The following is a 144,179-nucleotide window of genomic DNA, read 5'->3' as shown; positions in this document are numbered from 1 at the left end:
AGAGTCATTTTTTGTCTTTTCTCGACTCTTAAAAATTGAAAAAACAAGTTGTGTCAAAGCGTCTAAAATTTATTTTAAATCGGAATAACACCACCTTTCCTGCATTGATCTTAGGTTGAGAAAAATGGAGTCCACCAACCAAGGATTTCCCCTTGGAGAAAATCCTAGTCCTTTCTCCTCTTGGGGAGATGTTGGTGCACCCCATATGGCCACATTGTCACTTCTAGGATTGACAATCGGCTTGCTCGTATGGCTCTTCTCAACCTCTGTCGTTCAGAACACCGTGATTCCTGAGCAATCAAGTCAGCAACTAGATGATACCAAAGCTACCCTCCAACCTCCTAATTCGTATGATTCCCCCTCTCCTCCTTCCTCTTCGCTTGATGAAGCTGGTAAAGCCAAAGATCAAGTAACTAAGAAGGAGAAGAAGGGGAAGGAAAAGAAAGAGAAGAAGAAGAAGGAGCCAAAGGTGAAAAGGGGTAATCGGGCATCGTCTAGTGAAAATCCACACATTGCACTATCCAAGCCTAAATCTCCATGTGTTATTTGCAAAAGAGACCACTATCATCAAGATTGTCCTTGTATCCCTGGGATCTTAAGGGACTAGTCTCCTCGTTTGCACAATACGGTGTCGTCAACCTCTGATGATCATGTTGAAAGTACACCGTCAACTAGTGAAAGCGAAGCATTTGGACAAAAAAGGAAATGTAAATTTCCTTGTAAACTGTGTGAACGCGATCACGTCGTCCACCGTTGTCCCTTCCTGGACGAAGCTAAAAGAATTTTGGATGACGTCCAGCTTCACCGCTACGGCTTCCTCCTGGATACAAGAAACTCTTGCCAAGTCCATCGCTAGTTGAAAATCCGACTGACACGCCATCGTGGTTGGTCGAAGTGTATATCATTGAAGATAAACCATCTAAATCCACACCAGACAAAAGTCAAAAGGTCGAGGTGGAAGTTGATCCGGTCTTGCCTTTAGAAAGTCCATCTTCAGATGATATAGTCACCGGAGAGAACGAGAACGACATTGTTCTAATTCTTTTCATAAACACAGACTCCGATGAACATGGGGGCAATATAACCGTTCCTTTACCGCAAGAAGGAAGTTCGTCAGAGTCATATATGACCGTCTACTCGGTCCCACCTCCAAGAAACCTAGTTGTTTCCTTCGATTGGAACCTACTAGGCAGACCCCATTTACCGGCTAGTGTACCATTCCGAATCATTACACAAGTATATAGAATGGTCATGGCTGGTAGCATCATAGATGAAGGGGCTTCTGTGAGTATCCTCTCCTCAACTACTTGGAAAGCGCTTGGTTTGCCATCGCTTCTACCTGAGATGAGAAATCTGACAGGCTTTGACAAAGGAACAGTCGACCGTTCGGGATCCTTCCCAATGTGCCGATAAAATTGAGAAGGAAAACTGTTCACATGAACGTAATGGTAGTCCAAGGACCTCTGGATTATAATCTACTCCTTGGGCGTGATTATATTTATTGCATGGGAGCCATTGTTGCCTCACTCTTTAGAGTAATGTGTTTTCTGCATGAAGGACGAGTGGTCAAGCTCGTAGACAAGCTTTCGTTCCCCGACTCACACATAGAAAATAGTCAAATACCATCCCTAAATGGTCTTTTCACGCAAGGAATGTCTCATCAATCTCCAGTCCGTCCACCTGAAGAGCGCGAGTGATTCGGGAGGACATGACTGAAACCCAGGTGCACCCTGGTTTGTTTTGGCAGGAAAACCTTGGGTATAGGGTAGGTTTCCACAGAGGATATATAACTAGTCTGACACACCCGTCCATTTAGGAAAATGGGATTAGACTGGAAAACGATTCCCTCATCAAATTTATGTGAGTGGAGGCAACCGCGCCACTCACCTTTGTCTATTTCGGTAGACATCGCCAAGGAATCATTTTGTCTGCAACGCGGATGGGGAGCTTTCTTATGGTAACCTGAAAAATTTTCGCTATACCTAGGGGCATGCAAACCTTTTTGCATGCAAGCGAAGAACGACGATTTATTTTCATAGTTTTTAGTTTCTCAACCCTTTAAACTTGTAGGATTGGTCGTTCCTAACTTTCATAAAGAAAGGATCCTGGACAAAGCTTTGAAAGGTGAAAGCTCCATAAAAAATGGCATCTTAGATGAGATATCCTTATTATACGACTGGCACGAGCAGTTTTTATGTGGAGTTCAAGCTCGTTAAAAATTAAACCTAAGCAATGAGCAAATGTTTCCCCCAGAGTTTAAGCTCATTAAAAAATGAACCGATTTCCGGTAAATAACCATTGTGAATGCATTATCATCAGCTTTTGAGCCTTGGTCGTGTTCTGATCATCACCTCCACTCTGTTTTAGCAGATCATTCACCTCTATTTGATTGTTTACCCCTTTTGAGGAATAGCTGCGAAGAGTGATCCTGTTAGCCATCCTTGTGACACTGGCGTGATTAGAAAATTCCAAACCTTACCTGGAATCATCTGCTACTCGAAATTATCACTCATTCCTCAAAAAACGAGTCTCCTTTAAGCTATTTTCACCTGACTCATAAAATATGAAAATATTGCCGAGCGATTGGCCTCTCCAGCTCGTTAAAGTGACCGGAAGTGCTATCCCTCCTCTAGATTTTAATATTTTTGGACCTGAGGGATTATTACACAAAAAGATCGAGTGCTTATTTTGTTCGGCTCGTTAAAGTTACCGAAAATTCATCCCTTTCGTATTATTTTATACTTTTTCAGACTTAAGGGATTATATGACAAAAAAGGATTATTAGAGTTTCCTTTACGTCCCTTTCAGACTCTCTAAAATTGAAAAGGACTGAGTTATCTTTGTCGTTAAACTCGTTAAAACCGAATAACGACAAACTTGTCCATACAGACAAGAATGAGTTTCACTGTCGCTAGGCTCGTTAAAACATAGCAACGGGTTTGCCCGAAGGGAAAATTATAGAACAAGCATATGTTATCCTCCTCAAGATTGAAAAAAATAAATAGGTACTGGTCAACAATGATTGGGGAAAAATTGGGAAGAAAACTCGAAGAAACTTTGTTGGTAGCAAGTCGCTCTTGAACATGACACTTTTGCTCCGCATCCAAGTCAGGTTGGGTTGTTCCGTTCACCGGTCATATCACCATTGGTCCACCGCACCATCCATATTTGGGGTTAATGCTACCAATCCATGTTAGTGTCACCAGTATGTTCAAGAGAAGTTGCTCATAGAATTCACCTGTGTCTCATCCGTTGCAATACATTCACACTCCTTTCTTTCACGACCGCCACCCTGAACCCTGTATCATCAGATCGTTTTTACCTCCATAATCATTTACTCCATTCTGTGTAATAGATGTGGGATTCATTAAGGCCCTCCTACGATGGGTCACTTCTTGTTGACATCAGCTCATTATCCAAGAAGTTGACTTAGGAACAACCCTTTCAGTACTTTGAAGCTTGCATGTCTGAATGGCAAGTTTCTCACTTCGGCGACATGTTTACATCATTGGCCTTCGATCGAAAGTTTTTGCATGGTGTTCGATGCCAAGTCCCTTTTCACACCACGTGAATTGTATTGTAGTAGCTTGAGGGTCATCATCATTTTCGGTGATACCTCTCGTGCCTGTTAACAGCTTACATCATTGGCTGGTAATCAGGCGATGTCTTTCCATGTTCAACTCCAGAACATCTTTCACATGGATCAACTTGTACTCCAAGTGAAGATTGAACGAGTTTGAAGACCCCGGATCTAGTTTCATCCATCCGAGCTGCGATATATTCAGGAAAACAAAGACATCAAATGTACATTATTGCTGCACAGATGATCATCCGAATCAAAGGATGATGACTCTATCAGAATCATTAGTCTCCCGCGCAGACGATTGTCTGTCTTATGTACATGAAAATGAATTTATAAAGCTGAGCATGGATGCCTGCCTCAACTAGATCATGAAAAATATTATGAAGATAATTTATTGTATTATATCTTATTATAGGTCACCTTCCAGCTTGAAAAAACTTCAGATCCTCATGATAAAGCATTTCACCCGACATCAAAAGATTAACAACCTCATGCTTTAGGGGGAAACTGCTATAGAAATTTTTGGGAACTGCAACCCCAATCATACATGTCCATAAACCAAGGGCTCCTAAGTCCCTAAAAGTGTTGTTTCATACCCTAAAGGAACAAGGTCAGCTGATTACATCGTCTCCCAGAAGTTATCCACAGGAAGCTACTCAAAACTGGTCAAAAATGGACCATACAGGTTGCTCAGTGCTAAGGGTGCGATGCATCCCACCTGCCCAGTGTAAAGGGTGAGATGCATACTAAAAAGCCCTTCTGTAGGGTGCGATGAGCGAGAGTGGACAAATGGCAGAGGTAGTTTGCGAGGTGGATGATCATAGAATCTTCCATAAACTTCTCCTATGACACTTGCCTCTTTGAATTTGCCCAGGGATGAGTAAGAGATCATCAATCTCCAAGTGGAATCAAGAACTATCATAGAGAGGACACTAATCAAAATCCTAGAAGTTGACTCACCCCCCTGCAATCATCTATATATGGATCCCTCATCCCAGAGATTCAGAGGCTGGAATTTTGTATCTTGTAAGGAAGTGCTGTTGGTTTCTTGTTGGAATATCATAGTGTTGGGTGATCTAAGCTTTTCATGAGGTGAAAGAAGGGCTTTCATGCTGGAGGATGACACTGGGTCAGAACAATTGGTTGTAATCCTCTTTGCTATTCTTGATATTAATAAAGCTATTCAAGTTTTCCTCCACATTCTTGTATGTTTGATGATATATGCATTTGTGTGGTCAATATATATCTGGTCCTATATTGTTTATGATTGTAGATCTCTATTCTTTGATAGTATTATGCTGCTTTGATTCCACAGGTGCTCTTTGAAGCTGGGTAGACGAAGGAGAAGTGGCAAGGATCTATCAGAAGGGAGAGGAACCGAGCAAGGAACCAAGTGTAAGACTGAGATTGGTGTCCTTCATTCCCCTCTCATCTACTTCTCATAAAGGAAAACGAAAGTGGTTTTAGTTTGTTTGTTTCTAAGATAGCTACTAGTCTTAGTGGGACTAGTAGCTCCAAGTGGACAGTAGATTTCCCGATAACAAGGAGACATCATGATTGAAATAAAATTTAAAATACAAAAACTCCAATAGACAACAAGTATTCAGGCCCTACTTCTAGTGCCAAAAATGTTGAAGGCTCAAAATTCTCTGCCTACACCATTATAAGGGAGACCATCCAGTCTAGACCTTAGAGAAACTCCTTTAATGTTGAAATGGTGGTTTCGACTGGTTAAACAAGGTACAATTACCTTCTCTCCATCTCAAATGTCTTAAAATATAACTTTCATCTACTAATAGAGATGAGACATAAAATCACCCCTCTTGTTGATCAAGCAAGAAAGTGATCCTTAAGCTGATTTTGCGCTCAACCAATCCACAATTAAAGTTTGCTTGTTTGGGAAGAGGACTTCTAGAAATATAGAATTAAATCTAAATTCAAAATTATTCTAAAATGCAAGAAAAAGAAAAAATATCATAATTTTATCTCAATTAGGTAGATCATATAGATCTAACCCAACCGAGAGCATAATATTTAAATGAGTGAGATTTAAATATGTATGGATTATAATAAATATAAAGCTAATGGAGTAGCTTAATTAACTGACATTATGAATGCCAGAACACATTATTTTCAAAGATTTATTAACATAAATAATTAATCAATAACATTTAGCAAGTAGTTCATAAAATCATGATGATTATTAAATCAATAACTTGAATGATTAGACAATAATATAAGGAAATCATTTACAAAATATTATTATTTGTTAAATCATAATTAAAGACTAATTTCTGAGTAAATAGTTACTCAAAAATCAGAGTTCAACCCACAAGAGAAGAGATAAATAATAACATATTATTGAGACAAATTACTCACTTTGTCAATAATGCACAAATATGAATAAAATGACACATTTCTGCCATCATAAAATGAAACTAGTGTTTAAAATAAAAATATTATAAATACAAATTTATTGGATCTGTTTCTTTGGATTTAGTCTCCAACAATATTTTACAATGCTTTGAACTTCTACTGTTAAAACAAGAGCTGCAATAGTGCAAGCTCTGTCATTCATACATAATTTAGAATGAAAAAAAAAATCTTCAATATTCCCCAGATCTTAGATTTTCTCTCCTCTCACCTACAACTCTAAATCCTCATTACAATAGTGCTTTTAAGAATTCCAGAATTGTAGAGAAGAAAAACCCCTAATACATTCTACAATCTACTATTTATAATTTTACAAAAGAACATTTCGGTAGGAAAGTTGTTGAAAGTAGTTCTGCTCAATCAATGTTCATTGGCCCGAAATCCTATTCTTCTATTGCTGGATCATTCTTATTGATTGAAATTTTCTTCTCCTCGTCTCTTCAACAACTTCTCTACAAAAACTAACTCAAAATTTAATTAAAATGCAAATTAAAATCAAGATATCAAATCTGGAATATAAAACATATCCAATCAAAACTTAATTACATAATTAAATAAAAATAAATTTGAATTTTCTATTTATTCCTATGAAGGTCTAATTGGTCAAGGAGAACATAGACGAATAGATCTACATTCAACAAAATATGTGAGCAAATGAAAATGCAGAAAATTAAACTCAATAAATTAGTTTTGTTCAAAAAATCGGAGTTTGATCTTCTGCTAAAATTTATACCCTTTAAATGATCAAATCTGGTACTGAAACTACTTCATAAATATTCTCCTTGATTTTATCTATCCAATGAGATGTTTTGGGCCTCATTTGGCCATGTGAAACTCAAATTACGAACTTTTAACTTTGGGAAGTCAAAACTTCCAAAATTCTGAAAAATCTATTGCATGAGCTAAAAATGGAATTTTTAAATTAAATTCAAATCCTAAATTAAATTACAACTATTTATTAATTAATGCTAATTTAATTATAATTAGAAACTTAAATTAATTATAAACAAAATTTAATTGATAATAAAAAATATGATTTAAAAATTAATTAAAATATAAATATATTATATTAATATTATATTTTAATTATATTAAAATTATAATAATAAGATAACATATTATAATAAAATATAATACAATATATTTTAAACTTCATAACGAAATTATTTCAAATCTAAACTTAATACCAAAACAAAGTTACACTCTATGAGTTTGGAAGTTAATGGAGGAGGGAGAAGAGATATGGGTGAAGTGGAGTGATAAGGGATGAGGGTGAGGTAAGGATGACATAGGTGGGAGGACACGAGTCATAAGGTGAGTGAAAAAAAACTTTATGTTAAATGAAAATAGGTACCGTATAAAACTTCAAATTGGTCATTTCAAATCACAAAAGTTAAAATGATCCCGCAAAGAAAACATCGATATGCCGATGTGCGATATCACAAATTTTATATCGGGATTTTGGAAGGAAGGCGGTGATGTGAAGTGGGGCCCACATAGAGTAAAAAATCCTACAAAATGAACTACAACCACTTTGCAATTTTGAGATTTCAGGTTCGGCAATTTGTTTTAAAATAAGAAATTGGAATAAATTACCTGAGATCCCAAAAATGTGTTCTTTAACCGTTCTACAATTTGGTTGGGTCATTTTGTAGGACCATTAGTGAATGATGAAAACTTCGTAAAAATTAACGAGTTAATATTTACAATGAATTACCATTTTAATTACAAAAAATAAAATATTATACATTTTGTATGTTTTTTAAATGCTGGTGACAAAAATGATCAAACTTCAAAGAAGTTCCATTTACAAACTGGTTGTCCAAATGAGACGAAACAAGTATCGCTGGAATGCTTGCTAAAATTTGAATTCAATGAAACAATCAAAATATAAATGCGACGAAAATGAAAAAATGGAAAAATTGTAGGACAATTAAATAAATGAGAATCCTAAAAGGTGTTTAGCCAAAAACTAATGTAAAGGGTCCTCATTATTTAAAGTAAATGAATAAAAAATGGAGTTCTTTTGGGTTTTCCCTACAACACCTTACAAGATGGAGGAGTTAAATAAGAAGCTAGTCTTAGTGTGTTGTGGATGAGTGGAAAGTAGCTATTGTAAGATGTCAAAATGAAGGAATTCCATCTTTGCTTTATTAATAAACCCAAGGTAATTCTTACCAACACAAGTTTAAATGATTTCCCTAAGGGATTCAAGGGTGTATTAGATGATTTTATTGATATACTCATGAATGAATGGGCAGATAAAATACCCCATCATATATATTTTATTCTTGTAAAAAGTATTCCAAATAAGTAAGTCTTCCAAATACTTCTTAGTTCATTCTAATAATGAGAATGATGTAGGAACATATGAGAAGAAATATATTTCACCCACATGAATAAATTTTTTTTGTTTGTTTTTTGTTTTTTGTTTTCTTCTATAATTCATAATATTTAGAGTGGGAGAGTATGTGTTATATAGGAGGTGAGGTTGAAGTGTCCTTATTGGGAAAATGTAAATATTACTTTAGGTAAAGTAGCTATAGTTTATAGAAGAGGGACAACTGTAGCAAAAATTTAAGAGGGTTCTTAGTTACAACCTCAGTTTTATACGAGAGGTTTTTTTCTCTAGGAAAGAAGGACTAAGGAGTGGGAGAGAGTTGAAAAGAGTGAGAGAAATATCCATTTTGTCCTATTTGGTTGTCTAGTTGTCTATAATATAATTATTGAACCCCATGTAACAACTTTTCTTCAATGTTATATAATTTTAGTTTGAGTTGTACTCTTTGTTCACTGTAACATTATTTTAATCAAGCTTATCAAACTTAAAAATCAATGGGCATAGAGGCCCCACCAACCATTAATTTTCCAAATTTTGTGATTGTGCTTCTCAAAGGTGACTGAGCATAAAATGGGGCCCATGTCATTCCTTGGATGCCTCATAAGCCCTAGATCATTCATGCTAATGATTGGGCTATTGAAAATTAGTGGTCCATTAATTGTAGGCCCCACCAGCCATTAATTTTCCAAATTTGTGTTTGTGATGCTCAAAGGTGGCCAAGCATAAAATGGGGCCCATGTCATTCCTTTGATGCCTAATAATTATGATATGCCATAGATCATTAATGCTCACGATTGGGCTATTTGAAAATTAGTGGCCCATTAATAATAGGCCACCAATATAAAGAAGATTTGAGGGTGGAACAATAATCACCAATTTTGGCATCAATTAATGGTATCATAGAAACATTTCTCTTGAACATGGTAGAAAGGCATATACCAACAAATGGAGGGGTAGGTGGAAGGATACTAGTTGGAAAAATAATGCCTATAGTGAATGTAACCATAGAAGAGAAGATGAGGTGCATTAAAGAGACATTGGTAGCAATGGAAACTAACTAGAGGCGAGGAACTCATAATGGAGATGCTAGTGAAGCTAAAGGAGAATTGCCTTGTGAAGAAGGAGTAGAATAAATAGAGGAGAAAGTGTTGAGGATGACAACCAAATTGGGTTCCAGGATGAGGATGAAAGTACCTAGATATTAAGTTAATTTTGATGTTGACGAATCAATGGATTGAGTAAATTCCATGTATAAGAACTTTGATTACGAACAAAAAGATGAGGAAAAGAAAGTGAAGTTTGTTATGAAAAGGTTTAAAGGACATGCAACCCTGTCATGTGATGAAGTACAAACTAATAGGAAAATATTAGGTAACACCAAGATTAGAAGCTAGGATAAAATGGTAGAAAAAAATAACAAAAATATCCTATGCAAGGATTACCAACTAAATATTTTCAAGAAGTTGCCAAACCTAAATTAAATATTGGGGTTGGAAACATTGAATAGGATGTTGAAAGGGGTTACATATATCTTATGGACTTGAGGTATGATATTCAAGGTGAGCTTGGTATCGTGACTGTAAACACAACCATGGATGCTTAGCAAGCCACTTTAAAATATGAGGAGAACATTTTTAGAAAAAAATATCAAAGGAGTAGAGGAAAATTTCATGCTAGAGGCCAAGGAAAAAAAAGTAGAATAGAAATATTTTATTATACTAAAGAATAAGGTGGGATTCCAAGGGATCAACCACCCATTAGAGGTGACTTTAGAGGAAGAAGATCATTCCCTAGAGGCAGAGTTAAGGGTAGAGACTACCAACTTAGATGCTAGAAATGTGGAAAATTAGGCCATATGCCCATTTAATACTCTAATAACAAAAATCACCATGCATGTGGATAATGCTAGAGAAGAGAATGTAGTATAGTGAAAAATAAAGAATGTAGGTTTAAACCTTGTACATAAATCACCTGCAAACAAAATATTAAAAAAAAAATACAATGGAGAGAACATAAAATACACACATATATTTTGTCCTTAAACCCAAATAGGGAAAAACAAATTGATTTTTCATTGTATTCCTTTTAATGTTACAATACATTGTATACCTTCTAATGCATTCATAAATGCTAATCCATTAACCCTATACTAGAACATAATCATAGTTTCCCTGACTACATCTACAAAATACCATGGAAAAAACCATCATGCCCAAAACCACACACTAAAACTATGGGTAGGTACACCCTCAATCCTTGGGTCTGCCCCCATCCTTAGTTACACCTAACCATTATTGTTTTTTCATTAAAAAAAGAATCCTAGGGTGCTTCCCTAGACTCCATGTAGGGGGGCTACAACCCCTTGCAAAACACCCCTGCAACCCCCTTGTTGCGCTCAATGCAACATAACAACACTTGTAGCTAGTTGTCCAAAGAATATAACACATACCCAATAAAGAAGCCACTAAATCACAAGAATCCTTGTTATTGAAGTGGGACATACTTTACCCAAGAAAAGAATCTAAGGAACTATCCTTAATGAGACATTTTTTAAGACTATGTGTCAGTAAAGAGGTAATTGTTGTAAGGTTTTAATTGATAGTGGTAGCATATTGTTAGGTCCCTATACTACTAGTGTAACCCCTTATTTTTATTAGTGAAACCCCCTTATTCTATTATTGTTACTGTGGAGCACTGGAAAGGTATGTTTTTGATGAACAATTTAGTGACTTTTCAGTAGCAATTGTAACCCTTTCTGTATAATGAGCTTAAAGAGATAAAGAATTTTAATAGAATGTGTGAGAATTAGCATGGAAAACTTAATCGCTGATAATTGTTATTTTTCCATGCAGGAAAGGGTGGAAACGAAGGATTGCCATTCGAAAGGAAAAGACAAAGAAGCAATAACTGCTGTCCCTTTAGGAGGGAACCGGATGCGAACAAGATCGAACAGATCGAAGCAAGACGACCCTGGAAAGGAAGAAGGATTATCGACTCGACGGAGCAGGGGAAGAAAAGTAAAGGATTAACGGCTTGGCGAATCCCTCAGGATCTTTGATCCTGAGGGATCGCTGTTTTGCTTATTTTTGTTACCTAGATACCTCCGCCGTTACTCTTATAAAAAGGGACAGCACTGTTAAGCAAGAGGAATTTTTGTTCATATATGTAACTGTGAATTCCAGATTCAACTTTGATCATCGACTCTCACTAAGACTTGTTTTGCTGTACATTTGTTGATGTTTTAATACAAAAGACTTGGTGTTTATTTCATCTCTGCGGCTGGAGTAACCTAAGGCAGTGTGCCGTTGGAAGCTAAGGGCCCGGCTCCGAAGGACACTTGCTTTTGTATCATTATAATTTGGTTTTTGTGTGATTTGCTTATCTTTACAGTTCAGTAATTTGATATGTTTTTCATATGCTATTCCATGCTCTGTTACAATTAATTCATTAATGGTTTCTTTCGAGAAGATTTATGTCGTGACTCTGTATTGCGTGAGTGAATCTCTTCAGAGTTGATTGCATGTTTGCAGTCTAAGCCAACTGTTTCTGTTACAGAGCCTTCATATTGAATATTGCTGTATTGGATTCATTTGAAATCTCAGTTATTGGAATCCGGAAGTAATATTATTCTATTTGGAAACATAGTCATATTCTCTTTAATCATCAGATTGCTATAGTAAGTGTGTTGTGTATATACGTTTGATAATTTCTGTTCCATGATTCATTTGTGAATATTGTTCCATAAAGTATAATTCATTGAAGTTGCTTTAGAGAGAAGATTGCTATTTGATTGCAGGATGTGAGTTTAATTCAATAGAGCAAGCGTAGTCTGACTCGCGAGATTTAGTTTATTGGATTGCTGTTCCATTTCTTGTTGTTCCATTTATTGCTGTTCCATTTCAGATTTGCTGTTCCATTTTTTGTTTGCTGTTCCATTTTACTTTCTGCCGTTCCAGTTACTTGCATTTACTGTTTTGGTGTGAGAGAAGGTCTAAGGCTGTAGTGAGCCTCAGCAAGTCGCTGCTTAGCTCCCAGACCGATGGTCCATGCTCTAATTTCCTTTCCATCAGTTTCTAGAGGGATGGGTTATCGCTTCCGTACCCTTGACTGATAAACTACGTTGTGTGATTTTATTCTTTTTAAAAGCAATTTAGTCATAGGTTTAGTAGCCGTTTACTCTTGTATTTTCTAGACACTGTACTACTAAGCATTACTCTGACGAATAGCCTCGGATTGAGTTACTCTTTGCAATAACAAAGCGTTCCCGGATTGACTTATTAATGTAGCATAACTAGAGGTGAAAGAGACCCTTGTTACAGCTCTACATTTTGGCGCCGTTGCCAGGGAAAGAGTACAGCCATTTGTCTTTTACAGAGTAGTGTACGAGTCTGCTAGGGGAGAGTTGGATTTTAAAAATGGAAGGTAAGAACCTGCGTACGGAGCATGTAAAAGCCCTGCTCCACCATCTGCTTTCCTGGCAGAATTGTGGGTTGAATAGAATTTGGTAGTTTATAGAGTGCATGACTAAGCAGAAAAAGCCAGAAAAAATTATCAAACCTCTGTTCAAACCCGAAAAAGCCAAAGGGCCGGTGACCCTTGGCCGAACAACCTTCATAGACGAAATCTATAAGAAAACTGAATCTCAGCCATCAGTAGGGTTTAGGAAGACCAATTCTAAACAACCTACTAGTTCCCTTCAGGCCACAGGATCACCATCTGTAGCCTTCGCCGAGGTGCATAGTCAGACTGATGAACAGGACTTTCAAGAAATTGAAAATTCTATTCCAGAACGACTGTAGGAAGGGAATATAAGCAATCTTTGCGAAGGAGAAGGGGAAACAAGAGAAGTTGAGGAGCCAAGATCTCCTCCTAGGATAATTCATCCATTAAAAAGCCCAGATAAAGGAAGCGCTGTAAAAATTATTGTTGAAGGGATTCAATCTCCTCAAGCAACAAGGACTCTCGTTATTCCACATAAAGGAAGTACTATTAAAACAATCCCTGTTAAGGCCGTTCCTTCTCCGCCTAGGAATACCCTCTTAGAAATCCCGGAAGGTTACTGGCACATATTCGATCCCATGGCACAGAATTAGCCAAACACTCAAACTTCTACATTACAATATCCTATAGTGGATTCCACAGCAAATGCTCCTATGAAAGCAATTCCCCTTCAACACATTCCTACATTTCATGGACTTACATTAGAGGATCCTGATGCATTCTTATTTGAATTTGATGTATTATGCAGGGGATATGATTACACCACTGACCCCCAGAAATTGAAGTTGTTCCCCTCCACTTTGAAAGGAGAAGCTTTAAGATGGTTTATGGGTTTAGGTGGTGGGGTTATAAATAACTGGGAGCAGATGAAAGAATCTTTCCTAAAGAAATATCAAGATTATTGTAGGTCTAGAGAACTGAAAGATGAAATATTTCAGATGACAGCTAGACCAAACGAAACACTAGAAGAATATGTAGAACGTTTTCAGTATAATTTGCAGAGATCTCCATATGCATCACTACCTCTGCCTGATAATGTGTTAAAAACAACATTGATTAGAGGCATGAAGGAACAATGGATTGAAACATTAAATATCACGGGAAAAAGGGATATTTATCAAGAAAATTTTGCTGACATCATTGATTTATGTATCAGGAGCTCGAGAGGTAGCACGAGGATAAAGCTTGCAGATTATGATCGGTTTGTCAGAGATAACAAAATACCAACAGAAGGAGTAACACGTGTAGAACTTGGGAATTTATTAGCAAATTTTAAAACTGATATCCTGGGGACATTGACTACACAACTTGATATTGTGCAGGCTAAACAGAAGAAGATAGAGGCAGAACAGAATTTGGCGATCTTCTGCCCCCGATGTAGAAGAAAACATAGCCACAAGGAATGTTCGCTAGATGCAGTTCAAACATGTGCTATCTGTACAAAAGATCATCTTACTGAAAGTTGCCCCTCACTTCCTGGATTGAAAGCAGTATATAAGGAAGCAGAAGAAGAGCCAGAATCAGCATACTTCGTTAACCAGCGTCGCCAATGGCAACCAAGGCAATCAGGTATGTTTTCAGATCCAACTTCTTCTTTTCAGCCTCCACAATATAACGCTCAGCAATATAGTATGTGGCAAAACCAATCTCAACCTCCATTTTCGAACTGGTCATCACAACCATTTCCTTCTTCAAATCCATGGATGAATCAGCCAAGCCAATTTGGTTGGCCGAATTTTCCTTACGCCCCACCATATTGGTAGAATAGCTCATACCCTCCGCAATGGACCCCCCCTACTTCACAAAGTTCACCCTGGCAGACAAATTGGCCAAAATCGACATATCAGCCAACAGGAACTATTCCGCTCCCTCAACCGACTCTGCCAGCTTTGCAACAAAATCCCCAGTCTAATCTGAGACCGCAACTCCCAGCCCAACCCAATCCGAATCCTAATAACAGGCCTCTCCAATCCCTCCAAATTATAGAATCAGCAGAAATCGGACCCGAACTGAGGGAGTGCAATGATCTTCAGTTAAGATCTGGGCGTATAATAGAAGCAGAGGGAGATAAAACAGTTCACATTGAAGATCAGTTACCAATAGAACAACCATTACAAAAAGAGGGTGCAAATAAGGAGCAGACTCATCATCAAGCAAATACGCCCTCTCCTCCCTTCCCAGAACGATTAGTCATACCACGACCTGTACAACATCCAGACTTTGACATTCTGGGAGAGCTACAAAACCTGTACATACGAATTCCTTTCCTCCAAGCCATTCAAGACATCCCTATATATGCAAAAACTATAAAAGAATTGTGCATAAAAAAACCAAGGAGGAATGTAACCACTAACCCAAGAGTCCAAGTAGTCGGTACTTTATCTGACCTGTTATCAGGAGCACCCATTAAATATGAAGATCCAGGAAATCCAATCGTAACTGTCCAAATCTATGGCCAGACCCTGACTAATGCTTTAGTTGATTTAGGAGCTGCAATTAATATTTTGACAACTTCTACTTGCCAAAATCTCGGTATTACATCGGTAGAACCCACCTCTACTTTGTTAGAATTAGCTAACCGATCTGTAGTTCGACCAGAAGGAACTCTATATGATGTCATGGTCTCTATAGATTCTTGGGAATACCCAACTGATTTCCTGGTAATTAATCCAAAAACCCGACTAGATGGACACCCGCTAATTTTAGGTAGACCTTGGCTTGCTACCGCCGATGCTTACATTGGTTGCCGGCAGGGGAATATGACCATAACCAGAGGACCAGATATTAAAAACCTAGTCCTATACCCTCCAGCACAGCCAAGTCTGACAATGATAAAAACTAACCAGCACCCTGTATCATACCTTACTGACAATATCAGATCACCATTGACTATACAGAGGGCCCTAGACTTTAAAGACCAAACAGAAGATGATGCCATCAATAACTTTGTTAGTCAAATTGAATCTAGACCTCATGCACAGTGTTTTATGATAGAAGCTGCATTCGAGAACGAACTAGAAGAAGATCCCTTGAAAGACACACATGACCAAACGATACCTATAACTTCTGTTGCCAATAGTAAAGCAGTGGAAATTGAACCAGGAAAAATGCTAAACATCAATGCCAACCTTACACCAGATCAAGAAATAAAACTCATCCACCTGTTACGGAAGCATCAAGAAGCATTTGCGTGGGATTACCCCGATATGAAAGGGATTGACCCCCAATTGTGCACCCACCATATTTATATAGAAAAAGATGCAAGACCTGTCCGTCAATCGCAAAGAAGACTCAACCCTCACCTAAAAGATGTTGTAAAAGCAGAACTTCAGAAGCTTTTAGATGTTAATTTTATCTATCCTATTTCTGATAGTAAGTGGGTCTCTCCACTTGTGGTTGTACCCAAGAAGAATAGGAAATGGAGGATTTGCGTGGATTATAGAGAGTTAAAAAAAGCCACACAAAAAGACCATTTTCCCCTCCCATTCATAGACCAAGTATTGGACACGTTAGCAGGAAAGAAATTCTTTTCTTTCCTAGATGGCTTCAGTGGATACAATTAGATTCAGATTGCCCCTGAAGACCAGGATAAAACTACCTTTACTTGTCCTTGGGGAACGTTCACCTATAGAGTTCTACCCTTTGGCCTATGTAATGCTCCTGCCACATTCCAAAGGGCGATTCTTAGCATCTTTGCAGATTTAATAAATGATGGGCTTGAAGTATACATGGATGACTTTACACCATACGGAGATGATTTTGATCCAGCTCTGGACACCCTAGAAAAAGTCCTACAGCGTTGCATTGATACCAGGGTTTGTCTAAGCCACGAAAAATGTTATATGATGATGACTGAAGGACTCATTCTTGGACATTTCATCTCAGCAGATGGAATTCAGGTAGATCCGGCCAAAATTCAAATTCTGTTGCTTATCCCCACCCCCACTACTCAGACAGAGGTACGCAGCTTTCTTGGATTTTCTGGGTATTACAGACGATTTATAGAACATTATTCACACATTGCTGCACCTTTATATGCATTAACTGGTAATGTTGATTTCATGTGGACAGAAAAATGCGACCGCGCTTTCCAGGATTTAAAGAAGCTTGTATCAACAGCTCCAGTCCTTCGAGGACCAAACTGGAATCTACCGTTCCAAATCTCATCTAATTCCTCAGACACAGCAATCGGTGCAGTCCTGGGGCAGGAGGAGGATAAAAAACCATACGCTATTTATTATATCAGCAAAAATTTATCCCCTGCTGAATTAAATTACACTGTCACCGAAAAGGAATTCCTCGCTGTAATACATGCTGTCAATAAATTTAGACATTATATTACAGGCTATCCCGTTGTTTTATATACAGATCATTCTGCTATCAAATATTTAGCAAATAAGCCTGTTACAAATGCTAGAATAACGAGATGGTTGATCTTATTGCAGGAGTTCGATATCACAATCAAAGATAGACCCGGCAAGGAAAACCCTGTAGCTGATTTTCTCTCACGAATACCAAAATCAATTGAGGCAGCAGCAGTGGAAGACCAATTTCCCGATGAGCACCTGTTTGCTGTTGCTGTTCAAACACCTTGGTATGCTGATGTTGCCAACTACCTTGCAGTAGGTAAGCTACCAAAACACTTAACCCCTAATGAACGTAAGCAGATTATTCAGAAGAGTACTCGGTTTTCGTGGATCGGGGGTTATTTGTTCCACACAGGGGCAGACATGCAAATTAGAAGGTGTATCCGAGAAGATGAAATTTTCGACATATTAAAAGCTTGTCATAATGGACAATGTGGGGGACACTTTGCCGAGAAACGAACGACACATAAAGTATTGCAGACGGGATACTACTGGCCTACAATCTTTAAGGATTCAAAGAAATTTGTTCAAACCTGTGACAGCTGCCAGCGAGCAGGACGACCTGGTCAAGCTGACAAAATGCCTCTGAGGCCACAATTAGTTATTGAACCATTTGAACGATGGGCTCTTGACTTCGTTGGACCCATCAACCCATCATCAAATCAGAGAACATATATTTTGGTAGCCACAGAATATGTTACCAAATGGGTTGAGGCCGAAGCGTTGCCTAGAGCTACAGAAGATTTGGTAATACAGTTCCTGTTCCATTTGTTTGTACGATATGGTCTTCCGAGAGAAATAATCACAGATGGAGGACCACAATTTGTCGGAAACAAATTAGCTGCAACACTTGACAATTATCACGTCCAGCACAAAATTACTACCCGATATCACCCACAGGCGAATGGGCAAGTAGAAAGTAGCAATAAGGTAATAGAATCAATCTTAACAAAAACCATTGCTTCACATAGGCGTGATTGGGACACCCGACTACCTGAAGCACTCTGGGCCTATAGAACCACCTGGAGAAGCACCACTGGTTATTCACCCTATCAATTAGTGTTTGGGAAACAACCTATTTTCCCCATAGAATTCGAAATCCAAACACTACGAACTTCACAGGAAGTTGGCATAGATTTAAGTGAGGCACAAATCAATCGACTACAACAGATTAATGAACTGGACGAAATAAGGCTCTCTGCATTACAAAACACAGCACTTATTCAACAGCAGCGAGCTAAATGGCATGATGCACTTATCAAGAATAAAGTCTTTCATGAGGAGACTGGGCTCTGTTATATGACTCTCGGTTTCCGGATTTCCCGGGGAAACTGCAGACTCGTTGGTTGGGGCCATACGAGACCCAGAAAGTACATGATAATGGGACCCTTACCCTCATCACAATCGATGGTTCTGGATATGCATTCAAGGTAAATGGCCATCGAGTTTGTCTCTATCACAGGCCACTCACTAGGGAATCCTTCTGTGAGCAGCTACGTCAAGACACTGACATGGAAATTTTAGGAGAGGAAGTAAAACCTTCCTCACCTATAGTTCAGTAAGGAACGCATTTTTTTTGACCTGTACATAAGTTCTTGTATATACGTTTTCTTAATATTTCTTTGATCTTTCTTTCTCAAGATTGTTTTTTACAGTCACCGTGTTTTTGCTGTTCCTTTTCCAAAAAGGAACAGTAGTTGCTTGTTTCCGTGTTTTTGCTGTTCCTTTTTCAAAAGGAACAACATTTCTGTGTTTTTGCTGTCGCTTTTTCAAAAGGAACAACATTTCTGGGTTTTTGCTGTTCCTTTTCCAAACGGAACAACAGTTGCTTCATCGTGTTTTTTTTGCTGTTCCTTTTTCAAGAAGGAACAACAGGTGTGAGTTTTTGCTGTTCCTTTTCCAAAGGAACAACAGTCACTTATTTTCATGTTTTTGTTGTTCCTTTTCCAAAAAGGAACGACAGTTTCTTGTTTCTGTGTTTTTGCTGTCCCTTTTTCAAAAGGAACAACATTTCTGGGTTTTTGCTGTTCCTTTTCCAAAAGGAACAGCAGTTGCTTCATCGTGTTTTTTTGTTGTTCCTTTTTCAAAAGGAACAACATTTCGTGTTTTTGCTGTTCCTTTTTCAAAAGGAACAACATTTCGTGTTTTTGCTGTTCCTTTCTCAAAAGGAACAACATTTCGTGTTTTTGCTGTTCCTTTTTCAAAAGGAACAACATTTCGTGTTTTTGCTGTTCCTTTTCAAAAGGAACAACATTTGCGAGTTATTGTTGTTCCTTTTCAAAAGGAACAACAGTTGAGAGTTTTTGCAGACAGCACTCATGATCTTAGGCTGTTTCTTCTCAAAGAACGGCATCCCAACTATTTGTTTGCATGGATTCTTCTCTTTCAAAAGGAATACCATAGCCATATCTTTGCTCTCAGCAATGATTCATATTAAGGATGCTTCTCGCCCATGATCTCTCCAGTCTTTAAGATACAACTATATACTTATGCAATGAACATCAATTACAACATGCCGAAGTCAGCAGATCATAAAATCGCTATCTTTATAGAGCCTAGTATTGATAAGAGGACAAAAGGAGGGACATACTTTACTTCTAATCACCATTGTCATTGACTTATTCCCATTGTCCTGGTTGGTTATCTTTATCATGGCGATCTCCTTAAAAATCTTTCTCTGATTATTACACAGGAATAAGAACAGAGGATTTATATCTTCTTGTTGGGATGATAAGACTTCTTCCACCATTCCCACTCTTAAGGAGTGCTGAACCACCCTTATGTGTAAATAAATAAGAAAAAGGTTCTTTGCAAAGAAAGAAATGATAATCAATATGGATTATTAATTGTCAAATGCAGGATAGGGGGTCTCATCAAGAGCCAGCCTACCATGATCATCAGGTTGGAAGCGAAGTGGCATTCCCAACATGGCCACCGCACCAGGGATATGGTCCAAGAGGTACACTAAATAAACAGACCTTGGAACAGGGGGTCTCATCACGAGCCGGCCTGCCCACGATTTGCTCCCTCCTTGTGAATGGCATTATGGCTACCTGGTTACCAAGCCAGCATAATGGCCTGCATTTTGACAAACCACTTTTTATACACATACAGGATCATGGTTCCACGGGTGAAATAAACAACTCTGCCAAGGTTATGAACACCTGTCGGCAGCAGAGCTCTGTTAATGGTATCGAAGTCATAATAGTTACACCAACAGGGATGATATTAATACCTCTTCGTCTCTTCTATCCTATGAATAATTCATATTTTATTTCCCAATGAACATATCACACGAACACTCATTACTACCAATCATGGCAAGGGAACTGACAATGAATTCTGGGGATTTCGTACGATTGACAGACGTCCCATCCCCCGGCCTCGCATCATATTATGCAGGCTCTTATGTAAAATGCGATCCACCTTTTTGCCTCGATTTCGGTATTTCGTTTTCCATCTAAAACATGGCGTAATTCTATATGATGTTCCTTTATGACTGGTTACACGATGGCTGCTGCTCCTCTATTTGACGGCTAGGGCAGCCTATCACATCGCGGGGGGGAAGGTAATCTCATTACTCCACGAGTTACGTGTCAGCACACCATTCGGGGTAGATAGTGTACGAAAGTATGGCATGGTTTAACGGTATGATAATTCTATTTTATGCAAAGTTGCCATCCGCAATCCATTTTTGCTGCATACTCTGTTTTTTTCCGCGACGATCACCTTCTCTGCATCCCAAAACAGCACAGGCAGTTGCTGTTCCATTGAAAATCCTTAGTAGAACCATGGGAGGAAAGGTAGTCCGAAGCGAACCTCAAGAATTGACAGTCTCTGCTGCTGCCCGGGAGATCCTGGAAAAGGCTGGATGGCTGAATTATTTCAGTCGCCTACAAGAATCAAACGAGACAGTGGCGTTGGAATTTCTGCAAAACTTGCAGGAGGACCACTCCATAGTAAGAGAAAGGCGGATAGCGGTCACTGACGATGTAATTGCAGAAGTCTCAGGCCTACCAGCCACCGAACCTGTATGGATGCTGAAGAAAGAAAGACTGCAGAAGATTATGGAGATTTTTCAGGACGAAGGCCAAAGCTTGACAGTAAAGGGGAAGGGAGTTCTGCCAGCAACGTTAGGAGAACCCTGGACCGAACTAGCAAGGATAGTACAGAGCTACATTACGTGCGAAGGAAGGAGGGACGTGGTAAGACCACGCCATCTTAAACTTTTAGCTGTTTTGAAAGAGAAATGTTCTGTAAATATGCCTGCACTTTTAAATTCACTATTGCATGATGCGGCCCGAAGCCTGAAAACGGCACAACACGTAGAAGCAGTTGTTAGCCACCATAGACTGATTCGATTGATAGTGAGCCATAGTCTCACTCAACAGCAGAGCAGCTGGGAGGAGCTCGTTGCATTGATTGAAGGGAAATTGGCTGCACCATCCCCAAAACCTAAAACTTCCTCTAGCACACCGGAACGATCAGAGAAACGCAGAGAAGTGGCAGCAGGAAAACGTGTTGCTCCAAAATGAAAGCATTCTTCAAGTACACCGGAGCGACCAGAAAAACGCAGAGAAGTGATAGCAGAAAAACCTGTTGCTTGCACACCTGAACAACCAGAGAAACCAAGAAAATCAGTCCGGCTAGCTCGAATTCGAGGGAGGCTGGAAAAGATTCGAGAAAGCACCAGCCAACCAATTGAGATCATAGACGAACCTCCAGAACCAGAAGGAGTACCTTCCGAAGAAAATGCTGGGCAATCTGGGGGCGAAGCTGAGCAAGCCAGAGGAGGAGGTGAGGAGAGAGAAGTGCACTCTGAAACAGAAACGGAAGCTGAACACCCTAAGGCAGTCACTGAACAGGACAATCGGGAGGAGGAAGTAATACAGCCAGAAAGCAGCCCGCTGCGAGACCCTGTGGGCGAAGAAGAATTGGCCGCAATCCTGGCCAGTTTGGGGGAATATGGCCAACCCTCCAGCCCAGCAGGTCCTCCCGATGAACCTCCAGAGGAAGACATACCTGAGGGTTCACATGCAGAAAAGGAAGGAGAAGAAAACCCGCCCATTCATGAGGAAGAAATAAGGGACACCAACCGAGAACAATCTGCTCCCAAGGCACCAGAAGAAACTCTAGATAGAATAGGAGCAGATTTAAGGGCCAGTCGCAAACCCTCTGCTGAAGCAAGGGAAATCAAGAAATTAAGGACTAAACAGCAGAGGCTGCTGAACACTATAGCCCGGCTCCGACAGCAAATTCGGATTTTGAAAGCCAGTCTGAGGATACAAAGGACCACAAGGAAAAGAAAGAGGACCACTGCAGCAAAATCCCGCAGAACAAGAAGACGAAGGACTTACAGTCGCACTGTTGGTCGAAACCCGATTGGAAGATCTGCTGCTATTCCAAATGACACTGAGGAACAAACTGCTGTTCCAATTGTCACAGAAGAACAGACTGCTGTTCCAAATGACGCTGAGGGACAGACTGTTGTTCCAATTGACGATGAGGAACAGACTGCTGTTCCAATTGATAATGAAGAACAGACTGCCGTTCCATTTGGGGCAGAGGGATAGGATGATGTTCCATTAACAGAGGAACCACAAAAACCTTTCATTCGAGTTAAGAAAGAAAAGGAGAATAAGGAGATTCAAACAGAGGCACCACCCTCACGGGTGATCCGGGTTCTGAACTCCAAACAGCATAATAAAAAGGTTCAGGTAAAACTCCCGGCCTCTACGGCCCTATGGAAAAAGGATCCAAAAACACGAACCTTGCACAAGATGATGAAGCAAGCTCAGCAAGAAGCTGAACAGTTGAAGGAACAAACAGTCCCCCGGGAGAAATATGAAGAGTTGCAACAGCAACTTCGGGATATTAGTCAGTCCAAGAGCCAGGCCTTCAAAGGCTGGCAAAAGTAGCAAGAAAAGGTTGCAAAGGTAACTCGTCGATTAGATATTGTTGTTAGGCAGATGGACACTGTGTGTTATTTGTATAATGACGTTCTAGCCTGTAGGGCCCCTGCTAAAAATTATGCTTTATTTTTGCTTGAACGATATTTACGATTAAAGATAAAAGCTGTCAGGGTAGGTGCCCCTATACAAATCAATGTTGTTAATGATTTCATAGGTTGTTGCAAGCATTATGGAGTTAAGGTTCAAAGGCTATTATGTGAATTTTACTTGCATAACCTCGTGCTAGACCAGGAAACTGATTTAAATCCTGGCCCTTTTGTTGGGGACATCCAATTGCAAGCCTTCGTTTCCTTCGGGGTTAATCAGCTAAAATGGCTCAGGGCTTATAACACTTTTCGAAGACAGGAAAATAGCCTAGACTTGTGGGTAAGAGTTGAGCCTAGAGACCTAGTACTGTTATGGAGAGCACATAGGAACCTTATGAGAACCCCGGGTGTTATGGAGACATTAGGACCCATGCACGAGGACCTAATCCGACAAAATCTGGAATATTTTCTGACTATTAAAGACCTTGCCATTGATGCTACAAAATTTCGATACCAGACTTCGAACCCAAACATCCAGCTCAGGGAACCATTCAGATATGAAAATTTTGAGCTAGCTGCCAGTCGATTGAACCTTTATGGTGAGCGTATTTTGCAAGCAGGGCCATCCTGGTTAGGGTATCGATTTCGTAGTCCAATTATTTGGCACCCTGCACCCGGATATCAGGCCTTGTATGAAATGCCTGAAGGTCAAACAAATCAGTTCTTTGATGATCTAGTTGCTCATCACGACTGTAGGCCTCCACACGAGGTTCCCTCTCCAGCCTATTCTCTTACCACTTTGCATGTCAACTATAATGTTTTCATGAGGGCATGAAACAGGGTAAGCAGGGGGGTGTGTGGAGCACTGGAAAGGTATGTTTTTGACGAACAATTTAGTGACTTTTCAGTAACAATTGTAACCCTTTCTGCATAATGAGCTTAAAGAAATAAAGAATTTTAATAGAATGTGTGAGAATTAGCATGGAAAACTTAATCGCTGATAATTGTTATTTTTCCATGCAGGAAAGGGTGGAAATGAAGGATTGCCATTCGAAAGGAAAAGACAAAGAAGCAATAACTGCTGTCCCTTTAGGAGGGAACCGGATGCGAACAAGATCGAACAGATCGAAGCAAGACGACCCTGGAAAGGAAGAAGGATTATCGACTCGGCGGAGCAGGGGAAGAAAAGTAAAGGATTAACGGCTTGGCGAATCCCTCAGGATCTTTGATCCTGAGGGATCGCTGTTTTGCTTATTTTTGTTACCTAGATACCTTCGTCGTTACTCTTATAAAAAGGGATAGCAGTGTTAAGCAAGAGGATTTTTTGTTCATATATGTAACTGTGAATTCCAGATTCAACTTTGATCATCGACTCTCACTAAGACTTGTTTTGCTGTACATTTGTTGATGTTTTAATACAAAAGACTTGGTGTTTATTTCATCTCTGCGTCTGGAGTAACCTAAGATAGTGTGCCGTTGGAAGCTAAGGGCCCGGCTCCGAAGGACACTTGCTTTTGTATCATTATAATTTGGTTTCTGTGTGATTTTTTTATCTTTACAGTTCAGTAATCTGATATGTTTTTCATATGCTATTCCATGCTCTGTTACAATTAATTCATTAATGGTTTCTTTCGAGAAGATTTATGTCGTGACTTTGCATTGCGTGAGTGAATCTCTTCAGAGTTGATTGCATGTTTGCAGTCTAAGCCAACTGTTTCTATTACAGAGCCTTCATATTGAATATTGTTGTATTGGATTCATTTGAAATCTCAGTTATTGGAATCCGGAAGTAATATTATTCTATTTGGAAACATAGTCATATTCTCTTTAATCATCAGATTGCTATAGTAAGTGTGTTGTGTATATACGTTTGATGATTGCTGTTCCATAATTCATTTGTGAATATTGTTCCATAAAGTATAATTCATTGAAGTTGCTTTAGAGAGAAGATTGCTATTTGATTGCAGGATGTGAGTTTAATTCAATAGAGCAAGCGTAGTCTGACTCGCGAGATTTAGTTTATTGGATTGCTGTTCCATTTCTTGTTGTTCCATTTATTGTTGTTCCATTTCAGATTTGTTGTTCCATTTTCTGTTTGCTGTTCCATTTTACTTTCTGCCGTTCCAGTTACTTGCATTTACTGTTTTGGTGTGAGAGAAGGTCTAAGGCTGTAGTGAGCCTCAGCGAGTCGCTGCTTAGCTCCCAGACCGATGGTCCATGCTCTAATTTCCTTTCCATCAGTTTCTAGAGGGATGGGTTATCGCTTCCGTACCCTTGACTGATAAACTGCGTTGTGTGATTTTATTCTTTTTAAAAGCAATTTAGTCATAGGTTTAGCAGTCGTTTACTCCTGTATTTTCTAGACACTGTACTACTAAGCAGTACTCTGACGAATAGCCTCGGATTGAGTTACTCTTTGCAATAACAAAGCGTTCCCGGATTGACTTATTAATGTAGCATAACTAGAGGTGAAAGAGACCCTTGTTACAGCTCTACAGTTACCATATAGTCCCCATGTTTTTATTATTATGCCCCGTAGAAGCCCACTATTGTTATTGTTTTTCCCCTACACTATTATTGTTATGTAGGCTTTGATTGTATTGGGACCCCTTAGACTCCTATATATAGAAAGGAGGTCATGTCATTTGTATCATCTAAGAATTGTTCATTTGTGTAATGTAAAGGAGGTTTCCCCCTTGAAGAGGCTAATTTTGAAGTCGTTGATCTATCTTTTCTATCTTTTTGTGAGCTGGTTTCATAACATTTGGTATCAGAGCTTTGGATTCTAGGGTTTCGCTGCTTCAAACAGGCCATCGTGGACTTTTCGCTATAATCTTTTCCTTTCAAAGACTCAGAAGCTAAAACAAAAACCCACTTGCATCGAAATTGGCCTGAACCTCGGGTCCAAATTGTAGATCTTGTCTCACTATATTTTCAGAGATATTAGCGGAGGAAGTTAGGGTTTTGGAAATCTCCAGAATTCCATCTCAAACAGGCCATTGTGTCAGTTCACTATAACTTTTGTTCTACGCAGGTTAATACATTCAAATTAAAATCCGTTTGAGTTGAAATAATTCTAAAGCTCAGGTCCAAATTTCAGATCTTATCTCGCTATATTTTTGGAGATATGATCCAAGGAACTTAGGGTTTTTGCAAGCTCCTCCCAAAAAGGTGACCTTGGGAAAATCATCCTAAAATTCTCTCCAAGTATCAGATTGACATTTCGTAAGAAGTTACAAAAATAGGATGGCCTGTGGTTTTTGGTATATCAGTTTTTGGTCTGAAGATCGAAACAATGACACATGGCACTTCGTACAAGTTTGTTCTACTGAAAAATTATATAATCAGGTCATATTGGGAGATTGGGCATAACTCTTTCTTGGAGAATCCAATTTTGATTAGACTGGTGGCATTAGAAAGAGGATGCAGAGGGTTACCATATGTCACAATTTACAGATTTGGATATTTGAAACTACAGAGTTATATTCATTTCAAGATCGAACTCCTAAAAGAAAGAAAAATATATATGAGGAAGTTTGACAACAAGGATCCGGTAACATGGATAGTATAGATGGAGAAATATTTTGATCTGCATGATGTGCAACTGTTATAAAAGGTACATATTGCATCTTTATATTTAGAACCGAATCATTTTATATGGTGTAGTGAGCTTTGTTCTCATAAAGCACTTGTCACCTGGTCAATTTTCATGGAGGAAATAATAACACATTATGAGGAGACAAAGAGAAACACATTCTTTAGCCAATGGATAAATATCAAACAAAAGGGTTCAATGGTAGAGCACATTTAGGAATTCCAAAAATTGAATATAAGGGTAAATGATATTCTAGAGAAGCAAAGGATTGATGCCTTCATAGGGACTCTAAAATATAACATCTAACATGAGTTTCACATTTGGGAACCTCATTCATTGGAGAAGGCATACGAGTTGGAAAGAAAAGTGGAAAGAAAAATTATGGAAACAAGGAATTCTACTACTCACAACTATAGAGATGGAAGTGTTGCTTCTCATAGCCTTCCACAACCTACAAGATTGACACCACAATAATTGGAAGAAAAAAGAGAAAAAGGGATTTGTTACAATTGTGATAGAAAATACATTAAAGGTCATAAGTGTTCTCAGAAGAAATTATTTTACATAGATTGTGAAGGGAAATACGAAATGAATCTGACCATATCTTGTACTGCGTTGGAAGGAATTACCACTCCTAAAACTCTCAATATAGAAGGACATATCGAGAATAAGAAGGTTCAAGTAGTGAAATATTAGGAAGAAACAGATCAAGAAATGTCAAAAGAAAAGGATACTCACCAGGGATCAACCCCAGAGAAAGAAGAAATGAATCTGACCATATATTGTAATGCATTGGTAGGAATTACCACTCCTAAAACTCTCAATATAGAAGGACATATCAATAATGAAAAGGTTCAAGCAGTGAAATATCACATTGAGCATAAAAAACAAGTTCCCCAACTTATAAAGGATAACCTTACTTTGGCACAGAGTAGAATGAAACAACAGGAAGATAAATATCACAATGAAATAAGTTATGATGTAGGTGAATGGGTATTTCTACGACTACAACCATAAAAACAAATGTACCTCAAGCAAGATAAGAAGTATAATAAATTATCGCCAAACTATTATGGTTCGTACAAGGTGTTACAAAATATTGGTACTATGGAATACTAATTGGAGCTTCTTTCATCATCCCGAGTGCACCTAGTTTTCCAAATTTCATGCTTAAAGGAGGTTATATGTGAGAATATCCCAGTTCAAACAATATTTCCAAAACTTGACGAGGAAGGAAAAATCATATTGGAACCGGAAGTAGTCACAAAAACAAGAAATCGATAGCTATGGAATCGATCAATTTTAGAGTATCTCATCAAGTGGATGAACTTACCCGCTCAAGGTTCCACATGGGAGGATGAGAATTTTATACAAAAGCATACAAAACTACACAAACATTGTGGACAACACTTTTTGAAGGAGAGGGGCATGTTAGGTCCCTATAATACTAGTGTAACCCCTTATTGTTATTAGTGCAACCCCCTTATTCTATAATTGTGCCCATATAGTCCCCATGTTGTTATTATTATGCCATATAGAAGCCCACTATTGTTATTTTTTTTCCCATACAATATTATTGTTATGTAGGCTCTGACTGTATTTGTTGGAAATAATACTGAGAGGGGGGGGGGGTGAATCAATATTATTAAGTCAAATGTTCCTTTTTCAAAATCAAATGATATACGCTACTTTAGTTAATTGAACCTGCGTATATACGCAACTATGCAGAAGAAAACCCACGTATATAATGCAAACTTTTTAATTTAATTTATCTTTCTGATGTTGATTGGTAATGTGTGATTCAGAAGCAAATAACCAGTAACTAGAACCAGTAGAACAGAGCAAAAAGACAATCGCACACAAGAACACAAGATATAAGGTGGAAACTCAATGTGGGTGAAAACCACCTGCTGCAATTCGTCTCTATCTTCTCTTTAATTAGAAACTTCTTTTTACAATTGTACTGGTGCAATCCTTTACTAGTACGCAGGCTGCAACCTGCAAAGAGCTACAACCCTCTCTCGTTTTCTAGCTTCTCCTGGAAGGGAGCTACAACCCCCTTAGCTCTTGCACTAGCCAAGATACTAGTACATAGGTGCTGGCCTACAGAAGGCTACAACCTTCTCTGTCTTTCAAGGACCACGTTTCATAAATTTTTAGAATGGATCCACAAATAACATCAATCAAGAATTTCTGCATCAACCAATCACCTTTTCACCAATCAAAACTGAATCAACATAAACACTTCTCTGACTACTGTACCCAGATCACAGTAACAGTACCACACACCAAATCTGAACCCAGAATACTGCAGCAATGAACAGAAGCAGCAAGAATATAAATCAAGATATGTATGCTACTTCACTATTCATCAACCTGTGTGTATATGCTTCTGTACCAAAACCAACCTGCATATACGCTTCTTTCATTCACAGAAAACGCGTGTATACGCACCTGCACTTAACTGAACCTGCATACAGATCTATAAAGGATAATTTATTCTTTTAAAACATTCAGTCATTAGTTAACCCAGATTATCAGATTTATAGATCAAGAGAACGCCGCATATAACAAATCAAAATCATACAGAGATACCAATGTTCAAGCCTAGAGATTTTGATCCATCAATAGTTCTTATCCTTCTTGCGCTCAGGTTCCTCCTTCATTCAGATCTAGATCTGCACCATAACCCAATCACCAGTATTCCAGATCTAGAACAATATTAGATATTCAATAAATCAGATCATGTCTTGCCATATGATCTCCTTCCTCTTTTATAGTTTTAGGCCTTCCACAATACCATGGTCCAAAGCCATAATAAACAATATCAAGGGCCCAATACCTGGGTCAACACTTCTGACAAGATACCATGGTCCAAAACCATAGGTTCAAATTCCAAGGACTAACGACCATGGACCAAAAATAAGTTTCCCACCATGTACGCGGTTTTATGTGCGTGAAAGTGCGTGTATACGCATACACGACTTTTGAACGTCTAACCCGCGTGTATATGCGTCTTCAGCAAGGTGAACCTGCGTATACAAGATTTCCTTCATCCTGAGAGCCTGAACTAAGATCTGTCACCAAAGTGAGTTTCCATCAAGGACAACACCTGTACCATAGCGCCACACCTGTGCCATAATGCGAACAATCTCCCCCTTTGGACCTGATGGCAACCCAAGATCCTCATTCTCCCCCTTTGTCATCAAGGGCAAAGGGTTGTGCTCCCCATAAGTACATGTTGATATCTCTGCTCTGCTGTGCTGAACATGCTCCCCCTGACTGTAGGAAAGATATGTAAAAAGACTCATGACTTACATATCGTAAATGACCTTCCTATCACCAAAGGACTCGATACATACATCCATCACCCAACCAAGTGGGGATCATCCCCCCAACCAAGTGTGTGAAACATCAAAAATTTACATATGATAACCAATTACATTGCATCAATCATCCCAGGCATAGTGGGGAAACCAAAATAGGCTGTTACATGACCTTGATATAGAGAAGATATACATGACATAGAGATGAAATATCAAGACTATGCAAATCACCAATAACTACTATCAGTAGCATCTGGCAATAGCAGCAACCATGTTCTCCTTCTGTTCTCCTTTCTGCAGCTGATCCACCTGAACCAAACAGCTTGAGTACTTGAACCAAGAGCTTCTAAGGTAATGCCAACAATGCATTATTAGAAGATTATCTGCTCCCCCTGAACCTGTAACAGATCAACTCTGACAGACCCATATCAGACTCTTTGCAACCAGATTCTGTCCCTGCTGATTTCCTTCAGAAACTCCATATACGCGACTGAACCTGTATAAATCGGCGTATGTACGCGGATACCCCTTATCCAACTCGCGTACACCAATTTTTCTTTGAAATAGACAAGCTTCAACAGCAGGATGAAGCATCAACTACTCCCAGCTTCTGTCTGAGGTATTCAAAATTTTCCCTAGGCAGTGGTTTGGTGAGTATATCAGCAACTTGTTCCTTAGAAGGAACATACTCCAACTTGACCTTTTTCTCAAGTACTTGTTCCCGAAGAAAATGATACTTGATGGGTATGTGCTTGGTCTTTGAATGCATGACAGGGTTTTTTGAAATGTTGATTGCACTTGTATTATCACATAAGATAGAGACAGGTGGAGTACAAGTGATTTGAAAATCCTGCAGGATTTGCATCATCCAAAGGAGTTGTGTGCAACAAGATGCAGCAACCACATATTCTGCTTCAGTTGTAGATAATGCAATCGAACTCTGTTTCTTGCTGAACCAAGATACTAATCTAGACCCCATAAAGAATGCACCACCACTTGTGCTCTTCCTGTCATCCACGCTTCCGGCCCAATCTGCATCCGTGTAAGCTGAAGTGTGAGATCCGTATCTCTAGGATACCATAAGCCATAGTTTTGAGTTCCTTGAAGGTACTTGAAGATTCTGTTGACTTCCTGAAGATGAGTTTCCTTTGGATTTTCCTGAAATCTTCCAACTATTCCTACTGCATGCATGATGTCTGGTCGGGTACCTGTCAAATAAAGTAGACTTCCAATCATGGATATGTAGGTTGGTTGATGCACTGCTGCTGATTCATCATTTGCACTGAGACTGCATCTTGTAACCATGGGGGTACATACTGGTTTTGCATCTTCCATGCCATATTTCTTCAATATCTGCTTGAGATACTTGGTTTGAGATAAAAATATACCGCCTTTATTTTGTTGGATTTGCAATCCAATAAAATATGTCAGTTCTCCAAGCAAGGACATTTCAAATTCTTTCTGCATCACCAAGGCAAAGCTTTGTGTTATAGACATTTTTGTGCCTTACAGCTATAAGCATGAAATGTCCATAATTCAAGGGATCCAAAGTCCCTAAAGATGTTTTTGAGGAACAAGGTCAACCAATGACAGCTTCTCCCAGAAGTTCTCCACCAAAAACCACTAAGAAATAGTCAATTTAGGATCAATTCAGAGGCTCCACTAGCTGCCTGCGTTGAAATGCAGAGTCTGCACTGGCTAGGTGCACTGCAATGCAGGTGGAAGCATTACCAGGGTGCACTGAGTGGGAAATGACAAATGGCAAGCTCATTCAACGAGGTGGAAAGACCCTGGAAGCTTCCAGAATCTTCTCCAATGACACTTGCCTCAATGAATTTGACTAGTGATGAGTAAGAGGTTCTCAACCTCCAAGTGGAAGCAAGAACTGACAGAGAGAAGCCACAAGTCAAAACATAAGCTGACTCATCCTCTCTGCTTACATCTATATATGGATCTCTCACCCAGAGGTTCAGGAGGTTGGAATTTTGTACTTTGCAGAGAATTGCTATTGGTTTGAGATTGAGATTAGCACATTGGGTGATTTATGCTTTGTTGGAGGAGAGGAAGGGATTCCTTTGCTGGGAGGTAGATGCTGGATCGGAACTCACTTGGTTGTATCTCCTCTTGGACTTTATTATCTTATCAATAAACTATTTGAGTTTCTCCTACATGCTGTGTACCAATGATGTTTTGTTATGCTTACATGTTTAGCTTAATCTGATCTTGAGCTTTTTATGAATGTATATCTGTATCTTTGTGTAGTTTCTCTCTCTTGTGATCTTGTAGGAATTCGGTGAAGCTGGGCCGGTGAAGGAGCAAGAAGCTGGGAGCTACTGAAGAGAGGAGTGATTTGGATCGACAAACTAGCGGAAGACACATGTTAGTTAGATCCTTCTTCCTCATTTACATTTCATAAAGAAGAATACTCAAATAAGTTTCCTTGTTTGTTGCTAAGGCACTATCACCTCTTAGAGTGGGATAGGGGCATTCTGAATTGGATACTTTTCCCAACAACAAATTGGCGACTCCGCTGGGGAGAGTATCTTGTTAGTTTATTTGTGTTTCTATTGTTGTTCTTCTCATAAACTCAGGAGTGCCGAATCGAAATGCATTTGCTATTTTCAAATGCAAAGTAGAGATCTGCCACTCTAGTCCACTCACTGGGCCTGTTTTTATGATCTGAACAAACTGATCCACAAGTGCTCTAACAGCCCTTTGTGATAGATCTTAGTCCTCCTTTAAATCATCCTCCTAATTGTACCTGATTGATAGCTTTGATCCGGCCAAAAACTGTAGATTTAGCTGCAAACCGTAACCCAGAACCCAGAAACAACTCTCGTTTCTGCTTCAGCGCAGACTCTGTGAAGAGGTTCTACATTTCAATGCAGGTCCCGTGAAGGATACCTACGCTGAATTTCAGTTTCTCTGTGCTGAGGGTGCGCTGATCAGCCTTTGCCTTGTGCAGCTGTGGTTCCCTGCTTCCTTTTGCTCAGTTTTATCTCTGTTTTTTGCAGCCTGTTATCAGTCAGTGTACCTATCTGAAACCCCTTTTATTTGCCTCAATTCCGCTTCAGTTTTATAAAGAAACTGTATTTGTTCTTTGTGTATTTGTTACATCATTTGCAGTTTCCCATTACGAAAGTAAACTAGTCATACTGTCGCCCTTAGATCTAGACCTGTCGTAAGTGTCGTTTTGATCTTAGGAGTGAGTTTGTTTGCTATTCACAGCTGATTGAGCTTTTACTTTTGTCGGTTGGTTTGAATTTTTGCATTTCTAGTGTCGAAACAAGTAAATGATAAAGTGTCATAATCGTCTTTTTGATTTTGAAAAAGGAACTTGTTTATGTTCTCACTTGAAATCGAATTCAAATTTGTACAACAGCTTTCTTTTTAGGCATCAATATTAAGAAAGCGAAAACAAATACATGCATTTGTGCATTTGCATTTTGATAGTTTGCATGCTTTGATTTAGGAAAAGTGCATTTACAGTGTGCTCTATGCTCTTTGAGAAAAGATTGTGTCTTTCTTTTCCCCTTGTAGCTAGGATTTTCATTGTTGAAAAGATATAAAAGCTTGCTTATCATCTTTAGACTGCATTTAGGAATTGTATCATACATCTCGTGGTGATCCAAAAGGCAAACTTCTAAGAAATATCAACCTAAAATAAATTGAATGAACTTAACAACGCTTTGTAACTTAACGCACAACATAGAGGTCTAGGCTAGAGACGTGTTCCGGCGTCGTAAAACCTGGTGACTGTCGATCTCGCTGATGGTTGGGTGATTCCTCCTGAGGGACGATAGCGCCAGTACGGATTGTGCTCCCACGTACCGTCGAGTATATATTGGGAGACCCCTATAGGCATAAAACCTTTATCCTTAGGAAGCCGTGTCGGCCACCCTACTGATCGCAATGCACTGAACACAGCATTCGGGAAGATTGACCGCCCGTACCTTAAAAAGTATTCTGTGGTTTTGCGAAAAGTTTGGCACACCCTCTACCTAGAACTCCAGAGCAGTTCCTTTTGGCCTTTTTCAGACTCTATAACGGAAAAAGTCCATCTGAGCATTTGTCACTTCGGGCTCGTTAAAACATCGAAGGAGACTAGAGTCATCTTTAGCTTTTTCTCGACTCTTTAAAACTGAAAAAGCAAGTTGTGTCTAAAGCGTCGTTAAAATTTATTTTAAACGGAACAATCACCCCCTTTTCCTACGTTGATCTTTAGGTTGAGAAAATGGAACCCACCAACCAAGGAATTCCCCTTGGTAGAAATCCTAGTCCCTTCTCCTCTTGGGGAGATGTTGGTGCGCCCCATATGGCCACATTGTCGCTTCTAGGACTGGAAATTGGCTTGCCGGTCTGGCTCTTCTCAACCAATGTCGTTCATAACACCACTATTCTTGAACAGTCGAATCAACAGTTAGACCAATCCAGAGTTTCCCACTAGCCTTCTACTTCCTCTAATTCTTCCTCTCCTCCTTCCTCTTCGCTTGATGGAACTGGTAAAACAAAAAACCAAGTTCCTAAGGAGAAGAAGGAAAAGAAGAAGAAAGAGAAGAAGAAGAAGGAGCCAAAAGTGACTGGGGGAAAACAAGTGTCGTCTGACAAAAATCCACACACAGCACTGACTAGGCCTAAATCGCCATGTGTCATATGCAAGGGAGACCACTTCCACAGAGATTTTCCCTGCATCCCTAGGATACTAAGGGACTGGTCTCCCCGTTTGCACAATCCGGTGGCATCAACCTCTGATAGCCATGTTGAATGCATACCGTCAACTAGCGAAAGTGAAGTCCTTGGACAAAAAGGGAGAGCTAGATTTCCCTGTAGACTGTGCGAAGGTGATCACGCCATCCACCGTTGTCCCTTCTTAGACGAGGCGAAAAGAGTTTTGGATGATCGTCCAGTTTCACCGTTACGACTTCCTCCTGGATATAAAAAACTCTTGCCGAGTCCTTCGTTAGTTGAAAATCCAGCTGGCCCGCTCAAGTGGTCAGCTGAAGCACCGGTCATTGAAGATGAACCAGCTGAATCCATACCCGACGAAAGTCAAAAGGTCGAGGCGGTAGTTGACCCGGTCTTGCCTTCAGAGGATTTATCTTCGAATGATACAGTCACTGAAGAGGATAAAGATGACACCATCCAAATTCTCTTCATCAACAAAGACTCTGACGAGCACGGGGGCACTCCCCCCATTCCTTTATCGCAGGAAGGAAGTTCGTCAGAGCGATACCCGGCCGTTTACTTGGTCCCACCACCAAGCAACCTAGTTGTCTCCTTCGACTGGAACCAACTAGGTAGACCCCGTTTGCCAGCAAGCATACCATTCAGAATTATCGTCCAAATATACAGAATGGTCATGGCTGGCACCATCATTGATGAAGGGACATCTGTGAGTATCCTTTCCTCCACTGCTTGGAAAGCGCTTGGTTCACCAGCGCTTTTGCCTGAAATGAGAAATATGACAGGCTTTGATAAAGGAACCAGTCGACCTTTAGGGATCCTCCCCAATGTGCCTATCACATTGAAAGGGAAGACCGTTCAAATGAACGTGATGGTCGTTCAAGGACCCTTGGATTATAACCTACTCCTTGGACGAGACTATATATATTGCATGGGAGCCATCGTTTCCTCACTCTTTAGAGTAATGTGTTTTCCGCACGAAGGAAGAGTGGTCAAGCTCGTGGACCAGCTTTCATTTCCCGGATCACGCATCGCAAATAGTCATATACCATCCCTAAATAGTCTCTTCACGCAAGAAATGTCTCAACCCACGGTCCGTCCTCCCGATGAGCGCGAGTAATTCAGAGGTATATGACTGGAACCCAGGGGGCATGTGTCCTGGTCTGCTTCGGCAGGAAAACTTTGGGTATAGGGTAGGTTTCCGCGGGAGAATATGACTAGTCTGTACCCCGTCCGTCTTGGAAGAGGGGTTATTCTAGAATAATATTCTCTTGTCAAAGCTATGTGTTTGGCGCTCGTTGTCACTCACCTTTGTCTATCTCGGTAGATATCACCGAAGAAGTGTTTTGTTTGAAAGATTAACGAGACAATATTTGGGTAACCTGAAAGAGGTAGGCCTCTCCCGGTAAAACAAATGTTTTATTGGACTAAGAAGGGGTAACCTTGAAACCATACTTTATACCTGGGGGCATGCAAACCTTTTGGAGTGCAAGCAAGGGGCGACTATTCATTTTTTAAATTTTTAGGTCCTCCCTTTAAACCTATAGGTCTAACCCTTTAAACTCGTAGGATTAGTCGTTTCCGAACTTGCATAACGAAAGGATGCGGGGCATAGCTTTAGTAAGGCGCAAGATCCATAAAAAATGGCATCTTACATGAGACATTCTTATCATATGACTGGATTATCGAGCAGTTTTAGCACATAGTTCATGCTCGTTAAAAAATAAACATAAGATTGAGCAGTTTTAGCACATAGTTCATGCTCGTTAAAAAATAAACATAAGACTGAGCAGTGTTTTTCCGCGTTTAAGCTCGTTAAAAAATGAACTACCCTCCAGTAAATAACCACTGTGAATGTAACGTTATCAGCCATTAAAGCCTTGGTCGTGTTTGCACCGTCACCTCCACTTTTCCATTGGCCGATCGTTCACCTCCATATGATTGTTTACCCATTTTGAGGAACAGCTGCGAAGAGTGATTTCACTAGCCATCCTTGTAACACTGCCGTGATTGGAAAATTCCAACCTTTACCTGGAATCAGCTGCTAACCCATTTTATCACTCGTTCCTCAAAAGACGAGTCTTCTTTAAGCTCTTTTCATCTGACTCGTAAAATATGAAAAGATTGCCGAGTTTTGGCCTTCCAACTCGTTAAAGCGACCGGAAGTGCGATCCCTCCTCTAGATTTTAATCTTTTTGGACCTGAGGGATTATTGCACAAAAAGATCGAGTGCTTGTTTTGTTCGGCTCGTTAAAACTATCGAAAACTCATCCCTTCTGTATTGTTTTATACTTTTTCGGACTTAAGGGATTAGATGACGAAAAAGGACTTTCGGAGTTGACTTTACGTACCTTTTCAGACTCTCTAAAAATTAAAAGGACCGAGTTATCTTTGTCGTTAGACTCGTTAAAAACATTAAATAGCGACAAACTTGTCTTTAGACGAGAACGAGTTTCACTATAGCTAGGCTCGTTAAAACATAGCGATGGGTTTGCCCGAAGGGAAAATTATAGAACAAGCATATGTTATCCTCCTCAAGCTTGACAAAAATAAAGAGGTACTGGTCAGCAATGACTGGGGAAAGATTGGGAAGAAACTCAAAGAACTTTATTGGTAGCAAGTCGCTCTTGAACATGACACTTCCACTCCGTGCCAGAGTCGGGTTGGGTTGTTTCATTCATCGGTCACATCACCATGGTCTCGCCATACCATCCACCTTTGGGGTAAATGCTACCAATCCATCACACAAGTGTCACCGATATGTTCAAGATAAGTCATCCAGAGAAGTCAACCGTGTCCCATCCACTACCATACATTATCCTTCATTCTTTCATGACCGCCACCCTGAACCATATATCATCAGATTGTTTTCACCTCCATCAAAATCATTTGCTCCGTTCCGTGTCACTGATGTGGGATACATTAAGGCCCTCCTTTGACAGATCGCTTCTTGTCGACATCAGCTCATTATCCAAGAAGTTGATCTAGGGACACCCCCTTCAGTACTTTGAAGCTTGCATGCCTCAATGGCAAGTTTCTCACTTCCGGCGACAGGTATACATCAATGACCTTCGACCAAAAGATTTTGCGTGGTGTTTGACGCCAAGTCCTTTATTCACACCACGTGAATTGTACTGCAGTACCTTGAGGGTCATTATCATTATCGGTGATTCCTCTCGCGCTTGTTAACGGTTTACCTCATTGACTGGTAATCAAGCGATGTCTTTCCATGTTCGACTTCAGAACATTTCTCACATGGATCGACTTGTACTTAGAGTGAAGATCGAACGAGTTTGAAGACCCCGGATCTAGTTTCATCCATCCGGGCTGTGATATATATTCAGGAAAAATAAAGACATTGACATGTACAACATTGCATCACAGACAATCATCCTACCAAAGGATGATGATTTCAGCAGGATCATCAGCCTATCATCAGACAATTGTCTGTCCTATGTACATAAAAATGAATTTATAAAGCTGAGCATGGGAATGCCCGCCTCAGCTAGATCATGAAAACAATATGAAAAATAATGTAATGTATTGTATCTTATTACAGGTCTGCTCCCAGCATTGAATGAACTTCGGATCCTCCTAATAAAGCATTTCACCCGATAAACGGCCTCATACTTTAGGGGGCAACAGTTATAGACATTTTTGTGCCTTACAACTATAAGCATGAAATGTCCATAATTCAAGGGAGAAGTCCCTAAAGATGTTGTTAAGGAACAAGGTCAACCAATGACAGCTTCTCCCAGAAGTTCTCCACCAAAAACCACTCAGAAATAGTCAATTCAGGATCAATTCATAGGCTCCACTAGCTGTCTGCGTTGAAATGCAAAGTCTGCACTGGCTAGGTGCACTGCAACGCAGGTGGAAGCACTACCAGGGTGTGTTGAGCGGGAAATGACAAATGGCAAGCTCATTCAACGAGGTGGAAAGACCCTGGAAGCTTCCAGAATCTTCTCCAATGACACTTGCCTCAATGAATTCGACTAGTGATGAGTAAGAGGTTCTCAACCTCCAAGTGGAAGCAAGAACTGACAGAGAGAAGCCACAAGTCAAAACATAAGATGACTCATCCTCTCTGCTTACATCTATATATGGATCTCTCACCCAGAGGTTCAGGAGGCTGGAATTTTGTACTTTGCAGAGAATTGCTGTTGGTTTGAGATTGAGATTAGCACATTGGGTGATTTATGCTTTGTTGGAGGAGAGGAAGGGATTCCTTTGCTGGGAGGTAGATGCTGGATCGGAACTCACTTGGTTGTAACTCCTCTTGGACTTTATTATCTTATCAATAAACTATTTTAGTTTCTCCTACATGCTATGTACCAATGATGTTTTGTTATGCTTACATGTTTAGCTTAATCTGATCTTGAGCTTTTTATGAATGTATATCTGTATCTTTGTGTAGTTTCTCTCTCTTGTGATCTTGCAGGAATTCGGTGAAGCTGGGCCGGTGAAGGAGCAAGAAGCTGGGAGCTACTGAAGAGAGGAGTGATTTGGATCGACAAACTAGCAGAAGACACAGGTTAGTTAGATCCTTCTTCCTCATTTACATTTCATAAAGAAGAATACTCAAATAAGTTTCCTTGTTTGTTGCTAAGGCACTATCACCTCTTAGAGTGGGATTGGGGCATTCCGAATTGGATACTTTTCCCAACAACACTTTGACTCATAGCGTCTTCAATGCTGCCAAAGATAATATCATCTACATACACAACAAGTATTAGCAATTTGTCATTTTCAATTTTTATATAAAGATTGCTATCTGCTGATCCTTTTGAAAAACCTTGTTGATGAAGATAATTGTCCAAACGGTAGTACCAAGCCCTTGGAGCTTGCTTAAGACCATATAGAGCCTTTTTAGTCTGCATACAAGATTTGGATCATTCCCAAGAATGAAACCATCTAGTTGCTCGACGTATACTTTTTCTTCTAAGTCTCCATTCAGAAAGGCTGACTTCACGTCCATTTGAAATACTTTGAAATTCTGAAAGCTTGAGAGAGCAAGGAACATTCAGATGGCCTCAAGTATAGCAACAGGAGCAAAATTTTCTTCGAAGTCTATTCCTTCTTGTTGAGCATACCCTTTACACACAAGTCTAGCCTTGTTTCTAAGTACTTCCCCATTTTCATTCAACTTATTTTTGAAGATCCATTTTGTCCCTATGACATTCTTATCTTTTGGTCTAGGAAACAACTCCCAAGTGTTGTTCTTTTCGATCTACTCAAGTTCTTCATCCATCGCCTTGACCCAACATTCATCTTTGCATGCCTCTCTTACATTTTGTGGTCCAATGGAGGAGAGCAATGCCAAATAGCTTGAGGCTTCTGCAATTGTTCTTCTTGTTTGTACACCTGCTTCTTTCTACCCCAAAATCTGAGATTTTGGATGATTCTTTTGAACGTACCTAGATGGAGTCTTATCTTCTATCCTTATTTGCTCCTCAGGTGCCCCTTGAGGTTCTTCTTCATCATTTGTCTGATTCGGAGAGTAGTCTTCATCCTCTTCGATATTTTAATGATTTACTTGCCTAGGGATGTATCCTTTTTCATCAACCACTACATCAATGTTGTCAACAATTCTTCCAAGTCTTTTATTGTAACACTTATATGCTTTGTGGTGGGGAGAATAACCAAGGAGAATGCCTTCATCTACTCTAGGTTCAAGTTTGCCAAGCTGTTCATCAATGTTCTTAATATAGTATTTTCTCCCAAAAATTTTGAATTGATTTACCGAAGGAGTCTCACCATACCAGAGCTCATGAGGAGTTTGAGTGCTGTTCATTCGGACATTTGTTTTGTTGAGAATAACAACCGCAGCATATGCAGCTTCACCCCAGAAGGTTGCAGGAGTTCCAGACTCATCAAACATAGCACGGGCCATTTTTTGGACTGTTCTGTTCATCCTTTCGACCACTCCATTTTGCTGAGGAGTCCTAGATGTAGAGAATTCCCTTCTTATTCCATGTTCTTCACAGAAATAGAAAAATTAATTTGAGGTAAACTCCCCACCTTTGTGGGACCTGAGGCACTTAATTTTGTAATCTGATTTATTTTCAGCCAAGGATTTGAAGGATTTGAATTTTCGAATGCTTCGTCTTTGTGCTTCATAAGTCCTAACCAAACAAACCTGGAGAAGTCATCAATGAATAATATCAAGTATTCTTCTCCTCGAGGTGACCTTGTCCTGAATGGACCACATACATCTGTATGAACTAGTTCAAGAGGCCTGCTAGTTGATCCTTCCTTCTCAGGAAAGTTAGTTCTGGTTTGCTTACCAAGCTGACATGATTTGCATATGGTGTTATCTGGAATTTTGATATCTGTAAGACCACGAACTGCCTAGTATTTGCATGCTTTCCTTATTTGTAAAAAGCTTAGATGCCCCAACCTCCTGTGCCATAACCAGTGTTCATCGTCCTTGCTCAAATAGCATTTTTGTTGTCCTTCTTCAAATATGTATAGATTATTTGGAGTTCTTCTGCCTTTGATCACTGTTTTTCTCGTATCAAGATCACGAACACTGCATCCATTTGATCGAAATACTACCTCGGTTCCTTGATCGCACATGTGACTAACACTTAATAGATTATGCTTCAAGCCATCAACATATAAAACATTTCCAGCTTTGACCTTTTCTTTCAACTGAGCAGTGCCTTTTCCTTTTATGGCTGCAGGGGTATCGTTTCCAAAAGAAACCTTCTTTCCCTTTTCTAATGCAGTATATGATTCAAGTTTTTCTTTATCCCCTGTCATATGCTTTGAACATCCGCTGTCGATATACCATAGATTTTCCTGTCCTTCTACATAAAAAGCTATTCCACATCTTTCTGGTTGTGGTTCCTTCATTCTCCATGTTCTGGAACTTGAGGTTTGTTCCTTCTGAGTTGTCTTCCAAAACCTGCTCCTGCATTCAGAATCTTCATGGCCAAAGTTATTACAAATAGAACATTCATCTTCATTTTCAAGGGCTGAAAAATTGTTATAAGTCCTTTTCGTGATTCCAGTCATATTCCTTTGTTTTTGAGCTTCTCTAGTCATGATTGTCTTATAAGCAACACATCGAGTTGCTTTGTGACCAAAGTTATGGCAAGAGAAACATTGGCCATTGAAGAAACTCTTACGATTATCAAATCTATCATCCAACAGATTGTAGTTTCTACTGACATCTATTCTTGAGGCAAATTGGGAAGATTTTACCTGTGCCTGTAGCTTGCCCTCGATTTTCTTGATAGTCTTTGTTAGTTCTTGAGGTAAACTGTCCCTGATTTACCTAATGATTTCTATTAGGCCTTTGCTCGCTCCTCCTTGCTGCATCAAGATAACTTTTGGAGGTGGATGCTTGAGATGTTTCTCCATTATATCCCAGACCTATCTTGATTAGTGGAGAACGCTGCACATTGATAATCTCATCCAGAGTTTCAGATCCTTTAACAAATTTAAGATTAATAGCTTTCCTTTTCTCAATCTCCTTTCTAAGACCACAATTTCACATTCCAATTTTTCAAGATGTTTTTCCCTTTCAGTCAGTTGACATTGCAGAGAATTAATAATCTCATTTTTCTCTTCTAAGAAAATTTTGAGATTAGACATCTCTTCATAAAAACCTTCTACATCTATAACATCCATGTAGTCATCATATTCAAACCCATTAAAATTTTATACTCATTACCTCGTTCATCTTCGTCACTATTTGATAGGCCATCACTGTCTTCATGAGCGTAGTAACTTTTCTTAGTTGCATTTTGTTTCTTGTTCCATCTAACAGGTTCCTTCCCTTTGTTAATCTTATCCTTGTGAGGACATTTGGCAGCATAGTGACCAACTCTTCCACAAGCAAAGCATTTGAAAGGTAACTTACCTCGAAACCGTCCAGTACCCCGTTGAATATTTCTGACAAAATTTGATTCTTCTTCTTCTTGTGACACGTGTCTTGACTCGTAGTACTCGCCTTTTCCTGAAGCCTTCAAGGCAGCTTCTCTCCTGTCTGATGGACCTCCTTTCCTCATTTCATAAGCGGTTAGAATTCCGTGCAGCTGTGACATTTAAGGCTTTGTAGATTATCTTTTTCTTCTATTGCAGAAACTTTAGATTCAAACCTAGGGGACAAAGATCTTAGAACTTTTTCAACAACAACAGCCTCTTTTATTTATTCACCCAAATTTTTCATACAATTAACAATCTCATCTACACGAAGAAAATAGTTAGGCATACTTTCATCATTATACATCTTGAGATTTTCATACTAAATCCTGAGGGTTTGAAGTTTTGCTCGTTTTACCTGATCATCTCCTTCATAGCTCAGAACAATCTTGTCCCATATCTCTTTTGCAGATTTAAACTGCATTACCTTGACAAATTCTGATTGAGATAGGCATCCTAATAGAGTATTTACCGCCTTTGCATTTGTTTCATATTTCTTCTTCTCAGCCAGATCTGTAGGAGTTGATGATGGAAAAGTATACCCTATATTTTGATATCCTAGACTTCTGTACCAAGAGATTGAAGATAGGCAGTAACTCTTACCTTCCAATAAACGAAGTTTGTCCCATAAAAAATTGGTGGCCTGATTGATGCTTCCCTCTCTTAGTTGCTCATGATGCAAGATCTTTCTTCAAGCGATCAAGCTTCTTCTGAAGAACCTGCTCTGATACCAATTGTTGGAAATAATACTAAGAGGGGGGGGGGGGGGTGAATCAGTATTATTAAGTCAAATGTTCCTTTTTTAGAATCAAATGATATACACTACTTCAGTTAATTGAACCTGCGTATATACACAACTATGCAGAAGAAAACCCCCATATATAATGCAAACTTTTTAATTTACTTTATCTTTCTGATGTTGATTGGTAATCTGTGATTCAGAAGCAAATAACCAGTAACCAGAACCAGTAGAACATAGCAAAAAGACAATTGCACACAAGAACACAAGATATAAGGTGGAAACCCAATGTGGGTGAAAACCACATGCTGCAATTCGTCTCTATCTTCTCTTTAATTAGAAACTTCTTTTTACAATTGTACTAGTGCAGTCCTTTACCAGTACGCAAGCTGCAACCTGCTGAGAGCTACAACCCTCTCTCATTTTCCAGCTTCTCCTAGAAGGGAGCTACAACCCCCTTAGCTCTTGCACTAGCCAAGATACTAGTACGTAGGTGCTGGCCTACAAAAGGCTACAACCTTCTCTGTCTTTCGGGGACCACGTTTCATAAATTTTCAGACTAGATCCACAAATAAAATCAATCAATAATTTCTGCATCAACCAATCACCTTTTCACCAATCAAAACTGAATCAGCATAAACACTTCTCTGACTACTGTACCTAGATCACAGTAACAGTACCACACACCAAATCTGAACCCAGAATACTGCAGCAATGAACATAAGCAGCAAGAATATAAATCAAGATATGTACGCTACTTCACTATTCATCAATCTGCGTGTATATGCTTCTGTACCAAAACCAGCCTGCGTATACGCTTCTTTCATTCACAGAAAAAGCGTGTATACGCACCTGCACTTAACTGAACCTACGTACAGATCTATAAAGGATAATTTATTCTCTTAAAACATTCAGTCATTAGTTAACCCAGATTATCAGATTTATAGATCAAGAGAGTGCCACATATAACAGATCAAAATCATACAGAGATACCAATGTTCAAGGCTTGAGATTTTGATCCATCAATAGTCCTTATCCTTCTTGCGCTCAGGTTCCTCCTTCATTCAGATCTAGATCTGCACCATAACCCAATCACCAGTATTACAGATCTAGAATAATATCAGATATTCAATAAATCAGATCATGTCTTGCCACATGATCTCCTTCCTCTTTTATAGTTTTAGGACTTCCACAATACCACGGTCCAAAACCATAATAAACAATACCAAGGGCCCAATACCTGGGGTCAACACTTCTGACGAGATACCATGGTCCAAAACCATAGGTTCAAATTCCAAGGACTAATGACTACAGACCAAAAATAAGTTTCCCACCATGTATGCGCTTTTATGTGCGTGAAAGTGCGTGTATACGCATACACGACTTTTGAACGTCTATCCCGCGTGTATACGCGTCTTCGGTAAGGTGAACCTGCGTATACAATATTTCCTTCATACTGAGAGCCTGAACTGAGATCTGTCACCAAAGTGAGTTGCCATCAAGGACAACACCTATACCATAGCGCCACACCTGTGCCATAATGCCAACAATCTCCCCCTTTGGACTTGATGGCAACCCAAGATCCTCATTCTCCCCCTTTGTCATCAAGGGCAAAAGGCTGTGCTCCCCCTAAGTACATGCTGATATCTCTGCTCTGCTGTGCTGAACATGCTCCCCCTGATTGTAGGCAAGATCTGTAAAAAGACTCATGACTTACATATCATAAATGACCTTCCTATCACCAAAGGACTCGATACATACATCCATCACCCAACCAAGTGGGGATCATCCCCCCAACCAAGTGCGTGAAACATCAGGAATTTACATATGATAACCAATTACATTGCATCAATCATCCCAGGCATAGTGGGGAAACCAAAATGGGCCGTTACATGACCTTGATATAGAGAAGATATACATGACATAGAGACGAAATATCAAGACTATGCAAATCACCAATAACTACTATCAACAACATCTGACAATAGCAGCAACCATGTTCTCCTTCTGTTCTCCTTTCTGCAGCTGATCCACCTGAACCAAACAGCTTGAGTACTTGAACCAAGAGCTTCTAAGGTAATGCCAACAATGCATTATTAGAAGATTATCTGCTCCCCCTAAACCTGTGCCAGATCAACTCTGACAGACCCATATCAGACTCTCTACAACTAGAGTCTGTCCCTGCTGATTTCCTTCAGAAACTCCATATACGCGACTGAACCTGTATAAATTGGCGTATGTACACGAATACCCCTTATCCAACTCGCGTACACCAATTTTTCTTTGAAACAGACAAGCTTCAATAGCAGGATGAAGCATCAACTACTCCCAGCTTCTGTCTGAGGTATTCAAAAGTTTCCCTGGGCAGTGGTTTGGTGAGAATACCAACAACTTGTTCCTTAGAAGGAACATACTCCAACTTGACCTTTTGCTCAAGCACTTGTTCCCGAAGAAAATGATACTTGATGGGTATGTGCTTGGTCTTTGAATGCATGAAAGGATTTTTTGAAATGTTGATTGCACTTGTATTATCACATAAGATAGAGACAAGTGGAGTACAAGTGATTTGAAAATCCTGCAGGATTTGCATCATCTAAAGGAGTTGTGTGCAACAAGATGCCGCAACCACATATTCTGCTTCAGCTGTAGATAAAGCAATTGAACTCTGTTTCTTGCTGAACCAAGATACTAATATGGACCCCATAAAGAATGCACCACCACTTGCGCTCTTCCTGTCATCCACGCTTCCGGCCAAATCTGCATCTGTGTAAGCATGAAGTGTGAGATCTGTATCTCTAGGATACCATAAGCCATAGATTTGAGTTCCTTGAAGGTACTTGAAGATTATCTTGACTGCCTGAAGATGAGTTTCCTTTGGATTTGCCTGAAATCTTCCAACTATTCCCACTGCATGCATGATGTCTGGTCGGGTACCTGTAAAATAAAGTAGACTTCCAATCATGGATCTGCAGGTTGGTTGATGCACTACTGCTGGTTCATCATTTGCACTGAGACTGCATCCTGTAACCATGGGGGTACATACTGGTTTTGCATCTTCCATGCCATATTTCTTCAAGATCTGCTTGAGATACTTGGTTTGAGATAAAAAGATACCGCCTTTATTTTGTTGGATTTGCAATCTAAGAAAATATGTCAGTTCTCCAAGCAAGGACATTTCAAATTCTTTCTGATCACCAAGGAAAAGATTTGACTCATAGCCTCTTCATTGCTGCCAAAGATAATATCATCTACATACACAACAAGTATTAGCAATTTGTCATTTCCAATTTTTATATAAAGATTGCTATCTGCTGATCCTTTTGAAAAACCTTGTTGATGAAGATATTTGTCCAAACGGTAGTACCAAGCCCTTGGAGCTTGTTTAAGACCATATAGAGCCTTTTTTAGTCTGCATACAATATTTGGATCATTCCCAAGAATGAAACCATCTGGTTGCTCGATGTATACTTCTTCTTCTAAGTCTCCATTCAGAAAGGCTGACTTCACGTCCATTTGAAATACTTTGAACTTCTGAAAGCTTGAGAGAGCAAGGAACATTCAGATGGCCTCAAGTCTAGCAACGGGAGAAAAATTTTCTTCGAAGTCTATTCCTTCTTGTTGAGCATACCCTTTACACACAAGTCTGGCCTTGTTTCTAATTACTTCCCCATTTTCATTCAACATATTTTTGAAGATCCATTTTGTCCCTATGACATTCTTATCTTTTGGTCTAGGAACCAACTCCCAAGTGTTGTTCTTTTCGATATGCTCAAGTTCTTCATCCATCGCCTTGACCCAACATTCATCTTTGCATGCCTCTCTTACATTTTGTGGTCCAGTGGAGGAGAGCAATGCCAAATAGCTTGAGGCTTCTGCAATTGTTCTTCTTGTTTGTACACCTGCTTCTTTCTACCCCAAAATCTGAGATTCTGGATGATTCTTTTGAACGTACCTAGATGGAGTCTTCTCTTCTATCCTTATTTGCTCCTCAAGTGCCTCTTGAGGTTCTTCTTCATCATCTGTCTGATTTGGAGAGTAGTCTTCATCCTCTTCGATATTTTCATAATTTACTTGCGTAGGGATGTATCCTTTTTCATCAACCACTACATCAATGCTGTCAACAATTCTTCCAAGTCTTTTATTGTAACACTTATATGCTTTGTTGTGGGGAGAATAACCAAGGAGAATGCCTTCATCTGCTCTAGGTTCAAGTTTTCCAAGTTGTTCATCAGTGTTCTTAATATAGCATTTTCTCCCAAAAATTTTGAAATGATTTACCGAAGGAGTCTCACCATACCAGAGCTCATGAGGAGTTTGAGTGCTGTTCATTCGGACATTTGTTTTGTTGAGAATAACAACCGCAGCATATGCAGCTTCACCCCAGAAGGTTGTGGGAGTTCCAGACTCATCAAGCATAGCACGGGCCATTTTTTGGACTGTTCTGTTCATCCTTTCGACCACTCCATTTTGCTGAGGAGTCCTAGATGTAGAGAATTCCCTTCTTATTCCATGTTCTTCACAGAAATAGAAAAATTAATTTCAGGTAAACTCCCCACCTTTGTGGGACCTGAGGCACTTAATTTTGTAATCTGATTCATTTTCAGCCAAGGATTTGAAGGATTTGAATTTTCGAATGCTTCGTCTTTGTGCTTCATAAGTCCTAACCAAACAAACCTGGAGAAGTCATCAATGAATAATATCAAGTATTCTTCTCCTCGAGGTGACCTTGTCCTGAATGGACCACATACATCTGTATGAACTAGTTCAAGAGGCCTGCTAGTTGATCCTTCCTTCTCAGGAAAGTTAGTTCTGGTTTGCTTACCAAGCTGACATGATTTGCATATGGTGTTATCTGGAATTTTGATATCTGGAAGACCATGAACTGCCTGGTATTTGCATGCTTTTCTTATTTGTGAAAAGCTTAGATGCCCCAACCTACGGTGCCATAACCAATGTTCATCATCCTTGCTCAAATAACATTGTTGTTGTCTTTCTTCAAATATGTATAGATTATTTGGAGTTCTTCTGCCTTTGATCACTGTTTTTCCCGTATCAAGATCATGAACACTGCATCAATTTGATCGAAATACTACCTCGGTTCCTTGATCGCACATCTGAGTAACACTTAGTAGATTATGCTTCAAGCCATCAACATACAAAACGTTTCGAGCTTTGACCTTTTCTTTCAACTGAGCAGTTCCTTTTCCTTTTATGGTTGTAGGGGTATCGTTTCCAAAAGAAACCTTCTTTCCCTTTTCTAATGCAGTATATGATTCAAGTTTTTCTTTATCCCCTGTCATATGCTTTGAACATCCGCTATCGATATACCATAGATTTTCCCATCCTTCTGCATAAAAAGCTATTCCACATCTTTCTGGTTGTGGTTCCTTCATTCTCCATGTTCTGGCACTTGAGGTTTGTTCCTTCTGAGTTGTCTTCGAAAACCTGCTCCTGCATTCAGAATCTTTATGGCCAAAGTTATTACAAAGAGAACATTCAACTTCATTTTCAAGGGCCGAAAAATTGTTATAAGTCCTTTTCGTGATTCCAGTCATATTCGTTTGTTTTTGAGCTTCTATAGTCATGATTGTCTTATAAGAAACACATTGAGCTACGTTTTGACCAAAGTTATGGAAAGAGAAACATTGGCCATTGAAGAAACTCCTGTGGTTATCAAATCTATCATCCAACCGACTGTAGTTTCTACTGACATCCATTCTTGAGGAAATTTGGGAAGATTTTACCTGTGGCTGATTGTAGCTTCTATTTGTCCTTAAGGTAGCTTGCCCCCAATTTTCTTGATAGTCTTTGTTCGTTCTTGAGGTAAATTGTCCCTGATTTACCTGATTATTTCTATTAGGCCTTTGCTCGCTCCTCCTTGCTGCATCAAGATAACTTTTGGAGGTGGATGCTTGAGATGTTTCTCCATTATATCCCAAACCTGTCTTGATTAGTGGAGAACGCTGCACATTGATAATCTCATCTAGAGTTTCAGATCCTTTAACAAATTTAAGATTAATAGCTTTCATTTTCTCAATCTCCTTTCTAAGACCAACAATTTCACATTCCAATTTTTCAAGATGTTTTTCCCTTTCAGTCAGTTGAAATTGCAGAGAATCAATAATCCCATTTTTCTCTTCTAAGAAAATTTTGAGATTAAAAATCTCTTCATAAAAACCTTCTACATCTATAGCATCCATGTAGTCATCATCTTCAAAAGCCATTAAAAGTTTATACTCATTACCTCGTTCATCTTCGTCATTATTTGATAGGCCATCATTGTCTTCATGAGTTTAGTAACTTTTCTTAGTTGCATTCTGTTTCTTGTTCCATCTAACAGGTTCCTTCCCTTTGTCAATCTTATCCTTACGGGGACATTTGGCAGCATAGTGACCGGCTCTTCCACAAGCAAAGCATTTGAAAGATAACTTACCTCGGAACCGTATAGTACCCCGTTGAAGATTTCTGACAAAATTTGATTCTTCTTCTTCTTCTGACACATGTCCTGACTCGTAGTACTCGCCTTTGCATGAAGCATTGAAGGCAGCTTCTCTCCTGTCTGATGGACCTTCTTTCCTCATTTCATATGCGGTTAGAATTTCGTGCAGCTGTGATATTTTAAGGCTTTGTAGATTCTCTTTTTCTTCTATTGCAGAAACTTTAGATTCAAACCTAGGGGACAAAGATCTTAGAACTTTTTCAACCACAACAGCCTCTTTTATTTCTTCACCCAAATTTTTCATACAATTAACAATCTCATCTACACGAAGAAAATAGTTAGCCACACTTTCATCATTATACATTATGAGATTTTCATACTGAATCCTGAGGGTTTGAAGTTTTGCTCGTTTTACCTAATCATATCCTTCATAGCTCAGAACAATCTTGTCCCATATCTCTTTTGTAGATTTAAACTGCATTACCTTGAAAATTTTTGATTGAGATAGGCATCCTAATAGAGTATTGACTGCCTTTGCATTTGTTTCATATTTCTTCTTCTCAGCCGGATCTGTAGGAGTTGCTGATGGAAAAGTATACCCTGTATCTATGATATCCCAGACTTCTGTATCAAGAGATTGAAGATAGGCAGTAAATCTTACCTTCCAATAAACGAAGTTTGTCCCATAAAAAATCGGTGGCCTGATTGATGCTTCCCTCTCGTAGTTGCTCATGATGCAAGATCTTTCTTCAAGCGATCAAGCTTCTTCTGAAGAACCTGCTCTGATACCATATGTTGGAAATAATACTGAGAGGGGGGGGGGTGAATTAGTATTATTAAGTAAAATGTTCCTTTTCCAAAATAAAATGATATACGCTACTTCAGTTAATTGAACCCGCATATATACGCAACTATGCAGAAGAAAACCCGCGTATATAATGCAAACTTTTTAATTTACTTTATCTTTCTGATGTTGATTGGTAATCTGTGATTCAGAAGAAAATAACCAGTAACCAGAACCAGTAAAACAGAGCAAAAAGACAATCGCACACAAGAACACAAGATATAAGGTGGAAACCCAATGTGGGTGAAAACCACCTGCTGCAATTCGTCTTTATCTTCTCTTTAATTAGAAACTTCTTTTTACAATTGTATTGGTGCAGTCCTTTACCAGTACGCAGGCTGCAACCTGCTGAGAGCTACAACCCTCTCTCGTTTTCCAGCTTCTCCTGGAAGGGAGCTACAACCCCCTTAGCTCTTGCACTAGCCAAGATACTAGTACGTAGGTGTTGGTCTACAGAAGGCTACAACCTTCTCTGTCTTTCCGGGACCACGTTTCATAAATTTTCAGACTGGATCCACAAATAACATAAATCAAGAATTTCTGCATCAACCAATCACCTTTTCACCAATCAAAACTGAATCAACATAAACACTTCTCTGACTACTGTACCTAGATCACAGTAACAGTACCACACACCAAATCTGAACCCAGAATACTGCAGCAATGAACAGAAGCAGCAAGAATATAAATCAAGATATGTACGCTACTTCACTATTCATAGATCTGCGTGTATACGCTTCTGTACCAAAACCAACCTGCGTATACGCTTCTTTCATTCACAGTAAAAGCGTGTATACGCACCTGCACTTAACTGAACCTGCGTACAGATCTATAAAGGATAATTTATTCTTTTAAAACATTCAGTCATTAGTTAACCCAGATTATTAGATTTATAGATCAAGAGAGCGCCACATATAACAGATCAAAATCATACAGAGATACCAATGTTCAAGGCTTGAGATTTTGATCCATTAATAGTCCTTATCCTTCTTGCGCTCAGTTTCCTCCTTCATTCAGATCTAGATCTGCACCATAACCCAATCACCATTATTCCAGATCTAGAACAATATCAGATATTCAATAAATCAGATCATGTCTTGCCACATGATCTCCTTCCCCTTTTATAGTTTTAGGACTTCCACAATACCGCGGTCCAAAACCATAATAAACAATACCAAGGGCCCAATACCTAGGGTCAACACTTTTGACGAGATATCATGGTCCAAAACAATAGGTTCAAATTCCAAGGACTAATGACCACAGACCAAAAATAAGTTTCCCACCATGTACGCGCTTTTATGTGCGTGAAAGTGCATGTATATGCATACGCGACTTTTGAATGTCTAACCCGCGTGTATACGCATCTTCGGCAAGGTGAAACTGCGTATACAAGATTTCCTTCATCTTGAGAGCCTGAACTAAGATTTGTCACCAAAGTGAGTTGCCATCAAGGACAAAACCTGTACCATAGCGCCACACCTGTGCCATAATGCCAACAGTATTCGGACCCCTTAGGCTCCTATATATATATAAAGGAGGTGTTTTCATTTGTATCATCCAAGAATTATTCATTTGTGTAATGCAAAGGAGGTTTCCCCCTCGAAGAGGCTGATTTTTAAGTCATTGATCTATATTTTCTATTTTTTTGTGAGATGGTTTCATAACAAACATATAATCTTGTTTCTGAAGAGATGGTAGAGAAAATTGATTTAAAGATAACACCACATCCCCCCCCCCCCCCCCCCCCCCCCCCCAACCAACACAAGGTTTAATGGTTGAAAAAGTGTCATCAAATCTTAGTCAATAAAAAATGTAAGCTATATTTTCAAATTGGAAGATAAAATGATGAAATATTCTATGATGTAATGCCTATTGATGTTTACCATATTCTACATGGATGACCATGGCAGCTCAATAGGAATGTTATATGTGATTTTATAAGGAACACTTACACACTTGAAAAGAATGGTCACAAGCATACATTTCTTCCCTTACAAGATGAAGGACTTAAGTAAGAAGCTAGTCATAGTGTGCTTTGAATGAGGGATAAGGAGCTACAACAAGAGGTTAAGAAGAAGGAATTCCATCTTTGCTTGATTAGTAAACCAAAGGTAATTTTTACCAACACAATTTTAAATGATTTTTGTAAGGAGGTTAAGGTTGTATTAGATGATTTTACTAATATACTGATGTCTGAATTACCAAGTAAAATATCCCCTCTCCAAAGCATCATCCACCATATAGATTTGATTCTTATAGAAAGTTTTCCAAATAAGGAATACTACAACATGACTCTTTAAGAAAACGAAGTGATAAGGAAACAAGTGCAAGATATGCTAGACAAAGGTATTATTAGAGAAAGCTTAAGACGATTTGATGTTCCAACAAGGCTTACCACAAATAAATATGGTGGATGGAGGATGTGCGTCAATTTGAGGGACATGAATAAAATCAAAATTTGATGGGTTTCGTCTTCCATGCATTGATGATTTAATTGATTGTTTAAGTGGTTCTATATATTTCTCTGAGATTTAATTGAATAGTTTTTAACAAAAACATTGAGTGAGAGTGAGAGAAGAGTGGAAAAAAACTTTTAAGAGTGATGATGGACTATATGAGTGGTTAGTAACGCCTTTCGGTTTTACTAGCACACCCAACGCTTTCACGAAACAAATGAATGATGTGTTGAAGGACTTCACTTTAACAAATGTAGTTCCCTCAATGGATTATAGAGGCTACAAGGTACCCAAAATATTGTTTTTTCTTTCATTAGCTTGAAAATAAGATATAATAACACTTTGTCACATACCTCTATTAAATTTTTCCTACCCACACTTGCAAAAAATCATTTTCATCTATCATACACTTTTTCAAACACTTTATATATATGCATTTCTCCAATACTTTGTATACAACCAATTGAGTATTATTTTTCTTGAATGCATTTTTTTAGACACTTTTTACAAAATCAAATAAAATATATTACTCTAATTCCACGTTTAACATACTAACTGAAATAGACCACATAAGCATGCAACTTTTGATTTTTGACTTTGACGTATTTCATCAAATAGCTGATATACAAATTGTAATAAAACACCTTTAATAAAATTCTTCAAATTATTTTCATGCAAATATGCATATATCATTTAGATATATACTAACAGACAACAATACTATCACCATACAGAAAACAACATTTTCATTTAGGCATTTCATCAAATAGTTTGCATGCAATGAATCATTATACCATATAAGCATTTCTTCAAACACTATACATGCAAACTTATATAACAAATTATTTCCATGCATATAGGCATATCTCAACTACAAAAATACTATCACATACAATATTGTCTCCATCCACAAAGCAACAGTTTCATTGGGATATTTTATCAAACAATTTGTATGTAATGACTCATTAAACAATTTAGGCACTTCTTCAAACACTTTGAATGCAAAATACTATAGAAAATTATTACGGCATATCTCCTAAATTGTAGAAGTACAAGTTCTAAAAACTAAACCGAATGATTAGTTGGTGGTCCCGTCACTATGGTTTAATTTGCAACCTTTGGAATCTCCCATATGTAAAGTTATAGCACAAATGCTAAAATTTCCCATTTGATGAACGATTTTAGGACCATATAGGAAACTTGAATCCCTCTAATCATATCTTGTAAACTATCATGACCCAAGATCTAGAAGTTCAACTAGATGATCAATGAAATTTCCCCTCATTATGGACCAAGTCTCAATTTTGATAATGTCCTAGAGGAAAAATTATAGAAAAAATTCCAACTTGATATGCATGACGCATGATTTTAGGAACATTCATGAAGCTCAATTTCCTTGGATCATATTTCCTAAAGTATCATGACACAATATCTGAATGTTTGACTAGCTGATCAATGGGATACCCCTCATCATGGTCCAAGCTTCAAATTATAGAACCACTTAGAAGAAAATTTATAGAAAAAATACCAACATAACCTATTTAAAGGTGCATTTAGGAAGCCCAGATTCTTATGAGCATATTTCTTAAAATTCACAAACCAAGATCTAAAAACTAGAGCATACGATGAGTAGGAATTCCCCTCACCATGGTTTAGGTTTCAGCTTCTGGAACCTACCAAAAGATAAGTTATAACAAAAAATTGATCAATAGTAATCACACAACCTTAAATCTCCACATACAACATATTAACTTGCACATAAAAATAAATACCTATTTCTTACAACGCCATGGTATAATTTCCATATAATCCACAAAACAATCAAGACATTTTTTGTATTGATTCCATTCGACAATCTCCTACATGCATGCAAAATTATCCTAGTTTGGATAGGAAGAATCAATTATTTCACTAGATTATGATCATGTGGCACAACTAGGCTTAGTTAATATTTAATTAATTTTCATTTAACATGAATGAATGTATCTAAATATTGGGTTGATAGATGTGATTATGTATATTTCACAATTAACCAACATATAACTAGTGATTTATGGTAATTTGGATAGGAACAATAAACTATTTCACTAGATTATGGTCATGTGCCAAATCTCATACAACTGAGTTTAATTAATATTTTATTAATGTTCATTTAAACAGAGTGAATGCAATATCACTTCTTGATCTAGTGGACTCATGTGTTGGAATATTTCATTTAAATATTTTAGGAAAAAGCTAGTGAATTGCACATTGACTATTGGTTGGCACATTGATTAGAGGGAAATAATAGTCTCAATGTCTTAGTAATTGACTCCAAAAGGATTAAGTTTATCATTAGATTGATGGTAGACTAAATGAAATTGTATACCAATATACAAACTTAGGAGTTTTGATAATGTCCATAATCAAATAATGTTAAAGAAAAATTGATCAAAGGTACAGTACTTCTTAGTTCATGATAAGAATGAAAATGATGTAGCAAATATCAGAAGAAATATATTTCACCCACATGAACAATTTTTTTTATATATTTTCTATATTTCATGATATTTAGCCTAGGAGAGTATGTGTTATAGAGGAGGTTATGATGAAGTGTCCTTAAGGGTAAAATTTAAATATTACTTTAGGTAGAGTGGCTATAGTTTCTAGAAGAGGGACAACTGTAGAAAAATTATGATAGGGTTGTTAGTTACAACTTTTATTTTGTACTAGAGGTTTTTTTTTTCTAGGAAAGAAGGAAAAAGGAGGGGAAAAGAGTTAAAGAGTGAAAAGAAGATTCATTTTGTCCTATTTGGTTGTCTGGTTGTGTGTAGTAGAATTATTGAACCTTGTGTAAAATCCTTTCTTCTTTGTAATATAATTTTATTTTGATTTGTACTCTATGTTCACTATATTTGGTCATTGTAACATTGTGTTATTTGTGGAGGCACTCTTAATTGATTGTAGGTTTTATATTAGAGAGATAGAGTGTTATTTCGAAATTATTTAGCTTATTCAAGATTCATAGGCACAATTCTTATTTTAGGCCAAGTATTGATTGGTAGGTCCACACCAGTTAACATGAACTCCAAATCATTGTTAGCTATTGGAAATAATACTGAGAGGGGGGATGAATCAGTATTATCAGATCAATAATTTAATTTTCAAAACTGATTTGTATACGCTACTTTATTTCAGTGAACTAGCGTGTATACGCAACTGTACTTAATGCAACCATCGTATATGTAGAGATCTTTTGATTTACCCAAATTATCATGTACTGAAATTTAATCAATATATCAGGAATTCATTAGACAGTGCAGTAAAAATAGATTAAAGCATCACACATAAGCAACACACATGAACACCAAGATATAAGGTGGAAACCCAATGTGGGTGAAAACCACCTGCTATTTTTGTCTCTGTATTCTTTTAATAATAAGAAAATTTTGTTTACAATTTTTGTACTGGTGCAGTCTTATACCAGTACGCAGGATTTTACCTACAGAAGGCTACAACATTCTCTCATTCTCTAGCTTCTACTAGAAGGGAGCTACAACCCCCTAGCTCTTGTACTAGCCGTTATGTTTGCTTAGTACGTAGGCACCGACCTATAGAAGGCTACAACCTTCTCTTTTTCTTCCAGGGACCACGTTTCATAAATTTTTAGACTGGATCCATCAGCAACATCATAAGTGTAATTCAATCATCAAATGTATCTACATCAACCAATCACCTTTTGAACCAACCACAACTAAATCAATCAATCACTTTGACAACCCATCAATCTGATCATTCAGAATACTATCACTAGAATACAGTAACCAAAACCCAAACTAGAACCCAAAACTCTGCAATAGCAAACAACAACAACTGAAACATATTTGATAAGGTATACACTAATTTCATGTGCCGAACTTGCGTGTATATGTGCTTTCCTCAAAGCCAACCAGCGTATATATTTCCAAATATTAATTCATAATTCTACTGCTATACCAGACTTCAGTTATACCTAGATCATATTGTTTATAGAATAGTATATGTGTCAATATTCAGATCTAGAATATTCATGAGCTAAAACACACAATGATAGTTCATTTTACGCCTTAAAATCCTGATCCATCATTAGATCTTATCCTCCATCAACCGCTAAGGTTCCTCCTTGGTTCAGATCTAGCAATGCACCATAACCCAATAACCTGCATACTAGATCTCACACTTCATCAGATATTCAATGCTTGTGTATATTGGCCTAATGATCTTCTCCTCCTCTTATAGTTTTAGGCCTTTCTCAATACCATGGACCAAAACCACTGAGGACCAATGCCTTGGATCAAATACCTAGGGTCAATACCTCAGACCAAATACCATGGACCAATACCATGGATCAAAATACCATGGACCAAATACTTCGGACCAAAACTTAGTTTTCCAAGGTATATGTGCTTTTCTTTCCGCGAAAGTGCATGTGTACGTTATACGCTCCTTTTTTTCTATTAACCTATGTGTATACACGGCTTGGTCAATGGCGAACCTGCATATACCTCTCTTTCTTCATTCTGTGAAGATTGATCTATAATTCTTTGCTATATTCTGATTCCTTGAAGCTGCCCTGCATTGCATTCTGTCACATCTGATATCTCTTTTGTAGATTCATCTAGTTACCATATACAAGTGAGTTGTTCATCTACAAGTGGGTTTCCATCAAGTACAACACATACATCATGATGCCAACAATCTCCCCCTTTGGACTTAATGGTAACAACAACCACACCAAGTCACTTTCCCCCTTTGACATTAAGGGCAAAGGGTCATGCTCCCCCTGAGTTCATGTTAAATTCTCTGATATGCTGAAGTGTGCTGATTGAGCTCCCATGATCAAGTCCATGCTCCCCATGAGCATAAGCAAGGTCTGCAAAAAGGTGTTCTAAAAGAAGAACATGAATCTATACATACATCACAAATGACCTTCCTATCACCAAAGACTCATACATACATCTATCTCCCAACCAAGTGGGGATATACCAAATTTGACTCATCCACCCAACCAAGTGGGGATATATAAAAAAAAAACAAGAAACATTACATCATCCATCCCATGCATAGTGGGGTTACAAATTAGGTATTTTCGTGACCTTTACAAACAAAGACCAAATTTTTAAACAAGACCATGATAGTCATCAGCAACATCTGTCAATCAGCATCCAGACCAGTATATGTCCATAATTAGTTCCCAAACTATCATCAACCATGTTCTGCCCCTGAACTTGTTCCACCTGTTCACTGTCAGATCTAATAATTGCATATGTCAGTAAGAGATATCAAAGCATCATCATCAATTAGATATTCATCAAGTTATCAACAAATTTATGACGACCAATATATTTCCACATTTTATCAACAAAGTGAAACCATCATCAAACAGAGTAGATAATTGACAGAACCATAGCAGACCCCTTTTTTCTGAGTTTGGCCCACTGCTTTCCATCAAACCAGTAGATACGCGACTGTGCCCACAGAAACCTATGTATGTACGTGACTACGCTTTATGAAACTCACGTATAACCACCTTTCTTTGAAAAAAATAGGATTTAACAACAAGATTATGCAACTACTCCCAGTGATGAGCCCCAAAAATGGGTAACTTATTGGGCTCATTTTGCCTATTGTTCTCCATTAATCCACCATTCTTCATAGTTTATGCATGATTTTTAGTATATTTATGTTGATTGAATGAATGAGGATAGTCACTTGACCATGAATACTAATACATGTTTATTGTAGATTTTTGGACAGCTTTTGGACCAAGGTCAAGCATTTATGAGCCATTTGACAGTCGAATGCAAGGGGACAAGGCTGAGGATTCATAGGGAGGGTGCCTCTTGCACTAAATGGCCTCTTCCTCGAGTTCTCCACCATCATCTTGGAGTTTAGAAGCCCACCAACGTTGACTCCCAAGGGCAGCCGAGCAGCTTTTATGAAGTGATTGAGTACTAGCAGTTTGGGAAACTAAGCCCCTCAAATCAAGGAGGAATGTTGGAGATCCTTGTGGTGCATAAATAGGAAGGCTTCCAGCCTTCATTGGTTACTTTTTGAATAGTTGTATTCTGTACTATAGTGCTGCTAGTTTCTCAGCTCATTTTGTAGCTTCTGCTGTACAGCTTCTTTTGTGACATGGTTATTTTTGAGTAATGGAAAGCAGTTTCATTTGGCACTAGTTCTTAGCTTCTTCTTAGGAGCCTGCAGCTCTTGGGGTTGGGCCCAACCCAAGTGCCAAGGCTTCCTTTGTGTACTGTTATGTGTTATTGATGTCTTTATCAAATAATTTCTGTTAAGTAGAATAAAGTCTTGCTTGGTCACCTAGGTCATTGTTGATGATTAAAAAGGATTTTCATGTTCATATTGGTTTGATAGGTTGATAACAGAGAATATATTCAGAAAAAGGCAATTAAGCACCCCTGATCTCACCTCTCCCTCCGTGGGACCATGATCTAGGACCAAGGCGTCCTTGCCGCCACCAAAAACACTGTCTTTGCTTCGTCATGCAATTGTTAGTGTTAGATTCTCATTTGTGGAAGTTGATACCAGTTGCGATTACATGCTCAGGTCCATGATTTCTTAGTTTGCATAGCTATTTCACATGATTTTTTTTCCAATAAACTTCTGTTCATTTTCTTTGCTAATATTTAGGTCAGATTAGGTTAAAGTAGCTAGATCTTTGGTTTTCTGAGTCTTTGTTTGAATAGTTTGGAAAATAACTTGCAGAGCACCTATGATACCTCTTTTCCTACCCCTACTCCATCAACACCACCTGCTCCATCCTCTAACTCTGATTCTTGCCTCACATTTGCTACGTTCCCTCACTTTGACCTAATTTCCATATTTTTGTGCAACATTGCTCTACCCCTCCTTGAACAAATCCAGCAATCCTTATCACTCACCCGCTTCGTTCACCAGGTTCTGGACCCCTCCACATCATCATCCAACCTCTGTACCCACTTCTTCACCTTTCTTCCACCATCAACCCTCCAAAATGCCCTTTTGGAACATCCTGTAGAAGCCACAGAACATCCTGTAGAACCCTTGCAGACATCATGTAGAAGCTCACGAAAGCGGTTTCTTGAGATTCGATCACTATGAACCTCTTTGGAAGGGTGCTAGGGACCCCCTTAGGCCCTATTCTCACCTTCCCAACCTCCTGCAAGCTTCCACTCCATTTCATTTCACCAATCAACCTCTGCACAGTCAAAATAATCAAAACACCTGCAAAGTGATTCCACAAATATTATTCGAAAATACAAAAAGATGTTTTGTTCATATTTCTCTTCAAAAGTAGCTTAGTCACATGCATTTTACTTTTCTAGAAGTCAATGGCATCCATTTCTATAGCTTTCATCCTTTTACTTGCACAAGTAGGGTTAGTCAGTAAAACTAGGGTTTGTTAGGGTTTGCGTTCCTTTCTAGATTTCAACTTATTTTTGCAAGTAGATTAACCTCTGGTTGAGTTAGTTTTCATATATCACAGTTAAAAGCTTCTTCTAAGAGCTCATAGAAGTTTTCTTAAGCTCCTAGCGGACTTGTGCCAACTGATCAAGTGACAGCCTGCGGCAAGAGCTAGTACTTTTTCATATAGCACCATCGCTTCCAAGTTTGTTACGAACTACTAGGTTGATAAAAGGAAAGAAGGGAGTCCCAGGAGTTGCAGCATTATTGCTACAATACTGGAGCCCAACATTCTTTTTGGCGCCATTGTCGGGGAGGCGTCAGAGTATTTGTGATTGCTGCTTTTCTTCTATTTTCTACTACAACCTTTTGCTAAGTAGTTTATTTCATTTCCATTCTGCAATTTCATTTATGCAAAAATAGATTAGTCCTTTCCTGCTTTCATTTCAATTCTGCATTTTCATTTCAGCAAGATAGATTTTAGTTAGTTTCAGTTCAATCTCTTTCATTTTTGCAGGTAAAAGCAGAAAAAAACACCAAAACTCCACCAAAAATATTCCATTTCATGCATCATAGGAACAGAGACAATATAGGGAAATTATTACCCAACACCCCCACCACATCGCTGAGTCACCCTTCTCTCTTCTTCAGTGGCAGTGATCCAGAAGAACCTATAGGTGAACCTCCAGAGATATATGAAGATCCTATAACAGAAGAAGATCAAGAAAAAATTCCTTTTGAGACCATGGCTGAAAATAGAAACGATAGAGAAGATGAGGAGAGAATAGAAGGTGCCTTTCCCATCTGAGAGACCAATGGGGACATGAAGATGAAAAACATAAGTCCCTCAGCCTTACCTCATTTCCATGGATTGACCACTGAAGACCCTGATACCTTCCTGTTTGAGTTTTTTGTCCTGTGTCGAACTTATGACTATGCAAAAGACGAGCAAAAGTTGAAACTCTTTCCCTCTACCCTCAAGGATGCAGCACTACGCTGGTTCATGGGGTTACCTGGAAACAGTATCACGACTTGGGCTCAGATGCAGCAAGCCTTTAACAACAAATAACTGGACTACTGTAGGTAAAATGAAACAAAGGGAGAGATCTTTCAGATGACCATGGGAAGTGATGAGTCTTTAGAAGACTACGAGGAAAGGTTCCAACTTAGCTATAAACGGGTCAGGTGCATGCTTGACCTTGAATCTCTGAAGCTAGTTCTGATCCGAGGAGTCCCCGAAGACCTTCTAGATACCCTCCATCTACTAGCTGAAGGAGACATCTACCAACTACCTTATGAAGACATAAAGACTGTGTTTAGAAACCACTCTAGGGCAGCCCGGAAACGAGGTAGAGGGAATCCACTCTCAGCTAGTACCACCTTCTCCAAGCATGAGTTTGCTAATCAGATGGAAGACCTCAAAAGTGATATGAGACAGACCATTTCCATGCAACTGGATACTTTCCGAATCCAACAGAAGAAAGAGGAAGCTGAGAGGGCTTTGGTCATTTTTTGTCCCAGATGTACAAGGAAGCATCCTAAGAATGAGTGTCCATTGCACTTAGTGGAGGTATGTTTCGTTTGTGAGGAAGACCACCCCACGAACCAGTGCCCAACCTTACCTGGACTTAGAGCCATGTACCAAGGGGCTGAAGGGGCCACTGAGCCACTCTACTTCCTTAACCAAAGGAAGCTGCATGGGTCCAGACCTTACTAGCAGGGGATGCAAGGAACATCCCAAACTTATTACAACCCCAACCAATTCGCTCACATGCCTTCTTGGGGGCCTGTTGTGGCCACCAACAACCCTGCTCCTTATTTAGTATTAGCAATAACACTAGATAAGTGGGGAACCTTAGTAAAAAATTCAAAAAATTCAATTTAAACTCATGTATTATACTCAAGAAAATATCGCATTGCGCGAAGAAGATAAGACATTTCCTTGTGAGTAAAATGATAAAATACGAGAATGCGACGTGAAATCCATCACATCGCATGCATTAAGAAACACTCACAAACAAAAACTTTAAGAAATTTCCGATGACCGATATGCGACATCGCATATCGCAACATCGCAAAAATAGCACATAACTATTTAACGAATTGTAACAATCTGCGATCTTGCGATAATGCGATACTGCGATCGGCAATCTTGCGTTCGCACAAAACATCAATCTGGGATTCTACGATAAACATGATCGGCTGACACTGCGATAACACATCTTGATGAAAATGCGATAACGCGATGATGCGATGCAGCGATGCGAACCATAGAGATCGTCCATCACAGATTTTCCCCGGCTCAACATTCAAGAAAAATCGAATACGCGCGTTAATGAAAATTAATGAATGTATGCCAAGTGTTAATGAAAGAAAGTTTTGTGTTTTTTGAAGAGTTATTTCATGTCAGGTGGCATGTTTTTGTACATCCGTAGAGCTCAGAGCTTTCTTATCAATTTTTATTATCATTACCCTCTCCTTATGTGTGAACTGTATGAATGAAAAACAGAAACAATATGAAGCAATATGCAGGGAGCGATTAAGGAAAAAGGATAAAGCTCCAATGCTCGAAAGCAGAGAAGAAATGCCCTCATGAACGAATACTGCATGCAACAGAGCCGCAAATTTCAGAGCGCTGCTGAGCTATTCATTACAGATCTATCAGTCAGAGCCATGGTTCAATGAATAGTTGAACAATGCTGATATCAACAGGCGATTTAACGCTCAAGGTTAGAAGCTCACAAAAACAGTATGTTTGCAAAATTGTAAAGCTTATACCCAGTGAAGGAAAGGCGCTAAAGGCAAAAAACGCACCAGAAAGGCCCGGATCAAAGAACGGAGGCAGTTTTCAATGCGCGATTAGCGGCTAGCACTAATCGCGCATCGCTGAGAAAATTGCTCAAAAAGCAAAGTCCTTAACTGCTTAGTCACTCATAAGCTCGGAAACGCAAGAAAGCAAAGGCAAAGGCAATTTAAGGGTTAACCAAGTGGAATTTGGGTTATTATTGAGCATACATAGTAAATCCACATAGCCAGAGATGATTCTAAAGCATATCTGCTATTTTGCTGGAAAAAATGGTGCCAGCGCTTGCCATTTCTGTTTGCTTAGCTCAACCAAAAGTGGAAGACAGTCAGCCGACTCTACCCAGGCAAATATTGAATGCTCGCAACATTAAGGAGAAAATGCAGAAATAGTTAGATATTAGATTTAATTTTTAGAAATAATTTTGCTTAGAAAAAGGGCGGTCATTTAAACCGTATCCTGAATATGTGTAATTAAGTTATTTAGTTAGTAGTATTTAAACCCTTCTCATGCATTTAGATAAGGGTCCAGAAATTTATCAAAAACTTGTCCTCAGAACATGCACTTTTGCATCCTCAGAGGAGGTTTTGGTGAATGAATGGATCAAGATTTGTTGATGTTTGCATTTGATATCTACTACTGATGTTGCACTTTTGTACTCTTAGTAGATGTTAGAGCAAGGAGAAATAAATCATTATTGCTTGAAGCTTATGAGTAGGACCAGTCATAAATGGTACTTTTATCTCTTGACCATTTCTGCTTATATGTTAAAGCGATATATAGTTTTTAGTTGTTTATATGTTATTGCATGAATGCTTGAGTTACCATTTGGCACTTTTGTACGGTGGTAGCTATTTGTTTATGTTTAATGTATGAATAGCTTATTATGCGATATGCTGTTCATAACTGTTTTGCCTAACTTTTTATGCAAAATAGTTCATCTTAATTGATTTCCTTTCTTATAATCACTGGATGATCTTTATTACGAGTTGTTATATGAAATCTCTTTAGATCGCATAATAGAATAGTTACATCCCGGGTTAGCATAGATTAGATGTGCTGTTTTTATTAGATTACCATAGTATAGAATTAGATTAAAGTTTGAATTAGAATAAATTAGATAGTTACTATTAGATCAACAACATCCAATTCTACACACACACACCCATAGATTGGGAAACTGGTCCCGTTATCCCTAGTCGACCCACTATACCAAACGGATAAGGAGCTGCCAACCAAGGTTCGGACCGGGCGGGTATCCCCCTTGTTGTCGACCTAATTTTCGGGGCTTCAACAGGGCCCCCTGCTCATCCTTCTTGGTCCACACCTCCTCCTTGGTCTTATCCATCTCAATGCCATACTCAACCTGCTGCTCATTCGTTTCACTCTCATGTCTAGCCACAACCTCAGTGGAATGAACCTCAACTGGGGTGGAGGCCCCAATACAGCTCTCCTCCCGCTATTTTTCCTCCACCTCCTACTCAACCACAACCATTACCTCTTGCTCCTCCAAGACAACCCCAGATGCCTGCTCAACCGAACTCGAACCCCAACAATAGACAAGCCCAACAGGTATACACTGGAGAGACGACATGCCCTACCTATGCTGTGTAGATTCAAGAGATCAACCTACGGTCTGGAAAGGTCCTTCCAGATCGCCAACCTCCTCCCCTAGAGGATGAGGAAGGGAAATAGGAAAGTGAACCCAAGGCCATTCCACCCTTTTGTGAGAGACTAACAGTAGCAATGCAACCAAACCTAGAGGAGACTGAACTTCTGGGAGAACTTAAACAGTTGTGTGTGAAAAGCCCACTTCTCCAGGCCATAAAATATGTACCAATCTACAAAAAATTGATCAAGGAGAAGTGTTTCAGGCACCCAGGCAGGTGCAAGAGAGATGCCTCGACTATCAATGTCATAGGACAACTGTCTGATCTGATGTTGGGACAAGTAATCTGTCCAAAATATTTGGATCCTGGGAGTCCTGTAGTAGATTTCCACATCAATGGCACCATAATCCCCCACACCCTGATCGATCTAGGGGCCACCATCAATGTGATGACCAGGGACACTATGCTCAAACTCAACCTTCAGAGTTCCTTAAGAAAGACCTTGACAATACTACAGTTGGAAGACCGCTCCACCGTGACTCTCAAAGGGATTATGGAGGATGTCTTGGTCTTTGTTGATTCTTTGGAGTACCCTTCAGACTTTTTGGTCCTTCGGCCAAAGGCAAAACTCACTAGATACCCCCTCATTTTGGGAAGGCCTTGGTTAGCTACTGCAGATGCTTACATCAGTTGTCGAGCTGGGAGCATGACCATCAAGAATGGGCTTATGTCCAAACAACTAGTCCTATACCCTCCTGCCCAACCTCTGTTAGAACATGACTTACCACTTTGGTTGGAGGAGGGAGATGAGGGTGAAGTCTACTCTACACCATTGTGCACAGTAGAAGCCGCCAGGGGAGGTCCTCTAACTGAGGATGACTTGATCAAGAATTTGATTCAAAATCCACCTCCCAGTGCACTATCGTTAGAGGAGTTAGTGGAAGGTACCCAAGCCAATGCTTTAGTGGACCTCTGTGTGGCCGATCCAACCTCACCCAGAGTTAAAAATGTGGAATTTGGCCTTGAAAGAACCTTAAATATCAGCTCATCCCTATCTTCCTCTCAGGAGAAGGAGCTATGTAGCCTATTGAACCGTCATTTGGAGGCTTTTGCCTGGAGCTATAAGGAAATGAAAGGAGTCCATCCGTCAGTCTATACCCATCACATTTACATTAAACAGGATTGTAAACTAGTCAGGTAGCCTCATAGGAGAATGAATCCAACCCTTAAGGACATCATTAAAGAAGAATTGCAAAAGTTGTTGGATGTAGGATTCACCTAACCCATCTCGGATAGCGAATGGGTTTCTCCTCTAGTGCTTGTACCCAAGAAAAATTGGAAGTGGAGAATCTGTGTAGATTATAGAGAACTTAACAAAGCCACCAAGAAGGACCATTTCCCTTTGCCGTTCATAGATCAAGTGCTAGATGGGTTGGCAGGGAAGAAGTTCTTTTCTTTCCTAGATGGGTTCAGCGGGTATAATCAAATCCAAATCAGCTCGGAAGACCAAGATAAGACCACCTTCACTTGTCCTTGGGGAACCTTTTCCTACCGGGTCCTTCCCTTTGGGCTATGCAATGCTCCTGCCACTTTCTAGAGAGCAGTATTGAGCATATTTGTTGAGCTGGTTCACGATTCCGTGGAAATCTATATAGATGACTTTACTCCTTATGGGTCTAACTTCCAAGAAGCATTTTCTAACCTGGGAAAAGTTTTAACCAAGTGTATTGATATGAACCTGTCCCTCAATCCTGAAAAATGTGAATTCCTAATGACTGAAGGCACCGTGTTAGGTCATACCAATTCTCAGCAAGGATTACAGGTGGATCCTAACAAAATTGATATCATCCAAAAGGTTCCACCTCCTTAAAAGGTAAGATATGTTCTGAGTTTCTAGGCTTAGCAGGATATTATAGAAGACTCATTAAAGATTTCAGTAAGCTAGCCTTGCCATTGTTTGGCCTCAGCGAAATATGTTGAGTTTAAATGGACTAACGACTGTCAAGGGGCTCTAGATGAGTTGAAAGATAAGCTGGTGTCCGCCCCAATCTTGAGAGGTCCAAACTGGGCCCTACCTTTCCACATCCACACTGATGCCTCGAAAAAAGCCATAGGGGAAGCCTTAGGAAAAGTTGAGGAGAAACTACCATATGCCATATACTTTGTTAGCAAAAACCTGTCCAAGGAAGAGATGAACTATACTGTAACCGAAAAAGAGTTCCTCGCTATAGTCCATTCCCTAAACAAGTTCAGACACTACATCACTAGTTATCAAACATTCATACACACTGATCATGTTATGATTAGATATTTAATGAATAAGCCTGATGTAAATGCTTGTATCATTAGATGGTTACTCTTGTTGCAGCAATTTGATATGACCATTGTGGACAAGCCAGGTAAGGAAAATGTTGTTGCTGACTTTTTGTCTAGATTGGATTTGCCTGCAGGTGAAGAAGGGACAATGGATGACCAGATGCCAAACGAACACCTATTTGCTATTTCAGTACTCTCTCCATGGTTTGCTGATATAGCAAATTACTTGGTCTCAGCACAGTTCCCTCCACACATATCCTCAAGAGATAAGAGCAAAATTGTGAGGAAAAGTGCCCCATTCACTTGGATCGAGGGCAACCTATTTAAACTTGGCCCAGATCAGATATTGAGGTGTTGTGTTAGGGAGGAGGAAGTTTTTGACATCCTCCTCACCTGTCACGATGGGCTCTATGGAGGTCACTTTGCAGCGAAAAGGACTGCCTTCAAAATTCTACAAGTAGGCTACTATTGGCCCACTCTTCATCAAGATGTCAAAAGATACATCAGCCAATGTGACCGATGTCAAAGGATGGGGAAACCGACTCCAAGGGATGAAATGCCCCTCCAACCTCAACTGACCTTCGAGACATTTGAGAAGTGGGGCATGGATTTTGTGGGTCCTATCAACCCTCCTTCAAAGCAAAGGTATTACATCATTGTGTGCACAGACTACCTGACAAAGTGGGCAGAAACCAAAGAAATCAAGGCAGCGACAATAGGAAAAGTGGCTATTTTTTTAAGGGAAAATATCTTCTACAAATTTGGCTACCCAAGAGAGCTAGTCACCGATCAAGGAAGTTAGTTCACCTCTAACCTGATTGAAGACCTGCTCGCTCATCACAAGATCAAGCACAGAAATTCCACCCCTTATCATCCACAAGCTAATGGGCAGGTGGAAGTTACTAATAGATCGTTGGAAGAGATTTTGACTAAAGTGGTGAGCAGCAGGAAGAAGGATTGGGCAGATCGCTTGGTTGAGGCCACCTGGGCCTACAACACCACTTGGAAAACTACAACATGTTTCAAACCTTATGAGCTGGTCTACAGGAAGAAGGCTCTGCTGTCCATAGAATTCAAGTACAACACATTGAGGGTGGAAGCTCAGCTAGACCTAGATCTCAGCCATGTACAACGGGAAAGATTACTGCAGATGAATGGATTAGATGAACAGAGAATGCAGGCCCTCCTCCACTCAGAAGTAGTTCAACTCCAGAGGAAGATATGGCATGACTGACACCTTAATGAAAAGCAATTCCAGCCAGGAGATTGGGCACTGCTGTATGACTCAAGATACAAGGATTTCAAAGGGAAACTGAGGACAAGGTGGTTAGGACCATATACAGTGGAGAAATGCAACGACAATAGTTTAGTCCTTATCAGGACCATTGATGAAGAAGCCATCCCCATGTTCGTTAATGGGCATCGATTGAAAATCTACAGGAAACCCCTTTCAAGGCAGGAGTTCATTGTAACTTTGGAAAAATCAGTGCTGGTAGTGGAGCAGGGCCTTGTCTCTACTCCACCCACACCTTGAGCATAAAAAAAAAAAAGAGAAATGAAATAAAAATATCCCTGGGTGAAAACTTCTTAGAGGCGCCCGGGGCAGACAGTGAGGGTGAAAACCTCATGGAGGCGCCCCAACTATCTCTCTCTCTCAAAAAAAAATAAATAAAAAAAATAGGCCTAATCTCTGTGGAATAATTGCAGGTTGCAGGGAATATATTGCAGGTTAGGCAGGTCGTGAAAAACAAGGACAGGGGTCCGCACCAGGCTATAGGACACCCTCACAGACACTTCCTCCATGACCACTCGCCTCTCCTAGGATTTGATCATATTCGGGGGCGGATTTCACCTTCTAAAGGAAGTTCTGCCTATTCTACAGGTAGTCTATGTCTTCTACAGGAAACATCCTGTATAACCTTCGGGCAAGCCAAAATCGATCTTGGAGGGGAATCTGAAGGTTGGAATCCGTTTGTTAGGCCTGCAGCCACCCCTGTTTCCACCCATCACCATATGGCACCCTGTTCCATCTTTTTACACCTCCGTCACCCAACTGGTTATGTGTTCCTGCACAGTCATACAAGAAACCTTGTTTTCCGTAGATTTCCAGCAAGAATTTTTCAGCCACAAATTAAGCAATGATGTCTACCTCACCCTACCTATCAATCTCCATTTGGACTCTTCATCAACCAAATCCCTCATCAGCAATATAACCCTGCTCGTTTAGCTTGCATTCCAGGAGGATAAGTAGCTACAGGACATCCTACAGGAATCCTGTAGCAGCTGATCCCTATGGGAGACATATTCTGGAAGTAGGAACAACTGAAACCAACAAAGGGAACATGCAAAAGGCTCCTCTTGGACGTGAAAACATCCTCGGTAGCTGAAACCAAACAGAGCCTGTACATGCAGTGTTAACAACCGAAGGATCGAGTTCCAAAACCCGTGCATACATCATCAAAGAATGAAGGAATGGGTTCTAACACCCATGCACGAGGCAGTAGCAAGCGAAGGAATGGTCCCGGGACCCAAAGTCTACATAATGTGTCCATGGCCACGCAGGTAAGTGTCTAAACCCATTCGTAAATTGCATAAACTATATTTCAAAAGCTGCATGCCTATGAAAATGGTTCAGATTGAATGGGATCGGTGGCCAGTCAACTGGCCACCCTCAGCCAGTTACATAGCTTCGTGGGATCCGAACAAGCTCAGTTACATTCAAATTTGCCGACGAAACATGCAGCCAACATGTGTGGAGTGTCCAGTCGGGGAAAGTCATCAGGACTGGAAGTGGTGGCGGTGGTTAATGGCAGAAGGGGAGGTGATGGCGATCAGAGACACGCAGAGAAATGATGGCCATTACATTGGATCAACGGTTCGGTCTGGCCACCTCATCGCCACGCCACAAAGTGCGTTGCAGTTAAAAGATGCTCGGCTAAAGACTGTCACCACCCTCTATTCATTCGCACTTGCAACCTTCTCAGCTGAAGTATGTGTCCTCTGCTTCCAAAATCTGTTAACCCGTCATCCTCTACCGAGTTTTTTGGCCTGTTTCAAAAAAAATCTCCCGTGTACCAGCCTCGTTCAGAGGCGCAGTGACATGCTACAGAAGTTGGAAAGAGTTCTACAGGAAGAAGCTCTACAGGAAGTATGGCACAACTTTCCAAAGCAGGGAAGCCTAGACTTTTCTTCGTCGAATTCAGAGTTCCGAGAGAGGTAGGCTCGAAAACACTCTTCCATGCATGGTATGTTTCGAAAAGGTGGTGAATTGAACTGTCTCAAATTGGGGAGTCCGAGAAAAATCTGCCTGTGAGTTGGAAATAGTAGTTTTCCTGTGTGTTGCACGATATTTCTCAGTCGTTTTTGCATCAAAATTATCCTCCATAGTTCTTGTTAAAAAAGAAAATTCTCCTGTAGGAAAGATACACAACTATGAGGGCCAGCCTATGTATGAAGAATTCAAATTTGCATGTTTGTATGTATGTTGGGAATAAACATTGAGCTCTGTACTCTGTCTGTGGAAACCCAATTTCTTCCTTCATAAATACACAGCCGAGTTCTGGGCAGCAACAGCCTTAAAGCCAAGGAATTGGTGTTAACCGATAGTTGAAATCCCTTCTCAAAGTTCAGGTGGGAAATCTATAAACAACATTCCCTTTCTGATCAGAGCATAAAATAGGGCACTCTCACCATGCCAGGGGGGTTTATTAGGAAAGATCCTTCGGGTCCCAACAAGCTGCGTGAGCATCTAGAGGTGGTGGACCTCTTCACCCGCGCTAATTGGATGTCCTTTTGTGACAAAATTCAGGGTCATGACGATGAGATAACAGAGGAATTCTTAATGTCCCTAAAACCTGAATCAAAGACATAGGCCACAAAGAATTTTAGGGGTTTGACCCTAGAAATTACCCCTGAGCCCATCAGTCGTGCTACTGGTCTCCCATTAGGGCTCCCTTATAGCAAAGAAGAAAGGTCATTGGGCCAGGCAGCTAAGAAAGCATTCTTCCTACCTAAGGAGCATCCTGTAGAAGACAAGAACGGGGTCCGGAGAACCAGATTACCTCCTCTCTAGAGCGAAGTCAGTTTCCAAATCATGAAATACATTACCTGTGAAGGGAGGTTCAACATTGTCTACGGCTATCATTTCAGGTTGCTAAGTGAACTAAGACATGGAATGGATTTACCTCCAGAAAAGAAGCTGAGCATCGCCTATTTTCTTCTGCAGTCATTAAGTGAATGTGGCACAAAATTGAATGAAGGGACACCGGATCAGTTAGCCCATCATAGGTTCATCAAAATATTAGTGGAAGATGCCCTGCACACCTACACTGTCCCCCTCTCTTGGGAAATTTTCCGAAACATGTCCAGAGATGACGATATTAGAATTCTGGAGGAGGAGCTCACCACATCGAGTAGTGAAGAAGGGGAACACACTGAAGTAGGAGAGAAAACCAGTGGTAAAGAAACACAGGACAAACAAGCACAGGCAGGACAAAAAGAGAAAGAGGGAAAGGGCCAAATTGTTGAGCCCAAAATAGTGGGAGGAACAACAACACAAACACCCAAGGAAAAACGATTGTAGAGTAGAGCCAAGAGGGCTGAAAAAGTCCAACTGAAGAGTGTCACAGCCAGAGAAACCACACAGAAACAAAACGAGAAGACACAGTCAACAAAACAGGTAGAAACAGGCACAGGGATTTCTACAGGAAGCGGGGAAAAAGAGCAGCAAGAGGAGAAATCACCCGAGATATTGGCTAGAGAGGCAGCAGTTGTGCTTGCTGCCCTAAGCACATCTCCAAAACAAAAAGGGAAGCGAAAAAGGGAAACATCCATGTACTTTAAAGCAAGAAGGAGCACACAGATAAAAGTGGGTAGACCCCAACCACAGTCAAAAGAGCCAATTATCATTGAGGATGCCACAACTGAACAAAAGGAGGAGTCTCCCCCAAAGATATCTATCACCCATGAACGAGGGAGCCTGAAAACATCCACCTGGAGAGAACGGATTGAAATGATGGACTCAAAGGCAACTCTACAGGAAGCTGAGATGGTTCTACAGGAAACTCTGGCTAAGCTAAAAGAGACTGAGAAATTGGAGGAAAAGGCGGCCAAACAATCATAGGAAGAAGAAAGGACAGAGGAAATATTGAACCAAGCCCTCAACCCAGTTTGGGCTCATACTATAACCTGTTAGAAGCTGGGAAAATAATTCCCCAGAAATTTGCGGTGCCACTATTCTTTGCACTGGAAGAAGAAAGAATTAGGACTCACACTTGGATGAGGATTGCCAAGTCCAAGGGTGTGGAAGACATAGGCCCCCTAGGAGAACAACTCAGGAAGTCAAGGAAATAATTGGCCATAGTGAAGCATGTGGAAAGTAGTCAGAGGTCCAAACTATAGGAAGAGAACGAGCTGCTGAAACATCAAGTACAGCTATAGGGAATCCATAAGGAAGACAGGCCCTCCATTCCAGGAGAACAACAGCAACAGGAAAGCCTCCAATAGAAAAAGAAACCTTGGATGAACAACAAAGAAAGGATGGGCTGCAGGCTGAGCTCAAGGCACTAAAAAAACAACTACAGGAGAAGGATTTGCAGGCAGTAGAGGAGATACAGTCTCTAAGGAAACAGGTACATGAGAAGGAACCCCAACTGACCTGCATGGCCAGCTGGGCAATAGAGGCTGTACAGTGTAGGTAGCCTGCCAAGTCATACGCTTTGTACCTTAAAGATCAATGGTTGCAGTTCCAGATTAACACCTTGGCCCAAAGGGGCACTACTCCATTTCAAAACTACCATCAATTCATGGCTTTTGTGATAGTAGCTCATCAGAGCACAAGGATAAATTATCAGAGTTTTATTTACAAAACTTGGCCCTTCCAAACATGAATTCGTGGGATCCCAATGTTGTGGTAGGAGATGTGCAACTTATGGCCATGCCCTCTTGGTTGAATCAAGAGGAAAAAAGGGCAACAAAGGTTCGAAATATTATGGACAAGGAACTCAGTGAGCCACTAATGATCAGAGCAGAGCTAGATGATCCCTCAACATTGATAAGTGCCCACCAGCACTTGGCCAACAACCCTTAGGATTTACCAGATTACATTGAACGACAAGCTCAAGCTATTGCACACTTTGAGGACATGGAGAGACTATTGGGGGATAACTGCCTTCATGCTTGCACAAGGAGGTGGAACACACTACCCCACAGTTTGAAGATAAGAGAATACCACTCTCCAACCAGGATGAGGGAGGCCTTGGAAAGGGTACCCCTCTATAAACAGTCAATGCAAAATCTGCAGGCCAATTGGATCGGCCTAAAGTTCAGTCCTCCCTTGCTTTTGGAATTGCTAGAAGGAGTTAAGGAAGAAGAAGAAAACAGGCAGTGGGAGGAAGTGGAAAGAAAAGCAGGATTTCATGACCGGGAAGAAGACATCATCTTAGAGGCCTGGGACATGAGAGAGGCAATCAAAACTATCAAGGATGATGAGCTAGATTAGTTGCTCAGAGGATGAGCAACCCATTTAGCAGGGGGGTGATGATGAGCCCCAAAAATGGGTAACTTATAGGGCTCATTTTGCCTATTTTTCTCCATTAATCCACCATTCTTCATAGTTTATGAATGCTTTTGAGTATATTTATGTTTATTGAACGAATGAGGATAGTCACTTGACCATGAAGACTAATACGTGTTTATTGCAGATTGTTGGACATATTTTGGAACAAGCTCAAGCATTTATGAACCATTTGACAATCGAATGCAAGGGGAAAAGGCTTAGGATTTGTAGGGAGGGTGCCTCCTGCACTAAATGGCCTCTTCCTCGAGTTCTCCACCATCAGCTCAGAGTTCAGCAGCCCACCAACATTGATTCCAAAGGGCAATCGAGCAGCTTTTATGAAGTGATTGAGTACTAGCAGTTTGGGCAGCCAAGCCCCTCGAATCAAGGAGGACTGTTGGAGGTCCTCATGGTGCATAAATAGGAAGGCTTCTAGCCTTCGTAGGTTATTTTTTGAATAGTTGTATTCTGCACTATAGTGCTTTTAGTTTCTCAACTCATTTTGTAGCTTCTGTTGTACAACTTCTTTTGTGACATGGTTATTTTTCAGTAATGGAAAGCATTTTCATTTGGCACCAGTTCTGAGCTTCTTCTTAGGATCTTGCAACTCTTGGGGTTGGGCCCAACCCAAGTGCCAAGGCTTCCTTTGTGTACTGTTATGTTTTGTTGATGTCTTTATCAAATAATTTATGTTAAGTAGATTAAAGTCTTGCTTGGTTACCTAGGTCATTGTTGATGATTAAAAAGGATTTTCATGTTCAGATTGGTTAGATAGGTTGATAATAGAGAAGATCTTCAGAAAAAGGCTATCATGCACCCCTGATCTCACCTCTCCCTTCATGGGACCATGAGCTGGGACCAACGCGTCCTTGCCGCCACCAAAAACATTGTCTTTGCTTCATCATGCAATTGTTAGTGTTAGATTCTCATTTGTGGAAGTTGATAACAGTTGCGATTACATGCTCAGGTCCATGATTTCTTAGTTTGCATAGCTATTTCACATGATTTTTTTGCCAATAAACTTCTGTTCATTTTCTTTGCTGATATTTAGGTCAGATTAGGTTAAAGTAGCTAGGTCTTTGGTTTTCCGAGTCTTTGTTTGAATAGTTTGGAAAATAACTTGCAGAGCACCTGTGATACCTCTTTGCCTACCCCTACTCCATCAATACCACCTGCTCCATCCTCTAACTCTGATTCTTGCCTCACATTTGCTACGTTCCCTCACTTTGACCTAATTTCCATATTTTTGTGCAACATTGCTCTACCCCTCCTTGAACAAATCCAACCATCCTTATCACTCACCCACTTTATTCACCAGGTCCTGGACCCCTCCACATCATCATCCAACCTCCGTACCCATTTCTTCACCTTTCTTCCACCATCAACCCTCCAAAATCCCCTTTCGGAACATCCTATAGAAACATCGTGTAGAACCCCTACAAACTTCTTGTAGAAGCTCACGAAATCCGTTTCTTAAGATCCGATCACTGTGAACCTCTCTAGAAGGGTGCTAGGGACCCCCTTAGGCCCTCTTCTCACCTTCCCAACCTCCTGCAAGTGTCCACTCCATTTCCTTTCACCAATCAACCTATGCACAGTCAAAATAGTCAAAACCCCTACAAAGTGATTCCAAAAGTATTATTCGAAAATACAAAAAAAATGTTTTCTTCATATTTCTCTTCAAAAGTAGCTTAGTTACATGAATTTTAATTTTCTATAAGTGAATGGAATCCACTTATGTAGCTTTCATCCTTTTACTTGCACTAGTAGGGTTAGTCGATAAAACTAGGGTTTGTTAGGGTTTGTGTTCCTTTCTAGCTTTCAACTTCTTTCTGAAAGTAGATTAGCCTCTGGTTGAGTTAGTTTTCATCCATCACAGTTAAAATCTTCTTCTAATATCCCATAGAAGTTGGCTTAAGCTCCTAGTGGACTTGTGCTAGCTGATTAAGTGACAGGCTGCGACAAGAGCTAGTACTTGTGCATATAGCATCGTCGCTTCCAAGTTTGTTATGAACTACCGTGTTGATAAAAGTAAAGAAGGGAGTCCCAGGAGTTGCAACATTATTGCTGCAGTATTGGAGCCCACCACCCAACTTTCATCTGAGATATTCAAATGTCTCTCTCGGCAGTGGTTTAGTGAATATATCAACAACCTTTTCTTTGGAGGGAACATACTCAAGTTTGACCTTTTTTTCAAACACTTGTTCACGTAGAAAATGATATTTGATGGGTATGTGCTTGTTCTTGGAGTGCATGATTGGATTCTTTGAAATGTTGATGGCACTTGTATTATCACATAGAATGGAGATAGGTGGAGTACATGTGATCTGAATGTCTTGCAAGGTTTGCATCATCCAAATTAGTTGTGTGCAGCAAGATGCAACAACCACGTATTCTGCTTCAGCTGTAGATAATGAAATTGAACTTTGTTTTTTGCTGAACCAAGACACTAACCTGGAATCCATATAGAATGCACCACCACTAGTGCTTTTTCTATCATTAACATTTCCTGCCCAATCTGCATCTCTATATGCATGAAGTGTAAGATCGGTATCTCTAGGATACCATATACCAAAGTTCTGTGTTCCTTGAAGATATTTGAAAATCCTTTTGACTGCCTGAAGGTGTGTTTCCTTAGGATTTTCTTGGAATCTTCCAACTATTCTCACTACATGCATGATGTTCGGTCAGGTACTTGTTAAATAAAGCAGACTGCCAATCATGGATTTGTAAGTTGGTTGATGTATTGTTGCCGATTCATCATTTGAGCTAAGACTGCATCCAGTTACCATTGGGGTACATACTGGTTTAGAATATTCCATAATGTACTTTTTCAGGATCTGTTTGAGATATTTGGTTTGTGAGAGAAAAATACCATCTTTATTTTGTTGAACTTGTAGACCAAGAAAATAGGTAAGCTCACCAAGCAAGGACATTTCAAATTCTTGCTGCATTACTGAAGCAAAATTCTGACTCATGGATTCTTCATTGCTACCAGAAATGATATCATCAACATAAACAACAATTATTAGCAATTTATCATTGTCAATTTTTTTTATATAGATTGCTATCTGCTGATCCCTTCGAAAAACCTTGTTGGTGGAGATATTTGTCAAGACGGTAATACGAGGCCCTTGGAGCTTGTTTTATACCATAGAGAGCCTTTCTGAGCTTGCATACAAGTTTTACACCATTTCCAAGAATGAATCCTTCTGGTTGCTCAATATAGACTTCTTCTTCTAAGTCTCCATTAAGAAAGGCAGATTTTACATCCATTTGGTATACTTTGAATTTCTAAAAACTAGAAAGAGCAAGAAACATTTTTATGGCTTCAAGTCTAGCAACAGGTGCAAAAGTTTCTTCAAAATCTATACCTTCTTGTTGAGAATATCCTTTACAAACAAGTCTAGGATTGTTTCTAATAACTTCTCCATTTTTGTTTAGCTTGTTTTTGAATATCCATTTAGTTCCTATGATATTTTTATCATGAGGTCTAGGAACTAATTCCCAAGTATTATTATTTTCAATTTTCTCAAGTTCTTCATTCATGGCCTTGACCCAACATTCATCTCTGCATGCTTCATTTACATTTTTAGGTTCGGTGGAAGATAGTAATGCTAGATAGCTTGAGGCTTCAGTAATAGTTCTTCTTGTCTGCACACCTACCCCCTTTTCTCCTAAAATTTGAGTTTCTGGATGATTTTTCTAAACATACCTGGATGGAGTCTTTTCTTCTATCGTTATCTCTTCTTCTGGTGCTTCATCGGTTTCTTCTTCAGAATCAGTGTGATTTGATGTGGGGAAATGAACCTCATCTTCTTCATTATCATAATCTTCAATTCTTATCTATTTTGGATTTTTGCATTCTTCATCAACTACAACATCAATACTTTCAATAATTTTCCCAAGTATTTTATTGTAACATTTATATCATTTACTTCGGGAAGAGTAGCCAAGAAGAATTCCTTCATATTCTCTGGGTTCAAACTTACCAAGTTTTCATCAATCCTTTTGGTGTAACATTTGCTTCCAAAAACTTTGAAGTATTTTACAGTAGGAGTCTTACCATACCAAAGTTCATGTGGAGTTTGAGTGTTGTTTAGCTGAAAATTTTCTTGATTGAGAATACTTATGGTGGCAAATGCAGCTTCACCCCAAAAGGTTGTAGGAGTTCCAGATTCATGTAGCAGGGTACAAGCCATTTGTTGAACAATTCTGTTCATCATTTCTACCACTCCATTTTGTTGAGGACTCCTTGCGGTATAGAACTGCCTTTTTATTCCATATTGTTCACAAAAGTCCAAGAATTCATCCAAGGTAAATTCCCCTCCTCGATCAGATCTGAGGCATTTGATTTCGCGATCTGATTCATTTTCAACCAAAGCTTTGAAGGCTTTGAACTTTTCAAATGCTTCATCTTTATGCTTTAGAAGACCTATCCAACACATTTTGGAAAAATCATCAATGAACAATATAAAGTATTCTTCTCCACGAGGTGAATTTTTCCATGATGGTCCACATAAATCAGTATGAACAATTTCAAGAGGCTTACTAGCTGACCCTTCCTTTTCGATGAATTGATATCTAGTTTTCTTACCGAATTGACATGATTAGGATATAGTATTTTCAGGAATGCTGATATCTGGAAGATCACAAACAGCCTGGTGTAGCACCTAAATCTGCCTCAGGCTGAAAGAAGGCAAAATTTAGGGTAACCACAAACCACGCTCAGTCTGGTAGCTAGCCCTACCAGAACAGGAGAGGGCTCTCTCCGAGTCACACTCAGTGAATAGATGAACGAAAAGGACTGAGATGACTTTCCAATGAACAATTTATCTTAGACTAGTAAGTGAAAATGAACATAAGGAGGGATTTTTATGAATGACTGTGTTTCTGGGATGTTAGGGGACCACTAGACCTCAATGAACAGAGAACTTAACATAAAGGCACAAATTATTTCATGAGGCAAGGTAGGAAGAAAGCATAGCAATTTTAGTTTTAAGATAAGGCGGAATGGAGAGATTGATTAAGAAGGTGAAAAGGGCATGGACAACATGAATCCTTTTCAACAGAAGAATGAAAACTGTACATGAAATTTTCCCACAGGTAGAGCAATAAAATTGAATTCTACCTAATCTCATTCGAAAAATTTCACCAGAAATGAATATGAAATGAAATATGGAACATAGCAAGATACATATCAAGCATAAGAGACACAGTTGCTACACTCACAACCACAGGAATCTCATGAAACAGAGCCATTTCCTTCCATTAATTATCTGTAAAAATATACAATGCAGAAACAAATTTTCTTTCCCACAGTCTCCCAGAAGTTACAGGCCAACCAACCAAAAAAAATTGCTTTGCAAATGGTTTGCATACAATATATAGAATGTGCCATGAAGAGATAGAACGCCAAAGGGTCACAAAATGAAGGTGGAAAGCCAAGCATCAGCTACAGGTGCAGCACCAAAAACATGACACATGGCTTGGGTAACCCTTTGCCTTCCTTTGCCACTTGTATAACTGACCATATGGAGTGAAAATATTTATAAAACCGTCGCGCTCCTCCTCCTGTGCGTCATGCTCGTTTCCAGGTGACTTTTGGAGGCCCTCCCGATGTCAAAATTGAGCGCAGGATAGCTTGTTGGCAAGGTATTTGAGTCTAATTTCCAACTCAACTGGAATTTTTCGATTTGGAGTTCATTTTCTCTGTCAAAATCAAATCTCCCAAGACTGGTCAAACTGTGCCAAATGAGGCTGCCTCAAGGCAGAGTGCTGTTGCAGTCAACTTTTGAATGCCTTCCTCAATCTCAAATTACACTAGTGATAGCTCATTGGAAATCCTGTCCTGTCTAATTTCCATCCCAACCAGAATTTTGCAATTTGGAGTTCATTTTCCTTATCAAAAATCAAATCTCCCAAGATTGGTGGAATTGTGCCAAATGAGGCTGCCTAAAGGCAGAGTGTTGTTACAGTCAACTTTTGAATGCCTTCCTCAACTACAAATTGAGCTCATGATAGCTCATTGGAAAGATACTTGTCTCTAGTTATCATTTGGATCATCAAGAAAGTCATTCTTCCAACTGCGCTAGGGAAAATTTGATTTTCCTGTGGTCGCTCCAGAGGTGCATCAATTCTCCCAAGGCAACTGTATTTTTGACATTTCCTCAAAACCATAACACCTGTGTAAAAAGTGAAGGAGGGTTTTCATCCTTGTTATGTTATGGACCAAAATCTCTCTCAGTTTTCCCAAATTCATCTTGGATTGCTTAGAAACATCATTTGAGTGAAACATATCCCGGTGTGTGGGACAAGGGATTTGCCGAAATGAAGCGAAATGAAGGGGATAGGGAGCTTCTAAATTCTTGAGGAAATTTTGGGAAGTATGGAGGGATGTTAGGAAGTATGGGAAAGTGGAATCTCAGAAATTGAGTGAGGGGAAGGGGTCCAAAAAGGCAAAACACGGGCCCAACCATAGAAAATTGCCAGGTTGTAGCAAGAAACTAGGGTTTGTGCGAAAATGAGGAATTTGGGGGATCTCAGTGATGTGAAGTGTTTGATAAGGTATTTTAAGGATAGGGGAAGGTGTATGAACATCAGGATATAAGCTTTTCCGATGATTTGACCATCCAAGAGAAATTAGCTTCAGAACCCTAGGAGAGGGAAATGAACCTTGCCTAGGCACAATTGAAGCACGAACAAGGTGTGAAATGACCCAATGGAAGTTGACATGATGATGAAAACCCTCTGGATAATGGTAGACTCAGCTGAATGGTGACATGGAACATCATTTAGACAACGTTGACAAGGGTAAAATCACACCCTAGACCTAATGCCTAGTGACCAAATTTTACTTGAAGACTCACTGAAATGATAAAATTTGACCTTGACACCTTAAAATCACTTGTGTAAGAGCATTTTTGATCACTGGAGGAAGGCTGCAAATACTGACACTAACACCTGGAATCTGCATGCTTTTCTTATTTGAGAAAAGCTTAGATGTCCCAATCTTCTGTGCCATAGCAAATTTTCATCATTTTTACTTAGATAACACTATTGTTGTCCTCCCTTGAGTATGTATAGGTTTTTCGGAGTTCTTGTACCTTTAATCATAGTTTCTCTTGTATCAAGCTCACGAACAAAACATCCATTTGATCGAAAAACTACTTCATTTCCTTGGTTACAGATTTGACTCACACTCAACAGTTTATGCTTTAAGCCATCAACATACATAATATTCCCAGCTTTAAACTTTTCTTTCAAGAAAACAGAGCGTTTACCTTTTATGACAACAGGAGTGTCATTTCCAAGTGATACACTCTTTTCCTTTTCTAAGGCATTATATGAGTGTAGTTTTTCTTTGTCACCTGTCATGTGTTTTGAGCATCCACTATCGATGTACCGCTAGTTTTCTTGTCCTTTTGCATACAAGGCTATACCACATCTTTCTGTTTGTGATTATTTATTTCTCCATATTTTGGGATTTAATGGAGTTTGCTCCTTTTGAGATATTTTCAGAAATTTACTCCTGCATTCAAATTCTTCATGGCCAAAGTTATTACACATTGAGCATTCTATTTCATTTTCAAGAAGAGAAAAGTTATTATAGGAACTTTTCTTGATCCCTGTCACATTCTTTTGATTTCATGCTTCTCTAGTCATGATGGTTTTGTAAGCAACACATTGAGTAGCTTTCTGTCCAAAATTATGACATGAGAAACATTAACCATTAAAGAAGTTCCTGCGATTATCGAATCTACTCACCTGGTGGTTGTAGTTTCTATTGATATTCATCTTTGAAGAAAATTAAGTACGATTTATCTGAGGTTGGTTGTGGCTTCTGCTCATCCTTGAAGTAAATTGAGCCTGATTTTCCTGGTGATCTGCTTTATGCCTTTACTGACGATTGTCGAACTTTTCACTGTTATTTGCTACATCAAGATAGCTTTTAGTGGAGGTTGACGGCTTCTGTGTTTGAGATGCTTCTTTAGTATATCCAAGACCCGTCTTTATCAGAGGAGAACACTGCACTTTGATAATTTCATTTAAGGTTTCCAATCCTTTAACAAATATAAGATTGATAGCTTTTCTTTTCTCAAGATCCTTTCTTAGACCCACAATTTCACATTCTAGTTTTTCATTGTGTTTTTCTCTTTCAGCAGGTTGGTATGTCAAGGTATCTATAATCATATTCTTTTCTTCTAAAAATATTTTGAGTTTAGAGATTTCTTCATAAAGGTCATCTTCATCTAAAGCATCCAAAAAATCATCGTCTTCATAAGCCATCAAAAGACTATAGTCATTATTATTTTCATCTTCAACACTATTTGATAAACCATCGCTATCTTCATGAGTATAGCAGCTCTTTTTACTTACACTTTGTTTTTTATTCCATTTTACATATTCCTTCCCTTTATCATATTTATCTTTATGAGGACATTTGGAAGCATAATGACCAAATCTACCACAGGCAAAACATTTGAAAGGTAGTTTACCTCTGAATCTTCCGTAAACCCGTTGAAGCTCCTTGACAAAGTTTACTTCCTCTTCTTCTTCTAAAAGATGTCCCGATTCATTGAGTTCTTCTTTTCCTTTTGCTAAAGCTTTAAATGCGGATTCTCTCATATTTGATGGACCTCCTTTTCTCATCTCAAAGGTAGTTAATATTCCATGAAGCTGTGTCATAGTAATAGTCTGTAGATCCTGCTTTTTTCTATGGTAGATACTTTTGATTCAAACTTAGCAGACAAGGATCTTAAAACTTTTTCAACTAAGGTAACTTCCTTTATCTCTTCACCCATATTATTCATGCAATTAAAAACCTCATCTATACGTAAGAAGTAACTAGCTATCCTTTCATCATTGTGCATCTTGAGAGTTTCATATTGAATTCTGAGAGTTTGTAGTTTAGCACATTTTACCAGAGAGTCTCCTTCGTAGCTTGGAACTATTTTGTCACATATTTTTTTGGTGGATTTGAGCTGCATAACTTTGACAAACTCTTATTGTGACAGACTTCCCAATAATGTATTGATAGCCTTGGCATTGGTTTCATATTTCTTTTTACCTATCATATCTGAAGGAATTGCTGATGGAAATGTATATCCGCCTTCCACGATTTCCCAGACATCTATTCCAAGTGATTGAAGATATGCTATGGTTCCTACCTTCCAATAAACAAAGTTTCTCCCATCAAAGATTGGCGGTCTGATGGATCCCCCGCTTTCTTGATTACTCATGATGATGGATCTTCCTTCAAGTGATCAAGCTTATTCTGAAGTACCTCCTCTGATACCAATTGTTGGAAATAATACTGAGAGGGGCGCTGAATCAGTATTATCAGATCAATAATTTAATTTTCAAAACTGATTTGTATACGCTACTTCATCTTAGTGAACTAGCGTGTATATGCAACTGTAATTAATGCAACCCGTGTATATGAAGAGATCTTTTGATTTACCCAAATTATCATGTATTGAACTTTAATCAGTATATCACGAATTCATTAGGCAGTGCAGTAAAAACATATTAAAGCATCACACATAAGAAACACACATGAACACTAAGATATAAGGTGGAAACCCAATGTGGGTGAAAACCACCTGCTGCTATCGTCTCTGTCTTCTTTTAATAATAAGAAGATTATGTTTAAAATTTTTGTACTAGTGCAATCTTATACTAGTACGTAGACTTCTACCTACAGAAGGCTACAACCTTCTCTCCTTCTCCAGCTTCTACTGGAACGGAGCTACAACCCCCTAGCTCTTGTACTAGCTGTTATGTTTGCTTAGTATGTAGGCACCGACCTACAGAAGGCTACGACCTCTTTTTCTTCCAGGGACCACGTTTCATAAGTTTTCAGACTTGATCCATCAATAACATCATAAGTGTAATTCAATCATCAAATATATCTGCATCAACCTGTCACCTTTTGAACCAACCACAACCGAATCAATCAATCACTTTGACAACCCATCAATTTGATCATTCAGAATACTGTCACTAGAATACAGTAACCAGAACCCAGAACTCTACAACAACAAATAGCAGCAACTAAAACTTATTTTATAAGGTATACGCTACTTTCATGTGTCGAACCTGTGTGTATACGCACTTTCCTCAAAGCCAACCAGCGTATACATATGCAAATATTAATTCATAATTTTGCAGCTACACCAGACTTCAGTTATACCCAAATCATATCATTTAATAAATAATATAAGTGTTAGTATTCAGATCTAGAATATTCATGAGCTGAAACACATAATGATAGTTCATTTTACTCCTTAAGATCCCAATCCATCATTAGATCTTATCCTCCATCAACTGCTAAGTTTCCTCCTTAGTTCAGATCCAGCAATGCACAATAACCCAATAACCTGCATCCTAGATCTCACGCTTCATCAGATATTCAATGCTTGCGTATTTTGACCTAATGATCTTCTCCTCCTTTTATAGTTTTAGGCCTTTCTCAATACCATGGGCCAAAACCACTTAGGACCAATAACTTGGATCAAATACCTAGGGTCAATACCTCAGAGAAAATACCATGGACCAAATAATTTGAACCAAAACTTAGTTTTCCAAGGTATATGCACTTTTCTTTTTGTGAAATTGCGTGTGTACATTATACACTCCTTTTTTTCTGTTAACCTGTGTGTATACATGACTTGGTCAATGGTGAACCTGTGTATACCTCTCTTTCTTCATTGTGTGAAGACTAATCTGTAATTCTTGGCTGTTTGCCTACTATACTCTGATTCCTTGAAGCTTCCTTGCATTGCATTCTGTCACATCTGATATCTCTTCTTTAGATTCATCTAGTTACCATATACAAGTGAGTTTTTCTACTACAAGTGGGTTGCCATCAAGTACAACACATACATCATAATGCTAACATTAGCTCCCACTCAAACCCCATGTCTAGGATCTTGGATAGTGCAATTCCATTTCCTCAAACCAAGACTCAAATCCCCCAGCATGAGCTCTAGATGACACGAGGTTCGAAGAAACTAGAGTGGTTTCTATGGGGGGGTGTCATAGTGGTTAACTATAATAGGAGAAGGCAACTTGTCAAGAATTAAAAATCGACGGGCATAGAAGCACCACAAGCCATTAATTTTGTAAATTTGTGGTTGTGTTGCTTCAAAATGACCAAACATTAAATGGGGGCCATGGCATTCCTTGGATGCCTCACAATTCTATTAGGCCATAGATCATTCATGCTCATGATTTGACTATTAAAACTTAGTTTCCCATTAATTATAGACCACCAATATGAGGAATATTTGAGGGTGCAACAATAATCACCAATTTTGACATCAAGTTATGGTATCATAGAAAAAATTCTCTTAAACATGGTAGAAAGACATAGTCGAGAAATTTGAGCAGTAGGTGGAAGGATACTAGTGGGGAAAATAATGCCTATAGTGAATGCAACCATAGAAGAGAAGATGAGGTACATTAAATAGAATTTGGTAGCAATGGTAACTATCTAGAGGCGAGGAAATCACATTGAAAATTAGTGGAGCTAAAGGAGAATCTTCTAGCAAAGAGGAAGGAGGAGAATCAATAGAGAAGTGAATGAGGAGGATGAAAGCCAAATTTGGTTTTAGGTTGAGGATGGAAGTACCTACATGTGATGGTAATTTAAATGTTGATGAGTCAATGGATTGAGTAAATTCCATGGATAAGAACTTTGATTACGAAGAAATAGATGATGAAAATAAGTGAAGATTGTTGTCAAAAGGTTGAAAGGACATGAAGCCCTGTGGTGTGATGAAGTGGAAACTAATAGGAAAAGAGTAGGTACGACCAATATTAGAATTTAGGATAGAATGGTGGAATAAATTAATAAAAATATCCTACACAAGGATTACCAACTAAATCTCTTCAAGTAGTTGCAAAACCTAAATTAAATATTGGAGTTGGAAATATTGAACATGATGTTAAAATGGTTCTATATATATTATGTGCTTTAGGTATGATATTAAAGGTGAGATTTGTATCACAAACCTAAACACAACCATGGATTCTTACTAATATACTTTGAAATATGACAAGAACATTTCTAGAAAACATATCAAAGGATTAGAGGAAATGTTCATGCAATAGGCAAGGGAAAAACAAGTAGCACAGAAAGATTGAAATCCCCTAAAGAAGAAGGTGGGAGTCCAAGAGAGAAACCACCCAAAGGAGGTGACTTTAGAGGAATAATATCATTCCCTAAAGGTAGAGGTAGGGGTATAGACTAACAACCTAGATGCTACAAATGTGGACAATAAAGCCATATGTAGTGGGATGCCCATATAATACTCTAATAGGAAAAAGGAATGTGCATGTGGCTAAACCTATAGAATACATTGTGATTATAGTGATCACTAAAGAATGTATGTTTTAAACTTGTACATAAACCACTTGCAAATGGATTCTTAAAATAAATAAATAAATATACAATGGAGATTAAAATATACACATAAATTCTCTCCTTCAACCCAATCCAAGAAAATTGAATTGATTTTTCATGTTACTCCTTTAAATCTTACAATACATTACATACATGTTGAATCATTAATAAAAACCAATCCATTAACCCTAGATTATGATATAACAATAGTTCCCTTGACCAGATCTAGAAACTACCATGGGAAAAAACCATCAAACCATGTGGAAAATACATACAAAAAACCATGGTAGGTCCTCACACTATCCTTGGGTCTGCGCCAATCCTTGGGCCCAACTTACCATTATTGTGTCTACATCAAAAAAAAAATCTTGGGGCATTTCCCTAGACGCTGTGTAGGGGGGCTTGCACTCCAATGCAAAACCCCCCTATGACCTCCTTGATGTGCTCAGTGCAATGTGGTAACACTTATAGCTAGTTGTCCAAAGAATATAACACATACCAAACAATGAAGCCACTAAAGGAGAGTAATCCTTGTTGTTGAAGAGGGATCTAATTTACTCAAGAAAAGAATCTAAAGATCTATCCTTAGTGAGATGTTTTTTTCTGGACCATGTGAAAGTAAAGAGTTAAGTGTTGTAAGGTTTTAATTGATAGTGGTAGCACAAACAATCTTGTTTCTATAATATATGGTAGAGAAAATTGATTTAAAGAGAGAACCACATCATAACATTCACAAGATTTCATGGTTGCAAGAAGGTCATCAAATCTTAGACAATGAAAAATGTAAGGTATATTTTCAGATTGGAAGATAGAATGATGAAATATTTTATGATGTAATACTTATGGATATTTTTCCATATTTTACTAGGAAGACCATGGTAGTTTGAAAAAATATCGTCATAAGCAAACATTAGTCTCCCTACAAGATGAAGGAGTTAAATAAGAATCCTTTCATAGTGTGTTGTGTATGAATGGTAAGGAGATATTGCACGAGCTAAAAAAGAAGGAATTCCATCTTTCCTTACTAGGTAAACCTATGGTAATTCTTAACAACACAAGTTTAAATGTTTTTCCTAAGGAAGTCAATGGTGTATTAGATGATTTTATTGATATACTTATGGATGATATTCCAAGCAAAATACCCCATATCCAAAGCTTCATGTTGGCTTATGGGGGCCCGACTGAGGTTCAGAGTTATTTAGCCAAATAAATCCCTACACTACTGGCCCTTTCAGCATCATCCCACGGAGCGCAGACTGAGGTATCACCCGAATCGGTATGGGGGGATGCTGGAACCAAGTTTCCGCACCCTTGAGATGGCTATGATATCGGTTTAGTCCAACTATACCCGCCTTCACTCAGGTTGCTTCACGTTCTATTCCACCCTATAATACCCTTGCGAAGTGTTACAATCAGTCTTCGTGCAACCCTAACCAAGGGCTGAGATGCTTTCGCACTGCTATGGCAGTGAACTGCGCTATTTGCCAAACTAGACTAAGTATCTTACTTATCTTAGTGACAAAGCTTAATTATCTTCGCGGAAATGGATATTCTTCCTTGTGTTCACTTTGTTGGCATTATGATACAAGTGTTGTCCTTGATGGCAACTCACTCAAATGAAAGATCACAGTACAACATGTTAACAACAAAGAATTATATATCAGACTACATAGAATGAAGAAATAGAGGTATACATAGGTTCACCTTGACCAAGCTCCGTATATACGTAGGTTCATTGACCACAAGTAGCATATACGTACACACGCACTTTCACAGAAGGAAAAGTGCGTATACCTTGGAAAACTAAGTTTTTGGTCTGAGGTATTTGGTCCATGGTATTAGTCCAAGGTATCTTGTCTGAGGTATTGACCCTAGGTATTTGGTCCAAGGTATTGGTCCTAAGTGGTTTTGGTCCATGGTATTGAGAAAGGCCTAAAACTATAAAAGGAGGAGATATCATTAGATGAGGTGTGCAAGTATCGAATATCTAATGAAGTGTGAGATCTAGTATGCAGGTTATCGGCTTATGGTGCCGTGCTTGATCTGAACCAAGGATGACCCTTAGCAGTTGATGAAGGATAAGATCTAATGATGGATCGAGATCTTAAGGCTTGAAATGAATTGTCATTATGTGGTTTGATCATGCATAGTCTAGATCTGAATACTGACACTTGTTATTCTAAAAATATTATGATCTCGGTATAATTGAAGTTTGGAATAGCTGCAGAATTATGAAATAATATTTGTAGATGTATACACTAGTTAGTTTTGAGAAAAGTGCATATACACACAGGTTCGACACATGGAAGTAGTGTTACCTTATGAAATATGTTTCAATTGTTTTTGTTTGTTTTTGCAGAGTTCTGGGTTCTGGTTATTGTATTCTGGTGACAGTATTCTGAATGATCAGATTGGTTCTGATTTAATGATGGGTTGTCAAAGTAATTGATTGATTTGGTTGTGGTTGATTCAGTAAGTGATGATTGAGTCTCTGTGATTGGTTGATACAGATTTATTTGATGATTGAATTGTAGTTGTGATGTTGTTGATGGATCTAGTTTGAAAATTTATGAAACGTGGTCCTTGGAAGAAGAAATAAGGATGTAGCCTTCTGTAGGTCGTCACCTACGTACTAGTAAACATATCGACTAGTACAAGAGTTATGGGGTTGTAGCTCCCTTCCTGTAGAAGCTGGAGAATGAGAGAAGGTTGTAACTTTCTACAAGTAGAAGCCTGCGTACTGGTATAAGTCTACACTAGTACAATATTTTAAACAAATTTGCTTATTATTAAAAGAAGACAAAGACGATAGCAGCAGGTGGTTTTCACCCACATTGGGTTTCCACCTTATCTCTTGGTGTTCATGTCTGTTGCTTATGTGTGATGCTTTATTCTGCTTTTACTGCACTGTCTAATAAATCTCTGATATGCTGGTTAAAGTTCAATGCATGATAAATTGGGTAAATCAAAAGTTCTCTGCATATATGCTGGTTTCTTTAAGTACAATCACATATACATGGTAGTTCACTTAGCTAAAGTAGCATATACAAATCTGGTTGGAAAATTAAATTATTGTTCTAATAATACTGATTCACCCCCCTCTTAGTATTATTTCCAATAATTGGTATCAGAGTAGGTCCTTCAGAAGAAACTTGATCGCTTGAAGGGAGATCCATCATCATGAGTAATCAAGAAAGCATGGGATCCATCAGACCACCAATATTTGATGGGAGCAACTTTTTTTATTGGAAGATAAGAAACACAACCTATCTACAATCACTTGGAATGGATGTCTGGGAAATCATGGAAGGAGGATATACATTTCCATCAGTAATTCTTACAGATACGACAGGTAAAAAGAAATATGAAACCAATGCCAGGGCTGTCAATACATTATTGGGAAGTCTGTCACAATCAAAGTTTGTCAAAGTTATGCAGCTCAAATCAACCAAAGAAATATGGGACAAAATTGTTCTAAGCTACGAAGGATCTACAGACTATCACTATGACACAACTTCACGAAATCTTAACTGCCTTTGATATGAGAAAAGGAGGCCCATCAGGTATCAGAGAAGCCACATTTAAAGCTTCAGCAAAAGTAAAGGAATAACTCAATGATTCAGGACATATTTCGGAAGAAGAAGATGATGTAAACTTTGTCAAGAAGCTTCAACGAGGTTCCAGAAGATTTAGAGGTAAACTACCCTTCAAATGTTTTGCGTGTGGTAGAGTTAGTCATTTTGCTGCCAAATGTCATCATAAAGATAAATATGATAAAGGGAAGGAATCTGCAAAATGGAATAGAAAACAAAGTGTAAGTAAAAGGAGTTACTATACTCATGAAGATAGCGATGGTTTATCAAATAATAATGAAGATGAAAATAGTAATGACTATATACTGCTAATGGCTTATGACGATGATAATTTTTGGGATGATTTATAACAAGATGACCTTCATGAAGAAATCTCTAAACTCAAAATCTGTTTAGAAGAAAAGAATATGATTATAGATACCTTGACACACCAACTTGCTAAAAAAGAAAAGCACAATGAAAATCTAGAATGTGAAATTGTGGGTCTAAGAAAGGATCTTGAGAAAACAAAATCTCTCAATCTTAGATTTGCTAAAGGATCAGAAACCTTAAATGAAATTATCAAAGTGCAGCGTTCTCCTCTGATAAAGATAGGTCTTGGATATATTGAAGAAGCATCTTAATCACAGAAGCCGTCAACCTCCACTAAAATATATCTTGAAGCAACAAAGAACAGTGAACAGTATGCCAATCGTTTGCAAAGGCATAAAGCAGATCACTAGGTAAATCCGACTCAATTTGCTTCAAGGATGAATAGAAGCCACAACTAGCCTCAGGTAAATCATACTCAATTTTCTTCAAAGATGAATATCAATAAAAACTACAATCACCATGTCAATAGATTCGATAATTGCAGGAACTTCTTTAATGGTCAATGTTTCTCATGTCATAATTTTGGACACAAAGTTTCTCAATGTGTTGCTTACAAAACCATCATGACTAGAGAAGCACGAAATCAAAGGGATGTGACAGGGATCAAGAAAAGTTCCTATAATAACTTTTCTCTTCTTGAAGATGAAATAGAATGCTCAATCTGTAATACCTTTGGCCATGATGAATATGAATGCAGGAGAAAATTTCGGCAAACATCTCAAAAGGAGCAAACTCCATTAAATCCCAAGATATGGAGAATGAAATAACCTCAAACAGAAAGATGTGGTATAGCCTTGTATGTAGAAGGACAAGAAAATCAGTGGTACATTGACAATGGATGCTCAAAGCACATGACAAGTGACAAAGAAAAACTTCACTCATATAATGCCTTAGAAAAGGAAAAGAATGTCTCATTTGGAAACGACACACCTGCTGTCATAAAAGGTAAAGGCTCTATTTTCTTGAAAGAAAAGGTTAAATATGGGAATGTTATGTATGTAGATGGTCTAAAGAATAACCTGTTGAGTGTCATTCAAATGTGTGATCAAGGAAATGAAGTGGTGTTTCGATCAAACAGATGTGTTGTTCATGAGCTTGATACAGGAGAAACCGTGATCAAAGGTACAATAACTCCAAACAACTTATAAATACTCTAGGGAGGACAACAACAATGCTATCTAAGCAAAAATAATGAAAACTGGCCATGGCATAGAAGATTGGGACATCTAAGCTTTTCTCAAATAAGAAAAGCATGCAAATTCTAGGCTGTTCCTGATCTTCCAGATATCAGCATTCTTGAAAATACAATATGCAAAATATGTCAATTCGGTAAGCAAACCAGATCTCACTTCATTGAAAAAGAAGGATTGGCTAGTTAGCCTCTTGAACTTGTTCATGCTGATTTATGTGGACCATCAAGGAAAAGGTCACCTTGTGGAGAAGAATAATTTATTTTGTTCATTGATGAATTTTCTAGAATGTGCTGGATAGGTCTTCTAAAGCATAAAGATGAAGCATTTGAAAAGTTAAAAGCCTTCAAAGCTTTGGTTGAAAATGAATCAGATCACAAAATCAAATTCCTCAGATCTGATCGAGGAGGGGAATTTACCTCGAATGAATTCTTTGACTTTTGTGAACAACATGGAATAAAAAGGCAGTTCTCCACTGCAAGAAATCCTTAGCAAAATGGAGTGATAGAAAGAATGAACAAAATTGTTCAACAAATGGCTCAAGCTATGCTAGATGAATCTGAAACTCCTGCAACCTTCTGGGGTGAAGCTGCATTCGCCGCCGTAACTATTCTCAACCAAGAAAATGTTCTGGTAAACAACACTCAAATTCCACATGAACTTTGGTATGGTACACTGTAAAATAGTTTAAAGCTTTTGGAAGCAAATGTTATATCAAAAGGACTGATGAAAAACTTGGTAAGTTTGAGCCTAGAGAAGATGAAGGTATTCTTCTTGGTTACTCTTCCCAAAGTAAATGATATAACAGTTATAATAAAAGACTTGGGAAAATTGTTGAAAGTATTGATGTTGTAGTTGATGAAGCATGAAAAAATCCAAAACAGATAAAAACCAAAGATTATGATATTGAAGAAGACGAGGATTATTTTCCCACATCAAATCACAATGATTTTTAAGAAGAAACCAATGAAGCACCAGAAGAAGAGATAACGATAGAAGAAAAGACTCTGTCCAGGTATGTTCAGAAAAATAATTCAGAAACTCAAATTTTATTGGAAAAGGGGTAGTTGTACAAACAAGAAGAACTATTACAGAAACCTCAAGATATCTAGCATTACTATCCTCCACCGAACCTCAAAATGTAAATGAAGCATGCAAAAATGAATGTTGGGTCAAGGCCATGAATGAATAACTTGAGCAAATTGAAAAGAATAATACTTGGGAATTAGTTCCTGGACCTCATGATAAAAATATCATAGGAACTAAATGGATATTCAAAAACAAGCTGAATGAAAATGGAGAAGTTATTAGAAACAAGGCTAGACTTGTTTGTAAAGGGTATGCTCAACAAGAAGGTATAGATTTTGAAGAAAACTTTGCACTTGTTGCTAGACTTGAAGCCATAAGGATGTTTCTTTCTCTTTCTAGCTTTCAGAAATTCAAAGTATACCAAATGGATGTAAAATATGCTTTCCTTAATGGAGATTTAGAAGAAGAAGTCTATATTGAACAACTAGAAGGATTCATTCTTGGAAATGATGCAAAACTTGTATGCAGACTCAGAAAGGCTCTCGATGGTCTAAAACAGGCTCCAAGGGCCTGGTATTACTGCCTTGACAAATATCTACGCTAACATGGTTTTTCAAAAGGGTCAGCAGGTAGCAATCTATATACAAAGATTGACACTAATAAATTGCTAATAATTGTTGTTTATGTTGATGATATCATTTTTGGTAGCAATAAAGAATCCATGAGTCAGAATTTTGCTTCAGTAATGCAGAAAGAATTTGAAATGTCCTTGCTTGATGAACTTACCTATTTCCTAGTCTACAAGTTCAACAAAATAAAGATGGTATTTTTCTTTCACAAACCCAATATCTCAAACAGATCTTGAAAAAGTACGACATGGAAGATTCTAAACCTGTATGTACCCCAATGGTAACAATATGCAGTCTCAGCTCAAATGATGAATCAACAGTGGTACATCAACCAACTTAAAGATCCATGATTGGCAGTCTGCTTTATATAACAGGTACCCGACCTAACATCATGCATGTAGTAGGAATAGTTGGAAGATTCCAAGCAAATCCAAAGGAATCACACCTTCAGGCGGTCAAAAGGATTTTAAAATATCTTCAAGGAACACAAAACTTTGTTTTATGGTATCCTAGAGATACAAATCTTACTCTTCATGCATATACAAATGCAGATTGGGCAAGAAGTGTTGATGACAGACTAATGGTGGTGCATTCTATATGGGTTCTAGGTTAGTGTCTTTGTTCAGCAAGAAACAAAGTTCAACTATGTTATCTACAACTGAAGAAGAATATGTGGTTGTTGCATCTTGCTGCACACAACTACATTGGATGATGCAAACATTACAAGACATTTAGATCACATGCACTCCACCCATCTCCATTCTATGTGATAATACAAGTGACATCAATATTTCAAAGAATCTAATCATGCACTGCAAGACCAAGCACATACCCATCAAATACCATTTTCTACATGAATAAGCTCTTCAACAAATGGTCAAATTGGAATATGTTCCCTCCAAAGAATAGGTTGCTGATATATTCACTAAACCACTACCCAGAGAGACATTTGAATATCTCAGGCAAAAGCTGGGAGTAGTTGCTGCATCATCCTGTTGTTAAATCAAAATTTTTAGAGAAAGGTGATTATATGCATGTTTCCTAAAGTGAAGTCGCGTACACACATGGGTTTCTATGGGTCAAGGAGCATATATGTTTTTCGGGAAAGAAAAATAGTGGGGCAGGCTCTGATATGGGTGCTCTAACTGATATTGATGATATGCTTTGTTCATTAATTTTATCTAACTAACAAAGATTCCTTGATATTTGATCTGTTAACAATGCACAGGTAGCACCGGTTCACAGGGAGCATTAGCCTTCATGTACATTCAACATTGTTGGCATTATGGTTGCTGAGTCTAGCTATGGCTTCAGATATTTATACCATTGGCTGCTCAAGTCATGTAAAATTCTAGGACTTTGCTTATGCTCAGGGGGATCATGGACTCAATCATGGGAGCTCAATTAGTACATTGTAGCATATCAGAGAATTTAGCATGTACTCAGGGGGAGCATGACCCTTCGCCCTTGATGTCAAAGGGGGAGAGTGACTTGGTGTTGTTATTGCCATCAAGTCCAAAGGGGGAGATTGTTGGCATTATGATATAGGTGTTGTCCTTGATGGCAACTCACTCAGATGAAATATCACAGTATAGCAAATTAACAACAAAGAATTACAGAACAGACTACACAGAATGAAGAAAGAGAGGTATACGCAGGTTCACCTTGAACAAGATGCATATATATGCAGGTTCACTGACCACAAGTAGTGTATACGTACACACGCACTTTCACAGAAGTAAAAGCACGTATACCTTGGAAAACTAAGTTTTTGGTCCAAGGTATTTGTTCCATGGTATTTTGATCCATGGTATTGGTCCAAGGTATCTGGTCCGAGGTATTGACCCTAGGTATTTGGTCTAAGGTATTGGTCATAAGTGGTTTTGGTCCATGGTATTGAGAAAGGCCTAAAACTATAAAAGGAGGAGAAGATCATTAGGCCAGGTGTGCAAGTATCGAATATCCGATGAAGTGTGAGATCTAGTATGCAGGTTATTAGCTTATGGTGTTGTGCTTGATCTGAACTCAGGATGAACCTTAGCAGTTGATGAAGGATAAGATATAATGATGGATTGGGATCTTAAGGTTTGAAATGAATTATCATTATGTGGTTTGATCATGTATAGTCTAGATATAAATACTGATGCATGTGTTATTCTGTAAATATTATGATCTGGGTATAACTAAATTCTGGAATAGTTGCAAAATTATGGATTGATATTTGCAGATGTATACGCTGGTTAACTTTGAGAAAAGTGCATATACACATAGATTCAACACATGGAAGTAGCATATACCTTATAAAATATGTTTTAGTTGTTTCTGTTTGTTGTTGTAGAGTTCTGGGTTCTGGTTACTGTATTTTGGTGATAATATTCTGAATGATCAGATTGCTTGTGATTTAATGATGGGTTGTCAAAGTGATTGATTGATTTGGTTGTGGTTGATTTAGTAAGTGATGATTAAGTCTCAGTGATTGGTTGATACAGATGTATTTGATGATTGAATTGCAGTTGTGATGTTGTTGATGGATCCATTCTGAAAATTTATGAAACATGTTCCTTGGAAGAAGAAATAAGGTCGTAGCCTTCTGTAGGTTTCCGCCTACGTATTACTAAACATATCAGCTAGTACAAGAGTTAGGGGGTTGTAGATCCCTTCCAGTAGAAGGTGGAGAATGAGAGAAGGTTGTAACCTTCTATAGGTAGAAGCCTGCGTCCTAGTATAAGTCCACACTAATACAGGATTGTGAACAATTTTTCTTATTATTAAAAGAAGACAAAGACAATAGCAGTAGGTGGTTTTCACCTGCATTGGATTTCCACCTTATATCTTGGTGTTCATGTGTGTTACTTATGTGTGACTTTTTATTCTGCTTTACTGCACTGTCTAATAAATCCCTGATATATTGGTTAAAGTTCAATGCATGATAAATTAGGTAAATCAAAAGTTCTCCGCATATACGCTGGTTTCTTTAAGTATAGTCGCGTATACATGTTAGTTCACTTAGTTGAAGTAGCGTATACAAATATGGTTGGAAAATTAAATTATTGATCTGATAATAATAATTCACCCCCCCTCTCAGTATTTTTTCCAACACACTTAACCAATACAATTATACACATGCGCGCATCATATAAGTATTAAAAGTGAAATTCATACCCAATATAACATATGCATAAATAGGAAATAAATACATAGAAATGATATAAACTTCTCTTTATTAATACTTCCAACTTCTTTAGAGACTCTACTTTCCCTGCGCACTTGGCTGCAGGTGTCCGCGCACTCAGCTGTGGATTTCTAGACCTCCTTGCACTCAGCTGTAGAGCCTCTTCCTATGCTACAACCCAAAAATATACTTTACACTTCAAAGCTATCTTGCATACATCATTATTGATTCTTCGACTATTCTCTCAAACTACTTAGAGCTTTGCTCTATTTATACAATCCCATGGTCCGCAGACCATGGGTAGATATTCTACAACCGAGATTACATTATCAAAATTAAGGGTGGACAACCTTATGAATTTTTAACAACTACGTGCTTCGCGCCCACAAAATGTGGAGTCTTTACATTGGATTTACGAAATCAAACCAAAATTTGGGCTCTAAGCCCCAAAACTACCCTTGGGGGATCCCGCGCCCAATAGGCCCCCAACACAAACATTGTGACTCACCCTCGAGTCACTCTGGCATGTAGAGATCTTTGCACGAAGACCTCCCAACCCTAATTGGATTGCTGCAAGCTTGGCGGCGCACTGAGCGACTGCCTGTTGAACTTCCTTTTACGCGATGTTCGATGACTGCTATCATTGAAATTCTACCCTAAATCTGCTCCTCAGTTGCTTGTAGCTATGTGAGATTTTCTTCAATGTAGGATATAATGGTATAAGCCTCGTTGATCCATGGTTGTAGGCGTGCTTTCAAAACCACCTCTTTATGCTGAGCGACATCTACCTGCTCCTTGAGCGCCTTTGCCTGCTGCATCCTTGCAAGCCTCTGTGTAACAGAAATCATCTACATGGTCCCTTTTACCTTATCGTACCTTTTTTGTAGCTTGCACGCCTCTGTCTCTAGGCACTCTATGTTCAGGTCCTCTTGCAGGGTGGTGAGGACCTCAAACGACTGCTCGAACAACTTCATGCAGTCTGTCACTACAATGTCAATCGCCGCCATTGCTGTTGTGATCGCGGTGGTGCATTGTTCTCAGACCTCTAGTAGAGTTGAAGGTTGTGCCTTTAGATATAGTTATGCTATCTGAAGGTTCAGCTCCAACTGAACTCTAGCCATTTCTGCTCTCGCGTTATGCACCCCTGTCACTAACGTTTCAACACGCGCCTCCGCCGGTTCCTTTGCTTGGATGGCCAACTCTAGGATTATCTAGAAGGATTTCTCCACAACCTACACCATCTGTTGGTTCTGCTCCATAGCCTCATTGCGCTGTAGGCTCAACTGCTCAATGTTGATGCGTTTCTCGCTCATTAACTGTATAACGCCGCTCTCCCTGGCCTGAAGTTCTACAGTGACTCCATCCTGCAATAGATAGAGCGTCTCTCAAGGGAGTGCAACCATGTTTAACCCAACCCCTTTCAATTTACTGACCATAGGCCTGTCGGTCTCATTCTCTATCATGAGTGCTCCATTTGGTAGCACTATTGTGTTGGTCATCTTGGCGTGCAACATTTCCTCAGCCAAGAAAGTGTTGACTGTGAGGCTGGTTGACACTATGCCCGCCTGTGGAGTGCGCACCTACAACTCTTGTATCTATGTCTAGAGAGCCCAAAACACCAACTGGTGTTGTTCCTCAAACTGTTGGAGAGCCTCTATGGTGACATCCCTCACCATTTCGCTGATATCATTTAGATCACCTTCAGTAAGGGTGATTAGGGCGAATGAAGTCTTTGAGGCCTTTGTCTTCTTTCGAAGCCCTACATTCTCTCGTGGTCACGGACATTTTAGCTGGGTGGATGTTGTCTATGGGTCTGCGCTACCTTGTTCTCTATTAGTATCTAGTTTGGGCAAAGGTGAATTCTGTCCTTCACACTCTTATTCTTCTATTTTCTACAGCTCCTCGGCTAACTTCACAGTATCGCGCACCGCCTAGGCCTTAGTTTTTTTTTCTTCCTTCCTATGCTTTTTCACTAGCTGCACCATCCATAATTTTGTCTCTTCCTTCTTCCACTGTGTGACGAACTTATCTGCTTCAACCGCAGAGCTAGCTGGAGTGTGCCACTCCGACGGCCAAGACCAAGGACTGCGAATATCACATCGTCAGTCACCAAATACAGTAACGCATGCCATATCTTCATAGGGTCCTTCCGAACCCTGATGAAGACATGGTGGAAGTCTGACTTGAACTTCGCAAATCTCTATAGATAGTTGTAGATAGTGGGAAATAACCACGGATTGTGATTGATCCCCATCCTGATGTTCATCTCCATGAGCACCCAAAATATCTTGCTCTCCCTTATCCTTTGTGCATCCCTGGTTACCCACAATGAAGCGTACTTTGCTGCCTCTGGAAGGTCCTACACGATTGATAGGAACTAGCTATCTTTGGGAAATCCATGCCACGAGTACTATTGACAATAGGGGCCATGCGTAATGGAATGTTTTACCCTGCTCCTGTGCCTTGCAACAGTTTGAAAGAAACTCACCGCATAGATAGTTTGCCCAGTTGAACTGGACCCCTTTTGTGCATTGCATTGCAAGTGCAACCACTGGTGCAGGCACCTCATCCGTGTGGCACTTCCGCATCACCTTCCTTGCCAATATCTATGTCACGACCTTGATAGCAGGGTTGTTGATGTTGGAGATGGCATACCCTTGCTTCTTCTTCTCCAACTTAAATTTATTTTTCATGGCCTCTGTGATGGCCAAGTCATCACTCTTTCCCTCTAAAATGTTTGCTGGGTCCTCCCCTGTGCAAGGGATCCACGTAATCCTGTGAATCAGATGGTCTGTGATGGGGATGGGCTCCTCCAGCCATAAGCACCCATCATGCACCAAACAGAGTAGCTGCTTGATGACGAAAATGGTCACTGGAGTGCGGTGGTAATGTGATACCCATAGAAGGTTTAGCAACCCTACTTTCTCAACACCTTTGAGCCATTTGTGTGGCTCCATCTCTATTATTCCCTTCGGCACATCTACCTTCTAGCGCATTAACTGCATGGTCGCTAGGTGCAGGAACTTCTTGTGGTTCACAAGGTCTCAATCTTCAAGCTTCAATATGAGAACCCATCCCAAGTGCACTCCCTTAAACACAATATCATCTAGGAGTAGCGGAGTTTACAAAGAGCTCTTGCTCTCATCTATATCCTTAGGCACCTTGGCTTTACCCTTTTGTGGAGGAACATATGTAGGTGGCTTGGTGAGAGTGTCCGCACCCTGGGTTTCGACTTCCATCTCTACATCCTCCTCCTCAACCAGGATTTCTTCAAACTCTCCCTTCTCATTGGCCTCCAAATTAATGGCCTTCCCTTTTTCCTCCATTGTGAGCTTGGTCCTTAGTGGATTTCTGGGTGAGATGCACACCAGTACCATGGCCCACTTATCCTTCTTAGGTTTTGGCATGCGTGGTGATTTAGGGACCTCTGCGATTATTTCGACGCTTTATGAGGCTTCTACTTCCGCAATTGCCTGCGCAGTTTGCTCGACTGTCATTACTCCAATATCCATGACTTCTTTAGGTGCTACCATAATGTGATTGCACAATTCTCTCAGTGTCTCTGGTAATTTCTCAAGCAACGAATTTGCTTTTAGAATATTGAATAAGTCTTGGTTCATGAATATCTGAGCGCCCAACAACTCAATTCTCAAATTGCCAAGTGTTATTTGTTGGACATCCATTTGTAATTTATAGGTCCTTTTGAATTTGAATTCGACCGTTCCCCCTATATTCGGTCCATTAATGCTAGATTGGTGGAAATTTTTCAAGAATCTAGCCCATAAAGGTCACCTTAAATGCCTTTCGCCTGCTCCATTTGGTCTCAAAGAAGGCATCACATCATGAATAGTGACTGCAACAGTCACTTTCCGATCGAACTGCATAGCAGCACAACTGTCCTCACATTGTCGTTGACCCTGTGATAATTCTCTACTGTGCTCAATCGTGACATCGTGCAGTTCCTGGGTAGAGTAGTTTATAGTCCCGTGTCTCCTTTCAGCTGCTTGGAGCACTATGAATGTGCTTTTTTCGGCTAGTCAAATTCCTGGGCCACCTATGTATGGCTTCAAATGACTGCCATTGACTTTTCCTGGGAAGGTTCCTCCATTTAACTTTACCAACTGCACCGCGCCACCATCAATAATCTCCTTAATAACATACGGCCCTAGCCAATGCATTCTGAGCTTCCTTGGAAATTGATTAAACTTACTACATACAATAGTACCAAATCATTCACCTTAAAGGTGCACAACTTAATATGTTGATCGTGCCATGCCTTTTCATGTTTCTTTTGGACCTGCTAGTGAAATCCAACGAAAAATCGTTTTTCTTCGAGCTCCTCCAACTATGAGAGCCTCTCCTCCAGGGCTTAGTTATCCATCATACCTGTGAGCTCCACTATGCATAGACTAGGCACAATGTATTCCATAGGCATTACAGCTTCCACTCCATAGACAAGTCTGAAAGGTGTCTGTCCCGTCAGTTTCTTGCATGTCGTTTGATAATCCCATAACACTACAAGTACATGTAGGTCCCAATCACTTTGCTACGCATTACATACCTTGGTCAACATGGTCTCCAGTACTTTTTTGAATGCTTATACTGTCCCTTTAGCCAGTGGGTGATACGATGTGCTCTTCTAATGATACACCTAAAAATCCTCCGTCAACATGCTAATTGTTTCGTTCAGGAAGTGCCTACGCAATCGCTCATCAAGATCTTCAGACATCCAAATCATGTCAGTACATGTTCAAATAGAAACTTTACAGTAGTTGTGCACATGCAATACTTCACTCACTACGCTTCTGCCCAACGAGTCAAGTACTTCATCACAGTGATAATATACCTCGCACCTATCTTTCCTTTAGGCTGAATAGGTGCTACAAAATCTATTGCCCACTTTTCGAAAGGTTGCAATGTCATTTGTGGATTCAAAGGCATTTAATCCCTCCATGATGGCTTACCTATTCTTTGGCATACATCATAGGCCTTACAATATGCTTTTGAATCCTGATGAAGGGTTGGCCACCACAACCCTGTGCGTATAATTTTCTGTGTAGTTGCTCTTCGTACGTAATGTCCTCCCGCAATGTCCCCATGAGTGTTCGTGAGGATGCTGCTTCATTCAAACTCAAGTACATACCTTCGCAGTATTTCATCATTCCCTATCTTGTATAGATTCCCAGTAATAACAGAGAAGTCTGCTGTGCAAACCACTAATTCCTTATTTTGCTAGATAGAGTATCCTTCCGACGCAGTTCCAACTGTTAGAAAGTGAATTATATCATTAAAATATACATCCTCTATGCACACAGCAAAGAGATGCGTGTTGGGTAATCCTTCTTCCAAACTAGTAGGTTCTTCCCCTGTCTCGATGCGTGCCAGGTGATCTGGTCCTGCATTCAATCATCCAGGATTCACAACAACTTCAGAATCATATTCTTGGAACAATAAAAGCCATTTTCAGATTCTCCCCCCCAATACAGGCTTATTGACCAAGTATTTTAGCGCAGAGTGATATGTATACATCTTAAAGTGACCTCCTAGCAAGTAGTGTCCATACCTTTGGAGTGCATACACCATAGCTAGCCCCTCCACTCTATGGTGGAATAGTTCTTCTCTACTTTTGATAATCTGTGATAGCGAACATGATAGGGTGATACAAGCCTTCTCCACCCTCCTGTGTTAGTACTACCCCTAGCGCTATACATGATGCGTCAACATGGGCATGAAACTCTTTCTTCAAATTCCGGAAGACAAAAATCAACGCAGTAACCATACTTTCCTTCAATATATCCAAGCTTTTCTTACAATCATCGTTTCAATAGAACGTGACATCCTTCTTCAACAATTTTTCCATCAGTGCGATGATTTGGGCATAGCCTTTGATAAAATTTCTGTAATACCCCATATGTCCCAGAGTAGTGCAACTATTTCACACTTCTTAGCACTTCCAAATTTAGAATCACCACGATCTTCTTAGGGTCTACCATTAGCCCTTGTCTTCAAACCACGTGCCCCAATAGTTTCCCAAAAGGAACAAGAAACACACACTTCTTGAGGTTGAGCGTGATTTGGTATCTTTAGCAAGTATCTAGCATCAAGCACAAGCTCGGTACATGGTGCTTAACCAGCCCAAATAGAGTCCAGTCATCAAAATAGACCTCCAAGAACTTATAAATATATTACTTGAATTCCGCAACAACCACGTGCGAAAAGATGGCCGGTGCATTCTTCAATCCAAATGGCATGACAATATATTGAAAGCAACCCCACTCAGTCGCGAAGGTTGTCTTGCTCCTATCCTTCGGCGTGATTTTAATCTGGTGGTACCCCGAGAACCCATCAATGAAATAATATGCTTCCTAACTACCCACATTGTCCAACACTTCATTCGCGAATGGAGTTGGGAATGGATCATGTACACAAGCGTCATTTAATTTTTTGAGATCTAGGCATATCCTTATCTTGTCCTTCTGCTTCTTTTCTTGCACCACCATTGGGATTACCTAATCGGATTCTTCCACAGGCTCAATGATGCCTTCCGCAAGAATTTTGTCTAGTTCTACATGGACCTTCTCCTTTTATTTCAGATTTAAGCGGTAACGCCTCTGCTTAACTAGCTTCGCATCGGGCTTTAACGTGATCTTCATCACTCCCAAATCTCCTATTATTTCTTTCAAATCTGTAAACTTGGTCGGGAATAAGTGCTGATATTCATGGAGTAATTCAACAACCTTTTCCACTGTTGCGTCGTCTCAGTGGTCTCCAATCTTCGCGAATTTGGGCTCTACCTCCGTACCAATGTTCACCTGCTTAGTTTTCACCGGCGCAGTTATATCAGGGTTCTCAATTTATGGTCCTTGAACCTCGCGGTGGCCTTCCATCTCTGGAATGTTAATTTTCCACGGGTCTTCATCCTCTTCTTCAGCAGTTACATTATAACATTCCAATGCGCAACTAAGCTGAGTATCCCATTCACGATGTGCCAGGTGTAAAGGATCCCGTGAAATCCTAAATATGCATGCTTTTACTTCCTATAGTGCTTCCTCAATACTGTCAAATCCATCTTAAAAACTAAATGTCATCATGAACCCTTTGCGTAGGATATCCCATTCACTTGTCCCATGGCGAAGCTTTGTTTCTATATACCAGTTCATCGATATAACATCTAGGGTATGAAACAATAGGTGCACCCACTTAAGTTGTGGCTTTTCTCCATATGCCTGCGTCCACTTGGCCAAATGCGCCCGCAGATCATTCTCCTCATCATACTTGTATGTTAGTCACATCTTAGGCTTCCCAAAGCATGCTCTCATCATTCCTCTACATTCATGCCAATTGTCAAAGCTTCCTTTGTGCGTACCCCACCATCTCGTGGGCGTAGCATGCAGTACCCAGTCTAAGTCTTGGAAGAATTTTTTTTCGGCACCTCCGTTTCAAATGCATCCAAGAAGGTATATACCTCATTTGGACCATCATAAGTAGGCAGATCTCTTATTTATGTCGACACGTAGTGCAAAAACCTGGTAATCATATTGCAATTCAGCGTAGTTACCTCATGTAACCAATTCTGCCATTGTTCTATTTCTTCGTCAGAATCCAAAGTGCAGGGGCTCTCGCTCTCCCATGTAATCTATCCATCCGTGGTGGGATTCACCCAGTCTTGGTCACATGATGTTATCTTATATATACAGTCTAAATTATCATCACTTTCATAGTCGTGAACCGGTTTCATATAACGCGATCCTTCAGCAGGGTCCAGGGGTACAATTACGCGTAGTGACTTCTTCTCAAAGATCATATTGCACTTCTTCAGGTTAATTACCCCATTCATGTGAGTGGCCCAATCAATTCCCAAGAGCATGCGGTAGGGATTGCAGTCATCAACAGTCTTTATCACTTCAAAGTCTTCCAGCGCACTCGCTCCCTCAATATCCATAGTTATTCCCTGCAATCGCCCCATGGGTATTATTTTCTGTTGGTTCGCCATTCTTAGCTGAATTGGAGACCATTGCAACATAGGTCTCCCCATTCGATCCCATGTCTATTTTGGCAGAAAATTCACATCTGATCCCAAATCTAAGATGACTTGATCCATTTCATATTCTCCGATTTGCGTGGTAAGTCTCATTTCTCGTCCTGTTCTTGTCTTATGTTTTCTGATCTTCCAGACTATGCTCGGTTCTCCTGGCACGGTCCTATCACATCTGTTGATGAGTTCCTATAACCATTTACAACCTTACTTTCATGCAGTAACTTCATACAGGTTTCCAGGAAAGTTGTCAGGATGGATGGGTCCATTTCCAGCTCCGGATTATCTCTGCTTGTTGAAGTGGAGGCACCAGTGAAGCTATTCTTAGATTCCATGAAGGTTTTCTGAGTGTGCTCAAAATCAAACTCAGGCTCTTTCATTGGGGCTTTACAAACCCAAGTACTGTCTTCTGGCTATTTCCCTCTGTCATCCCCCATCATGATTCCACTTTGGATCACAATGTTTACGTTCAGATCTTCCTTGTTCGGCTCAGACCTCATCATTTGTAGGTTCTGAGTCGGGGGAGGTGGTAACGCTCCTTTGTCGCGTATCTGAGCTATAAGCATAGGAAATATTCTATCTCATGATCAAACAATGTGCAATACTTTTATGACAAGTGCATTGGATTCGTGCAATCATAGACATAATGTCCTAGACCTTTACAATTGTAACAAATCAACTGTTCGCAACCTCTACCAGGTCCATCTCTGCCTCAACCTCGTCTGCGCCCTTGAAATCCTGTTCATGCCATTCCTGCATTCTGGTCAAGGGGTCGTATTTCGGCCTGATCTCTGTAGGTGGTCATCCTATCCATCATCAACTCATAACATCTACAAGTATGCTCATCATGTCCCACCGACCTACAAAATTTGCAGAACAACTATTGCGAATTTTGCGTATACTTCTGTAACAAGTGGCAGTTGTCCATGGCATGTTTTCTTGCTATTTGACAGATAGCACACTATAAAGTAGGTGCCATGCTAGGTCCTACTTGAGATTCTGGTCTTAACGACATCGGTACTCCTCCTGCGAGGTAATTTGTAAATACTAGGCAGTGGTATTTTTCATGACCTTGACTCTTGCATTTCACGCACCATACTTCTTCACGCACTTCTGGTTGAACTGTCCCGTCCTGTTTCAAACTCTGCATCTCAAGGCACAATTTCTTCAGCTACACGTGGATCTACTGAACTCCTAGGTTAGGATCCTACATTGGGGTCTTGTGAAGCCTCATGGAAATCTCCAAAGCTTCTTCCTGAGTTGTTATCTTCTACTGTGATAGTGCACTCCTTAAATGTGGTAGTAGCGAGGCTACAAACCATTCTCGATGCTGTCCATATATGAGATTCATATTGGCTTCGTTAATCGTACATTTCAGCCTCTGATCCAACTCCTAAGGAGTCTTGCCTAGTAGCATCATGATCTCTTTGAATCCTACGATTGACTGTGCTTCAAACTTAGGCCTGCTAAATTCTCTATTTAGCACTGTTTGGATATCCGTGACTCTCGCATTTGGGTTATCATTAGAGTACTTAATATACCAGGTTCGCACATGATCCTGTAGGGCGCTAACCAACATCACTTTATTTATATGGTGTAACACCTTGCGCTTTCCATATAGCCTTTATGACAAACCAGAATTGGTCCGGATCCTCATTTCCCAAGCCTTTAAACACAGGCAACTTCACTGTGTTTGCCATACTAAATCGCAGTGGTGATGGATTTGGTACGGGTGAAGATGGAGGTGATGACGGTGAAGCCGGTGGTGGTGTGGGTGGAGGTGGTATTCACGAAATTCTTTGTCTTATCAGCTGAATAGCACTTCACGGAGATACCTTCTCGAGCTCTTCCTCATCCCCTCACAGAGGTGAAATAAAGGGGCTACTTTTTGGACCCTTATTTCCTTTATTTTTGTAAACCTTTCCGCTTTGTGTAGCCTCGGACACAAAGGTAACTGCATAATCCACTTTTCGCACAAAAATTAATCCAAGTATTCCAAGACTTTATGTACTTACCTCGTGGTCCTTTGAGAAAGTGTTTCTTTGCCTCACTATAACTGACTAAAGTGTCAACCGAGAACTCAGTAATGAATCTTCTTATAATATGATTGAGCCAACGATCAACGATGTGCTGATCTTATCCTCCGATGCTTCCAATCTTCTCACCAGCTCTGGGGTCCACATAATAGGACTGTCAAGTTTCCAGATTCCTTGGATATCTGCTAGCTTCGCAATCCACTCGCATAGCTCAATAGGGAAGGATGCGAAAAAGATTTCATGGATCTCCGTATACAGGTAGCTGTTTAGCCACTCTTCTTTCGACAGTCATGGGTTTCTGTTCTCTCACACTGAAAACTCGTGAATTCTTCTGTCCAATTAGCCTTCAATTTCCTTCTTTGTTGGATTCCAATGATATGACATCACACATCTATTATGCAGATTCCAATCCTAGCAAAAAAACCATTTGCTGGCTTATGGGTGCCTGACCTAGGTTCAGAGTTATTTAGCCAAACAAATCACTACACTACTGGCCCTTTTGGCATCAGCCCATGGAGTGCGGATTGAAGTCTCACCCGAAGAAATATGGGGGGATGCTAGAACCAAGTTTCCGCACCCTTGAGATGGCTGTGATGTTGGTTTAGTCCAACTATACCTGCCTTCGCGCAGGTCACTTCGCGCTCTGCTCCACCTTATAATAACCTTGCAAAGTGTTACAATCAATCTTCCTGCAACCCTAACTAGGGGCTGAGATGCTTTCGCGAACTGCGCTATTTCCCAAACTAGACTAAGTACCTTACTTATCTTAGTGAAAAATCTTTATTATCTGTGTGGAAATGGATATTCTTCCTTGAATTCACTTAACAAATACAATTATACACATTCACATATCATATAAGTATTAAAAGTAAAATTCATACCCAATATAACAGATGCATAAACAAGAAATAAATACATAGAAATGATAGAAACTTATCTTTATTAATACTTCCAATTGCTTTACAGACTCGACTTTCCCTACGCACTCAGTTGTGGACTTCTAGGCCTCTATGCACTCAACTGCAGAGCCTTTTCCTACGCTACAACCCAAAACTAGAATTTACACTTCAGAGCTATCTCAAATACATCATTATTGATTCTTCGACTATGCTCTCAAACTACTTAGAGCTTCTCTCTATTTATACAATCCCATGGTCCACGGACCATGGGTAGATCTTCTACAACTAACATTACATTATCAAAATTAAGGGAAAACAACCCTATGACTTTTTAACAACTACGTGCTCCACGCCCACAAAATGCGGAGTCTTTACATTGGATTTACAAAATCGGACCAGAATCTGGGCTCTAATCCCCAAAAATTCCCTTGGGGGATCCTGCACCCAACACTTCATCCATCATATAGATTTGATTTTTGTAGAAAGTATTCCAAATAAGGAAGTACACACCATGACTCCTTAAGAAAATGAAATTATAAGCAAACAAGTGCAAGAGATGTTAGAAAAAGGTCTTATTAGAGAAATTTTAAGACCATCTGATGTTCCAATATTCCTTACCAAAAACAAATATGGTGGATAGAGGATGTGAATATATTTGAGGGCTATCAAAAAAATAAAAATTAAATAAGTTTCCTCTTCCATGCATTGATGATTTAATTTATTTTTTGAGTTGTGCTATATATTTCTCTAAGATTGACTTGAAGAGTTGTTAACAAAAAAATTGAGTGGGAGTGGGAGTAGAGTGGAAAACAAACTTTAAGACCCATGATGGACTATATGAGTAATTTATAATGCCTTTTGGTCTTATTAACACACCCAACACTTTCATGAGACTAGTGAATAAAGTCTTGACGAAGTTCACTTTAACAAACGTAGCTCCCTAAATTACTTATAGAGGATACAAGATACTTGAAATTTACTTTAGGGCATATGTCCTAAATTGTAGAAGTCCAACTTCTAAAAACTTATTCAAATGACTAGTGTGTGTTCCCATCACTATGGTTTAATTTGCATCCTATAGAATCTTTTAGATGAAAATTTATAGCACAATTGCTAAAATGGCATGTTTGATGCAAAATTTTAGAAGCATACAGGACGCTTGAATTCCTCTAATCATATATCGTAAAATATCATGACCAAATATCTCGATATTGGAATATATGATCAACATGATTTCCCCTTAATATGAGCCTCTCAATTTCTGTAATGTCCTAGAGGAAACGTTATAGAAGAAATTCGAACATGATTTGCATGATGCATGATTTTAGGGAAATTCTTGACACTCAAATTCCTCTCATCATATCTCCTAAAATATCATGACCCAAGATATCAAAGTTGGAAGAGATGATCAGTGGGTTATCCCCTTACCATGGTCCAAATTTCAAATCTTGGAACCACTTAGAAGAAAATTTATATCAAAACTACCAACATAACATGTTTAATGATGCATATACAGAACCAAAATTCCTATCATCATATTTCCTAAAATTTCACAAGCCAAGATCTAAAAAATAGGGTAGAGAATCAATATGATTTCCCATCACCATTGTCAATTTTCATCTCCTGGAACCCCTTAGAAGAGAAGTTATAGCAATAAAGTGAAAAATAGGAACCACAGAACCTTGCATCTCCACATGAAACATATTAACCTACACATAAAAATCAATACCTCTTTCATACAACCCCATGGTAGAATTTCTATATAATCCACAAAACCATAAAGGCATTTTTTCTATTGATTCCAAAAAACAATTTCTATAGTCATGCAAAATTATAAAATATCTAAAAATCAATTTAACAAAGAGTTAGGCATCATATTCACATATCATAGTTAATAACACTTCCAAAATATAACAATGGGTAAATCTCCTAAATTGTAGCATTCTAATTTCTAAAAACTAAACCAAAAAATATAGAAAATTCTTTAGGGAATATCTCCAAAATTATATAAGTGAAAGTTCTAAAAACTAAACCAAATGATTAGTGGGTGTTCCCATCACTATGGTCTAATTTGCAACATCTGGAATCTCCTAGATGTAAAGTTATAACACAAATGCTAAAATTTCTTGTTTAATGCTCGATTTTAGGCGCATATAGGAAAATAAAATTCCTTTAATCATATCTCATAACATATCATGACCCAAGATATATAAGTTGTCTTAGATGATAAACGTGATTTCCCCTCACTATGGACCAAGTCTCAATTTATATAATGTCTCAAAGGAAAAGTTATAGAAGAAATTCCAACTTGATCTGCATGATGCATGATTTTAGGATCATTCATGAATCTCAACTTCCTTGGATCATATCTCCTAAAATATCATGACCCAAGATCTGAACGTTTGACTAGACGATCAATGGGATGCCCCTCATCAGGGTCTAAGTTTCAAATTTCTAAACCACTTAGAAGAAAATGCACAGAAAAAATAATATAACATGTTTAAAGATGCATTTAGGAAGCCCGAATTCCTATGATCATATTTCCTAAAATTTCACAAACCAAGATCTAAAAACTAAGGTAGATTATTAGTAGGAATTCCCTTCACCATGGTCTAGGTTTAAGCTTCTGGAACCTCCCAGAAGAGAAGTTTTATAATAAAAGTCATCAATAGTAATCACAGAGCCTTGCATCTCCATATGCAACATGTTAACTTACACATAAAAATAAAGACATCTTTCTTACAACCCCGTGGTATAATTTTCATATAATCCAAAAAACAATCAAGGCATTTTTTCTATTGATTTCATTCAACAATTTCCTATAGCCATGAAAAATTTTCATAGTTCGGATAGGAAGAATCAACTATTTCATGATATTATAATCATGTGCCAAATCTCATTCAATTAGGTTCAATTAACATTTTATTAATTTCATTTACAATAATGAATGTATCTAAATATTGGGTTGATATATGTGATTGTGTATTTTTCAACATTAACCAACATATAACTAGATTATGATAGGAACAATAAACTATTTCACTAGATTACAATCATGTGCCTGTTGGGCAATTTATTGGGCTTAAATTGATTCATTAAATTACCAACCAGGGAAACTCGTAAGCTTGTGATGGTGCTAGCAATATATATGCAAGAGTAGGCAACTAACTCTATGTCTAGCTAAATTATTTACGATTCAATATAATATGCAAGGGAAGAGGCTCCTAACTAAGGAGGTCCTGGTTGTCCTTCCCTACAGTATCATAGAGAAATCATTGATTACATAAAACCAAAAACTTGAAATGAAGACAAGAGAATGAACTTTAATTGTTGTTCAGATTCAAAGAGAGAGAAAGACTAACTTAGTCTCTTGATTGTCCCCTCATATACTGATCCAAACTAAACTAAGATTCATTCATAAGCATAAGAAATGAAATAACTTGAAATTTAAAAGCAAAAGAATGAATTTCAATTATCATGCAAATCAAATAGAGGGAGAGCCTAACTTAGACCCTTGGTTGTTCCCTCATATGCTGATAAGATGTTAATTTAAAACTCATTCACCAATCACAAACAATTCCTCAAGCATCTAAGAAAGTAAATGAAATAAGATCTAATATGACATAACATGTTCCTTTGATCCTTCTAGAGTGAGCTCAATTGTCCTAAGAACAAAGTGACAAGCTATTCCATATACTACATTAAGGCAACTTATATCTAAAACTACATAATGGAAATATATGTAAAATGAAGCTTTATTCTATTCCATCATAAGTTGGATACATGCTCCAAGAGTCCTCCCTTTGTAATGGAGGAGGTACTCCTATTTATACAATGGGATGAGATAACAAACTCATAATGATGATCCACTAATCTCTCTTTAGTTCCATACATTTTCCAAATATCATACAACTGGTTTTAATTAGTATTTTATTAATGTTCATTTAAAAATAATGAATGCAATATGCGTGCTTGATCTAGTGGACTCATGTGTTGGAATTGCATTTTTTGTAGGGTATATATGCATGAAAGTTTCCCCAGAATCTAATGAATTAGACATTGAATATTGCTTGGCACATTGATTAGAGGGAAATAATAGTCTCAACGTCTTAGTAATTGACTCCAAAAGCATTAAGTTTATGATTGGATTGATGGTTATTAAAGGTAATGTCTAACATAAAAGGAAAAATATGGAAGAAAGGTGTTTATGTATATCAATATTCTAGACAAAATGAAATTGTATACAACTATACAAATTTAGGTGTTGCAAAAAACCTCCATAAACAAATAATGTTTAAAAATAAACTATTAGAGGCACAATACTTGTTAGTTCATTATAAGAATGAGAATGATGTAGGAACATATCGAAAGAAATATATTCCACCCACATGAATAATTATATTTTTATTTTTTTTTGGAATTCATGATATTTAACCTAAGAGAGTATGTGTTAGATAGGAGGTTATGTTGAAGTGTACTTAAGGGGAAAATGCAAATATTACTTTATGTAGAGTGGCTATAGTCTCTAGAAGATGGAAAATTATACCAAAAATATAAGAGGTTTGTTAGTGACAACCTCCATTTTGTAAAAGAGGTTTTTTTTCTCTAGGAAAAAAGGATGAAGGAGGGGGAGAGAGTTGAAGAGAGTGAGATAAAGATTCATTTTGTCCTATTTGGTTGTCTGGTTATGTGTAGTAGAATTATTGAACCTTGTGTAACAACTTTTCTTCTACCTAATATAAGTTTAGTTTGAGTTATACTCTTTGTTAACTATATTTGATCACTATAACATTGTGTTAATATTTTATGGATGATGCTCTTAACTGGATGCACGTTTTATATCAAAGAGAAAGATAGAGAGAGATTTCAAAATTATTTAGATTTTTTAATATTCATAGGAAAAATTCTTGTTTTAATCCAAGTATTGATTGGTAATTCCACACCAGTTAACATGAAGTCCAAATCATTGTTATCTTCCACTCAAATACCATGTATAGGCTCTCGGATAGTGAAATTCCATTTCATAAAACCAAGAATCAAATCCCCCAACATGAGGTCCCGCTATCATGAGCTTCCCATAAGCCATAATTGTTTTTGTGTGCTGGGGGGTGTCATAGTGGTCATCTATACGAGGAGCAGGCCACTTATCAAGCGTTAAACATTGATGGGAGTAGAGGCCCCACAAGCCCTTAATTTTTCAAATTTTGTGATTCTACTACTCCAAGGTGATTGAGCATTAAATGGGGCCCATGACCTTCCTTGAATGCCTCACAATTTTGCTAGGCCATAGATCATTCATGCACACAATTTGGCTATTAAAACATAGTGGCCCATCAATTGTATACCACCAATATGAGGAATATTTGAGGGTGGAATAGTAATCACCAATTTTGGCATCAGCTTATGGTATGATAGAAAACAGTCTCTCGAACATGGAAGAAATGCTTAAACGAGCAAGTCAAGGAGTAGGTGGAAGGTGACTAGTGGGAAAAAGAATTCCTATAGTGAATGTAGCCATAAAAGAGGATATGAGGTGTATTGAAGAAAGGTTGCAAGCAATGGAAACTAGCTAGAGGTGAGGAAATCACACTGAATGGATCAATGTGTTACGTGGGAAGATAAATGCCTCCATTGAGGAGGGTACATATCACACTGAATGGATCAATGTATTACCAGGGATCCTTTAGTGACCTTCCAGGTTTTATTTGTGAAAGTAGTTATGCAACCTTCACCTCCCAACTGCCCTGTTGAAATTAGATTTTTCTTTAGATCTGGAACATGCCTTACCTTCTTCAATAGCAACTGATTTCCATTTTTCTATTTTATGAAAACTGTACCCATTCCAACGATTTTACAGGGTTTATCATCACCCAATCGAACTTGTCCAAAATCTCCTTGAACATAATCATGAAAATGTTTCTTATTAGGTGTGGCATGGAATGAGGCCCCTGAATCTATCATCCAGGCATCAATAATATTTTCTAATGAAAGAATCAAAGCATCTTGCAACACATCACTTGTTACATTCGCTTCATGATTAGTTTCTTGCTGCGCATCTCCTTCTTTTCCCTTCCGAGACTTGTAGTCTTTCTTCAGGTGTCCTTTCTTCCTGCATTTCCAGCACACTATCCCTGATCTGGACTTGGATCTGCCTTTTCTTGACTTACTGCGATATCCTGGGCTCTTTCCTCTTTCCATTTTTCTTCCCCTAGTCTTTGCAGTCAAAGAATTACCTGATGTCTCACCGGAGCTTTTCCATCGCATTTCCTCGCTAAGGATTGCACCAACAACATCATCAAACTTTAAAGTACTAGATCCAGAGATAGAGTTACTAACGGCCATAACTAAACCATTCCAACTTTCTGGCAATGAGCACAGAAATAATAGAGCCCTAAATTCATCATCAAAATTTACCCCTATAGAACTTAACTGATTTGTAACTATATTAAAATCATTTAAATGATCTGAAACAGATCCACCTTCTCACATCTTCATATTAAATAAACGCTTCATAAGAAATACCTTATTTGAGGTCGAGGGTTTTTCATATAGTTTGGCCAATGCCAACATCAAACCCTGTGTTGTTGTTTCCTTTGAAATATTAAATGCTACCGACGCCGCAAGGCAAAACTGTATTGTTCCAAGTGCCTTTCTGTCTAGAATGTCCCATTCTGTGTCTATCATACTCGTTGGCTTCTTTGTCTTTCTGTTCAATGGTAGATACAAATCTCTCTAATATAGATAATCTTCCATCTACATCTTCCACAGCTGGTAGTTTTGGCCATTGAATTTTTCGACCCTAAACCTACCATCTTCCGCGACTGCTCCCACTCGAACCAGGAACCCTTCTCTCCGAGTTTATCAGCCAAATAGAACTTGAGCTTTGCTACTAGTTGTTAGAAAATTATATATTACAGAGCAATGGAACACATAAAATATTGCAGAAATATAAATACAGGAAACACATAAAACAAGAGAGACATAGATATACATGTTTCACCTAGTTTGGGCTACGTCCATAGAGAAACAACTAGTCCTTCCTTTTATATTATCCAGCAAACTGAAGAGATACAACCTACATCAGATCCGTTGTAACACCCTCTTCGCTCTCAATCTCCTCTCTCTTCCTCACTCAGAATCCATATATCCATAAACACAATACAATTCCCTCATATATAGTGAGGGGTTCCCTTCTAGGGAAAGAAACCCTAAATTAAACATAACTTCTACCGTTAGATCATCCACCTAATGAATGGCCCAGATTGACTAGAAATTACTAGACTTTTACAAACAAATTTTACATCCATTTTTAGCTTCAAGGGCACTGCCCCCGAACCCCTGCCAAGGGACCGCTATCCCCTAGACCCCCCCAACCAGGGGGGATTATCCCCCCCCAAACCCCTACGGGGGGGACAAGTCCCCCTCGCACCCCCCCCCCCCCCACGTGGAGGGGTGTACAGTCTTCCTGGGGTATACATCCGGCTTAAACCTTTGAATACAGAAGATAATCAGGCTCCACACCCAACAACTTTTACCATGCTTTTAGTTTCATCATTATTCCCATTTATGAAGCCATTTTTAATGAAAAACCACCTAGGATGTCGCAAGATGCCAAGATTGTCTTAAAAGAATCAACGACTGGTTTTATCCAGACAATTTTATGTATATAAGGGTATATGGTTGTCGAGTTCCTCCTCATGCTCTACCCTTTATATTATTGATAAAATACTTTCTAGAGAAGTGGCTTATCAAACCATTGAAGCAAGGATAACAACTGAGTTACACAAAGCGTCAAATAAACTTTGGCTCCATTTCCCAGTGCCAATTGGTATCTATACTCATTAGAACTTCAAACATGCTGGAAAGGAGTTGGCAACCTTTCATCGATTTAATTTATCTTCAATTCCTTTGAAATTGCATGAAATTTACAAAGAAATTGAAAATGAAACCACTAATGCAAGGATTAGAAAATATGAGCATGAAAGAAATATTTATAATGACTTGTTCTATAGGGCAAGATCTTATCAAGAGGTATATAGGAAATCCAAAAGGCTATGTCTAGACAATTTTAAACCTTTTTTGGTATTTAGAGAAGCTAGAAGAGCTTCATTGTCATTAAGCAAGAAATAAAGGAGGCGATAGAAATTTGATTTTCAACCTCTTCAACAAAAGTAGTCATGGGAAAATAACCAATACAAGATGAAAACTGATTTTTGAATTTGCAAATAAATTTACAAAAAAAACTATCATGGAGAAAGTAAAGGTTGTTGGTATAGAAAAACAATGGGAGAGATTTTAAAAATTAATGAACTCAGAAGTGCCAAAGAAGAAATATAATTCCTTAACAGTGAAAGAAACACATATACAGGATGTTTTTAAGTAGAAAAGGACATCTCTTACTTCAAGTCCTTCTAGAACTTGTTTAGTTGATCCAATGCTCATGATTCAAACTCCCATCAGTTCCAGAACAGTTGTTGGCTTGTTGGGGCCTGACCCAGGTTCGAAAGAGTTATTAGCCAAACAAACCCCGTACTATCAGCCCTTTCAGCAACAGTCCGTGGAGCGTGGACTGAAGTCTCACCCAAGGTAGTAGAGGAGGGTGCTCAAACTAGGTTTCCACAACCTCGGGATGTCTTGATGGGGACTGGAAGGGTCGCGAACCATTCTGCACCCTTGCACCACACTGCGTTGCTGTCAGGCTTTTGCGTAGATCCGCACCAATGCGCTTTCTTATTAATGAGTTTATTACAAATTTGATCTACTTCTTACAGTCTTTAAGCAAACATTTAACAATAATAACCAGTGCGCGCAATCATAAATATGCATAAATTCAGAACATAAGAAAACAAATAGATTCGTGATAAAACACGCAATGATTCAGAAAATATTATCTTTATATACTTCCTACTCAGTACAAACAAATCTGCCCTACGCACTCAGCTGCAGGGGTCCATGCACACAACTGCAGACTCTACTAGGCCCCCGCACACATAGCTGCAGAGCCTCTATCTATCTACCAACACCCTTGACTTGGACTTACAGACGCAAAGAGAATATTACCTTCATAAACCCATAACATTCAAGATCTAAACCAAAAATTGACCTCTAACCTTAGAGCCTCACTCTATTTATACCTTCCCATGGTCGGGCGGACAACCCTTTGACTCGACCTATTACATTTCATGCTCCGCGCACTTCGTGGAACTTTTTACAATATCATTTCCCTAACTTATGGGCTTTAAGCCCCAAAACCATTACGTAGGGCCTCTGCTACCCAACAGGCACCCAACACAATCATCATGACTCATCCCGAGTCACTTGTCGGTGCGGCGCTATGCGCTGCCAAGGCTTCGTGGTCCACCATCCCTGTGAGTGACGCACTACATTCTGTTGCTCCCTCTTTGTCTCCTACAACTCTTCTTCAAGATCCTGCTCCATTGAATCTACTAATTTTCACAACCGATGATGCTCATTCTGCTCTGCTTGGTTAACACAGCACACTCCCTCGTAGGATTTTAGCTCAAGCTGGGGTGCCACATGCGGGAATTCTTCGTACTTAAGCAACAAATCTATAATTTCTGGTCTACTATACGCACTATCTGCTGCAGCTTGTGTTGCATTTTTGCAAGAAAAATGTTGCTGTCTGCAAGATCCAAATCTTCAAGGTGTATTAAAGACCAACTATTAACTGCAATTCCATCACTTGTCTCAATATTCATGATCTTTCCCTTATCTTTCATGGGTTGCTGGCAAACCTATGGTTTAGGCAGTGACATTCGGACCAGTTCTGCTTCATGTCTAAGAATTTCTGGTACATCCCCTACCATCAGTGCTGAACTCAGCGCGGTGTCCGCGGCCGTCGACACCACACTATCCAGAAGGTCCTGCATCCCCAGTGGCCATATTACAACCCTTGGGCTTACTCCTTTAGCAACAATGACCAACAGTTGCATACCGGTGGGAAGGAACAATAGCTCACATTTCTCGATACCACAGATCATGCGATGGATGCCCCTTTGCGATTTATAGACATGTTGAAATTTAAATTCAGTCATTCCCTCCTTTTCTGGCACTTTAACGTTACATCTACAGTAGATCGTTTTGAATTTGGCTCGTACTTGGTATCTTAATTACCCGCCACCCACTCCTTTTCACCTTAGCTCAGACATCTTGTCATGAACAGTGACAACAATGGTCACGTCCATGTTTATCCACGTAGCAGCGCAGCCCCTTCTATGCAACCGTGACCTTTGTGACATACCGATTCTACGTGCACCCTTGTTGTTGCGCAGCTCCCTCACAGACTACGTTATCATCCCGTGCTCTCTTTCAATTGTTTGGAGTGGTGAGACTATATTTCAGTTGGCTAGTCAGGCAGTCGGCCCACCCCTGTAGAGCTTCAGGTGACTGTGATTTACTCTGCCCGGGAAGGGTTCTCCATTAAGCTTGCTGAGCTGGACCGCACCTCCATCTCTGACTTCTTTGACTACATAGGGTCCCAACCAATGCATTTAGAGCTTTCCAGGGAATTTCTCAAACTTGTCTATAGTAATACTAGATCATTTTCTTTGAATGTGAGCAACTTTATATGGTGATCATGCCAGGCTTTTTCCCGCTGCTTCTGTACCTGCTGATGGAATCTTGCTAAAAACCGTTCCCCCTCAAGTTCTTCCATTTGCACGAGCCTCTCTTCTAAAGTCCTGTGGTCTGCCATGCCTGTTGTTGCTACTATGCACAAACTAGGCATAATGTATTCCATTGGCATGATGGGTTCCATGCCATAGACTAATCAGAAAGGTGTCTGGCCTGTCAACTTCTTGCACATTGTTTGGTACACCCATAGCACAATAGGTATGTATAAATCCCAATCGTTTCACTGTGCATGACATACCTTGGTCAATGAAATCTCCAAATGTTTGTTAAAATATTCAACAATCGCATTTTCTTGCAGATGGTATGGCGTACTTTGTTGATGATATATCTGGAACTCCCCAGTGAGTGCGCTAATAGTCTCATTCAGGAAGTGTGTTCTGTGGTCGCTCAAACTTGACTTAAAGAAGGCTAAGGTAATGGAAGAGAAAGAAGGTAGGGTTACGTGGGCAGAAGAGTAGTTGTGAGACGAGAAACCTAACTAGGAGATGGAGCAGCTAGCCTGGACGAAGCTTAGGTGGATGAGAGAGTGATGGAGATGCCCTGCACGATGTACCCTTAACCAATTCAACCAAGTCCTGCACACAATCAAAATCTTAGCTAATATATCCTAACTGTCACCGAAGCAAATGAATAGTAGCTTTATTTCTTAAAGAGAACCATGTACAACACTTAATCAAAGAAACATCTCAAAGAGTCTGAACGCATGACTAACTTCTACAAATGAAGACATTACACCAAAGATTGCATGGTCAAGCAAACTAGTGTTTTTGTTGGGCAGCACTGTTTCTGCAATACCAGCCCCTGATCCAATAAGGGAGAGGTGAAACTGAGAGTGCAGACAACCCCTTTTTCTGGAGCATTATCAATTATTATCCTATCAATCTATTATACACATTTGAAGCAATTCTATTCCTCAACAATGACCTAGTTAACCAACACAACTAAATCTTGCTCAACAAAACCACGTTTCAAATGCATAAAAGGAAAATCACAGTGCTTAAGGGAAAGATAACAATACAAAGAAGGAGGCCCTAGGCTCTTAGGTTGGGCCCAACCCCGAGAGCTATGGCTCCTGTTAAAAAACTCAGAGCTGATATCAAATCTGATTGCTTCTCATTATCAAAAAAATAATCATAAGTCAAGAGTTATGCCAACAATGGCTACAAGAGAACAAAACAGAGCTAGCAGCACTGTAGTACAAAATATGCAAGAGTTTTTCAAAAGTCCCTCATGAAGGGTGAGGCCTTAACATTTATACACCACGAGGCCCTAGCTGGCCTCCTAAGTCCATGGGACTTGGCTGCCCAAACTGTCAGTGAACAACTCCTTCCAAAAAATATGTTTGGCTGCCTTCTAGATCCGGTTTTGGTGGCCTTTGGAGCTCGGAGTTGGGGGTGAAGATCCCAAGGGAGCCTATTTAATGCCATAGACAACCCCCCTACGAATCCTCAACCCAAGCTTGGCTGTCTCCTAGCCCATGTCTGCTCGGTTTTGCTCCAACATGTGTCAAAAAATCCTGAAATGAGCACATGTTAGCCTCCTAGGAATAGTGACTACCCTTATTCGTACAAATGACATAAACATACTAAAACATAATGCATAAGTTATGAAAAATGATAGATTGAACAGGGATAATTAGGCCAAATGAGCCCAAAATGTTACCAAATTTGGGGCTCATCAGCATGTAGCTGCCACATCTCTTCTCAAAGATAAGCTACCAATGCTCGACCTAGTTTATTTCCATTTTGTATGTAAGCATATTTCAATTCTTTGATATTAATGAAATGAAGTTTTATTTATGCTGCATCTCTTTGTTTATTTTTATATCTATATTTTATTTCTTTTCCACATAAGTCTAGATCAAAAAAATTATAACAAAAATGCTAAAATGGCATGCTTGATGGACAATTTTAGGAATATATAAGAAGCTCGACTTCCTCTAATCATATCTCATAAAATATCATGATCCAAGGTATGGAATTTAGACTAGATGATCAATGTGATTTCTCCTCATTATGGGCCCAGTCTCATTTTTGGTAATGATCCAAAGGAAAAGTTATAAAAGGAATTCCAAATTGATCTGGATGATGCATGATTTTAGGATCATTCATAGGGCTCAAATTTCTTTGATAATATCTCCTAAAATATCACGGCCCAAGATATAAGATTTGGACCATATGATCAGTGGGATATCGCTTCACTATGGTCCAAGTTTCAAAATTTTGAGCCACTTAAAAGAAAATTTATAGCAGAAATACCAGCATAACCTGTTTAAATATGCATTTAGGAAGCACAAATTCCTATGATCATATTTCCTAAAATTCTGCAACCCAAGATCTAAAAAGTAGAGCATATGATCAGAAGGATTTCCCCTCACCATGGCGTAATTTTCAGCTTTTGGAACCTCTTAAAAGAGAATTTATAGCAGAAATGTGATAAATAGTAATCATAGAGCCTTGCATCTCCACATGCAACATAGTATGTTGCACATAAAAATCAAGACCTCTTTCTTACAAGCCCATGGTAGAATTTTCATATAATTGACAAAATATTGAAGGCATTTTTTCTATTGATTTTGAGAAAAAAATTTCTATAGCCATGAAAAATTATAACATGCCTAAAAAACAGTTCAATGAAATCATAATATTCGCATATCATAGTTAATAACACTTCTGAAATATAACAATGGCTAAAATTGAAGGTGGGACTTTGATTTTCCACCCGAACATATACTAAATGTAGCTTATATTTCTTGCAGCAATTACCCTCAAGCCAATCCATGATACAAGGGGATGTTTCAAGAGGACTCAACTAGAACTCATGCTTACAAGTTTTTCTCCTCACCCAAAAATCCATTCCTATCCTCGAACTTCTTTCATTCAATAGAAATCCCACCACCTCTTGCTATTTGAATGTCCTTTTGTCCATTTTCTTATGTGTCTCTTCATGTTCCTCATGAAACATTCTTCAATATATTTCTTGCTAACTGAACATTCAATTAAAAAATGGTTCCAACTAATTCCTCTCAGATGTGTTCCCACTCTTCATTCCACTCAAATAAATTTATAATCATTTATAATCGTAGTACAATTACATTTTAAAAATTAGGGGTATTATACTAGTGTTGTTACAAATTCCACCCCCTTAAGGTGAACATTTTTCTTGATATTCATAGCAGCAAAATTCTAAAACAAAATTGAGCTTGAATTTATAGCTCTTTCTCTCATTGACACTTCCCATGTCCTCAAATGTCATTTATAGGCATTCCATTCACTATACTCTGGTCTCGTTTAGAGAAAAGTTCACCTCATTATTTCCCAAGACACACATAGTATATGCTTGATCCCACTGAGTATGATTATGAACTTTTAGAAATTTATTTACTTTAGTTGTATCCTCCTTGCAGTCACACACCTTGAACCAAGTTTAGACATCCTCCTCTCTGCTTCTATGTCCCTCATGCGTTCCATTCCTTGGCAAGGCTTCCTCGCACAAGAAGAGTCTTCATAGCCAATAAATCTCTTAGCCTTTCTTTAATAACACAATTATAGTAGTCATGGCATCTCATCATGGAATCAAAGCATATCATAGATTTCCAACACCATTATAATGTCTTAGTTCCTTTTGTTTTCATCTCCATTAATTGTTACTGCACACTCTAATATTGCTATTATGATGATGCTTTCTTTGTTTTGCAATGAACCTCAGATATATATTATGGGAAGTTCAATAATTCACCTATACCAAAAGAACAAAAGTCATATGGGAATCATAAATTTGTAAATCAATATATAACATACTTTCATCAAAATATTTATTTATGAAGTTAACCATGAAATTGTGAATCAATTTAAACCACAACATAATCATATTAAGACACAAATCAAGTCACTATGAATCAAAGAATCAAACCAAATTAAATCATAGCCTTAAAATAAATTTTTTGATAATTAATTCTTATCTTTGTGGCTTCCTCTTTTCTCTTGCACTAAGTTTTTTATCAATTGAAGAAAGCACTCAATGTTGTATATGGAGTCTTTAGTCAAATTTGTGTTCAATTCCAGTTCACTGAATGTGTTCCATCTAAAAAAAACACCCATTGGTAGTTATATTGCTCCATGCATTCTTTTCATATAGGTCCAAATAAGCCCCACCTCTCTCACCTCCCAACGTGTGTGGGCACTACCAATCTTGGTAGTATTTTTTCAACGTGAGTATTATTTACCACCACAACTCCCACATCACCAGAACTCCCTCATCATCACATATCCTAGGCCTAGGTACACCCAAATTTTGGGCATTCTCTCTATCCCAACATCGTCACACCTCCAACAAGGCATGTCTCCTTGATCTACAAGTGTATAAGTGCCTAATTAGTCAATATGTATGCAAAGAATGGTTTATCAGCTGAAGAAAGCACATAGTGGCATATGTGCCTCATGATTTGAACAAGGAAAATAATTATTTGTTAATATACCTATTAATATAACCTTTGACATTTCCTTGTCATAACATAATATTAACATGGGCACATAAATGCTATAATTACAATATCATAATAGTAATTAACAACAGGAATTCTCACATGCTCGATGGATCCCTTACATGAGAGGGTATATAATAGGACAACCACAATATGTTATGCTAAACATGTCATTCATATATTCATTATAATTTTATGAGCATTCACTGATCATCCTTCCACAAAAATGATCCCAAACAATAACTTACGAAATGAAATAACATTATATACACTCATTCCATCATAAACATGTACAAGAAATATAGCACATTCATAGTTATAAGGTTATAAAACATTTTTGTATCCATGCATGGAGTGTGTTAATTTGCAGATAGTAGTTTCAAAAATCATTCAAAGGAATTCTCACCCAATTCCATTCCTTTTACTTTTCTCCTTGCTTCCATCATTAGTGCTATCTACTTAAATTTATTTTGTTGAAATATTCAACATTTTATTTGTTAAACACACACATGGCAGTAGCAGAATATTAAATATAAGCAGGAGAGTACATTTATTATTAACAAATGATATACATTTATAGTACATTCATATGACCATTGGTTTCGTATTCCAAGGTCTCTTGGACTTCCTTAGTATTCGGCTTCCACACCAACCCTTAGAGGATTAGGTGTCCAACATTTCCCACCTTAATATGAAGGGGCATGTATGAGTCCAAGAAGAGAGTTGTAATACAATGGGGTATGTATGAGTCCAAGAAGAGAGTTGTGATACAAAATGTGAAAAAAACATTGCAGCACTAGGCTGAATGTGCTCTCTGAAATGTTGGTATAAAGGGCGGTGGTTTAAGGATGACCACCAACACGGGAACGCTTAGGGAAATTTCTAGAACTCTTCCAATTTTGGCATGAAGCTTAGGTCTTCTACTAGAGGAAGTGCTCCTGATGTTTTGAAGAGGGAAACCTTAAACCAATAAAGGGAGGTATCAACCTGTGGTGGTTTAAGGATTACCACCAACTCTAGAATGCTTAATGTAATTCTTGGAACTCTCCTGAAACTGACAAGAAGCTGAAGTCTTCTACTAGAGGAAGTGTCCCCAATTCTTTGAAGAGGTGTCACAAACTGAAGTCATGCTGAGGGGCATCTTTGTCTTTGGCTACAACTCTGAATCTGGTATGGCAGGTTGTGGCTCAAGCTCGCTTGATGTGGCTTTGAATCTTGTAGATGACCATCATTTCCCCCTGTCAGATACCATGTGAGATGATGGAGACAACTCAACTGCAAGACTGTTCAATACTCTAGAGAAAGTTCTAACATATTACTGGAATATCTTCTTGGCTGTTGATGCCCATTGCTAAGCAACGATCCATCCAAGATGAATCTTTGTTCTTGCAGGAGGTTTTTTTTTGAAGCATCTATTTGAAGAATGACTGGTTTTATGCCAATTATTACATGGATGAAGATCAAAACAATGATATTTTAGATGGCCAACTCGGTCATAGTGTTGGAATTTCACAATCTATTGTTGTCGAAGAGCGATAGAATCTGGAACAGCTGCAGGTGAACTGTAATGAAGGAATCCAACACTCTGAAGCTAGATGGGCTTTGAGTAGTCTGGAATATGAAAAGACATCTCCTTATCATATCCAAGACCTGTTCTATGCTTGTTGTGGACAAGCTCTTCACAAGGTCTGATGATTGGCTTGGGAAGTGTAGGCTAGACTTCTAAATCTACATTCACATTTTCTCTTGAATCAGCCTCAAATTTACCGTCTTGATTATTTTTTGCATGTTGATGGAAGTCAATTTTTGATTCAAAAGGAGAATTGTTCTAAACAAAAACAATTTCAGAATCATGACTATACTTTTGTAACTCCTCTTATTGTAGTTGTGATTCTAGCCACAGAAACTCTATCTTTTCATGTGCATTTTGCATACAGGTTTGAATGTATGAAAGAGAGGCTTTGCTAATTTTGACTGTGCTATCAGTAGTGGATCTGATTAGAGTTTTCAGTAACTCTAATAAGCCATGAATTTTTTCCATTATTCAACCAAAAAAATGGGCAAAGTTTTAAGAAACCAAATACACAGTGTTGTTGCAAATCCACACCAAAACAATATGCCAATTTAAACATACATTCCCATGCATTAAGGGCTAGTGATCTCTCTCTCTCTTAAAGCATAAACTTCAACATTTAAATAATGGAATAACTAGCCTTTGTCCTTACGCAGCTCACAGGGTCAAAACGCAGTGGGTATATGGTAAAAATAATTTTTATGGAAAGTAAAAATAGAACTGAGGTTCACTTGGGGGTGGACTGCAAAACCAGAAAACAAAAAATTCCCATACTGTCAACTAAAAAAACAAGAAATGAGTTTTGATGACATTGAGTTTTTCTTCCCGAGTTAGATTTTTGGTGGCAGTGTGATCACGGAGTGTATAAGTTCCTCCCTCATAGGAATCAACTATGGACAAGTTGCAAATGACTTGCCATCACCAGAACTAGTAGTGGGTCTTTTCAGAGCATGCACTCGACAATAGGACGTTAGGTTACCAATCTCTGAAAGTGCACCACTATAGCTCATTTCCCTGACAATAAGCTTTGGATTGTTCAAGTTTTTTTCATGTCAGGTTCAGTAGAGTTAGGCCTTCCAATGCCTGAGCAATGAGGCGCAAATATGACATTACAGTTCCTGATGAGGATTTTGAGTTAGCCCAACAACAACATGTGAGAAAATGCCCCCCAGATGCAGAGCGCTTGAGAAAGCAAATGCAAGAGCTCGCTGTTGGTTATTATATTTACTGCAACTGATGCTCCCAGTATACAGTTGTATGTTCAGATTAAATGGTCGGTGCCAACAACTAAATAGTTGTACGCTCAGATTAAATGGCCGATGCCAACAACTAAAGGTTGTTTACTAGGCATGCGGATAAAACTACAACCAAAGACTAAAGGAGGAAAGGATGGGCATCGCTTCACCGAAATACATGAAATACATGAAATACCGTGTCAAAAATGAATCCGTCATTCCCTAAAGCCAACGTCGCAACAATACCTATATATCATGCTCTCCCCCATCCCTCACAACCATTATCACTCAGTTATCTTCTTCGACATACCTCTTCACTTCATTTCTGAGTAAACAAAAAAATCCACTCTATACACTTTCAGTGACACAAATTTTCACTTTCAGAACTCCTACTTTTACTTAACATGGATGGATTCAATACACTTCTCTACTTCGTTTTCATGCTCGGATTGATGAGCTAAGACTCTCTTGCATGGGCACCAGCATTGTCGCCCATTACAGCTACTCCCAATATGTCAACGGTTCAATCTTGTGAGATCTCGAGGAGAAGATGAAGAGAATGCGGCAGGAGACGGTGACAGAGAAGATGTAAAGGTACAGGGACGTTATCTTTGTGGTCTCCATTACTCTTCTTCTCATTTCAGTGGGTTACCATATGAAATAAATGCACAAACAAATATTATAGTCATCTTGCTTAGCGCATGCACCAATTGACCTCTCATGTCCACGACACATAAAAATGGAACCAATGCAACAATAAATTACAACAGTGCAAACTAACTAAAACTCCACATTATTGAGTGGGAAATGAAGAACATGTTACTATGATAAGAGAATACAGAGGCAAGGTTGAGTCTAAGCTCACATCTTATCTGGTCATCCACATCTGGTGAGTCCAAGGTATTTTATCTTAAGATGAAGGGTGATTACCATCGATATCTTGCAGAATTTAAAACTGGTGCTGAGAGGAAGGAAGCTGCTGAAAGCATGTTTCTTGCATACAAGGCAACCCAAGACATTGTGATTGCAGAGTTGGCTCCAACTCACCCTATCAGATTGGGACTGGCCCTTAACTTTGCTATATTCTATTATTATATTTTCAATTCACCGGATCGTGCCTGTACACTTGCCATGCAAGCCTTTGACGAGGCAATTGCAAAGCTTGATACGTTAGGTGAAGAATCTTATAAGGATAGCACTTTGATCATGAAGGTACAAAAATGTTATGTCAGCATTGACAAGTTGACCAGAATGGCGTTTTTTAAGTAGATTATTACAGAGAAACGACTGAGTGAAACCACTAAGCACATTCAGAATGGCAAGACAGAAATGGCATAAATAACACAAAGTGAAGGAGAGTTTCTATGCCTAGCAATGAAATAGGACAATATATGGACCAGAAGGTCAGAATTTATTGGCAGTGTGGCAGAGAAGGCACATATACATTAGGTGAAGGATTGTCAGACCTCAATCAATGCACATGAAGGTTGTCCAACTCAACGTTGAGCTTTAATAGCAAACAACTTTAATCACAGTTTTCGATGCATTCAATGCATAAATGAAGAGCACTATTTAACACCAAAACAGCTCCAAGCTAGCACACAAATGAATCAATGAGCCATACACAAAGCCGATTTCTTTATATACAATAGAGCCTTACTCTTCAGCTCATACAATGCACATATTAAGAGCAACAACCATCACAAAAAAGGAACGACCCTTCCAACCAACGCTTAGGTCTGACAAACACACAGAGAAAGACCACAGAAATTCATGGCTCAAATATGAGCAGGGCAAGATATAGTATGCTATGATACCATGTTAAACGCACACATGGAAACAGTAGAATATTAAAGATAAGCAGGAATGTACATTTATTATTAACAAATGATATACGTTTATAGTAAATTCATATGAGCTTTGGTTTCATATTCCAAGGTCTCTTGGACTTCCTTAGTCTATTCGGCTTCCACACCAACTCTTATAGGATTAGGTGTCCAACATTATTTAAGTCACACTATCCTCATCCATGTTCATTAGCTATTAATTTTCATCCTTTGTCCTTTCTCATTCATGCTCACCACAATTTTCAAGGGCCTTAATATAACATAAACATAAACAATGTTCCATTCATACCTTCTTTCCCAATGGTATTCCACACAACATATAACCCATTAAATAACCTTGCTACATTACCCAATCATGGCAAATACAAACTCTACTTCCATCCCATTCACACAATGATCATACTTTTAGAGATTGATCACCTACCATGCTACTATGAGGGTTTTCAATGAATGACCTTTCAAGAAAGAAAATGTCATTATAACTTCGATATCTTAACCACATTACATTAAAATTTAGGACAAAAACTATTGTGTGCCATTTCCATGGTTGGTACATTGCTTCCCATTTTATTCAAGTGGACTCACCCAAACCCATCTTAGTTGTCCTGTCATATTTTTCTACTATATTACTTCCATTTATCTTATCCATAAGGTTTAACCAAGATCTTGCACTTTTTGTTTGATTCTCCTTTAGCTCTTCTCAAAAGCTCATCTTCTTTCCTTTCCCCGCACTCAACAACCACCAAGGACCAAAACATAAAGATAGGAATAAATAAGAAGCAAGGAAAAATGGAAATATCACAACAATAACACATATTAAAAACAGAACCATCACAGCCATCCTCAAGGTCAATAGTCATAATAACAAAGAAAATATGAAGCCAATCAATGAGTTCTTGTGTTCAATGGGTCCTTCACCACCTTCTCTCTTTCTCTATAGATATGTGTGTGTGTGTGTGTGTGTGTGTGTGTGTATCTCTTGTTACTGGGAAAAGTGTCTATTCAGAACTGCTCTATCCCACTAAGGTGTGACAGCTGCGTTAGAAAAAAACAGAGAAAAACTACTTTTGTATTTCCTTTATGAACTATAAATAGAGAGGAATAGAAAGAACCAACCTGTGTCTTGCACTAATCCTTTGATCCAATCCCTCTCTTCTTTGAAAGCTTCCAGCTACCTGCTCCCTTACTTGCCCAGCTTCACCAAGTACCTGTAAGATCACAGAAGAAGAACACTATACAAAGACATGGATCTATATTCACAAACAACTTAGGATCAGATTTAAGTTAACCATACAAATGTAACAAGCATCAATGATACAAAAGCATGGAGGAAAAACTCAAATAGTTTTTATTGATAAACAAGAAGATCCAGGAGGAGTTACAACCGATGGTTCCTAACCCAGCATCAACCTCCCAGCAAAGAAGCCCCTCTTCACCTCCAACAAAGCATAGATCACCCAATACCTTGATGTTTGTCTCAAAACCAACAGCAATTCCTTACAATGTGCAAAATTCCAGCCTCTGGATCTCTGGGATGAGGGATCCATATATAGATATGTGTAAGGAGGATGAGTCAGCTTGTGATTTGATTAGTGTCTTCTCTCTGTCAGTTCTTGCTTCCACTTGGAGACTGAAGGCCTCTTACTCATCCTTGGTCGAATTCAGTGAGGCAAGTGTCATAGGAGAAGATTCTGGAAGCTTCCATTGTCTCTCCACCTCGCGGAATGACACTGCCATTTTTCATTTCTCACCTAACGCACCCTCATAGTGCATTTAGGTGTGTTGCAACGCACCTAGCCAGTGTATTTAGGTGCAATGCAACGCACCTAGCCAGTGGAGCAGCTGAAATGATCCTGTTTTGACTTATTCTGAGCAGTTTCTGGTGGAGAACTTCTGGGAGAAGCTGTAATTTGTTGCCCTTATTCCTTTAGGGGTTAGAACAACACTTTTAGGGACTTAGGAGCCCTTGGTTTATGGACATTTCATGCTTGGAGTTGTAAGGCACAAAAATGTCTATAACTGTTGCCCCCTAAAGTATGAGGCCGTTAACCTTTTAGTGTCGGGTGAAATGCTTTATTATGAGGATCCGAAGTTCTTTCAATGCTGGGAGGAGACCTGTAATAAGATACAATACAATACATTATCTTCATACTATTTTTCATGATCTAGCTGAGGTGGGCATTCCCATGCTCAGCTTTATAAATTCATTTTCATGTACATAGGACAGACAATTGTCTGATTGTAGACTGATGATTCTGATAGAGCCATCATCCTTTTGGTAGGATGATTATCTGTGCTGCAATGTTGTACATTTAATGTCTTTATTTCCCTGAATATATATCGCAGCCCGGATGGATGAAACTAGATCCGGGGTCTTCAATCTCGTCCGATCTTCACTCGAAGTACAAGTCGATCCATGTGAGAAATGTTCTGAAGTTGAACATGGAAAGACATCACTTGATTACCAGTCAATGATGTAAATTGTTAACAAGCATGAGAGGAATCACCGATAATGATAATGACCCTCAAGGTACTGCAGTACAATTCACGTGGTGTGAATAAAGGACTTGGCGTCGAACACCACGCAAAATCTTTCGGTCGAAGGTCATTGATGTAAACCTGTCGCCAGAAGTGAGAAACTTGCCATTGAGGCATGCAAGCTTCAAAGTACTGAATGGGGTGTTCCTAGACCAACTTCTTGGATAATGAGCTGATGTCGACAAGAAGTGATCCATCATAGGAGGGCCTTAATGAATCCCACATCAATGACACGGAACGGAGGAAATGATTTTGATGGAGGTGAAAACGATCTAATGATATACGGTTCAGGGTGGCGGTCATGAAAGAATGGAGCATAATGTATGGTAGTGGGCGGGACACAAGTGGCTTCTCTGTATGATTTCTCTTGAACATGTCGGCGACACTGATGTGATGGATTGGTAGCATTAACCCCAAATGTGGATGGTATGGTGTGACCTGGCGATGTGACCGATGAATGAAACAACCCAACCCGACTTGGACACAGAGTGGAAGTGTCATGTTCAAGAGCGACTTGCTACCAATAAAGATTCTTTGAGTTTTCTTCCCAATTTTTCCCCAGTCATTGCTGACCAGTACCTCTTTATTTTTGTCAAAGCTTGAGGAGGATAACATATGCTTGCTCTATAATTTTCCCTTCGGGAAAACCCATCGCTATGTTTTAACGAGCCTAGCGATAGTGAAACTCGTTCTCGTCTAAAGACAAGTTTGTCGCTATTAATCTTTTTAACGAGTTTAACGACAAAGATAACTCGGTCCTTTTCAATTTTAGAGAGTCTGAAAAGGTACGTAAAGATAACTCCAAAATTCCTTTTTCATCATCTAATCCCTTAAGTCCGAAAAAGTATAAAACAATACAGAAGGGATGAATTTTCGATAGTTTTAACGAGCCGAACAAGACAAGCGCTCGATGTTTTTGTGCAATAATCCCTCAGGTCCAAAAAGATTAAAATATAGAGGAGGGATAACACTTCCTGTCCCTTTAACGAGCTGAAAGGCCAAGGACTCGGAAATATTTTCATATTTTACGAGTCAGTTGAAAAGAGCTTAAAGAAGACTCGTCTTTTGAGGAACGAGTGATAAAACGGGTAGCAGTTGATTCCAGGTAAGGTTTGGAATTTTCCAATCACGGCAGTGTCACAAGGATGGCTAGTGAGATCACTCTTCGCAGCTGTTCCTCAAAATGGGTAAACAATCAAATGGAGGTGAATGATCGGCCAATGAAAAAGTGGAGGTGATGGTGCAAACACGACCAAGGCTTTAATGGCTGAAGTACTACATTCACGGTGGTTATTTACCGAGGAATAGTTCATTTTTTAATGAGCTTAAACGCGGGTGGAAACATTTGCTCATGTCTTATGTTTATTTTTTAACGAGCTTGAACTATGTGCTAAAACTGCTCGATTAATCCAGTCGTATGATAAGAATGCCTCATATAAAAACGACAACTTTTAGAGTTTTTCCCGACATCCTTTCTTCATGCAAGTTAGGAAATGACTAATCCAAAAAACAGATAACTAATCGCTCTTTGCTTGCACTCCAAAAGGTTTGCATGCCCCCAGGTATAAAACAGAGTTTCAAGGTTACCTCTACTTCTCTCCGCCAAAACATTTGTTTTACCGAGAGAGGCCTACCTCTTACAGGTTACCCAAAGATTGTTCTATTCACAGCGCAAACAAAACACTTCTTTGGCAATGTCTACCGAAATAAACAAAGGTGAGACAATCCACTCACATAACTTTGACAAGAGAATATTGTTCTAGAATAACCCTCTTTTCCACTCACGGACGGGGTACAGACTAGTCATATTCTCCCGCGGAAACCTACCCTATACCCGAAGTTTTCCTGCCGAAGTAGACCAGGGTGCACCTGTCGTAGCCGTTGTCTTACTGGTTTGACATCTGGATACATCATAATTTCATGTTCAACGATACTCGAGTCAATGCCTGGCATTTCACTGTATGACCAAGCAAAGACATATCTGAATTCGCGAAAAAGAGCGTTATATATTTCCAGTTCTGATGGAGAACAACATTTGCCAACATAATTATTCTCTACAACATCTGTTTTGGTCGAGATATTTATGGCTATAGTCTCTTAAATGTTGGACAAGTTTCGCTCGAAATCCACCATATTTACAGTATTTGACAGAAAATCTATGACTGAAGGATGATAAAGGTCATTTTGAGTATCTTCTCCACAATCCGGAAGAAGAGAACGATGGTGGGAATCATTCCATGGTGCTCCTTCAATTACCATTGATTGGACAATTCCTTCGTCGGTGACATGCACTCGCGACCAAGGATCTGAAGGAGTACCATATTCTCTAGACCTATCTATCCAGACGCTTGATGAGCATTGATTTGGGTTTGCCTCCCATGCTAGGAACATTGATTGCTATAATGTTTCCGTTGGGCTTGGGGGCAAAACCACTGCATGACCCATGTCGATATCGTTTTCTAAGATCTTTATAGAAGATATCATGTTGCAAGTTCCTATCGATGCTACTTCCGCTAGATTGATTGGAGGTGGAAGAGAGAAAGTTACCATTAGTATAGGATCTTTTAGTAGCCCTATTCTGATATTCTGAAGCGAATGGGGGCTTCCATGGATCATGGGAATGCTTCCAGTAACTTGAGAACCATTGGGGAGGAAGTTTTGCTGATCGACGATTGTAATCCCTCTTTGAAAGGGAAATTCAATCTTTCTAAAATAGGTCGACACAACAGCTGCCATGGCATATATCCATGGTCGTCCTAGTAGGATGTTGTAATCAAGATTCCCATCGATGACTTCAACATCTATTTCTACCGTTTTCCCTCCTAGTTCAACTTTCAAGTTATTTAGGATACCATATGGGGTATATGTCCTTCCCTCGAATGCTTTTAATGTCATCGAAGATCGCGACAAGGTTGGAGATCCTAAAGTTTTCCAGCAACTCATCGACATAATGCATGTAGATGCCCCCTCATCAATAATTGTTCGATGAACAGTTTTGTTGAGGGCTTTCACTTGAACAAGGAAAGCTAGTTGAGCTGGTAACTGAGGATCGTATCCTTTATGATCGAAGGATACAAGATTGGAATCCTTTGGGTCAATCCCACCAATGGCTGATAATAAAGCCTGCCTTTGGGATGGGAAATTTTGTAGTACTTCAAGAGTCGACATAGCGGATGGCGATTGGGCCAAATCTTCCACTATGCTATAATGTTGTGCCGCTCTAGCGTAGGGATTAAATGTCGACTTGTTTACTACTCCCTTTGGCAGTTTTATCGTTAATTCAAGGATGGTGGGTGGCACAACTTCTGTCGAAGTTGTTGTCAAACTACTTGGTTGATCTTTATCCTTGTTGTTCAACAGCTGTGGATTCCCATAATCTTTGTTCCTTGTCAATATCAAAGCATCATTTTGCTGTTTTGAAACCGATAACATTAGCACTTGAGACGAGGAAGCATTTCCACTTTCAACCAGATTTGTTCCTGGATTTGGAAATGGATCAGTTAACACTGCGGAGGTTTTTGAATTCTTGAAGAATTTTTTAACCTCAGCTCTATGTGGAAAATCTGTGGTCCGATGATCCTCATCACATATAAACCATGGGGTTTTTGGTTTCCTATTTCCAGGAGGGTTTGAAGAAGATTTTTCAGGTGATGATTCCTCCTGTTTCTTCTTCTTCCCTTTGCCTTTCTTCTTGCTTCCTGGTTGTCTGGTTTCTTCGCCTTTGTCTGTCGACACGGGATTTACTTCCGAAGCAAGAAGCTCGTCTTTTGCATTTTGACCTGAAATCTTACGGGCCTTTTTGGATGTAGCCTTTGTCGATTTCGTGTCTGTCGTGCCAATCACACCATCGCCGGCATGAGAGTCATTGTTTGATTTAGGAGGAGGAGGAATTGAGAATTTCGGTCTAGGGGTGTCAGGTATTTTGTCGTAGAGCGTGCCGGAATGAGTGTAAATCAAGTCCAGATATTGTGCACAAGCGATAAATTGCTCTTCTGTTACGACTCCCCCCTTTGCCACATCTTCTGTGATGGAAGGTAGTAATGACTTGATAAACCATTCAGCTAAGAGCTGATCAGGGAAGTACGTTTTTACCATCCTATGACGACGTCGCCACTCATGTATATTATCAGATATGTGAGTGGCCGTTGTCTGTTTGAAGTTGGTAAGAAGTTCTGTTCCCGTTTCGTACCTTATTGGTAATTGAAAATGGGTTAAAAAGGTTGTGGCTAAGGTACTGAAGTTGTCGAATGAAGCTCTAGGCAATTCAATGTACCATTTTGCCGCTGGACCCGTTAACGTCCTCTGAAAGAGGCAAAGTCTTATCGAATCATCATTTAGGGTGTTTGATGAACACCATAGATGAAATTTCATCACGTGATTCGATGGATCTTCACCCGGATTTCCATTAAATTTAGGAATATCTGATGGAAGTTTATGTGGAATTGCTGGCCACCAAAGGGCGTAAGCAATTGGATCGTTTGTTAACCGATTTAAATCAGGTAACTCTAAGGTTGCCACAAAGGGTAACTGTTGATTCAGGTTAGGTGAAGCATACCCAGGATAAGATGGAATTGCTTGAGCAGTTGGTCTTTGCATACCGGCATAATGCATTTGATGCTGGTATGTTTGGTAAGGTTGGTGGACATGACCATTGTAAAATGGTTGATTTTGACCGTTTTGAATGTACGGCTGTCCACTGTTCGCAAAGATTTGCTGCTCAGAACCTTGGTATACTTGTTGGAATTGCAATTGTTGGTATTGCACCAGCCATGGTTGTGAAGCCATGTGTTGTTGCGCGATACTAACCGTTTGACCAAGGTGAGGGGTAATTGTACCCGTCTGGACCTGTGTCGCTCCCCTAGTCAGCGATTGTGGTTGAGTCGCAGGGTCAAGGGGCTGTTGCATTACAACCTTAGAAACCTGAGGTTGGCATACAACAGGCAGTGTTTGAACTTGTGACACCGTCACAATAGCTGGCGTAGTCGGGATATTCGACATAGGTACACATTGTTGCATCAAATACACAACTCTTGGTTGTTGAGGTAGTATAGGTACCCAACCACTTGAGGTAATTCCAGTATAACCTGAATGTTGTTGTGAACTCCCGTATGGATATCCTCCCGGAGGGGATAATGAAAGGGTATACTACCCCCCATACGGTGGTAATCCGGAACTCAAGGGAATTGTTTGTCCTTGGGGACCAGACTGCCCAAATTGACCTCCAAATGGATCAATTTGTTGACACTCAACATAAGAGTTTTTGGATATTATTCCGTATGAACAAACAGGAATGGACCATACTGTCGAAATAACCCCTGAGTGGGCTCCTTCTAGCGGCTGAGAGCTAGTCAGTACAGATGGTATGCCGGTGAACATCGTTGGAGTGATGGCAGGGAGTTCTGCCGTCGCTGTGTCTGATGACACAGTCTTAGATGTCGACGGGTGTTCAGACATTTGTAGTCTATCCAAAAGATTACCTAGCGATTCTACAGGATCTTCCGCTGGTGGTAGACTAACTTCAGATGAAGAAGGATATAGAGTGATCCTGACTCCAAAGTGCGTTGGAGTACTTGTTTGAGGATCTTCTACAATTTCTTCTATTCCAATCAGACCAGGTGGAAGGGGAAGACTGTCAGGTCCGTAAAATATTTCTGGTGCCGAAGAAGGTGTGAAATCGGCAGCGACAAATGTTTGAAGAGTAAGACTCTCCGAACCGGTTGTAGATGGAACTGGTTCGGTAACACAAGTGTTTATTCTCAAACTAGGATCAGTATCACTGTCCTTCTGTGGCCGTTGAACTTCTTCTGTAGAGGCAGGGATTCCAGAAATGTTTGGAGTAACCGGAGTCTCTGATGTCATTGGAACACTTGTTCTAACTTTCATAGGAGATTTGGAACCAGTTAAACGAGTTCGCTTTGCCCGTACTGGTTTCGATTCCGGAGACAAAGACGGTTGACTCGTAAGCCTCCGCGAACGACGGGGTATCAATTGACTTTCTTCCACGATTGCGGATTACTCGATCAACTAAAATAAAGGGAAGGTATGTTTCCGAATTAAATGAATTTTAGACGCTTTGACAAAACTTGTTTTTTCAGTTTTTAAGAGTCGCGAAAAAACAAAAGATGACTCTAGTCTCCTTCGATTTTTAATGAGCCTGAAGTGACAAGTGCTCAGATGGACCATTTCCGTTAAGGAGTCTGAAAAGGAACGAAAGGGACTGCTCTGGAGATCTAGGTAGAGGGAGTACCAAACCAATCGCAAAATTGCAGAATAATTTTTACGGTACGGCAGTCAATCTTCCCGAATGTTGTGTTCAGTGCATTGCGATCGATAGGGCGGCACACACGGCTTCCTATGGATAAAGGATTTAAGCCTATAGGGGTCTCCCAAAATATACTCGACGGTACGTGGGAGCACAAGTCCGTACTGGAACTTATCGTCTCAAAGTGGAGGAATCACCCAACCATCAGTGAGGACAATAGTTACCAGGCTTTACGACACCGGAATACGTCTCTAGCCTAGACCTCTAAATGTTGTGCGTTAAGTTCCAAAGCGTTGTTAGATTCATTGAATTTATTTTAAGTTGATCTTTCTTATGAAGTTTTCCTTTTGGGTTCACCACGAGATGTGGATGTAATTCCTAAAATGCAATCTAAATATGATAAACAAACTTTTATCTCTTTTGTGCAATGAAAATCCTAGCTACTAGAGGAAAAGAAAGACACAATCTTTTCACAAAGAGCAAAGAGCACACTGTAAATGCACTTTCCTAAATCAAGCCAAACAGACTGTCTATATGCAAATGCACATGCATGTATTTGTTTTCGAATTTCTTAGTATTGATGCTAAAAAGAAAGTTGATGTACAAATCTAAATTTGCTTTCAAGCGACAAACACAAACAAGCTTCTTTTTGAAATCAAAATGTATAGATGATTACGAAACCTTGTGATTTTGAAATGAATACTCGTTTTTGACACTAGAAAATCACAAATTCAGACCAAAGGCAATAGTAAAAGTATAATCGACCATCAACAGCAATCAAACTTTCTCCTATGATCGAAATCGACACTTGCGACAGATCTAAATCAAACGACGACAGTACGACTATTCTACTTTTGCAATGGAAAACTGTAAACGACTCAACAAACACACAAAAACATCTATAGTTCTTTTGTACAAAGGAGGCGGAATAACAGCAAGGAAAAGGGGTTTTAAACAGACATATACTGATCACAGGCAGCAACATTCAGAGACAGAACTGGAAAGAATGAAGCATAAGAACCTCAGCTGCACAGGGCTAGTCTGATCAGCGCACCTGTAACACAGAGAAACTGGATTGCAGCGCAGGCTGCCCTTTCGGGAAGTGCGCTGAAATTCAGGATCTCTTAATAGTACCTGCACAGGGCCAGAAACGAGAATCTGTCCGGGTTCTGGGTCACAGTTTGCAGTTCAGTCTTTGGTTTTTGGCCGAGTAAAAGCAATGAGTAATGCACAATCAGGGGTAGATCTAAGGAGGGTCTAAGAGCTATCACTAGGGAAATCAGATAGTTTGTGAATCAGCTGTTCAAATCATAAACAGTTCCAGTGAATGGATTGAAGCAACAGATCTCTACTTTGCATTTGTTATGGCAAATGCAGTTCGAATGCTACTTATGAGTTTATGAAACAAACAACAAAGAGATACACAAACAAACTAATTAGACATCGATCCCCAGTGGAGTCGCCATTTTGTTACCGGGAAAAGTGTCTATTCAGAACTGCTCTATCCCACTAAGGTGTGACAGCTGCCTTAGAAACAAACAGAGAAAAACTACTTTTGTATTTCCTTTATGAACTATAAATAGAGAGGAATAGAAAGAACCAACCTGTGTCTTGCGCTAATCCTTTGATCCAATCCCTCTCTTCTTTGACAGCTTCCAGCTACCTGCTCTCTTACTTGCCCAGCTTCACCAAGTACCTGTAAGATCACAGAAGAAGAACACTATACAAAGACATGGATCTATATTCATAAAAAACTTAAGATCAGATTTAAGTTAACCATACAAATGTAACAAGCATCAATGATACAAAAGCATGGAGGAAAAACTCAAATAGTTTTTATTGATAAACAAGAAGATCCAGGAGGAGTTACAACCGATGGTTCCTGACCCAGCATCAACCTCCCAGTAAAGAAGCCCCTCTTCACCTCCAACAAATCATAGATCACCCAATACCCTGATGTTTGTCTCAAAACCAACAACAATTCCTTACAATGTGCAAAATTCCAGCCTCTGGATCTCTGGGATGAGGGATCCATATATAGATATGTGTAAGGACGATGAGTCAGCTTGTGATTTGATTAGTGTCTTCTCTCTGTCAGTTCTTGCTTCCACTTGGAGACTGAAGGCCTCTTACTCATCCTTGGTCGAATTCAGTGAGGCAAGTGTCATAGGAGAAGATTCTGGAAGCTTCCATTGTCTCTCCACCTCGCGGAATGACACTGCCATTTGTCATTTCTCGCCCAACGCACCCTCATAGTGCATTTAGGTGCGTTGCAATTCACCTAGCTAGTGTATTTAGGTGCAATGCAATGCACCTAGCCAGTGGAGCAGCTGAAATGATCCTGTTTTGACTTATTCTGAGCAGTTTCTGTTGGAGAACTTCTGGGAGAAGCTGTAATTTGTTGACCTTGTTCCTTTAGGGGTTAGAACAACACTTTTAGGGACTTAGGAGCCCTTGGTGTATGGACATTTCATGCGTGGAGTTGTAAGGCACAAAAATGTCTATAACATGTCTCTCTCTCTCTCTCTCTCTCTCTCTCTATATATATATATATATATATATATATATATAGATATATATATCGAGTATTTTCCAAGGTCTTATAGCAACCTTAAAATTTTAACATCCCTTGAAATAACTCCTGGAGGGATCTACTCTTTTAGGAGAACTTCCCATTTCTTATTCATGATATACTTGGTCCATGCTATGCTACAGCATAGAATTGTCCATGTTTTTACTTTCTGTTGCAATTAAGTCTTCTTATGTGTTATTACACACACTCATTTTTTAGTTATATCAACATAAAAAAATTAGTTGTCAACTTACCATGCTAATACCAATAATCTTTCTATGCAATTATTCACACATCTACAATTCATGTAAGTCATGTGTTTCAAGAATGAGGAATATATAATTAGCATGTTCATAACCATGTTATCATAAGATTGGAAATTAGCATTTTCCAAGACTAGCATGATCAAATATGGAAACCAACTTTTTACCAAGGATAGTAGCTATGACATAGTCTATAATCAGCTAACTGTAATTTCTCTAAAATTTATTAATTAAATGGAATTAATAAATTTTAATAACAAAATTAAATTTATGGAAATTGTTGTCCTTTGTAGATAGTTCTAGGGTGATGAATTGTGTTGTTGGGAACAGGATCCACCAAGGACATTTTTGGGGTGAAAAGCCCATGTTTTGGGTCAATTTTGTAATAAAATTGTAAAGTCTCTGCATTTTGTGGTCACGAAGCACAAAGGTGTCAAGAGTTATAAAGGGTTGTCTGCCCTTATTTTTTAAAGTGTTAAATCGGCTGTAAACATCCACCCATGGTCAGTAGACCATGGGATGGTATAAAAAGGAGCTAAGTAAGTAATTTCTAAGTAGTTTTTAGTCAAGTAATTCTTTAGTGAAGTGTGGAGTGAAGAGTCTTGGTAGAGAAGTCTATGTGTTCGGGTCTTAGCGTAGGTAGAGGCTCTGCAACTGAGTGCGTAGAGGCCTAGGGTCAAAACCCACAGCTGAGTGCACGGATCACCGCAGTTGTGTGCACAGGGCAGATAGAGTCTGTAATAGTTTGAAGATATCAATAAAGAGAATTATTCTACAATTTTTGTGTATTTATTTCCTTTTAATGCATTTGGTTATATTGTGTTTTGGTTTAATTTACAATGTTTATGTAATGCGCGAATATATGTGATTATATTGGTTAATTGAACACAAGTAAGAATATCAGTTTATGCGGTGCTAACTGTGATTGTTTAGTAAGATAAGTAAACACTTAAGATAACTTGGGAACCTATACCATACACTGCCATAGTAGCGTGAAAGTACTTGGATCGCGGATTGAGGTTGTGCGAAGTTCAATGATACACCTTCGTGGAGGTACTAAAGGCCAGAATAAAGGGCTAGATTGATAGAGCCCTAAAGCTTAGTGACCTATGCGAAAGTAGGAACAAAGGGTATAAACTGACATCACGACCATATTAGGGTGCAAAAACTTGGTTCCAACATCCCCCCATACTTCTTCGAGTGAGACTTCAGCCCGCGCTCTGTGGGCTGATGCCGAAAGGGCCAGTAGTATAGGGATTTGTTTGACTAACTAATGTTGAACCTGGGTCAGGCCCCACATAGCCAACAAATGGTTCTGTTGGCGAGACCGGAATGTGCATGAGGGATGTGTGATGTCGTATCACTGGAATCCAACTAAGAAAGAGATCAAAGACTGGTTGGATAGTGTTATGCTCCTATAGTAATAGGTGTCATATTTCATGATTGACTGATTGAGCTCTGTAATATGTTCATCCCTTTTGCAAAGGTTTTCCATATTATCAAAAAATAAAAAAAATTAAAAAATGTAGAGAGGGTATACCCTAAAAGAAAAATCAAAGGGTGAAAAAAATAAATGGTCAAAAGAAAAAATGAAAAGAAATGAACCCCAATAAAAAAGACCAGGAAAGTGTGCTAGTCCAAAATGCCACTACTAATTCATTTTCTGTAAATAAAGCATCATGTACAGCTTGCTGAAACTCTTTTTTACCACAATTGATGAATGGCCAAATAGCTTAATCTTGGCTAGTTCATGTTTCAATTTCCTGTTTTAGAGATAGAGAATAAAATTTGTCCAAACTGTTTAAACTTGGCAGATAAGTGGATTGGTAGAGAAGCAAAGGAGCTCAACTGTTTAATCTGAGCCCTTGGAAGAAATAAGTGCAGACTTAGATAGGCTTATCATGCAAAGAAAAGAAAATTGATGAGGGTTTGCCAGTCTAAGTGCACCGAGTGAAAGAAGAAAAAATTTTAGGCAAGGTAGGCTAGGTAGGTAGAATGGTGTTGCAAAATGTGACTTGTGATGTATTATGTAAATATGTTAACTTTCAGCCCCATCACAAGTGCAAAGCAGATACTCTTGGAGCAGCTCAGGCGAGGCATGACTTATCTCCCATTCATACTTTTTCCCCAAGTCATTTAGTAATTTCCCCCAAAGATGTTAAGGTCTGATTAGTATCACATAAACCATTCCTTCCATTTTTCATCAAGCCTAAGTAAAACCCCTTTTACTTAGGAATTTTGTACAAGTATCACATAAAGCCCTTTGTTTACCCTAAGCCTAAGTCTAGCAGTTAGCGCTTTCATTTACATTTCTTTCATATTAAAAAATTAACTTTTAGTATTTAAATCCCATATTTTTTTTCCGTTATCCCGTATTATGTATATATGATAAAAATCCCCGCATTACTACATATCCCACCCCTGGTTAAACTATAACCATAGCACTGTATAAATGAGGGATTAATAGTTCATCAGGAGCTTATTAATAGCTTTTGTCGTGCAAAAACCTCGGGATTAATTAACCTTTGGTTAATTAATAACCTAACCAAACCCCGCGAACCAATTGTAATAGTCCCGACACCATTAAAAAACGTTAAATATCATCGGCCCCCCGCTGTTTAAACCTCCGCCATCTCCAACGATTGTCCACTCTCCGATTTGGACCTCCACATCCAATGATCCTTAACCATTTCACGACCCCCTTTTCGCCAAATGTTAAGCCGCGGAGGAACGGTGGTTTTGGCCAAGTACTGTGGACATGCGTCAACCGTCCGGCATGTTTGCTACCCCTCTGACCGAAACTGCCTAAGCCCAAAAGCGGTGCGGGCAAAACCGCTTACCGCCCTCCCCTTGCTGACGTCATCTACTGACGTCAGTTGTACTTTGCTGATGTCACTGCCATGTCACCTGCTGACATCATTGCCACGTCACTGCCACATCATATATTCCGTACCCCCCACTGATGTCATGGTGACATCATCCATCCTTCGAACCAAAATTTCCCGCCAAAATTCATTTTTGTCCATTAAAGGGGAAAAAGGGTCATTTTTTATGTTTTTCACTGCAAAACAGTGCTCCGGGCTAAAAGGGACCGAGTTTGCAGTTCCATTTTTCGCGACCACCTCTGACTAGAAAAGCTCCAGCGCCAGCTCTGCGACCAACCATTCAACCTGCATAATACATTTTCTTCCTCTTTTAACACAGTTGAACCAGCACCGAGGAACTTCCGAGCTTGCAGAAGATAGAAATGGAGATTTACAGGGATTTTGCCCACCCTAAACAATTGAAGCCTGCAGAAATATGGATTGCCAGAGAAAGGCGGTGAAAGGACGCGCAAGCAGCTTTGTTTTACCAGACAATGATGTACAGAGATAAACAGGGAAAAACATAATCAAAAAGTATCAGAGGAGCATTAAAGAGTATCAGATCAAAGTCAAAGTGTATCAGATCAGAATTGAAGACTGTTAGATCAACATTAAAGAAAGCAGATCAACATTAAAGACTATCAAATGCACATAGTTATTGCAGAAGAAAGCTGTAGGCTGAACCCTAAAAGCCTGCCTCCACCACAACATCAGTCAGTTGTTCCTATTTGTCTTGTAAATTACGTTAGGTTAAAAACTAGATATTATCTCACATCCTTTATGAGATATTTTTGTACATATTTTGTTGTATAAATACCCCCTTCATCAGAGTTTTGAAGAGTTTTTGGTTATGTGTATATTTCTCTAGACTTTGCTGTAATACTGAACTTGGGAATAAAAAGTTGTTGGGATCAAACTGTTGTTTGGCCTACTGAATGAAGAATTGATGCAGAGGACCTATCACAGAATTCTTGAATCAAACTCCGGATCAATAAGTCCCTTATAACTTGTGTTTTTACAGTTTTCATGTTTACTATATCATCTGCGTTTCATGATCTAAATAGTAAAGGAAAAGATTAATTCAAAATTTGCTTAACTGCACTCTGTTTCCAGTCTTTATTATTCTTCGTGTTTTCTTCAAAATTAGTTTAAACAGTGAATTCTTAATTGCTCCTGTTTCCTGATTCTCTCATATTGATTATTTGATAAGGAATTCTTAACTGCTCTTTGTCGGTAAGAATTCACTTTCCCTCTTTTCAATATGTTGAAGGATTCTTAACTGCCCTTCACCCATTTAAGTCCATTCCATCTAATTCCAACCTTTTAATTTGTTCCATGTTTGAGTACCTTTCTCGTTGATGCCATCCTCTGTTAGAAACCAAATCTAGAAAACCATCTTCTTTTGACTCCATCATGCCCAATGGACAGAACTCTTTAGTTTTGCCTCACTTTTCTATTGAATCTGACCACCCAAACTCAAAAAAAAAACCCTGTACTTCATAACTAGCCTAGAACCTTCAAAAACAAAGCTAAATCATAAAGAGAGAGCCCTCTCTAAGTGCAAATTGGATAGAATCTGTATTTAAAAGATTGGTTTGTGGTTACCCCGACCGTATTCCCTTTCTTACAACTTTTGGGAACAGCTTGAGTGATAACATCATTGGCGACTCCACTGGAGAAATGAGTAATTGTTTGTAGCTATTGTTTTCTGTATAAGCTACAGATGGAGCTTGAAGTTAGCTAGGTGTTGGAGTCAGTCTCGTCAGTCCTCCGTCAGAGATCAAAACTCTTTCTGCATCTGATTTTTAGGTGTCTCGCTCCATTCACTCAACTGCATTTCGCTAGGGGCATGCCACAATATGATGGAAGGACCTAGTCACTCATTTATCCCTTATTCCATGTCCTTCTGGCTAAGCTCTATTTATTAAATTTCATTAAGACAGTCTTGAAATCATTTACAGTCTTCTTTTTATCGCTTGATAAGTAAAGGGTCAACTAGGCATTAGATTTAGGGTTTGCTTTTATTCCTGTCAAAGTTGTCCAAAGGTTAGTCGATTTCACCATTCAGCTGAGTGTACCATTATTCAGAGGGTTTTCATTATCATGTCAAGTTCCACTGGGTCATTTTACACCATGTTCATGCTTCAGATGCGCTTGGGTAAGGTCATTTCCCTCTCCTAGGGTTTTGAAGGAAATTTCTCTTGGACGGTCAAATAAGCGGCAAAACTTGTGTCTTAATGTTCATACACCTTCCCCTATCCTTAAAGTACCTTATCAAACACTTCCCATCACTGAGATACCCAAAATTCCTCATTTTCGCACAAACCCTAGTTTCTTGCTACAACTTGGCAATTTTCTAGGTTGGACCTGTGTTTTTCCTTTTTGGACCCCTTCCCCTCACTCAATATTTGAAATTCCACTTTCCAATACTTCTTAACATCCCTCCCTACTTCCAAGAATTTTCCCAAGAATTTAGAAGCCGCTTATCCCCTTCATTTCGCTTCATTTCGACAAATCTCTTGTTCCACACATCGGGATAGGTTTCACTCAAATGATTCTTCTGAGCAATAAAAGATGCATTT

The 144,179-nt window shown here is 39.1% G+C and overlaps 1 pseudogene; it reads left to right on the top strand.

The window, feature by feature from the left end:
- The first annotated feature begins 126,166 nt into the window (after positions 1–126,166).
- LOC149146678 (14-3-3-like protein A pseudogene) lies at positions 126,167–126,520 on the top strand (annotated as a pseudogene).
- Positions 126,521–144,179: the final 17,659 nt, after the last annotated feature.

The sequence above is a fragment of the Pinus tabuliformis genome, chromosome X (assembly GCF_031772625.1).
Source record: "Pinus tabuliformis cultivar Carrire ecotype Pingquan chromosome X, CPIR1, whole genome shotgun sequence".
Classification (NCBI taxonomy): Eukaryota; Viridiplantae; Streptophyta; class Pinopsida; order Pinales; family Pinaceae; genus Pinus; species Pinus tabuliformis.
This window is presented reverse-complemented; position numbering and strand designations above follow the sequence as displayed.